The following is a 144,179-nucleotide window of genomic DNA, read 5'->3' as shown; positions in this document are numbered from 1 at the left end:
CTTGGAAGGAAAGTTATGACAACCCTAGATAGCATATTCAAAAGCAGAGACATTACTTTGCCAACAAAGGTCTATCTAGTCAAGGCTATGGTTTTTCCAGCAATCATGTATGGATGTGAGAGTTGGACTGTGAAGAAAGCTGAGTGCTGAAGAATTGATGCTTTTGAACTGTGTTGTTGGAGAAGACTCTTGAGAGTCCCTTGGACTGCAAGGAGATCCAACCAGTCCATTCTGAAGGAGATCAGCCCTGGGATTTCTTTGGAAGGAATGATGCTGAAGCTGAACCTCCAGTACTTTGTCCACCTCATGCGAAGAGTTGACTCATTGGAAAAGACTCTGATGCTGGGAGGGATTGGGGGCAGGAGGAGAAGGGGACGACAGAGGATGGGATGGCTGGATGGCATCACCGACTCGATGGACATGAGTTTAAGTGAACTCTGGGAGTTGGTGATGGACAGGTAGGCCTGGCGTGCTGCAATTCATGGGGTTGCTAAGAGTTGGACACGACTGAGCGACTGAACTGAACTGAACTGAATGCCCATTTTACCAAGTAAACAAAACAAAAAGAAACAAAACATCAACAAAAGTTAATTTATCTATAACTATCATTTAATAAAATAAAAAATTCATATTGAGTTTGAAGTATATAACTTAAGAAAAAAGACATTTATTAAATTGAATAAATATATTTTTATAAAAATTTACTACAGTATCCTTAGTCTTCTAATTTTGCCTTGGGCTGTTGACAACCTTGTTATGCATGACTGTCTATCTGTGGACCATCATTTAGAAAATATTGGGGTAGATGGCATTGACAGGTGTTTCAACATTGACATTTTGAAATATTAAACTATGTTGAAAGTCATTGTATCTCCTTTCTTCTGAAAGCATCACTAGTCCAAATTGTTAGAGGCAAATATACCTCTATGAGAATATCCCAGGCATATTTTCTGTAGCTGTTTATATTGTTGTTAACCAGAGATGGTTAATTAATTCAGGTCATACCTAATTCACCAGTTTAATTTAAATCATCTTGATAAACGTGAGACCATGTTTAACTCTGACCCTGAAGCAATTGTCAGAGCCTCCTGCTTTATTTTAACCTAAGGTCTCATGTTGAGATGATGGAGTAATGAACTAAACAAGGAATTCTAAGAAGGCTGAGGGAACATCTAAGTATTTAATGTGAGTTGACAAATTCATAAGGATACACAGCACAGGTCACTCTCCTCACTTTCTATGCCCAAAGAAAATAGCTTTTCCATGTCTGAAATCAGTAAATTCCATTCGTACACAGAGCGGTTTTGTGCTTTGAAATCGTCTTCCATGTGAATGAACAAAGGAATTTCAAATTTCTATGTCATAAATATAAATAACATCTTGGAAGTGACTTCTAACTCAATTGGCTTATTTTCAAATGAAGAAAAATTGTCTTGATCAAGGTCACACAGCAAGACTGTGGTTCAAACCAGGAGTTTAGACTTTCATCCAATAGTCCAATGATCTTTCTGTCAGATCATGCCACCATTGAGATTTCCAAAGTTCATCTGTGATGTTTTCAGAAAGGTCTTATTTCTAAAAATTTCAGAGATATCAGAAAAATAATCAATGTGGTTCAGAGAATACAGGTAAAAATATTGATAACTTCAGTTTTAATTCTGGTGGTGCCACTTGCTAGTTGTATAATGTTGAGCAAGTGACAATCTCTCAGAGCCTCATTTCATTATTGTAAAGTAATGATGTCTACATATTAGTATTTCTGTGATAAGGGAACAATGTCGTATGTACACAATTCTTAGCCCAGATTTAGGCACATTGTCAGTGCTTCCTAAATTTTCACTTTTATCAGCATTTATGTTTCCTTCAGAAATGCCAGAATTTTAATCTTCATTCCTAAATCTTTAACTTCAGTAAAGGAAACTAGAGATAGTGGAGTGGCTTAGGTGGTAAAGAATCTGCCTCAAACCAGGAGACCTGGGTTCGATCCCTGGGTTAGGAAAATCCCCTGGAGAAAGAAATGGCAACCCACCCCAGTGTTCTTGCCTGCAGAATTCCATGGACAGAGGAGCCTGGGCTCCTTGGGGTCACAAAAAGTCTGACAGGACTGAGTGACTAACGCTTTCCCTTTCAGAGATAGTGGAAAATGTCCATGGCAAAGGATTGGTACCAGCTTATCAGTACTGATAAACATATGAATGTGTTTGTATATCTAAGCACACTGAAGGCAAATGAAATGCCATAGAGTGCTATCTAATCTATTCTGCTAAACACTACCCCACCCATGCCAAAAACCTGGGGCTTATCCAAAATTATGTTCATTCCTTCTGCCCCTTCTACAGATTCAGTGTCCATGTTCAGTTTTAATCCCCAAATGCCTTTTGCATCTGTTTCCTGCCTCCATTATCTAGATAACAGCCTAGGTTTAGCATCTCCTCCGTTCTGACTGGACTGCCCCAAAGCCCAATCACCACATTCCTACTTTATCCTATCCTCCTATGTTTCACCGCTACAAAAATAGTCTAATGTTAAAATCTAACCTTGTCATTTCCCTCCTCAAAATTCACTGGTGATTTCCCATCGCCTACAAAATGACTCAGAATCTTGGACAAGGCATGCCCACTCTCTCCTTGAGTTTATCCCGTCTAATCAATCTGAAGTCACACTGCAGTACCTAGCTCAGTGCTTAGCACATGGTAGGCACCTCAGATATGATGGGTGAATGAATAGATGAATATGTAAATGAATACTGAATGAACAGATAAAAATCTAGCATGTATTCATTCCTCGTTCTCGTTTTGAACACATAGTTGCTTTGTGACCTGGTAGAAATCAATGCAGCAGGCTGTAGTTTCAGGCTTCATTCAGAACATTTCTTCCTTCAGAATATTTCTTCCTTCCAGTGTGTTAGTATATGACTTCTAGACTCTTAAGGCTTTTTATGAAATTCAGTGTTGTAGAAGAGCCATACTTTTTATTTAGTTTATTGTGACTATTTCCATGTGATTAAATAACCTACATTAATGATTACAGAGTATTCAATCCTGTGGATATATTGTAGTTTACTTAACCAATTTTTCTATTATCAGAACTTTAGATCATTTACATTTATTTGTTTTGTAAAACATGCTTAGGTGGTATGCATATTCTTTTAGGGAAAATAATCTTAGAATGAATGGAATTTCTTTGTTTCTGAAGCTTTTTCTGTATATTGCCAAATACCCTCCAGAATGGTTTTAACACTTCTACCAGCAGGTTAGGAGGGTGCCAAGTAAATATTTTTAATGATAGAAGATTAAGTACTACAACAATTATGTGGGGAGGTGGGTGTATTTTTTTGTCTTATGATAAATCTAGTCATAATATTGGTTTATTTGATGCCTAGTAATTCTGCAGTTGAGTTTCAATGTTTTTTCAATATCATTTTCTCTCTCCCTTCCTCTCTGTCTCTTTTCATCCTCTTCTCATAATGGCCATTTTTGCTCTACTTCTAGGATTAATAAATCCACAATTGTGTCTTTTTCCTGCTTAAAAAATATGATTAATCAATGACTGTCCTTTTCTCTTTTGGGTAAATTCATCTCAAGTGGTATTCAGAGTCCTGTTATTTTTGGATTATGTACAGAGAGAAACCTGTAGCGCTAATCAGTGTCACATTTCAAATAAAGGTTTTTTAAATTTTTAATGTTTAGCCATCTCAAATAATTGTTGTTTAGAAGAGCAAGAAAACTAAAGCCATTGAAAAAAGCATTTTTCCTTCCCAAACCATGCCTCACTCTAAAAACTTTGCAAAATAGACATTTCAAAAATAATAGATACAAAGGATACTTCCCTCCCTCTTTTCCTGTGAGACCAATATTCTGAGACCTTGGGCTTAAGGGTAGAATAATATTTAATGAGTCACGTAAAATATTAATTCTGCTAAGCTGTTATTCCTCTAATGATTCTAAATTTTTTTCATTAGAATTGACATAGTGCTTGCAGTTACCTTCGTGAATTATGAGTGTAAAAGAATCACAAGGACCTTGCAGGTGCCCAACCGCTCAAAGAATTGCTCAGTCCACATCCATTGCCTCTTCCATGGGAGCTCAAGGGACTCAGTTTGCTTGTGTCCTGTTTCTTTTCAATGGCCACCATTAACCTGCCCTTTGGAGACCCAGTTTTCCCAAATCTAGGTAGAAGAAAATGCAGGTTTCCCAAGCTCTACTCCTTTAACAAGGCTTCCCTGGTGGTTCAGAGGTTAAAGTGTCTGCCTGCAGTGTGGGAGACCAGGGTTTGATCCCTGGGTCGGGAAGATCCCCTGGAGAAGGAAATGGCAACCCACTCCAGTACTCTTGCCTGGAAATCCCATGGACAGAGGAGCCTGGTAGGCTACAGTCCACGGGGTCGCAAAGAGTCGGGACATGACTGAACGACTTCACTTTCACTTTCACTCCTTTAACAAGTTTCAATGGAAACAGCCAGGGTGGTAATAAAAATAACAGAGAGAAACTACCAGTTCTGTTCAGTTCAGTTGCTCAGTCGTGTCTGACTCTCTGAGACCACATGGACTGCAGCAAGCCAGGCCTCCCTGTCCATCACCAAGTTCCGGAGTTTACCCAAACTCATGTCCATTGAGTTGGTGATGCCATCCAACCATCTCATCCTCTGTCATCCCCTTCTCCTCCTGCCTTCAATCTTTCCTAGCATCAGGGTCTTTTCCAATGAGTCTTAAGTCTTAAAATCATGATGTTAGGGCTGCAGTTTCTTAAGCAATATGGGAGAGCAAAATGTGCCACTCCACAATGTGTCACTTTGGCATAAGGATTATTTTAGGCTGATTATTAATTAATTTATTTTTTAATTGGAAGATAATTGCTCTACAATGCTGTTAGTTTCTGCTGTACAACAACATGAATCAGCTCTATGTTTGTATATATATATATATTTATATTTATGTATACACCCCATGATCCCACTCCTCTAGGTTATCACAGAGCACCGAACTGAGCTCCCTGTGCTATATGACAGCTTCCCACGAGATATTTGTTTTACATATGGTAGTGTATTTATGTCGATGCTACTCTTTCAATTCACCCCACCCTCTTTTCCCCCCCTGCTGCATCCGCCTCTCTGTTCTCTACATATGCGTCTCTATTCCTGCCCTACAAACAGACTCAGCTGTACCGTCTTTCTAGATTCCAAACATGTGCCTTAACATATGATGTTTGTTTTTCTCTTTTTGACTTATTTCACTCCTTATGACAGATAGGCTAATTATTTTTAAGAAACAAAAGATGCAGAAAGAAACCTTGACCTTTGCCCTAACTGCCTAAAAGAATTTAGATAGAAGGTGTGCTCCCAAAACAGAACTGTTACCAGAGTTATCTGCCAGAGCATATGAACTAGATGTGGTGTGGAAAACTCTTAGAGATCAAAGCACATGCTGTGTCCCACTGTCTCTGCATGGCCCAGAAAACATTTATTTATCAAACATTTGGTTTTCCATCTCCATGTGAAATGCCTTTTGAAATTCCAAACCTTTACTCCCCAGAGCATTTTTTGTCTTTAGGTGAAGATGATATTTAAAGTGAAGGCTTGGGTCGTTTTGTCAAGACACTGTTTTCCTTGGTTTCTCCCAAGTGTACTTATAACTAAACTTCTGTTTGTTTTTCTCCTGTTACTCTGTCTCATGTCCATTTAATTCTTAGATTAGTCAGAAAAATTTCCCTTTCAGAAAAATTTCTTCCTCCCTGAAAGTGGTAATCTGAAGCCTTAGTAGCCCTTTGTATCTTTGTCAATTACATCTTACTATGTACCTTGGCTCTTCTGTTTCACCCATAGGGAATGGATGGCCCCATTAAGCTTCAGTTTTAAGTGACCATAAAATCCATGTTTTCTAGAAGCATACAATTGCTTATGGTCCCAAGCACTTTTCACACCTGGGACTTTCATTAAAAAGGGTCTCTAATTTGGTCCATTCTCTCTGTCTGGTCACTGGTAGGTTTACCTGTTTGGGTGCATGCTGCGTGCCTTTAACATGAATTACAGAGGACAGAAATTTTCCATTAGCAGAAAAGTAATATCAATAGAACCAGCAGGATCCTCATATAAGATCCTAAAAGGGATTGTGTAGTACTTAACAATGAAGGACAGGTCCTTTTAATTCCGGACTCTCTGTGTCAGGGAGTGAATGATGATAAATTCCATTACTGTGAATGTCAGTTAAAGGGTTGATAAGAAAGCTTACAGTAAAGCCACAGTGAAAGTGCACACTCAGAAGGAGAGTCTTTTTCTTTTGTCCTCTACCTTTAATAACTCTAGCTCTGACCAAAGTTAGCTGATTTTTAGAAGTTCACAAGAGCACAGCTGTCCATTATCATGAAGACAGAATATTCATAAAACCAAAGGACCTGGAATGCCTCTGATTGTAATACATTTCCTTTGTCCTAAAATAAAGTGAATCCTTCCCTTTCTCATAGAACTCATTTTCTTTTAATGATATCTTTTGTTCTGTTACATTAGTTTACGAAAGTCTATGTCTGCAATTAAGACTGAATGATATTAATGTGTTAATAGGGGGGAACTAAGATCTTTTTTTTTTCACCACAAAGTACAGGTAGCTAATGGGCAAATAGGTACATGGAAAAGATCAGGTTCATTTTATTAGAAAGTTCACCTCCTCATTCATGATAATCAACCCCAATCTAAAGGAAGTAACACTTCCTATTTCTTATATCTCACCTAATTTTCTCCAATCAATGAGTCAGAACAAACTGGCCATCAAAGGAAACATTAAGGATCCAAACTTTTGAAAATTTACATAATTTGTGGAACTCAGCTGAGCTTTGCGTATCTCAGCAAAGGCTGACACATTTTATGGAAAGATCACACTTCATGGTGACATGACACATTGAAAGGAAAGCCAAGGGGACAGAGAGATAAGGAGTTCTCAGGCTTGATTATCTCAAAACTGGAAAAGATACGGTGATTAAATTTAAAGAGGCTAGCAAAAGAGAGATTGGGTAAAAATCAAAGATATAAAGGGAGTTCAGATCATTGGAAACACTATCATCCTCTACCAAAAATTTCAGAAAGGAAGAAACCAACTATAGCAGCAGCATGTTTTACTAACAATTCTACTTTTTAAGGAAAAATATTTTTGATGAAAAAGAGAGTGCTACTCTTCTGCTGGTTTTATGGCTATACGGTTTTTGAATGGCAGTGCATTAAAGGAGGGAAAAGAAAACAAAGATCAGAATTTAAGGAGTACTAACATTATCTGATTTTCCATAGTAAACAACATATTAGAGTCCTCTTTTAGCTTTTAGCACCTTGGATTTTAAAAAAGTAGCAATCAGAGATAAATGGCATAGCAGTAGCTTGCCTTACAGAATACACTGGTGCATTTCTCAGCTCTAAGACTTTGGATTTAAACAAGGGTCTGTATTTGGCACTAGCCTGGCTGAGTTCATTATTTTATCCCTTGTGAGCAATAAGAACACCTCCTCTAATTTCTCCCCCAATAATTTTTTCAGGAAGTGATAGGTCTTAGAACTTATTGAGAAAGGTCACATCTGCAAACATCTGTGATCATGTTCCTGGTGACTTTAAGGTTCTTGCTTCTTCAAGGAGAGAATTTGGAGACAGAAAGGCAGGGAGGTTAAGAAAGTAAAGTGAGGATTTACTTAAGCAAGAACACACTCTCCGAGGGAGAGCAGGCCCACAGGTGAGGAGATGCTGCCACTTAGCAGAGGCTCTGCTGCTTTCTGTGTTCTTTGTACTTCACATGTTTCAGATATTTTAGGCACCTGCCGGGTCTCACAGATATTCGAGTTTGTGACTGGAGAAACTCTTCACAAGGCAGAGCAAAACAACGTTCTGTGTAATTTCTGGTTCTTCCTCTGTCAGTCTTTCTGTCTCTCCTTTTCTTCTTTGTTTTTCCTATCCTTTGGTTAATACAGCTCACTGTCATTTCCCTTATTTCTTTTTCCTTTCTTCTTAATCTCAAGCCCCATTCTAGGCAGCTAACTTCCTATCCAGAATGACTGCCACCACAAGGGTGAACTGGGTTACTGAGGTGGAAAAGGAGAGTTAGGAAGAAAGGAACTGCCTAAAATACACATCACTTATTCTGTCTTTGTTGATTATCATTTTATTCTCTGGGAAATAACTGAAAATTTCTAGCATGACCTTTTTGAAATGATTTAATGAACACTATGTTGCTGTGTTTTTCTTTCCTTTTTGCTTTGATCACTAGGAAGCTCAGGGTTAGACTCCACACTAGTAGCAGGACATGTTATTAGCCTAGTTTTTCACTATAATTACTTGTTCCTTCAGTTGTGCAGCCGTCATCAGTCTCAGCACCAAACAGTATGCATTAAGGTGGCTGTATGCTCAGTGCTACTCCTTCCATTGAGAAGATTGTCTGATTCCTCTGCTCTTGAATCAAGGTTGGTATTAGTGACATATTTGACCACTAGAATGCAGTGGAGGTCAAGTTCTGGGACTTGAAATCAGATCATTCACAAGAGGCTTCACAGTTTCCATATAGGCCTATTAGATTACAAGGGAAAACTACTCATCACATAAGAAGTCCAACTACTCAGACTTATAAGCTTTGAGGAAGCTGCATGGAGAGAATGCATGAAGGGAGAGAGAGAGACCCGTCAGTCTCAGCTATGCCGGTCATTCCAACAATGCCAGACATGTGAATAAAGGAAACACTTTGGTTCTATCCTTGGCGGGTAGGCAGAGGGAAGACTCAAGGAAACCCCCAACAACCTGAGACTTCATATACATATTGACCAAGCAATTGAGGGTGTTCAAACCACCCCAGCTGAGATCCCAGTCACTGAGCAGAGATAAGCCATCCTACGGTTTCATTTCCAACTTCTTGATCATACAATTGTATATAGAATAAAATGGTTGGTATTTTATGCCATTAAGTCTTGGGGTACTTTGATACAGAGCAATGAATGAATGAAACTTTGACCATATGTTGCTCTTACAGTAAAGCACTTTATGTCCTTTTTAGAAGTAGATATTTAACTTCTAAAAGACAATCAGTAGTTTTACTGACAACTAAGGAGAAGAATATCCTTCAGGTACTAATCATTGTCATTTAGGTTTATATTTTTCCTCCTTTAAAAATTGTATATCTTTCTCTAGATTTTAGATTGGCAGGATAGTTACTTGTGTGAACTTGCAGAAGTTGTTGGTGTTAGAGATAGTTGGCATACAAGAACAAGTTAGTGGCAAATGATGAAGGACAAAAGTCCTTGAGTGCAGATATGGGAGAAGGCAGAATCTGAAGAGAAGGAAAGGAGTTGGATAAAGTTAGCAGAATATAAGCTTCTGTTCTCTGGTGGTTGATGATTACTTTTGAATATTTTGAGGTCATCTGCTAATTCTTCAAGATAGCACCTGGTCTTATGCTCATCTTCACTATAGATTACAGAGGTGAATTTTCAAACTTTCCTCAATTCAAGGAATTTTATAATGGTGTTGTTTAGTTGCTAAGTTATATCCAACTCTTTTGTGACCCCATGCACTGTAGGCCACCAGGCTCCACTGTTCATGGGATTTCCCAGGCAAGGATACTGGAGTGGGTTACCGTTTCCTTCTCCAGGGGATGTTCCCGACCCAGGGATTGAACCCTTGTCTTGTGCATTGGCAGGTAGATTCTTTACCACTGAGCTACCAGGAAAGCCCTATAATAGTGTATGTATTGTGTAATTGTATAATGTGTATTAATAGTGTATTAATTGTGTGTGTGAAAGTGAAAGTTGCTCAGCTGTGTCTGACTCTTTGTGACCCCATGGACTATACAGTCCATGCAATTCTCCAGGCCAAAATACTGGAATGGGTAGTCTTTCCCTTCTCCAGGGGATCTTCCCAACCCAGGAATTGAACCCAGGTCTCCCACATTGCAGGCAGATTCTTTACCAGCTGAGCCACAAGGGAAGTGTATTAATTGTATATGATTCTAAAAAAGAGAGAACAAGTTAGTTGCTTGAATTATGCAAAAGCTTTGTGACAGTCTCTTCTGTGTCCCTTTAGTGCCATGTGGTGGCACAGGGAGTACATCCCACTGAGTTTAACAACCCCTAGTCATGGTATTTATCATAAACTATGCCAGATTCTCTGGGTAGCACCATCTACGGTAGAATGATGATATACAAGTTCCCATAAAGCAGCTTCTCATTCTTAAAGTTGTTCTGAATGTAGAGACAGTTCTTTTCAGTTGGACAGTTATGATTTTGCAACATGAATACTACAATCGTGGAGCTTATGCAAGTAGCTCTTCTGACACATACAAAATGAACAAGATATAAGGTATAGTCCATGGACAAATTTTACTCCATCTCCTGATCATTACAGTGATGACATATTGCAGTAAATCACAGTCTTTACATCTTCCTTGAGTCTTTTGCAATCTCAGCTATTGCAACTGTATAATGTACATTGATTTCTGCTTGAAATTCAATGGCAAGAAAAGCTGTTGAATCATTTGGCACCTGACTACTAAGTAAAGAATCTGTCTCATTTAATAAGTTTATTTTAGATAAGACCACCATCATTGTTATGATCCTGCATCCCTTTCCACACCTTTAGGGGCAGGGAGGAGGTTATAAGTGAGGTTTCAGAAGAGACGATGCAACTGTAGTCTGGCTGTTGCTTTTCTTGACCATCTCTGGGATCTGCAAGGCTGTTCAACAGTCTGCCAGTGAAAGCCACTTAATTATCTGCTGGATAATTATAAATACACAGTACCTTTCTATGCCTCAGAGATCACTATTAAGTAAAAGAAAATCTGGTACCCCCCCCACCGCCCCCATTTCAAACTAAAGTCTGTGCTTCAATTACCAAAGGCAAGCACCTTAGTGCTATAATTTTCCACCCAATCACATCTCATTAGCATTCAATTTTGCTAAAGCCACATAACATAAAAAGTCACTAATAAGCTGCTGCATTTTCTAGGGTATTGGCAAAAAATGAAATCGGATACAACCACATTAATGTTCCGTGATGAGAACTTGCTAATAGGATTAGAAACAGCCAAAAAGATTATGGGGAAACCATCTGAGAAAGTCACCCCCAGTGTTAAGAGAATCAATTAGCCAAGCTCATTTGAGGACAGAAGATGTGCACCAACCAGGGGCTTGTGAAAAGGGCCAGAGGGGCAGAGGGGACAGGACTTATTTTTTTGTTATGGAGGCAATATGGACTTCCAAGTACAGAGTCCAGAAAAGATCCTTTTCATTTCTGTTAATACAAGATAATGACTCAACTGTCTTCAAAATCATTCTGGCTTCCCCACTGACTCTGATTTCTGTGTTATCTAAAAACAGGCTAAACCTGTTTTCTGTATTTTCATCTGAGCATTAACATAGCTTGGCCTGTGGCAGTACAATGTACAGAAGTTTTAGACCCCCCTCTTAAGTCTCAAAGCTGTAAGGCATCTTTGAGGGAAGTGTGGTTCCCTGAAAATATTCAGGTAACAGCTGGCACTTATCCCTCACTGGGGTCATGTTCCTGTTAAGTGAAACTAGTTTGTCGCATTTTTAACCTGGCATGCCCAGGTCCCAAACTTCAATATCTTCTTTGAGTGAAGTTCCTGAAAAATAGAGAAACAGGGCACCAACATTTAGTATAGGGTCTTCATGCCTAGAAACCTTTGGCCAGTGAGGATGTATGAGGTTGGAAGAATACACCATCACGTATCAGGAGGGTCCATACAGAAAAGGTTACACTGATGCTATGCGAGTTCATGCTGAAACTTGAATTCTAAAAATAAGAAAGTCAGATTTGAATCTGAATCTCTGGTTATATGAGATGGTTGTGATGGTAAATGTAAATAGTTTTGAGCTATCCAACTGTCAAAGGGAGTCAGGTGGTCTGAAAAACTTGAAATTCAATAACAAAATCCACCAACAACATTTCATGGTGATTGCTCAGCCTCATTACAGCAATCAATACTTGTTGTGAATAGGTATTTAGTCAGGGGCCTTTATAATCAGTAAGGTCTTTTTTGGGATTCAGGTTTAGTCGTATACTGTCTGACCTTTGATGAGTTTGTTTAACCCCCCTAAGCCTCATTTCTTTCATCTGTACTAGAAAAATAACAAGAGTGTCTACTTCACAGAGAGTTGTGAAGATTAAATGAGACAGCACATGTAAACAAAGCATGTAAACAAAACAATGCCAAGATCCTGAATCAGTTCAGTTCAGTTCAGTCACTTAGTCATGTCCGACTCTTTGCATCCCCATGGACTGCAGCACGCCAGGCTTCCCTGTCTACCACCAGCTGCGGGAGTTTGCTCAAACTCATGTCCTTTGATTCAGTGATGCCATCCAACCATCTCATCCTCTATCGTCCTCTTCTCCTCCTGCCTTCAATCTTTCCCAGCATCAGGGTCTTTTCCAGTGAGTTAGTTCTTTGCATCAGGAGGCCAAAGTATTGGAGTTTCAGCTTCAGCATCAATCCTTCCAATGAATAATCAGGGCTGATTTCCTTTAGGATTGACTGGTTTGATCTCCTTGCAGTCCAAGGGACTCTCAAGAGTCTTCTCCAACACCTCAGTTCAAAAGCATCAATTCTCCAGTGCTTAGCTTTCTTATTGGTCCAACTCTCACATCCATACACGACTACTGGAAAAACCATAGCTTTGACCAGATGGATTTTCATCAGCAAAGCAATCTCTCTGCTTTTTAATATGCTGTCTAGGTTGGTCATAGCTTTTCTTCCAAGGAGCAAGTATCTTTTAATTTCATGGCTGCAGTCACCATTTGCAGTGATTTTGGAGCCCCCAAAAATAACGTTGGTCACTGTTTCCATTGTTTCCCCACCAATTTGCCATGAAGTGATTAGACCGGATGCCATGATCTTAGTTTTCTGAATGTTAAGTTTTAAGCCAACTTTTTCACTCTCCTCTTTCACTTTCATCAAGAGGCTCTTTAGTTATTCTTCACTTCACCCATAAGGTGATATCATCTGCATATCTGAGGTTATTGGTATTTCTTCCAGCAATCTTGATTCCAGCTTGAGCTTCATCCAGCCCAGCATTTCACATGATGTACTCTGCATGTAAATTAAATAAGCAGGGTGACAACATTCAGCCTTGACGTACTCCTTTCCCGATTTGGAACCAGTCTATTTTTCCATGTCTAGTTCTAACTGTTGCTTCTTGACCTGCATACAGATTTCTCAGGAAGCAAGTCAGGTGGTCTAGTATTCCCATCTCTTTCAGAATTTTATACAGTTTGTTGTGATCTACACAGTTAAAGGCTTTGGGATAATCAATAAAGCAGAGGTAGATATTTTTTCTGGAATTCTCTTGCTTTTTCGATGATCCAACTGATGTTGATGATTTGATGCCTGGTTCCTCTGCCTTTTCTAAATCTAGCTTGAGCATCTGGAAGTTCACGATTCACCTACTGTTGAAGCCTCGCTTGGAGAATTTTGAGCATTACTTTGCTAGCGTTTGAGATAAGTGCAATTGTGTGGTAGTCTGAACATTCTTTGGCTTTGCCCTTCTTTGGGATTGGAATGAAAACTGACCTTTTCCAGTCCTGTGGCCACTGCTGAGTTTTCCAAATTTGCTGGCAAATTTGAGTGCAGCATTTTCACAGTATCATCTTCCAGGATTTGAAATAGCTCAACTGAAATTCCATCACCTCCATTAGCTTTGTTCATAGTGATGCTTTCTAAGGCCCACTTGACTTCACATTCCAGGATGTCTGGCTCTAGGTGAGTGATCACACCATTGTGATTATCTTGGTTGTGAAGATCTTTTTTGTATAGTTCTTCTGTGTATTATCGCCACATCTTCTTAACATCTTCAGGAAGGTCCTGAATAGTCCCTTCTGTTTATAAGATAAATAGTAGTGAACACATCAGAAAGAAGAAATAAAGTACCCTGGAGATATCAGCTAGGAGCTGAGGAGCTGACCTCACACTAGAAATTAGTCCGTGGTCTTCTCCTGTTGGACAGGAATAGGTGAGGTGGATAAAGAAAATAAAGACATAATCTTGCCCTTGAGATCTTATATTCCAGCAGAAGAGACAGATACCTAAAGAATCATCCTACACAATCATTCCTAGATGCCTAAAGCATCATTCCTAGAGAATACCAGTTAATCTTGGATTGAGTAGGATGAAGGAAAAAAATAACGATGGTATCCTGCATCTTGGGGTGAAATAAAATCTTTCTAAGTTCTGCACCAAGTCCAGGTGGCTCAGCCAGAATACGATAATACTTCTGAGGGCTCAGTAATCATTTTGGCCTTCATATTTCTATTTTGTAATGGATATAGAAGTGTTTTTGTCTTTTATTGGTGCCTTTACTTGTTGTTTTTCAGTCACTCAGTCATGTCCGACTTTTGGTGACCCCATGGACTGCAGCATGCCAGGCTTCTGTGTTCTTCACCATCTTTTGGAGCTTACTCAAACTCATGTCCGTTGAGTTGGAGATGCCATCCAACATAAATGCCAACTACTTCCCTGTGTATATATTACTTCACTTTAGTGTCATGAATAATGCTATAAAGTAATTTTGTTATTTCTTGTTAGTTTATTTTTACGAGGAAAGTGAGGCTTAGAAAATTAACTTCCCAGGTGACACATTCTGTAGACAGCAGAACACATGTCTGTCTGACTTCTAAACCTGTGATTTAGCCACAGTCAGCACTGCCTATGTTTACTGTTAACAGCAGTGACAGAAAGCCTTGAACCTCAGAGTCTCAGACACTTCTATGTTAGCTGTTAGGATGTGCAGAGGCCACCAAACAAATCTCTTACAGTTTAGAAACCATCATTAAGATGTGACCACTCAGAGTACATGACTTAATATTGTCCCACTCGTTAGCACAGGGCAGCTGCGTGCATGGACTTGACTGAGAACTGCAAAGTTGAGAATGTGTTACAGTCTGGTGATGAGTAAATTGTTGCTGCCTGTTGAATCTTGGAGATGGAATGTCTTCTGAGAAATGTGACAAAGTATTTCATATTTATGATCTAGATGAAGAGCCATCAGAAGTCCTGTAAACACATTTGGTATTTCACAGTCAGGTTTTTATACCCAGGGACAGAGGAGCCTAGTGGGCTGCCATCTATGGGGTCGCACAGAATCGGACACGACTGAAGTGACTTAGCAGCAGCAGCAGCAAGTTGAACACAGTGGAAAACTGCCAAACCCTGAGGCAGTTACAAAGAGACTCAGGAAAGGGAACAGCGTTAGGCTGGAGCCCAGGGTGGAGAGGAAGGAGAGGAGGGACACAGGTGACTGAATTTTGCTCTTGCAGTCTCGTGGCTGGACGGCCTTCAGTGACAGGAGCTGGTGTGTCAGCTGGAGACAGCACAGTTCTGAGCTTTCGTGTTTCATGATTCAGAGCTCCAGCTGATTATTTTCCAGGGTCAATGGAGGTTCTGTGCTCACCAAGGCAGGCCTCACAAATTGGCTAATTACATTGTGGGAACACGTGCTCTCCCTTAGGGATTGTGCCAGAGGCTGCATTTTTAACAATATGGATTTTCATTAGAAAATTGATAATTTTCTTAAGGTCATTTTATTCTAACTGTAGCCTCCTCTCCAGAGCCAGGAAGGGAGGAGCGAGGCTGGGGAGTAGAAAGAAGACTAAGAGAGGTTTCCACTCTGTCCTTGTGAATGTTGACATGTACATTACTGAACATTCTTAACAGGCTTCCTAGAATATTTGTACTGACTGATACCAATGTGACAAAATTTACAGATAAAGAGAATGTGTGCTAAGTCCTGAGGAGAGGGATAGGGGTGGGGTGAGGGGGAAAATGCACAGGATAAGTAAGAGAAGAATTTCCTGTCCTCAGATTTTATTCTTTTCCAGAGAAGACAAAACAGATACAAGAATGACAGGAGTAGAAAGCTAACCTAAATGATTGCCAGGGGAGGATTCAAATACGGTCACTGAGTCTCTGCTAAGCACATGCATGCATTACCATGTTTAATCTGTCCAACAGCCCTGTGCAGAAGAGATCAGTATCAGACTGACTTTACTGGAGGGGAATTGAAGGCTTAGGGAAGTCACTAACTAATCAGCAGTTGAACCAGACTTTAAAGTCAGCACCCTCACTCCTCAAAATAGAATGCACCTCAGGTGCCTCCAGACTTTGACGCTACACAGGCAAATCAGGAAGTAGAACTGGAATTTAAAGGACAGAATGATCGTCTCTTCTTTGAGGGAAGAAGGCCTTTTGATGGATGCGGTATTTAAGGCTTTGGCTATGAATCATGAATAGAATTTTGGAAGCAGGAAATGCAGAAGTATGTAGCATAGGAGCAGGGGAGAAAAGGGTGTTATGGTAAAGGAAAGAGGTGAATAACCCGATTAATCCTTTCAAAGATAAATACTATTGAAAATTATATATAATAATAAAATTTCAGTATTTCCTAGTGATACTTTTTCCTAGTAATTTTTGTTGTGAACAAGAACTTTTAAAAATATAATATAAATATAATAAAATGTAATCTAATCTCTAAGCCGCTTGAGGGCAGAGACTGTGATCTGTGTTATTTCCTTTTCCTTCTGTTTTATACAGAATGAACTCAGTATGATTTTTTTGACAGTTCTTAAAATTTATAGCTGAGAAACATTGGCAATACCAATCCAACTCTCTTTTTTTCCATATATGGGGACACTGCAGAAAGAAAGTCTACCTGACTTGTTCAAGGACAGAGGGGGTTTCCCAGCTTTCAGATGATGATGATGATAATGCAGAAGAAGGAGACGAGGGAAAAGAGGACCAAGAGGAGGAGAAGGAGGAGGAAAGGAAAATGTGCTTGGTGTAACTCACCCTCTTTCAATCACACAAGTTCTTTGAGATGGCTTTTCTGAGAATGATCACAAATTTATCCTGATCCATTCATATGACCTTTTTACAAGGCCTCTATTAAAATAAAGAGAGTGAGCTGTATAGGGTGAGAAACAGCTTCTCATTGTGAAAGAGCAGAAGCAAATTTGTTTATTTAGGGACTGAAGAGATAACCCTAGCTGCCTTGAAATATGAATTCTATATCAATATAATTCTCATAGAAATTGTGTCTTAGAAGATCTCAAGGCACCTCTTTAAGTCCCAAACATCAAATTATTGCCTCCTATACATGCTTCTCATCCATGTCTATCATGATATTGGAATCTTCCAGTCATTCTCCTATATCTTTCATATATGATAGTCCTTATATCACAGAAAATGGTGAAAAGTGCCCAACACAATATCTGGTATATTGTATACTGTCAGTAAATATTTCTTCCCAGATATATACTATACCAATGGCCCATCCTGAGGAAATTCTTGTTATTGCTCAGATCATTTAAACTCATTCATGCATACTTCACATTTTTGCTTTTTAATTTCTTTCACACTTACTTTCTCACATGACTCTCACATTAAACCTTCAAATGCAAGCAGGGCAGATACCTGTTTTTGAGGTGATCAAATAATCCTAGAGAGATAAATGATTTGCATAAGAGATTTTATTACAAATCAGTCCTGAGGCAGAAATCGGAATCTAAGTCTCCCTGATTGCTAGCCTTGGCATTTCTTCCCATAATTATATTAAGACTCTTCTCAGAAACTGACTTTCCCTCATTCAGGTATCCGAGCCAGTGTATACTAAGAAAATTATGATTCTTATTTGGCTATAAAGGAGACCTCGCCCGGAGTGGTTTCAGCCCACTGATTCTACTTCTGACAAACGTTGGCAATTGTATGACTTTGAGTGACCTGGCTTTGGTTAGTGTTCATTTAATATATTCAGTGCACACCATCCTGCCTCTTATTTTTGCTGTTGTGAATCCTGATTTTCTCTAGTGTCAATATCTGGGCATGACTTTTCATTTAGGACATAAATGGTGAGATTAACCTGAGTTTGGGGCCCATTTGCCACTGATAGTATTTGTTTTCCTTGATTCTTGACAGTTCTTTCCAGTTCTGAGTTGCATTTCTCTACATCACAGAGCTATCATTCAGTCATCTCCTTATGCAAACCATAGGCCCTGAAAAGCCAAGAGGAATAGTTTAGAATGGCCCTTAGGTGGTATTTCTATTCTCGTTTTGCTTGTGTAAAAAAAAATATGCTGTATAGTAGGGAAAGGAATTCCTGTTGGAAATATTAAATGAGATAGTTGATCCAGAGTGTGGTCTTAGCTCTCCAAGCATTAGCTAAGCCATCCCCACAAGAGCCAGTTATTTCTCTGAAATGTGGATCTGAAAACTTGTCCAGATAACTTCAAATGGTTTGTTAGTTTCAGAGAAGAAAAGCAATGAGAATGTTTTGTAAACAGAAAGTCACTTCACAAAGTGGGAAATATCCTCAGCATAAGGAAACTGAAGACTGGAATTGTTGTAACTTCATCCTGGAGAGATGATGCATACAGTGATTTAGCTTGAATCGAACCTGTGGTGGAATCAAACCATTTAGTCTTGAATTCTGACTCTATAACAGTTTACTAGCTGTACAGTTAGGAGAAGGCAATGGCACCCCACTCCAGTACTCTTGCCTGGAAAATCCCATGGACGGAGGAGCCTGGTGGGCTGCAGTCCATGGGGTTGCTAAGAGTCGGGGACGACTGAGGGACTTCACTTTCACTTTTCACTTTCATGCATTGGAGAAAGAAATGGCAACCCACTCCAGTGTTCTTGCCTGGAGAATCCCAGGGACGGCAGAGCCTGGTGGGCTGCCGTCTATGTGGTCGCACAGAGTCGGACACGACTGAAGCGACTTAGCAGCAGCAGCTGTACAGTTTGGGGCAAGTTTCCTAGTCTTTCTAAACTCCGATTGTTCTTTTCATTTTTTATACACATAATGGGATGTGAACAAAAGCAATTATAGAGTTATTATAAAAATCAAATGGGTTAAAATGTAAAACACTTAGAAAGTTGAAAGGCCTGTGGTAACTGCTCAATAAACATTAGTACCCAAATCCAAAAATTTCTATAAAAATTTTAAACAAATCTGTGACTGTGGTAGAAAAATAGATGAGAAAACTTGTCCAGTTCAACAGTGATTTAAGATTCATGTAAAGTTTATCCAGGTCCAGTTAAGACTCCATGCTTCCACTGCATGGGGGCAAGGGTTCAATCCCTGGTTAGGGAACTGAGATCCCACATGCCACACAGCCAAAGAAAGAGAAAGTTTACTCTGACCGGTCGATGTCTGCTGAAGAGCCTAGGAGATCTGCTCACAGGTTCTTGAACACTATTTAGATACACAGTACCCACAAGGAATGCTGAGGTGAAAGTAAATGGAAACTAGACGTGGGGAAAAGGAATTAGCTCCCCTGTAGAGGCTTCTGCCACCCCACTCCAGTACTCTTGCCTGGAAAATCCCATGGATGGAGGAGCCTGGTGGACTGCAATCCGTGGGGTTGCTAAGAGTCGGGCACGACTGAGCGACTTCACTTTCACTTTTCACTTTCATGCATTGGAGAAGGAAATAGCAACCCACTCCAGTGTTGTTACCTGGAGAATCCCAGGTGGGCTGCCGTCTATGGGGTCGCACAGAGTTGGACACGACTGAAGCGACTTAGCAGAGGCTTCTTAGACATTCATCTAGACATATCACTATACTTACATGGAGCAATTCAAAATCTTAAAGTTCAGGTAGAAAAATCTCAGGCTGACTATACACCAAGTTGGCTTAATTTCAGTTAAACAAAGTAAGATTATTCTGCTTTTCACACTTTCCTGAAAGTAGTGGGCAATAAGTAAAGTTATTCATATTTGAAAGCATAACAGTTAAAAATTCAAGAAGATTAGAAATAATAGAAATCTTAATCCTAGTGTAAAGAGTGGGTAGTCATTTGCCTAAATACCATCTGTCAAACTAGAGCAAGAAACTAGTTCTTTCTGAGTGTATGTCAAGTAACCACCATGCCATATAATTTGTTGTCTAGACATGCTTATCTGATGTGAATAAATCTGAATTCTGATTTTACCTTATATACTAAGATAGAAACTAACATAGTTGATCTTTATCTTTTAATTTCCTCATCTGTGAAATGAAAATATTGCTCAGCTGTTCAAGGAAGTGCTGTTTTTCACACTTCAGTTTCAACACAGAATAATAGGAACTGAAGTTTATACTTTCCTTCAGTGAACATGTTTTTGCCTTAATTCTCTGCTGTGCAACTGACAGTCAGTAATCTGAGAAAAAATTTTTTAATTTAATTTTATTTTTAAACTTTACATAATTGTATTAGTACATTGTCTTTATAGCTGGTTGTGGTGATGGTTTAATCGGTAAGTCATGTCCGACTCTTGTGACTTCATGGAAGGTAGACCGCAAACCTCCTCTGTCCATGGGGATTTCTTGGGCAAGAATACTGGAGTGGGTTGCCATTTTCTTTTCCAGGGAATCTTCGCAACCCCGGGATTCAACCCGCATCTCCTGCATTGCAGGCAGTCTCCTGCATTGTAGACGGGTTCTTTACCAACTGAGCCACCAAAGAAGCCTTTCTTTACAGCCGACTCACTTAACATTTTCTATATGGTCCAAAGAATTGAGGCCATGTAGCAAATGGAGCCACCCCACTCCAGTACTCTTGCCTGGAAAATCCCATGGATGGAGGAGCCTGGTAGGCTGCAGTCCATGGGGTCGCTGAGGGTTGGATACGACTGAGCAACTTCAGTGTCACATTTCACTTTCATGCATTGGAGAAGGAAGTGGCAACCCACTCCAGTGTTCTTGCCTGGAGAATCCCAGGGACGGGGGAGCCTGGTGGGCTGCCATCTATGGGGTTGCACAGAGTCGGACACAACCGAGTGACTTCACTTTCATTTTTCACTTTCCACTTTCATGCATTGGAGAAGGAAATGGCAACCCACTCCAGTGTCCTTGTCTGGAGAATCCCAGGGACGGGGGAGCCTGGTGGGCTGTTGTCTACAGGGTTGTACAGAGTCAGACACGACTGAAGCAACTTAGCAGTAGCAGTAGCAGCAAATGGAGAGAGAAAGGACCAAATGCTGACATAAAAGGCTCCTGGACTTCCCTCATCCTATGGACACACCAAATGTATAGAAACATGTGCTTACTCTTCCTGACCCAGGGATCAAACTTGTGTCTCCTCTGTCTTCTGCATTGCCAGGTGGATCCTTTACCACTTCAGCCACGTGGGAAACCCCTATAGGTACACAGGGAGCAATTTCCTCTGAGAGAAAAAAAACAACAAAAAAACCCTGAGTGACTTCTCCACATTAGGAGACTGAAACAGTAACCAAAGACCTCTCAACAAACAAAAGTTGAGGACCAGATGGCTTCACTGGTGAATTCTACAAACATTTCAAGAGAAAGAAATTCCAGTTCTTCTCAAACTCTTCCAAACTATAAAAGAGCAGGAAACACTTCCAAACTCACTTTACAAAGCCAGCATTACCCAGATACCAAATCCAGACAAGGACACCACAAGGAAAGAAAGATTACCAACCAGTATCCTTGATGAACATAGAAGCAAAAATTCTCAACAAAATAGTACCAAGTGAAAGTATATTAAAATGATCATAAAGCATATTTAATTGGAATTTATCCCTACAATGTGAGGATATTTCAATTATGCCAACTGATAAATGTGCTGTACTCCATCAATAAAATGAAGGATAAATTACATGATCATCTCAGTAGATGCAAATAATTTTGACAAAATTCAGCATTTATTTATGACAAAAATTCTCAACAAATTGGATATAGAAGGAATGTACCTCAACATAATAAAGGCCATATATAATAAATCTGAAACTAAGATTGCATTAAATGATGAAAAGCTGAAAGTGTTTCCTATAAGATCAGGAATAAGACAAAGATGTCCACTCCTACCAATTTTATTCAGCACTGTAATGGAAGTCCTAACCAGAGTAATTAGGTAAGAAAAAGAATTAAAAGACATCTAAATTAAAAAGAAAGAAGTAAGTTTGACTGTTTGCAGATAACATGATATTATATACAGCAAACCAAAAAGACTTCATCAAAAAAAAAAAAAAAACTGCTAGAACTAATAAAATGAATTCAGTAAAGTTGCAGGGTACACAATCAAGACACAAAAATCAGTTGCATTTCTTTTTTTTAAAATCATATGTCACCATACAAAGATATTACATTATTATTGAAAAAATCCCCCTACTCTGTACATTTTCTACCCATGACATTTATTTTGTAACTGGAAGTTTGTACCTCTTAATCTCCTTCATGTATTTCTCATATCCACCACCCACCTCCCATGCCTCTGGCAACCACCTTTCTGTTATATCTATAACCCTGTTTCTGTTTTGTCATTTGTTCATTTGTTGTATTTTTAGATTCCACATATAAATGAAGTCATATGGTATTTTTCTTTCTCTGCTAAACTTAACATAACATCCTTTTGCTCCATCCATGATATACAAAATGGCAAAATTTCATTCTTTGTTTTATGACAGAGTAATACTCTATTGTATACATATACTACATCTTATTTATCCATTCACTTGTCTATGGGTACTTAAGTTGCTTACATACCTTGGCTATTATAAATAATGCTGCAATGAACATAGGGGTGCATATATCTTTTTAATTAGTGTTTTCATTTTTTTTTTAGGTAAGTACCTAGGGGTGGAATTTGTAGATCAAATGGTAGTTCCAGTTTTAATTTTTTGAGAGACCTTCACATTAATTTCTATAGAGGCTGCAGTGATTTACATTCCACCAATAGTGTGAGCGAGTTCCCTTTTTTCCACATTCTTGCCAACTTGTTCTTTCTTATCTTTTTAATAATTGCCATTCTGAAAAGTGTGAGTGGTTGTATTTCTATACACTAACAACAAACTGAAAAGACATTTTCCCAAAGACATACAGTTAACCAACAGACACATGAAAAGATGCTCAGTGTTTCTAACCACCAGGGAAATGCAAATCAAAATCAGACATTTCTCCAAAGAAGACATACAGATGGCTAATATACACATGAAAAAATACTCAGCATCACTTATTGTTAGAGAAATGCAAATCAAAACTACAATGAGGTATCACCTCACACTGGTCAGAATGGCCATCACCAAAAAAATCTGCAAACAGTAAATGCTAGAGAGAATGATGAGAAAACGGGACCCTCTTGTACTGTTGATGGGAATGTAAACTGATACAGCCACTATGGAGAACAGTATGGTGATTCCTTAAAAAACTAGGAATAAAGCTAACATATCACACAACAATCCCACTACTGGGCATATACCCTGAGAAAACCAAAATTGAAAAAGACACAAATATCCCAACAATCATCGCAGCACTCTTTACAATAGCCAGGACATGGAAGCAACTTTGAAGTCCATTGACTGATGAATGGATAAGGAAGTTGTGATACATATATATAATAGAATATTATTCAGCCATAAAAAGAAATGAATTTGAATTGGCTTTATAGAGGTGGATGAACCTAGAGCCTTTTATACACAGTGAAATAAGTCAGAAAGAAAAAAACAAATATTCTATATTAATGCATAAATATGAAATCAAGAAAGATGGTACTTGTGAACATATTTGCAGGGCAGCAATAGAGACACAGAGAACAGCCTTGTAGACACAGCAGGGGAAGAAGAGGGTGGGAAAAATTCAGAAAGTAGCATTGGAACATATATATTACCATGTGTGAAAGAGATAGACAGTGGGGATTTGTTGTATAATATGGGGCTTCCCTGGTGGCTCAGAGGTTAAAGGGTCTGCCTGCAATGCGGGAGACCTGGGTTCGATCCCTGGATCGGGAAGATTCCCCTGGAGAAGGAAATGGCAACCCACTCTAGTATTCTTGCCTGGAGAATCCCATGGATGCTGCTGCTGCTGCTGCTAAATCCGACTCTGTGTGACCCCATGGACTTCAGCCCAACCAGGCTTCCCTGTCCCTGGGATTCTCAAGGCAAGAACACTGGAGTGGGTTGCCATTTCCTTCTCCAATGTATGAAAGTGAAGAGTGAAAGTGAAGTCACTCAGTTGTGTCCGACTCTTAGCGACCCCATGGACTGTAGCCCACCAGGCTCCTCCATCCATGGGATTTTCCAGGCAAGAGTACTGGAGTGGGGTGCCATTGCCTTTCTCTGATCCCATGGATGGAAGAACCCAATTCAGTGTCCTGTGACAACTAGAGGGGTGGGATGGTATGGTAGGTGGGAGGGAGGTTCAGGAGAGGGGGCACAAGTGTATCCCTATGGCTGATTCATGTTGATGTATGGCGGAAACCAACACAACATTGGAAAGCAATTATCCCCCAATGAAAAATAAATTAAAAAATCAAAATGAAATATCATCTCACAATTGTTAGGTTATTTATTGTCAAAACATCAGAAATAATGAGTGTGGGCAATGATGTGGGAGAAAGGAAACCCTCATGCACGGTGGGTGGGAATGTAAACTAGTGTAGCTACGATGGAAAATCATTTGAAGATTCCTCAAAAAAATTAAATAGAAACACTATATGATCCAGTAATTCAATGTATGAGCATTTATTGAAAGAAAAAAGAGTAACTTAAAAGTATATAAGCACCCCCATGTTGAAGAGTTGACTCATTGGAAAAGACTCTGATGCTGGGAGGGATTGGGGGCAAGAGGAGAAGGGGACGACAGAGGATGAGATGGCTGGATGGCATCACTGACTCGATGGACGTGAGTCTGAGTGAACTCCGGAAGTTGGTGATGGACAGGGAGGCCTGGTGTGCTGCGATTCATGGGGTCGCAAAATGTCGGACACGACTGAGTGACTGATCTGATCTGATGTTCATTGAAGCATTATTTACAATGACTGAAACATGACCTAAGTGTCCATTGACAAATGAATACATAAAGAAGATATTGTATGTGTATGAAGTGGAACATAATTATGCCGTAAAAAGAAGGAAATCCTGACATTTGCAACATGGATGGACTTTGAGGATATTATGCCAAGTGAAATGTCATACAAAGAAAAACAAATATCATATAATCTTACTTATACGTGGAATCTAGAAAAAAAACAAACAAAGAAACAACCTTGAACTCATTAATACAGAGAATAGATTGATGGTCTTCAGAGGCAGGGAATCGGAGAAGGCATGGCAACCCACTCCAGTACTCTTGCCTGGAAAATCCCATGGACAGAGGAGCCTGGTGGGCTGCAGTCCATGGGGTCAGGAAGAGTCAGACATGACTGAACGACTTCACTTTCACTTTTCACTTTCATGTATTGGAGAAGGAAATGGCAACCCACTCCAGTGTTCTTGCCTGGAGAATCCCTGGGACGGGGAAGCCTCGTGGGCTGCGGTCTATGGGGCCACACAGAGTCGGACACAACTGAAGCGACTTAGCAGCAGCAGCCTCAGCAGAGGCAGGGAATAGGGGATAGATGAAGGGGGTATAAATGTGGTCAAAAGGTACAAACTTCCAATTGTAATAAATCATGGGTATGTAATGTACAGTTTGGCGACTATAGTTATTACTTCTGTACTATACATTTGAAAGTTGCTTGGAGAGTAGATCTTAAAAGTTCTTAACACAAGAGAAAAAACTGCAATTCTGTATGGTTATGAATGTTAACTCCACTTATGTGGTGATCATTTCACAGTATATACAAACATCAAATCATTATATCATATCTCTGAAACTAATGCATTGTTGTATGTCCATTATTTATTTTTTTAAATTAACAAGAATTCATAATTGTTGGTAAAGATGTAGAGGAACATGAACCCTTGTGTACTACTGATTGGAATGTAAACTGGTACAGCCACTGTGGAAAACAACATGGATGTTCCTCAAGAAATTAAAAATTCAACTATCTTATTGTTAAGCAACCCCACTTCTGGATATATCCAAAGGAAGCAAAATCAGTATCTCAAAGAGATATCTGCAACCCATTTCATTGCAGCATTTACAAGACATGGAAAGAACCTACGTGTCCATCAATAGATTAATGAATAAAGAAAATATGATATATACACACAATGAAATACTATATAGCCTTAAAAGAGAGGGACATTCTGTCATTTATGATAACATGGGTGAAACTGGAAGCTATTATACTTAGTGAAATAAACCATACAGAGAAAGAAAAGTATTGTATGGCATCACTGACATGTGAACATTTTTTTTTAAGTCAAACTCATAGAAACAGAGTAGAATGGTGGTTGTCAGGGACTGAATTGTGGGGGAAATAGGAAGATTTTGTAAAAGGGTACACATTTTCAGTTATATTATGGATAAGGTCTGAAGAGCTCATGTATAATATGGTGACTATAGTTGATAATACTGTATTGTATAATTAAAATTTGCTGAGAGAGTAGAACTTGTATTCTCATCATAAATAAATATGAGGTGATAGATATGTTAATTAACTTGGAAATCATTTTACAATGTATGCACATATCAAATCATCTCATTTTTCACTCTAAATATGTTACAATTTTATTTGTCAATTACACCTCCATGAAGCTGAAAGAAAAAAATGAGGTCTTGTCTTTTTATTCATCATATAGATTTTGAGAGCTTTATGCTATGTCCTGAGGATATCCCAGTGTGCTTTTGAAAGATATGGCCTGAGTGTTTATCTCTATCTCATCATCTACTCTTCATTTCATAGCACAGATAAACTGAACTACTTTTAGATCTCCAGCAATCTTCTTTACCCTCATTTCTAGCTGATGACTACTTACTCTTCAAGACAACTTAGAAGTGTTTTCCAGAAAGCCTTTCTTGATTTCTCTCCTACCTCAGCACCCTGTCCTTGACCTGACATGGCGCTTATTACACTGAATTGCAACTGACATATGAACACATCAGGGGCTTCCTTGGCGGCTCAGACAGTAAAGAAACTGCCTGCAATGCAAGAGACCTTGGTTTGATTCCTGGGTTGGAAAGATCCCCTGGAGAAGGAAATGGCTACCTATTCCAGTATTCTTGCTTGGAGAATTCCATGGATAGGGGAGCCTGGTGGACTATGGTGCATAGGGTTGCGAAGACTTGGGCATGACTGAGCGACTAACACTTTCACTTTCACTCATCATTCTGCCAAACTGGATCTTGAGTTCCCTAAGTGAAGGAACTGTCTTTCCTAATGTTATGCTGCTAAAGTCTAACATGGTGTCTAATACATAGTAGGTTCTCAACAAACATTTATTGAGTGAAAGAGTGAAGGAACATAAGCATGTGAAGAAAGTAATTGCCTCCCAGTGGAGTTTTAGAGAGTTTGATTCAATTCAATGATTTTCTAGAAAGCGTAAATACTCTCCCTAGTCTTGTGTTTCCCTATTAGTTTAACCATATTTTATTTGTCAAGGGGAGCATGAACTAGACCTGGGTTTGGGACTCAGTGGTAGAAGTGATCTTCATGGCAGATTCTAGAATAGAGAGGGAGATAAATCCAAGCAAGGCACATTTCATCTGTACCTGGAGATATTGAGAGGCTGAATAGGATTTATTCCTAGATTTATTTTCAATGATTTACCCCTAAATGTAAATGATTGTGATCTGGATGAGCACATGGCTATTACCCTAGATTGGGAGGTTTGGACAAATGAGGTCTGGTACTTAATAGGTGTACCCTCCATGTGGAATAACTAAGCAAACTATTTGCTTTGGTCCAATATGTCTGGGTTTAGGCAACTACGATAATGATGTTGTTATTTATTAAGTCATGTCTAGCTTTTTTCAACCTCATGGACTGTAGCCTGCCAGGCTCCTGTGTCCATAAGATTTCACAAGCAAGAATACTGGAGTGGTTTGCTATTTCCTTCTCCAGAGCATCTTCTCAATCCAGGGATCAAACCCAGGTCTCCTGCATTACAGGCAGATTCTTTATTGCTGGGCCATCAGGAAAGCCCACTATAAAGTTATAGTTCTGTTTAGTATCCATTTTTTTTTTCAACTGTATCATATAGGTAGAAATCACTACACATTTTGTATTACTGGAGAACAAGCTTACTTTTGATTACTATCCAGAAATTTTGTAAGATGGATCCATCTCTTGAAATGGTGTGATTTTATGGAAGATTTCCAGTTGCTGCTTATCTTCTCCTGCTTTTAAATTCTTACTTTGTCTTCTGGAATTTGTGCCCTACTGATTGTGAAATTTTAGACCAGAGTATAAATAGACCTTGCCTAAACAGCAATAAAACCAAACCACACTTAGTCATCACCTAAGAACATGAAATATACTTCGTTTCCATCTTCCTGACAGGAAGGACTATTTTTAAGCCTTTAAAAGAAGTGATTGTACACTGCTATATTCAAAATGGATAACCAACAAGGACCTATTATGTAACATGGAACTCTACTCAATGTTATGTGCCAGTCTGGATGGGAGATGGGTTTAAGGGAGGATGGAGACATGTGTGTGTATGGCTGAGTCCCTACGCTGCTCACCTGAAACTGCCACAGCATTGTTAATCAGCTGTATCCTAATACAAAATGAGAAGTTTAAAGTTTGTAAAAAGAAGTGATTATAACCATTTGTGAGTTCTTCAGGTTGGAATGCATTATCATACAGTAACTTTTAAAAGAAAGACATCCTATACATTCTTAATACACCTTTAAAATATCTACTTATTCAATATATGTCTTCTGTGAGGTTAGAAGTCAACTAATTCTTTTAACAATCAAACTTTAGAAATGTGGGTTAATATATTTCGATTTATAGGAAAGAACTTAGGTAGAACTGAAACAAAAGTTTCTGCCTTTCTCATTCTTTTTATTATCCATTAAACCATGTTTCAGTCATCAGCAATTAATTATGATAGCCAGTTAGCCTGATAGCAAAAAGTTTTAAAGATCCCTTCTCCATATGTAAGTCATTATAATGTCATTTTTTCTTTCTAATATGTCTGAGTGAAAAGTTTCCTTAGAGAGTGAGTTAGGCCTTCATTTAAATAGTAGTATGCAGCAGAGATAAATTTATTGGGAGGAAATTTATGGTTAAATTTAGGCTTAATTGTGAATTCAGGGTTCCCTACTGCCACATGTGAATTAAAACTCCATCCAAACCTCTGCTTTTTAGAGCCCTTTCTATGCTTGGTTCATTCTACAGCATTGCTACTGAAATCACTCTCCATTAAGAGCAGGTGGGATTCAGCTATTAAACCTTCTTTGGAAGTTACAAGCAATTTAGAAAACCAAGGTATGTAGTGCACAAGTTACGTCTCAGAAAATTTCACCAGAGCTCAGAGTTTCTGCTTTTAAGGAGTGACCCACCATAGTGGGTCTTTAAAGGAGGAAAAACCTCAACTTTTGGATTTTTCCACTTTGATCCACTGACCAGCTTCCTGAGAAAATAACCTTGAATCCAGGTAAGTTTTGTCAAGGCTGGAGAAACTTTATGATTCAGTTCCTAAGACTTAAGATGCCAGTGATCTCAGGAATCTCTTCATTAACAGAAAATATTAGACACTCAAAGCTGAGTGTGATAGGGAAGAGGGAAGAATGAGCCTTTGAGTCCATTTTTCTCTTTTATAAATACAGAAGCACTTTCTTCTATAACATGTACTTTCTCACATTTGATTCACTGGTTCTTGGTCTTCAGATTGATCACCATCTCTGAACCTTATACATGTATATATTTGAACATTTTTCTCTAAAGTGTCATTTGTCTGAGAATGTTGCCCACTCTCCATTTAGAATCCTGTTGCTTAGTTTTAACAGCTGTTGCCATTCCTCTGTTGCGTATCACTTCATGTCTTATCTTGCTCTTTTCCCAGAGTGAGTAACTTGCTTCTGTGTGCGTTAATATCATTTTGCAGTATCCCATGCACACTTTTATTTATTGCTCTTATGTTAGAAAGAATCCTTTGATTTTCTTCTTTTTGCCTTTGGAAACTGTCCAGAAGACCTAACTTGTCACTTTAGTAGATCAGTAGATGAGAAGAAGAATTTTAGCATGTCTGAACTGAAGGGTTAGAATTCTCAGCTTCCCTTCCTTTTATGGATGAGGAGACAATGTCCTGGAAGGAGTGAATGACTTGGTGAACGGCAGTTAATACATTGGTGGCAAAACAAGTGCTTGAACCCAGATTTTCCAACTGTTGTATTTTTCTGGGTTTCCTCCTTAATGTACACATTGTCTCCTTTTCAGATTCTTTTCCCATATAGGTCATAATGAGTAGCATTCCCTGTGCTATACAATGGATTCTGATTAGTTATCTACTTTATATATTATAGTGTATATATGTCAATCTCAGTCTCCAAGTTTATCCCTCCCATGCCAAATTGTAATGACCTATATGGGAAAAGAAATCTAAAAAAAGAGTGGATATAGGTATATGTATAACTGATTCACTTTGTTCTATAGCAGAAACTAACACAACATTTTAAGTCAAATTTTATATTCCAATACAAATTAAAAATGCTCGCTTTCATAAAGTTCAGTTTCTGTACTGATATGATAATTAAGAACAGTCAGGCATTGTACCACTTTTATCAACAGTAAAGAATATGTAATTATAAGCCAATATGACTTTTTAACAAAGAAACATAACAGAGTTTGCACACTGAAATGAGTCACAGATCTTTAGGTTGTCCCCTGCTTTTAGTCATTAAGTTGTGTCCAACTCTTGCAACCGCATAGACTGTAGCCTGCCAGGTTCCTCTGTCCATGGGATTCTCCAGGCAAAAATACTGGACTGGGTTGCCATAGGAAGGGTATAAAATTATCCAAGTATTGTGAAATTTGCTTAGAACATTGTTTTAAATGGAGATAATTCAAGTACTAGAAATACTTTGAGCAGAAAAAGGTACAGTTTCTAATGCCCCTGAGATCCCATTATGAACATATGAGTTGTATTAGGAAAAGGGGAGATTTCTCACTCTTCTCATGTAAAAAACACACAGCTGGACCAGGGAAGGGGTAGGGGAGAAATTCTTTCTCCAGCACTTTATCACTAGTAAATTTTTATAAAGCAGAAAGGAAACTCAGAACCCACATCATAGTTGTACTATTGAAGAGGTCAGTGAGGTCCCTTCCTTGTGCCTTAAACACAAGTATTAGAAATATTGAAGTAGAATTAACCAAATTTATAAGGTGTTTATAAAATATATATGTAAAATATATATAAAGAAGCAACAGAAAAGACATGTATTATTTTAAGTGTACACTTGAGAGTCGAAAATTACTGTGTATTCTTTTTCCAGAATCAAATCTAAGTGCTACACTCCCTGGGAGATGCTCTTTAGAAGGAGATATGAATATATAAGCCTAAGAGTTCAAGCCTTTGGTACCTAGAATTGAAACTTCCATGTAAAGAATTGTTCTTGAGGTTTGAGTATCCACTTTGTTCAGTCTTCAAATCCAATAACCTGGGAAAGCTTCAGGGAATAAATCACAAAGGTTAAGGTGTTCATATACCTCCGGTTAACTTAAAGAATCTTATGGATGATTAACACACACGCACAATCCCAAATTTATGTACTTTATACCATTCTTCTCTCACTCAGCAAATAAGAAAAATGATTTGTTTCATTCAGTTCAGTTGCTCAGCTGTGTCCAATTCTTTGCAACCCCATGGACTGCAGCATGCCAGGCTTCCCTGTCCATCACCAACTCTTGAAGCTTGCTCAAACTTATGTCCATCGAGTTGGTGATGCCATCCAACCATCTCATCCTCTGTTGTCCCCTTCTCCTCCTGCCTTCAATCTTTCCCAGCATCAGGGTCTTTTCCAATGAGTTAGTTCTTCACATCAGGTGGTCAAAGTATTAGAGTTTCAGCTTCAGCATCAGTCTTTCCAGTGAATATTCAGGACTCGTTTCCTTTAGGACTGACTAGTTTGATCTAGTTTGCAGTCCAAGGGACTCTCAAGAGCCTTCTCTAACACCACAGTTCAAAACATCAATTCTTTGGCACTCAGAATGGCAACCCACTCCCGTACTCTTGCCCAGAAAATCCCATGGACGGAGGAGTCTGGTAGGCTACAGTCCATGGGGTCGTGAAGAGTTGGACACGACTGAGCGACCTCACTTTCACTTTCACTTTCTTTATAGCCCAACACTCACATCCATACATGACTACTGGAAACACCATAGCTTTGAGTAGATGGACCTTTGTCGGCAAAGTATGATTTGCTTGGTATAGAAGAAAAAAGCAGCTGTTTATTTTCACTAGGAAATAATATTGAGTTGAGTAACAAAGAGCAAGTTATTTTTAGATTTGAAGTGATATCAATTATTTCAGAAATAACCTAGTTCAATCTCTTCATTTTAGAGATGGAAAATTGACACTGAAAAAAATGATATGATTTGCCCAAGATCAGAGAAGGCTAGTCACAAAATTGGAATGAGTCTGGATATGTGGATGTTGTGCATCAGTATAGGGTGTGTGTGTATAACTGTATGCTTGTATATGTGTGTGTAGTAATTTCTCAATCTAAATCAAGTTATTAGTTGGAAGGGGCTTTCTAAGTTTTGGTATACCATGGAAATATATGCTTATATATATAATTGCTCTTCTGCTTGTATCAAATCTTTTGGAAAGGCTTTTCTCGGTTTTTATAATATCTAGGCATTATCCAATGACCTTGAATTAAAAAGTAAATATGATATTTAAAATCTACATCTAATTATATCTCTGGGTTTCTCAGGTATTACAGCAGAGAACCAAATACTTAGTCTTTTCTTAGGAAATTAGTAACGGAGAATGAGGTCACAAAAGAAGGAGGGAAGAATCATAGAAAAATTCATTTAAATCTTGTATTATTGTTCACTGGGAGTACACTGATTAAAAACCTAGATGTTTACTTAGATGCATAATTTAATTATTATTTTGTAAACTTGCGAGATGTTTCAATCTCTGATGCATTCTCAGCAAATGTCATAGTGGATTGGGGTGTACAACTATAATCCGTGATTGAGGTTAGCAAGAATGGGGAACAGGATGGACACTTAGAATCAAGAAGAAAAGGCATATGATATTGTAAGCAATAGGCTCCAAGAGGAAAAGTAGGAGAGATTCAGAGACTGCACTTTCTTGTCAGTTCTCGTGCCTACCCACACTTCTCAGTTCCTGTGCCTCCTAACACTCTCGACTCCTCCTGAACTCCAGACTGAAAATCAGTGTGTTAGTTTGAAGATTTTATAGACAAGGAACCTGAATTGAGAAACACTGAGTGACTTGCCTGAGAGCACTAAGCAGGGCCATTGATAAAAATGGCTCTGGAGTCTCCTCTGATTTTGTGTGTCCCAGCAAAAGCCCACAGGGCCTCACTAGCTTTGTCCTTACCTCACCTGTTCAATGGAAGTTCCAGTACCCTCCATGAGATGCTTACTCTTTTGTTATCATTATCACTTAGACTGTCTCTTTATTTCCTCAGTCCACTGCTTAGTCTATTTATGATACAGAAACTGTTTCCCATGAATATCCACTAAAATGGATCCTGGGCTTCAATGTAAAACATAAAACTAAAAAGCTTTAAAAAATAGGGGAAATAATTTGGGATTTAGGACTAAGCAAGGAGTGCATATGATGAGACAGTTGGATGGCGTTTCCAACTCAATGGACATGAGTTTGAGCAAACACGGGGAGGTAGATAAGGACAGGGAAGCCTGGCCTGCTGCAGCCCATAGGATCACAAAGAGTCAGATATGAATTAGTGAGTAAACAACAACAACAAAAGCGTTCGTAGATGTGATTTCAAAAGCTCTAGCCATGAAAGGAACACTTGTTAAGTTACAGCTTCATCAAAATTTAAAACTTTTATTGGTGACTGATCCTATTAAGAGGATGAACATACAAGCTACAGAATAAGAGAAAATACTTGTAAGTCACATATTCAGCATATCTAAAAAGTATGAAGAACTCTGAAAACATAAACATTATGAAAGACAATTCAATCATAAAATGATCAAAAAGTATGAAGAGATATTTCAGCAAAGAAGATACACAGAATGAAAATATATGAGAAGGAACTCAACATCTTCAATCATTGCTGCTGCTGCTAAGTCGCTTCAGTCGTGTCCGACTCTGTGCGACCCCACAGACGGCAGCCACTAGGCTCCTCTGTCCCTGGGATTCTCTAGGCAAGAATACTGGAGTGGGTTGCCATTTCCTTCTCCAATGCATGAAAGTGAAAAGTGAAAGTGAAGTCGCTCAGTCATGCCCGACTCTTAGCGACCCCATGGACTGCAGCCTACCAGGCTTCTCCATCCATGGGATTTTTCCAGCCAAGAGTACTAGAGTGGGGTGCCATTGCCTTCTCCCTTCAATCATTAGGGAAATTCAAATTAAAAGCACTATGTGATGTCACTAAAAACTCATCAGAATGGCTAAAATAAAATGTAGTGATAAAACTATGGAGAAGTGATATATTATTTGGCTAGGGCTGCCATAAAATACCACAGTCTGGGTGGGTTAAACAAAAGAAATGTATTTTCTCACAGTCTGGAGGCTAGAAGTCCAAGATCAAAGAGCTGTCAGAGTTGGTGTATGGTGAGAGCTCTCCGGCTCATCGATGGCCACCGTCTCACTATATAATCAAAAGCTATTTTCTTAGTGCGTATTGTGCTAAGGACAAATGGAGAAATATCTATTTAAGAAAATTCACTAAAACTCGATAAAAACAGTGAGAGCCTATGACATTTGAACCCATTCCTCCTTTCTAACTCAGCATGACAGAAACTTCATTCCAGGTGGTTATAGCCAAAAACCCCCTTCATGGATCACAGCCTTGTTGTGGCAAACGGGTTTGTGTAACTCAATGAAGCCATGAGCCATGCTGTTCAGGGCCACCCAAGATGGACCAGTCATAGAGAGGAGTTCTGACAAAACGTGGTCCACTGGAAGAGGGAATGGCAAACCACTCCAATATTCTTGCCCTGAGAACCCCATGGACAGTATGAAAAGGCAAAAAGATATGACACTGGAAGATGCGCCTCCCAGGTCAGAAAGTGTCCAGTATGCTCACTGGGGAAGAGCAGAGGGCAATTACTAATAGCTCCAGAAAAAATGAAATGACTGGGCCAAAGCGGAAATGATGCTTGTTTGTGGATCTGTCTGGTGGTGAGAGTAAAGTCCGATGTAGTAAAGAAACTATTGTATAGGAAGCCGAAGTTTAGTTCCATGAATCAAGGTAAACTGGACCTGGTCAAACAGAATATGGCAAAAGTGAACATTGACATTTTAGGAATCGGCGAACTAAAATGGACGGGCATGGAAGAATTTAATTCAGATGACCATTTATAACTACTATTGTGGGGAAGCATCCCTTAGAAGCAATGGAGTTGCCCTCACAGTCAAGAAGAGAGTCCAAAATGCAGTACTTGGGTGCAATCTCAAAAACGACAGAATGATCTCTGTTCGTTCCCAAGACGAACATTCAACATCACAGTAATCCAAGTCTATGCCCTTACCACTAATGCCAAAAAAGAAGAAGCTGATCAGTTCTAGGAAGACCTACAAGACCTTCTAGAACTAACATCAAAAAAAGATGTCCTTTTCATTATAGTGGACTGGAATGCAAAAGTAGGAAGTCAAGAGATACCTGGAGTGACAGGCAAATTTGGTCTTGGAGTACAAAATGAAGCAGGGCAAAGGATAACAGAGTTGTGCCAAGAGAATGCACTAGACATAGCAAGCACCCTCTTCCAACAGCACAAAAGATGACTCTACATGTAGACATTGCCAGATGGTCAATATCAAAATCAGATTGATTTTATTCTTTGAAGCAAAATGGAGAAGTTCTACAGTCAGCAAAAACAAGACCTGGAGCTGACTGTAACTCAGGTCATGAGCTCCTTATTGCAAAATCCAGTCTTAAATTGAAGAAAACCACTTCAATGTGGTTTCTTAGTGGGGAAACCACTAGGCCATTCAGGTATGACCTAAATCAAATCCCTTATGACTATACACTGGAAGTGACAAATTCATTCAAGGGAGATTAGATCTAATAGACACAATGCCTGAAGAACTATGGACAGAGATTCTTAACATGGTACAGGAGGCAGGGACCAAAACCATCCCAAAGAAAAAGAAATGTAAGAAGGTAAAGTGGTTGTCTGAGAAGGCTTTACAAATTGCTAGGGAAAGAAGATAATTGAAAAACAAGGGAGATGTATACCCAACTGAATGCAGAGTTCCAAAGAATAGCAAGGAGAGATAAGAAGGCCTTGATAAGTGATCAATGCAAAAAAATAGATGAAAACAAAAGAATGGGAAAGGCCAGAGATCTCTTCAAGAAAATAGATATCAAGGGAATATTTCATGCAAGGATAGGCACAATAAAGGACAGAAATGATAAGAATATAACAGAAGCAGATGAGATTAAGAATAGGGGACAAGAATACACAGAACTGTACAAGAAAGATCTTAATGACCCAGATAACCAGGATAGTGTGGTCACCCACCTAGAGCAAGACATCCTGGAGTGTGAAGTCAAGTGGGCCTTAGGAAGTATTACTACAACAAAGCTAGTGGAGATGATGGAATTCCAGCTGAGCTATTTCAGATCCCAAAAGATGATGCTCTTAAAGTGTGCACTAACTATATCAGCAAATTTGGAAAACTCAGCAGTGGCCATAGGACTGGAAAAGGTCAGTTTTCCTTCCAATCCCAAAGAAGAGCAGTCTCAGATAATGTTCAAAGTACTGGATAATTGTGCTCATTTCACATGCTAGTAAGGTTATGCTCAAAATCCTTCAAGATGGGCTTCAGCAGTGTGTGAACCGAGAACTTCCAGATGTACAAGATGGGTTTGGAAAAGGCAGAGGAATCAGAGATCAAGCTGCCAACATTTCTTGAATTATAGATAAAGCAAAGGAATTCCAGGAAAAAACATCTACTTCTGCTTCATTGACTACACTAAAGCCTTTGATTGTGTGGATCACAACAAACTGTGGAAAATTCTCAAAGAGATGGGAATACCAGACCACATTACCTGTCTCCTGAGAAATCTTTATGCGGGTCAAGAAACAACAGTTAGAACTGGACATGGAACAACAGATTGGCTCCAAATCAGGAAAGGAGTACATTAAGGCTATATATTGTTGCCCGCTTATTTAATTTCTATGCAGAGTACATCATGAGAAATGCCAGGCTAGATGAATCACAAGCTGGAATCAAGATTGTAGGGAGAAATAACAGTAACCTCAGATATGCAGATGATACCACTCTCATGGCAGAAAGTGAAGAGGAATTAAAGAGTCTCCTGAAGAGGGAGAAAGACGAGCATGAAAAAGCTGGCTTAAAAATCAGTATTTCAAAAACTAAGATCATGGCATCCAGTTCCATCACTTTATGGTAAAAAGAAAGAAAAAAAAAATTGTAAGCAGTAGCAGACTTAATTTTCTTGGGCTCCAAAATCACTGCAGGTGGTGACTGCAGCCATGAAATTAAAAGATGCTTGCTTTCGGAAGGAAAGTTATGACAAACCTAGACAGCATATTATAAAGCAAAGATATCACTTTTCTGACAAAAGTCCATGTTAGTCAAACCTGTGGTTTTTCCAGTAATCATGTATGGATGTGAGAGTTGAACCATAAAGAAGATGAGCATCGAATAATTGATGCTTTTAAACTGTCGTGTTGGAGAAGACTCTTGAGAGTCCCTTGGACTTCAAGGAGATCAAACCAGTGAATCCTAAAGGAAATCAACCTTGGATATTCATTGGAATAACTGGCACAAAAACTATAAAGTTCCAATACTTTGGTTACCTGATGCAAAGAGCTGACTCATTGGAAAAGACCCTGATTCTTGGAAAAATTGAAGGCAAAGGAGAAGGGGGTGGCAGAGGATGAGGTGGTTAGATATCATCACTGACCCAATGGACATGAATTTGCTCAAACTCTGGGAGATAGTGAAGGACAGGGAATCCTGAGTTGCAAAGAGTCAAACATCACTTAGCAACTGAACAATAACAATAGCCAAGAACCCAGAGATCCCTCTCCCCTAGCTCCTGCTCAAGAACTGCAGTTATCTTGTCAGGAGGAAAGGCCTCCCATATCTGTCATAACCCATCAGTATAGTGTACAGTGAAAAAATTCAGGCAAGTTTGACCAAGAGGTCATGGGTTCCCTCCCTCCACCTCGCCAACATTTACAAGGTAGAAGCTGGACCTCAGGTAGGTAAGCTGAAAATACAAAGGTCCATATGACCCTTGCCCTATCTCATTCACAGCATAGAGTTCCCACACTAGGAAAGGCAAGCTGAGAGGAACAGCAGCTATGGTCCTTGGTTAGAAACCTGCCCTTAAATCATGGCTCTTTTAAAGAAAAGCAGACCAATGTCCCTATCCCTATTTTCTGAGTCAAGGCTCAGAGATTTTTCCTAGAAGTACAGTCAGGCCCTAAGAACAGAAAGCTCTCAAGGTCTTCTCAAAGGAAATTCAAGTCTTAGAGAAATCTTGGAAAAAATGAAGATTTGGGTGATAAGCAATCAATAAGCAGTTTACAGTTCCATGAGATGTATAAGATAAACCACGGTCTGTCTAGTTTGCCAGAGAGAACTAGGGAAACAGAGCTGAAACAAGCCCTCAGATGTCAAAGTAAACCTCAGAATCAGTGGTCTCAAGAGTGAACCTTCCAAAAGAGCAAAATGTAATTAAATCAGGCTATGTGGAAATTGATGACCCAGAAAAATCAGCCAACAATTAGTGATGTCTAATATCTGCCCTTGATCAGGCAAAGTGATAGTCAAAGATATCTCTCAGAAAACATGCCTGAAATTGCACCCTCTGAGGAACGACAGGAGAGGACTCACATTGTAAGGGAAATAGCTTCACTAAAATAGTCCAGTCTGTCACTGAAACCAACAAACACCAACATCAAGCTTCAGAGTTGGGTGGTAGAGTGGGTGCTGGGTGGGAATTGGTATCCAGAATTGCTATATTATCTAAAATGTCCAGTTTAGAACCAAAAATAACAAGATATACAAAGGAACAGGAAAATCACCAGGTCAAAAAAAGGAAACTGCCTGTTTGAGAAGATACTAAAGTTGGATTTAGTGGATATCAAAGCAGTTGTTATAATTTTCAAATGATTAAAATATGTTAAAAAGTTCAAATAACTAAACCATACTTAACTAACTCATGGCACAAAGGAAGTGGGTGGGTGCAGAATTCTATTGGTTGAAGAAAATGACTCCAGATAGTAACTCAAATCCATAAAAATAAACGAAGAGAACCAGAAATAATAAGAGGAAGAAGATCACTTGGAGGAGGACATGGAAACCCACCCCAGTATTCTTGCCTGGAGAGTCCCACGGACAGAGGAGCCTGGGAGGCTACAGTCCATGAGGTCACAAAGACTCCGGCATGACTGAAGTGACTTAGCATGCAGCATACTACAAATGCTGCAAATATGTGCTTGCTCTCCTTTCTCTCAGCTTTTATGAAAGACAACATACTCATACTAAGTGATAATTATAGCAATGTGTTGTTGAGTTTGCAACATAGATAAAAAAGGTAATATGTAAAAAAAAATAATAGAATGGAAAAACAAAGAGAATAAATCTATGATAGCATCAGATCAGATCAGTCGCTCAGTCGTGTCTAACTCTTTGCGACCCCATGATTCACAGCACGCCAGGCCTCCCTGTCCATCACCAACTCCCGGAGTTCACTCAGACTCACGTTCATCGAGTCAGTGGTGCCATCCAGCCATCTCATCCTCTGTCATCCCCTTCTCCTCCTGCCCCCAATCCCTCCCAGCATCAGAGTCTTTTCCAATGAATCAACTCTTCACATGAGGTGGCATAGAGTTTCTATATCTCACTGAAATTAATTTAGTGTAAGTCTAGAGTATGATACCCACTCGAGTACTCTTGCCTGGAAAATCCCATGGATGGAGGAGCTTGGAAGGCTGCAGTCCATGGGGTCGCTGAGGGTCGGACACGACTGAGCAACTTCACTTTCACATTTCACTTTCATGCATTGGAGAAGGAAATGGCAACCCACTCCAGTGTTCTTGCCTGGAGAATCCCAGGGACGGGGGAGCCTGGTGGGCTGCCGTCTATGGGGTCACACAGAGTTGGACATGACTGAAGGGACTTAGCAGCAGCAGCAGAGTATGATAATATATAAGCCTTAGAGCAAGTGCTAAGAAAACTATAAAATATATAGTAAAACAATTTTTAAAGGGATTTAAGCATTGTGTTGGAAAATATGCACTTAATTAAAAAAAAAAAACAGCAAAGGAGATATAGAGAAACAAAAATGGTGTGAAACATTGGAAACAAAAAGTAAAACAGCAGATAGACCTATCTATATAACAATTTTAAAAGCATATAATTCTCACTATATTAAATCTCACTCAATTAAAACTTCAAAATAAAAATCTGATTTTGTATATATGATGACTTAACCAATCCAAAGTTATCTCTCATATTTTATACAAACATAAGCAAAATGTGATGTTTAATTTTTTAAAATATTACCGAATATGAATCTATAATAAAATTGTCAGTTACAGATTCTTTTTCTTTGCAGTGAATCATACTTTTCAAAGCAGTGAACAAGTTACCAATGCCACAGAGTTAGGTAGAAAAAGGAAAAATGAAGCATTTGAATACTTAATTTTCAACCAATTTAAGATCCATTAATAATAAACTCACACTTAACACAGTACTCACTATGTAGGAAGCAATCTTCTAAGACCTTTCCACATATGAACTCACTTAATTCACAAAACTATATGAAGTAAGATCCGTTAATATGTTCTTTTTTTCCCCAGATGAGGAACCTGAAGCCAATAATTTTCCCAAAGTCACACAGCTACAAAATGATGGGGGTGGGCGAAGGAGGCTAGAATTTGAACTTAGGTAGTTCATCCTTAGAAGTAATGTAATTAAACATACAAACTTTCCATATTAAGGTTTTTTTTTTTTTTTTTAATAACACTGTTTTACAGATAAGGCTCTAAGCTGAAACTCAGAGTGGTTAAATGATTTGATCACAGTCACATAAATTGAGTACAGAATCATTTCCTCAATATTCAGGAATGGCCAAAATAGAAAGAATCAAAGAAACCACTTAGTCTCACTCCTTCACTTCACAGATCAAAAGAGATAAGAAAACAGAGGGCTAGGGGTTATTTTTAGTCCATATCATATTATTTCTTAGTAGTTAGACTTATCCTTGAATTTCAAGTTTCCTGGGTCTTAATCTCTCAACTTTCCACCCATAATAATTGGGAAAGTTGAAAAAAAAAAAAAAAAAAAACCATTGTAATTATCAGGTCAGCAAAGGAATGATCCTGATAGATTTTCTGTAGTTTGAATCAAATTTCACTTTATTTAAGGTGGCTGTCCTGAGGATCAAAAGCAAATAAGGAAGAATTGAGGTGAAAGGAAGTGAGAGCCTTAGATAATATTGCAGAAAGGTCAGGGCAAATGAAGACTGAGAGGAAGTATTTGAGTTTTCTCAAAGAATTTCACTGGGGATGTTCACAAGATCTCTGGGAAGAAATCAGTTGAAAATATCAGAAGTAATGCTTGGTGGTGGAGGTTTGGGAGGTGAGGGGATCAGATATGGAAACCAGACTTCCTTTCTGATACATGGGCATATAAACCAGAATGATCATGAATAATGTGTAGATGAGGACAGCAAAGTTTATATCTAAGCACTGTTCCCTGCCTATGTGCTGGAATTGAGGCCTTAAATACTATTAATAAGTTGGCAAATGTCAGTAGGAAAGTGGAGCTGGAGGTACTTCATGCAGAGGCCTCATCTTTAATTTTTTCCAAAAATCTCATTCCACTGAGCTATTCTACAGTCCAAAAAGAGATGGTACAGTTTTATAGAAAATTTAAAATCAGAGTAGATTCTAGTCCTCTTTTTACCAACAAGGGTAATTTTGGGAAAGCCACTATCTCTCAAGGTTTAGGTGAATATAAGTAAGTTTTCTCATTTCCAGACTTTCCAGCAATTTTAATACTGTGATGTGAATCATAAAATTTTAAAAATACCTATAGGTTGTGGTTTGCCAAACTTATTTGATCAAGGGAACTCTTTTTAGAAAGATCAACTTATTGAACACTTTGTTATCAGCGCAAACTTCAGAAAATTCTCCCAGAATCTTTTACTTCATTTTAAAATTTTGTTATAAACATTTCTGTCCTCTCTGGACTTGGACTTTCCATATGTTACATGGTCATCTTTCCAACAAGTTGCTAGGTATAAGCATTATCCCTAACTCCTCAATATGCTGAACTGGAAATGATCAGTCATAGATATTTAAAATCCAATGATGTCTCATACTGGAACAACATCTTCTCCTTCATCAGTCATGAGCTATGTCGGGCTTTATACCAAGGATTTTTGACAGGAGCCTTCTGCTACCAGGGCACAAAGGAGCTGATTCAAGGAGCCAAGACTTTCCCTTTTTGGTTTCCAATGCAAAGGCTACACCAGTCTGGCTTTTGGATTGTGACATGGAATATTCCATGTGTTGACAAAGCTTAACAGATTACCCAACAGAGGGAAACACCGACTTTTCAGTTTTGCTGACTTTTGATGTGTAGCAGTCTTTTTTTCTTCAGTCTTCATCCAAACCTCTTAGTCTAATATCTGAATTTCTAGCCCTCCTTTTGGTCCAAACTCCCTTACCAACTTGTCTTGAAGGACTTCCTTTGATTTTTCAATTCATTGATTTATCTATTGAGTCATTAATTCATTCAACTATTGTTTTCTGCGAGGAGAACAGAGAGACAAATATGGAGGCTACCATCTTTTGGTTTAATAGGAGAAAAAAGACATGCAGAATACATTAAGTAGATTTAATGTAGTAAATAAGAAATGCTATTAAACAGGCAGAGATGAGGGTTTGAAGGAAGATCTTTCCAAAAGACATATCTGAGAAGGCTTTAATTAATAATAGAAGATGCCTGATCCAGAGTCTGCAAAGAATGTGAATGTCTATGTATCAGTATTGAGAATACACTCATGAATAACCCTGATAATAATAAGTAACATCTGTTGAGTGTCATGCACTCTCTTAAGAGCTTTCTCCGTGTTCTTGCTCACAACAGTTAGAAAAAGTAAGCAGTATTTTATTCTCACTTTGCAGATGAATGAACTGAAGCATTTAAGTAACTTATCTGAAGTCACTGAGTCAATTAAGTGGTAGAGCCTGATTTTAAATACTGGAAGCATCAGCCTAAGGTCTATGTCCTGACTCTACTTTACTAAATTATACTCTACTGCTTCCCTTTACATAGTCTGGATCTCATGGTAGTCAGAGTCTACGAGAGGAGACAGATCTGCACAGGTGATTAGGATGCAAATATAGGTGATAACATCTGGGATATGCAAAGTATTTTGGAGCAAATAGGAAGCACACTTAGCCTAGACATAAAGGATCAAGGAATCAGATTACATCTAATCTGGAATCTGCATGATAAACAGGAGTTTGCCAAGTAAAAGAAAGAATGAACAGAAGAGGGTATCCGTAGGGTCAGGGAAGGTAATTCAGCAGAAGAAATGGAACATATGGAGAACAGTGATGAAAGAGCATGGACAGATGAGGGACTATTCCGTGTGACCTCAGGGGAGAGCTGTGGCTGTAAGGACAGTTATTACACAGATTTGTTGTGGGAATTAACAGACATATGTTTAAAAAGAAGAATCTAAACCTGGGATGGCTTAAACTGTTCTTTGACTTGTTTCTTCCTTTGTCTTCACTTTTAGTTAGTGGTTTTAACATTCATACTCAGTGTTTTTTTTTTTTTTTTTTTCATGCTTTGAGGTCTTCCTTGATCATGAGTCAGTGACAGTCATCCCAAAGCAGCGCTGTCCCCCCCTTTTTTTTGGAGTCTAAAAGCAAACCTCAAAAAAGTGGAAAATCAAGATGAAATCTATTGAATCACTTTTCCCTGGAAAGCACAAGGCAGGGATAATGAAAAAATGCAATATTGGGGGCCATACCTTCTGAAGAGATCAAATATATTAGGAGAAAGAAGAGGCAGAGGAAAAGCAAGACAAGAAACAATTTTTCCAGCTTGGATGATGTCACGTGCCAAGATAGGGCCCTGACACTGCACAGCTTCAGAGGGTGACAAGTCTGTTTGATCTATAGAGTTGTGCAGTGTACAGTCTGTACTTCCGTACGTGATAGCGCTAAACCATGGCTAAACACGGCATGTAGTCATGTTATAATTCATTTGGGGGAGAATTTTCTATTAGTGCTGTTCAACACTAGAGTGAGTTAGATTGAGTTATATTGTGAAAGAATAAGATCTCTGTCACCAGAAGTTTCCAAGTAGATGTAGATGTAGATTATCCTTCTATCAAAGATGTCAAAGAAATGAGGCAATCTGAGATATATTACCCAAGATTTATCCTGACTCAATTCTATAATTTTCATGTTTCTGTGATATTGATATGTCTTTGACTTTTTCTTTTAAATGTGTGTGCATCTCTCTCTCTGTGTATTTTTTATTAATAATTTAAAAAATGTAGATAAAGAGAGGAATTCCCTGGTGGTCCAGTAGTTGTTATACAAAGCTGTCACTGCTAAGAGCCCAGGTTCAATCCCTGGTCAGGGAACTGAGATCCCACAAGCTGCCTGGTGTGGCCAAAAAAAAAAAAAAAAAACCCCAAAAGATTCATTAGATTTATTTTTAAAATGTAGATAGAAAAGTATAAGTAAAAATGTATCTTTAGCTTTACACATTGAGTGATCTATACTTAAAAAAAAAATAATGAAAAAATGTATACATGCCACTGGCAATTCTTTGAGGTATATTTCTTCCAGTTCATTTTTGGTGTCCATCTGTTGTCTTTTCCTCTCCATGTGACAATCAGATAATGTTAATACATCTAACCAATTTATACTATTTATATGTCTTAATCATAATTAATATTTTAATGAATTCATTTAACTCTATACAAAAGTCACCTATATATCTGTAGAGTGAGGGCTTTTATGCTGCTTTAAGAGTCTACAAGTTATCTAAAAAAGAATCTCAAGATTAAATGCATGTATTTACTGTAGTTATTGATCAACATGCCTGTCTTAGTTATTGAGTAGTACAGCATTTTAGTAATACAAGCAAAACTCGTGACGTCCTATAGGGCAGCAGTCCTCAGCCTTTTTGGCTAGGGACCAGTTTCATGGAAGACAATTTTTCCACAGACAAGGGTGAGGGTGGTTCAGGCAGTAATGGGAGCAATGAGGGGATGGTTCAGGTGGTAAAGTGAGTGATGGGGAGCAATGGGGCATGGCAGGTGAAGCTGCTCTCCCACCATTCACTTCCTGCTGTATGGCCCAGTTCCTCACAGGCCACGGACCCATAGCAGTCCGCAGCCTGGGAGTTGGGGAAAATGAAAGTCGTTCAGTTGTGTCTGACTTTTTGTGACCCTGGACTACACAGTCCATGGAATTCTCCAGGTCAGAATACTGGAGAGGGTAGCCTTCCCCGTCTCCAGGAGATCTTCCCAACCCAGGGACCGAACACAGGTCTCCTGCATTGCAGATGGATTCTTTACCAGCTGAGCCACAAGGGAAGCCCAAGAATACTGGAGTGGGTAGGCTATCCCTTCTCCAGTGGATCTTCCGGACCGAGAAATAGAACCGGGGTCTCCTGCATTGCAGGCAGATTCTTTACCAACTGAGCTATTGTGGGTTGAATGGTAATCCCCTCAAAAGGAAAGTACCTGCCACAACCTCCAGAACCCATGAATGCAGCTCTATTTGTAAAAATGTGTTTTGGAGATATAATTTAGTGAAAAAAATTGAGATGAGGTCCTTCTTGTATATCCAGGTGGGCCCTAAATCCAATTTGCTGTTGTTGTTTAGTAGCTGAGTAATGTCTGACTCCTCCAGGAGTTAATGGGATTTCCCAGGCAAGAATCCTGGAGTGGGCTGTTGTTTCATTCTCCAGGGGATCTTTCCTATCCAGGGATCAAACCCGTGTCTCCTGCACTGGCAGGTGTATTCTTTACCATTGAGCCATCAGAAGTGAAATGAAAGTTGCTCAGTCATGTCCAACTCTTTGTGACCCCATGGACTATATCCTGCCAAGCTCCTCTGTCCATGGAATTCTCCAGGCAAGAGTACTGGAGTGGGCAGCCAATCCCTTCTCCAGGGTATCTTCCTGACCCAGGAATCAAACCCAGTTCTCTCGAATTGCAGGCAGTTTCTTTACCATCTGACGCACCACTGTGCTTAGTTGCTCAGTTGTGTCTGACTCTTTGCAACCCCATGGACTGTAGCCCTCCAGGATCCTCTGTCCATGGGGATTCTTCAAGCAAGAATACTAGAGTGGGTTGCCATGCCCTCCTCCAGGGGATCTTCCCAACCCAGGGATTGAACTGAGGTCTCCTGTATTGCAGGTAGTTTCTTTACCATCTGAGCCACCAGGGAAGCCCCTAAATCCAATTACATGCATCCTTACAAGAGACAGATAAGGAGATGATACAGACACAGAGCAGTAAGTTTTGTAAAGACAAAACAGAAATTGGAGTTTCATGGCCACAGCCAAGGAATGCCTGCTGCTGCTGCTAAGTCACTTCAGTCATGTCCGACTCTGTGCGACCCCACAGACGGCAGCCCACCAGGTTCCCCCAATCTGGGATTCTCCAGGTAAGAACACTGGAGTGGGTTGCCATTTCCTTCTCCAATGCATGAAAGTGAAAAGTGAAAATGAAAAGTGAAAGTGAAGTCGCTCAGTCGTGTCTGACTCTTAGCGACCTCATGGACTGCAGCCCAACAGGCTCCTCCATCCATGGGATTTTCCAGGCAAGAGTACTGGAGTGGGGTGCCATTGCCTTCTCCCAAGGAATGCCTGGAGGCACCATAAGCTGGAAAAGGGAAGGAAAGATTTCCCCTTAGAGCCTCCAGGGGGAGTGTGGCCCTGCAAATACCTTGATTTTGGATTCTGGCCTCCAGAACCCTGAGATAAGATACTTCTATTGTTTAAGACACGAGTTTGTTAATAGCAGCTTCAGTATACACTGCTACGTCATCAGAACTGCCAGTTGTTCATTGTCATCTGAGGCATACAAAGGTGACTTTAGAAGCCTAGATTACAGCTATTTAACAGTAGATTTTGTTTATCATGAAACTTAGTTTTAAGAAATCACTTCTGAAATGTGATGTGCTTCCAGTAGAGGAAGTTTGTCTTTGCTCCAGAGAGTGAAGCTGCTCATACTCACACATAGGACTTATGAAAACATTCAAATCCATTCCCAGTACCAGGAAAATTTAAGGAGCCCGAGCATACAAAAAACAACATTTAAATAACCCAATGTCTGGATTATCTAATAAAACGTAGGGCTTCTTCCTTCCCTTGCCCATTTCAAAATTATTACATACAAATAACAACCCAACTTGATTATCAACAGCACATCCTTATCACTTTCACTCACGCAGAGCAGAGCTTCCCATAAATATTCATGGAAAATTTTTTCCTTTTTATGCATTCAAAATCCTTGCTTGATGGTCTGGTGTTAGATTTCTGGCACAGTTCAATGTCAAGGGCACTGCAGCTTCCTCTGAACAAAACATCCTGGCTATCTGCAGAAATGCAGCTGTAGATGCAGGCTTCGTAGCCTTAAATCAAGAAGGCCCACATTTGTCAGACTCCTGCAAGTTGACAGACAAGTGCTCGTGCACACACACACACACACACACACACACACACAATGTGTGTGTGTGTGTGCACTATTTTCCATCCCAGTCACTGTAAGTTTGTCATTGGTGCATCTTTAAGTACAATATGTAGAGAGAGCCACAGTCTGTGTGCATGCACAATGTTCCTTGCTGCAGAGAAATTTGACTGTGTCTTGAAATCACGTGCATTCCTTTCAAACACAGACAAGTATTTAGTAAATGACACTTCTATTACACTGATTGACATTTCATTATCTAAATGCCTAGGCTTCTTTTGGCTTTGGGATAATTAGTTGTCAGTTCCCTGAAGCAATTACATTTTCAGTGTTATTCCAGCTCTTCAAAGGGCAATGGGGACATTAAAAAATCTTATATTTCAGACCAAACAAAAGTCCTGAGAAAAATGTCCTGTTCTCAGATGGTTCTGAAAAAAAAAAAAAAAAAATGCTACTAGGGGGAAAAAAAAAATAGCCCTACATCTCTTACATTAGCTGCAGGAAGGACAGAAAAACAAATTATTTGAATCAGTTTCTCATCAGTGAAGTACAGAGGTTAGTCTAGATCACAGAGCTTTTTTCCCAAAAGTGAAAGTTATAAATCTGAGAGTCGGTGTTATCTGTCATTATGCTGAACAAGAAGTTTTTATCAAAATGTGGTTACCTCATCTAACCTCTAAACTTGAAGAAATTGTTGTTTAATTTTGTGTATCTATGTATTCAGCATCTCCATCTATCTATCTATCTATCTATATATAATGTTTTTTGTTGATAATTTCTCCCCAGTAACTTCATACTACATATAGAAAAAATACTTTTTCTTTGGTGCCAGAGTTATCATTATTTTAGTATACATGCTACCGAATTCAACAATAAACTGAAGCGAGCACTGGGCTTATTATTGAATTTTTAAGTAGCTGCAAATTTGCTCTATAGTGATCTATTTAAAGAGAAAGCTCCAGGAGATGGATGGAAATGAAGATACATATAATACACAACTGTGAAAGATGCATGAGAATGTACAGGGTCAGTTGAATGGAAGTGCTTTGAGACTGGAATTAATTTAAGCTGGTGATGGCCACAGGTATAGTAATGAGACATTAAGAGGGGAAAAAAGAGACTGATTCAAAGAGACTTTTTACCTGAGAGATCAATATACAGCATAAATGCAGTGGCCTAGAGCAAGGACTTAGGTGGAGGTGAGTATGTACCCAATAGGATTCAGCCATAGGATGCTGGAGAGAACTGGGCGACAAAGACTATCAAGTCTAATCCCTTTCATTATGTCAACAAACACAAATTTAGTTTTTTTTTTTTAATTTAAATTTATTTATTTTAATTGGAGGTAATTACTTTACAATATTGTATTGGTTCTGCTACACATCAAAATGATCTGTCATGGGCGTACACATGTTCCCCATCCTGAACCCCCCTCCCACGTCCCTCCCCGTACCATCCCTCCGGGTCATCCCAGTGCACCGGCCCCAAGCATCCTGTATCGAACCTGGACTGGCGATTCATTTCACATATGATATTATATATGTTTCAGTGCCATTCCCCCAAATTGTCCCACCCTCTCCCTCTCCCACAGAGTCCAAAAGACTGTTCTATACATCAGTGTCTCTTTTGCTGTCTCAAATACAGGGTTATCATTACCATCTTTCTAAATTCCATATATATGCATTAGTATACTGTATTGGTATTTTTCTTTCTGGCTTACTTCACTCTGTATAATAGGCTCCAGTTTCATCCACCTCATTAGAACTGATTCAAATGTATTCTTTTTAATGGCTGCGTAATACTCCATTGTGTATATGTGCCATAGCTTTCTTATCCATTCATCTGCTGATGGACATCTAGGTTGCTTCCATGTCCTGGCTATTATAAACAGTGCTGCAATGAACATTGGGGTACACGTGTCTCTTTCAATTCTGGTTTCCTTGGTGTATATGCCCAGCAGTGGGATTGCTGGGTCATAAGGCAGTTCTATTTCCAGTTTTTTAAGGAATCTCCACACTGTTCTCCATAGTGGCTGTACTAGTTTGCATTCCCACCAACAGTATAAGAGGGTTCCCTTTTCTCCACACCCTCTCCAGCACTTATTGCTTGTAGACTTTTGGATCGCAGCCATTCTGACTGGCATGAAATGGTACCTCATAGTGGTTTTGATTTGCATTTCTCTGAGAATGAGTGATGTTGAGCATCTTTTCATGTGTTTGTTAGCCATCTGTATGTCTTATTTGGAGAAATGTATGTTTAGTTCTTTGGCCCATTTTTTGATTGGGTCGTTTATTTTTTTGGAATTAAGCTGCAGGAGTTGCTTGTATATTTTTGAGATTGGTTGTTTGTCAGTTGCTTCATTTGCTATTATTTTCTCCCATTCTGAAGGCTGTCTTTTTACCTTGCTTATAGTTTCCTTTGTTGTGCAGAAGCTTTTAATTTTAATTAGGTCCCATTTGTTTATTTTTCCTTTTATTTCCAATATTCTGGGAGGTGGGTCATAGAGGATCCTGCTGTGATGTATGTCAGAGAGTGTTTTGCCTATGTTCTCCTCTAGGAGTTTTATAGTTTCTGGTCTTACATTTAGATCTTTAATCCATTTTGAGTTTATTTTTGTGTATGGTATTAGAAAGTGTTCTAGTTTCATTCTTTTGCAAGTGGTTGACCAGTTTTCCCAGCACCACTTGTTAAAGAGATTGTCTTTAATCCATTGTATATTCTTGCCTCCTTTGTCAAAGATAAGGTGTCCATATGTGCGTGGATTTATATCTGGGCTTTCTATTTTGTTCCTTTGATCTATATTTCTGTCTTTGTGCCAGTACCATACTGTCTTGATGACTGTGGCTTTATAGTAGAGCCTGAAATCAGGCAGGTTGATTCCTACAGTTCCATTCTTCTTTCTCAAGGTTGCTTTGGCTATTTGAGTTTTTTTGTATTTCCATACAAATTATGGAATTATTTGTTCTAGCGCTGTGAAAAATACCATTGGTAGCTTGATAGGGATTGCATTGAATCTATAGATTGCTTTGGGTAGTATACTCATTTTCACTATATTGATTCTTATGATCCATGAACATGGTATATTTCTCCATCTATTAGTGTCCTCTTTGATTCCTTTCACCAGTGTTTTATAGTTTTCTATATATAGGTCTTTAGTTTCTTTAGGTAGATATATTCCTAAGTATTTTATTCTTTTCATTGCAATGGTGAATGGAATTGTTTCCTTAATTTCTCTTTCTATTTTCTCATTATTAGTGTATAGGAATGCAAGGGATTTCTGTGTGTTGAGTTTATATCCTGCAACTTTACTATATTCATTGATTAGCTCTAGTAATTTTCTGGTGGAGTCTTTAGGGTGTTCTATGTAGAGGATCATGTCATCTGCAAACAGTGAGAGTTTTACTTCTTCTTTTCCAGTTTGAATTCCTTTTATTTCTTTTTGCACTCTGATTGCTGTGGCCAAAACTTCCAAAACTATGTTGAATAGTAATGGTGAAAGTGGGCACCCTTGTCTTGTTCCTGACTTTAGAGGAAATGCTTTCAATTTTTCACCATTGAGGATGTTTGCTGTGGGTTTGTCATATATAGCTTTTATTATGTTGAGGTATGTTCCTTCTATTCCTGCTTTCTGGAGAGTTTTTATCATAAATGGATGTTGAATTTTGTCAAAGGCTTTCTCTGCATCTATTGAGATAATCATATGGTTTTTATTTTTCAATTTGTTAATGTGGTGTATTACATTGATTGATTTGTGGATATTGAAGAATCCATGCATCCCTGGGATAAAGCCCACTTGGTCATGGTGTATGATCTTTTTAATGTGTTATTGGATTCTGTTTGCTAGAATTTTGTTAAGGATTTTTGCATCTATGTTCATCAGTGATATTGGCCTGTAGATTTTTTTTCGTGGCATCTTTGTAAGGTTTTGGTATTAGGGTGATGGTGGCCTCATAGAATGAGTTTGGAAGTTTTCCTTCCTCTGCAATTTTCTGAAAGAGTTTGAGTAGGATAGGTGTTAGCTCTTCTCTGAATTTTTGGTGTGAAGCTGTGAAGCCATCTGGACCTGGGCTTTTGTTTGCTGGAAGACTTCTGATTACAGTTTCAGTTTCTGTGCTTGTGATGGGTCTGTTAAGATTTTCTATTTCTTCTTGGTTCAGTTTTGGAAAGTTGTACTTTTCTAAGAATTTGTCCATTTCTTCCAAGTTGTCCATTTCATTGGCATATAATTGCTGATAGTAGTCTCTTATGATCCTTTGTATTTCTGTGTTGTCTGTTGTGATCTCTCCATTTTCATTTCTAATTTTATTGATTTGATTTTTCTCCCTTTGTTTCTTGATGAGTCTGGCTAATGGTTTGTCAATTTTATTTATATTTTCAAGAACCAGCTTTTGGCTTTGTTGATTTTTTCTATGGTCTCTTTTGTTTCTTTTGCATTTATTTCTGCCATAATTTTTTAAGATTTCTTTCCTTCTACTAACCCTGGGGTTCTTCATTTCATCCTTTTCTAGTTGCTTTAGGTGTACAGTTAGGTTATTTATTTGACTTTTTTCCTGTTTCTTGAGGTATGCCTGTATTGCTATGAACTTTCCCCTTAGCACTGCTCTTACAGTATCTCACAGGTTTTGGGTTGTTGTGTTTTCATTTTCATTCGTTTCTATGCATATTTTGATTTCTTTTTTGATTTCTTCTGTGATTTGTTGGTTATTCAGCAGCATGTTGTTCAGCCTCCATATGTTGGCATTTTTAATAGTTTTTCTCCTGTAATTGAGATCTAATCTTACTGCATTGTGGTCAGAAAAGATGCTTGGAATGATTTCAATTTTTTTTTTTTTAATTTACCAAGGCTAGATTTATGCTGAGGATGTGATCTATCCTGGAGAAGGTTATGTGTGCACTTGAGAAAAAGGTGAAATTCATTGTTTTGGGGTGAAATGTCCTATAGATATCAATTAGGTCTAACTGGTCTATTGTATCGTTTAAAGTTTGTGTTTCCTTGTTAATTTTCTGTTTAGTTGATCAATCAATAGATGTGAGTGGGGTATTAAAGTCTCCTACTATTATTGTGTTATTGTTAATTTCCCCTTTCATACTTGTTAGCATTTGTCTTACATATTGTGGTGCTCCTATGTTGGGTGCATATATATTTATAATTGTTATATCTTCTTCTTGGATTGATCCTTTGATCATTATGTAGTGTCCTTCTTTGTCTCTTTTCACAGCCTTTGTTTTAAAGTCTATTTTATCTGATATAAGTATTGCTACTCCTGCTTTCTTTTGGTCTCTATTTGCATGGAATATCTTTTTCCAGCCCTCCACTTTCAGTCTGTATGTGTCCCCTGTTTTGAGGTGGGTCTCTTGTAGACAACATATATAGGGGTCATGTTTTTGTATCCATTCAGCCTGTCTTTGTCTTTTGGTTGGGGCATTCAACCCATTTATGTTTAAGGTAATTACAGATAAGTATGTTCCCATTGCCATTTACTTTATTGTTTTGGGTTCGAGTTTATACACCCTTTTTGTGTTTCCTGTCTTGGGTGGTGCTTGGTTTCAGTGTAGGTCTGGAGGCGTTTGATGAGCTCCTGTTGATTAATGTTCCCTGGAGTCTAGAGTTCTCTGGTGTCTTCAGGATTTGGACTTAAGCCTCCTGCTTCTGGTTTTCAGTTGTATTTTTACCATAGTCTCAAGACTTCTCCATCTATACAGCACCATTGATAAAACATCTAGGTTAAAGATGAAAAGTTTCTCCACAGTGAGGGATACCCAGAGAGGTTCACAGAGTTACATGAAGAAAAGAAGATGGAGGAGGGAGTTAGAGGTGACCTGAATGAGATGAGGTGGAATCAAAAGAGGACAGAGCAAGCTAGCCAGTAATCACTTCCTTACGTGCACTCCACATTCTGGACCGCTCAGAGATGTTCACGGAGTTATACAGAGAAGAGAAGAAGGAGGAAGGAGACAGAGGTGGCCACAAGAACAAAGGGGGGAATCAAAAGGAGCGAGACAGATCCAGCCAGTAATCAGTTCCCTAAGTGTTCTCCACTGTCTGGAACACACAAAGAGATTCACAGAGTTGGGTAGAGAAGAGAAGGGGGAGGGAGGAGATAGAGGCAACCTGCTGGAGAAAAAGGAGAGTCCAAAGGGGGAGAGAGCAGTCAAGCCAGTAATCTCGCTCCCAAGTAAAAATGGGTACTGAAGATTGGGTTCTTAAAGGTACAAAATTGATAACAAATACCAAAAAGCAAAGATTAAAAATCTAGAGTAGAGGTTGGATTTTCAAAAATATAATATTAAAGAAAAGAAAAACAAAGTGACAAATTTATAAATATATATATGAAGTTTGCTTTAAAAAATGGGGTCTCTTTTTATTTTGCAAAGTAATAGTAGGTTATAAAAATGAAAAAGGAGTAATAGAGGACTGAAAATTTTTTTTAAATTAAAAAAAAGAATGATAGTAAAAATAGTAAAACTATATCTAGGACTTTCTCTGGTGGTGTTATGGGCAGTGTGGGGTCAGTTCATTTTTGGCTAGTTCCTTGATCTGGCTTATATTTCTCAAGATCTATAGGCCCCTTCCTATGTAGTCGGTACTAACTACAGGGTTTTAATCTATTGCATCTGTCACTTCCAAGACGATTCCCTCTGTTTTAGCTTCTTCTGTTTGCTGGTCTCTTCAGTGTCTGATTTCCAACCTGACACAAGGGGGCGGTGGTGGATACTTTTTTAGGCTCACTTGTTCAGTCGCGCTGTGGGGAGGGAGGGAAGCTGCAAACAAATAACACTGGCATGTGCTTGCAGTGTCTCAGCCACACTGGGCCTGCCCCCCGCTCATGGTGCGTGTGCCCTTCCTGCCCACACTGCTCAGGCTCTCGGTTGCTCCGCTGGGAACCCTCTGCATGCACATCCCAGGTCTAAGCCACTCAGGTTCAGGCACTCAGGTAGTCCTCAGAGGTGCAGACTCGGTTGGGCCTGCATTTTGTGCCCTTCCCAGATCTGAGCAGCTCAGGTGATTAGGTGTTTGGCGAGCATGGTCGCTGCAACTTATCACCTCCCCCGTCCCTGCTGCTCGGTTTTCTGGCTATATAACCACGCACCTTCTCAGGTGGATGTTGACCGTCCAGAACCTCAAGAAGTCTTGGTTAGCAAAGAAGCCTGCTTGCAGTTTGGTAGATAATGTCTCTTTGGGGCTGCAATTGCCCCCTTCTGGCTCTGGCTGCCTGTCACTGGAAGGGGATGTTCTACAGCAGGCTAGTTCTGTTCAGTCCTTTGTTCTGTGAGCCGGGCCTGGCGGTGTCTTAGGTTAGGGCTTTTCGTGGGGTAGCTATCCTGCAGTCTGGTTTTCTAGCCCAAGTTAGTTCCCTCAGATTTCCCTCGGGGCATTCAGGCCCGGTCCTTACTCTAAGCAATGCAGCCCAAGCCTCCCTGCCCAGCCCCCGCTTGCTAGTGGGGATGCAGGCATCTGCGCTGCTTCTCTGCTGGGGGAATTACCATTGGGCACGTAATCTGTTGGTTTTAATTATTTATTTACTTTCCCCCCTGGTTATGTTGCCCTCTGTGGTTCCAAGGCTCGCCACAGATTCAGCAATGAGAGTGTTTCCTGGTGTTTGGAAACTTCTCTCATTTTAAGACTCCCTTCTCTCATTTTAAGAGAAGGCAATGGCAACCCACTCCAGTACTCTTGCCTGGAAAATCCCATGGATGGTGGAGCCTCGTAGGCTGCAGTCCATGGGGTCACTAGGAGTCAGACATGATTGAGCGACTTCACTTTCACTTTTCACTTTCATGCATTGGAGAAGGAAATGGCAACCCACTCCAGTGTTCTTGCCTGGAGAATCCCGGAAGGATGAGCCTGGTAGGCTGCCATCTATGGGGTCGCACAGAGTTGGATACTACTGAAGCAACTTAGCAGTCTCATTTTTAGACTCCCTTTCTGGTATGGAGCTCTGTCCCTACCTCTTCTGTCTCTTTTTTTCTCTTTTATATTTTTACTACCTCCTTTCGAAGACACTGGGCTGCTTTTCTGGGTGCCTGATGTCCTCTGCCGGCATTCAGAAGTTGTTTTGTGGAATTTACTCAGCGTTGAAATGTTCTTTTGTTGAATTTGTGGGGGAGAAAGTGGTCTCCCCATCCTATTGCTCTGCCATCTTAGGACCGCCCCCCCATACACAAATTTAGTTTTTACTATGGGTTAGATTGGAGAAGGCAATGGCACCCCACTCCAGTACTCTTGCCTGGAAAATCCCATGGACGGAGGAGCCTGGTAGGCTGCAGTCCATGGGGTCGCTAAGGGCACGACTGAGCGACTTTACTTTCACTTTCATGCATTGGAGAAGGAAATGGCAACCCACTCCAGTATTCTTGCCTGGAGAATCCCAGGGACAGAGGAGCCTAGTGGGCTGCCGTCTATGGGGTCGCACAGAGTCGGACACGACTGATGTGACTTAGCAGTAGCAGTATGGGTTAAATGCTGAGGATTCAATGGTAAGCAGGAATACCATGGACCCTGCCCTCAATCATGATACATACCTAACTAGTGGAGAAACAGTCTATGATGGATCAGTCATGTGTGTGTTAGTCACTCAGTCATATCCAACTCTTTGCAATGTTATGGATTGTAGCTTGGCAGGCTCCCCTGTCCATGGAATTCTCCAGGCAAGAATACTGGAGTGGGTTGCCATTTTCTTCTCCAGGAGATCTTCCAGACGCAGGGACTGAATCCAGGTCTCCTGCATTGTGGGCAGATTCTTTACCATCTGAGCCACCAGGAAAGCCATCAGTCATGATATATAGTCAACTAGTGGGCAAATCTAGGGGAGTAAATTGCCCCAGATCACAAAGTCGGTTTGTATTCAAGTGAATGCTAGAATCTGGGGCTTTTGAATTCCTGAAATAGCTGGCAGTAGCTATGATACAAGAGGTCTTATGTATCTATGCAAACCACAAAATCTTTTTGTCTTTTCATCTGAATAAATGTGTGGCCTTGACCATCCTTCCCCAAAGTTCACTCAGCTACCTACAGAACTTCAGGTTCATGGAGTACAGTCATTAAAGTCTTGGCTAAAGAAGATTCAGCAACTAACCATACAAGCATAGCTTTCTGAAAACTGTCCCAGAATTTAGCTTGATTGCCCCCTTCTCCAATTATCTACCATCAGTTATTCCAACTGCTGATTCTTTTTAATATTCATTTCTTGCAAAGGGCCTGTTCCCTGAAAGGTGCTCTCAGTCTGCTGAAATGCAGTTGATTCTAATAAAAGCTTAAGGTCACTGAATTCCCATCTATAAAACTTGCCAGATCAAGTGTTGGCAGATATTTGGAAATGAGGTGTCAGGCAGCTGACTTTTATTTTCTTGAGTGTGAATGTGTGTCTGTGTATATTCTTGTAGGGAAAACAGGGTGGGTAAGAACATACTCTTCATAGATTATTAGAATTAGAACATTTGCTGAATTTCTTTGTTTTACTTGTATGAAGAATATATCTTTGCATAAAGAATATCATATAGAGTTTAAGGAACATCTGGTTAGTTGCAGGAACAGGACAGTAGGTAGATATTCTCATTCTGATCCCAGTGTTTATCCCGTGTTTCCTACTGGTTATCAAAGTAAAATTTCACATTGCCTCAGATAGATAAGCCGATGGTGAGAGCCAAACTGAGCACAAGAGACTGAAATGTCATCAAAGAGATGCTTTGGTGTTAAGTGCCCCTCAGATGCTCTTGGTGAGTAGCAGCTGTCTTTGCTTAAACACAGGTCTAGTTCTTTACTGGAATATTTGTTAAGTTAAAATGTAAATGAATGACTGCCTTTTAATTTTTATTCAAGCAGAAAAGCTCTCAATGAGAATAGTCCATGCATATAACTCAGTTACAGTTCCCAGTCCTTACTAGGTGATCTATGAATATTAGATGCATGAGTAAGCCAATAAATAGTGCTTTCCAGGTAGCACAATGGTAAAAAACCCACCTGCCAATGCAGGAGGCACAGGTTCAATCTGTGGGTCAGAAAGATCTGCTGGAGGAGGAAATAGCAGCCCACTCGAGTATTCTTGCCTGGGAAATTCCATGGGCAGAGAATCCTGCCAGTCCATGGGATGCAGAGTCAGATACAGCTGAGTGACTGAGCACGCAGCTAGGCCGAGTAGACAGGTAGTAATGAGGAGGCACAATGATAAGTAAAGAGCAAAGGACTTAATTTGGGATATCAGGCCATTTACTTAACCTCTTTGAGGCTGAGTTCCTTTATTAAGAAAATTCAGATAGCAATAGCCATCACCCAGGACCATTCTGGGAAACAAAATAAAATAATATTTTGAAGTCCTCACTCTTACATTAAATGCTATAAAATATGCTTTAAAGCTACTCATCTCTTGCTGTAATGCCTTTGGCTTTCAGGAGAAGTAGAATGTTATTTTACGTAATGGTTCTAGAAAGTGGATATGTGGACCGACTGCATGTAAGTCACCAAAAAAAACTTAGAAAATGCAGATTCTCAGATTTTACCCTAAACCTAGAGTTAGAAGCTCTGAAAAGGGGCCTGAAAATATCAGTTTCTGTTTATAGCATACTAGAGCACTCTAATATGCGGCTCCATTTAGGAACTGTGATGTGTGTGTGTGAGTGTGTGTGTGTGTGTGAAGTTTCTTTAAATAATAATACCCAGATTCTTCTTCTGGAGACTCTGTAATTATTATTATTATTGCTTTTTTTTCCCCTGCATACACATTGTCCTATGAATAATCCAGTGCCATTTTACATATTATAGGTTTTTGATAAATATTCTCAGCCAAGTAATAAGCATGATTAGGTAAATAATATATTTGGCCAAAAACAAATTGATATTTGCTATTCTATTTCTAAGAAAATTTAGGAGGTGCATATACACATCTCTCTGGGAGACTCTTATATGTTCATAATTTAAGGTGACTGTGCTACAGGCAGATGTAAGTAGATTTATGGTTGTCTTTGGAAGTGAAAAATTTAGCTATTTTCCCACCTTATAAACGACTTCTGTAATTGCTCAAAAAACAACAATGCCTACCATTTGTTGGTCAATTACCAGAAAATTACATATGCCCACTTGATTAGAAAATAGGTTGTTCTTTTCTTCTCATCAGATCAGATTAGTCGCTCAGTCGTGTCCGACTCTTTGTGACCCCATGAATCGCAGCACGCCAGGCCTCCCTGTCCATCACCAACTCCCGGAGTTCACCAAAACTCACATCCATCGAGTCAGTGATGCCATCCAGCCATCTCATCCTCTGTCGTCCCCTTCTCCTCCTGCCCCCAATCCCTCCCAGCATCAGAGTCTTTTTCAATGAGTCAACTCTTCGCATCAGGTGGCCAAAGTACTGGAGTTTCAGCTTTAGCATCATTCCTTCCAAAGAAACCCCAGGGCTGATCTCCTTCAGAATGGACTGGTTGGATCTCCTTGCAGGCCAAGGGAATCTCAAGAGTCTTCTCCAACACCACAGTTCAAAAGCATCAATTCTTCGGCGCTCAGCCTTCTTCACAGTCCAACTCTCACATCCATACAGGACCACAGGAAAAACCATAGCCTTGACTAGATGAACCTTTGTTGGCAAAGTAGTGTCTCTGCTTTTCAATATGCTATCTAGGTTGGTCATAACTTTCCTTCCAAGGAGTAAGCGTCTTTTAATTTCATGGCTGCAGTCACCATCTGCAGTGATTCTGGAACCCAGAAAAATAAAGTCTGACACTGTTTCCACTCTTTCCCCATCTATTTCCCATGAAGTGATGGGACCAGATGCCATGATCTTAGTTTTCTGAATGTTGAGCTTTAAGCCAACTTTTTCACTCTCCTCTTTCACTTTCATCAAGAAGCTTTTTAGTTCCTCTTCACTTTCTGCCATAAAGATGGTGTCATCTGCATATCTGAGGTTATTGATATTTCTCCCGGCAATCTTGATTCCAGCTTGTGTTTCTTCCAGCGCAGCGTTTCTCATGATGTACTCTGCATATAAGTTAAATAAGCAGGGTGACAATATACAGCCTTGATGTACTCCTTTTCCTACTCGGAGCCAGTCTGTTGTTCCATGTCCAGTTCTAACTGTTGCTTCCTGACCTGCATACAGATTTCTCAAGAGGCAGATCAGGTGGTCTGGTATTCCCATCTCTTTCAGAGTTTTCCACAGTTTATTGTGATCCACACAGTCAAAGGCTTTGGCATAGTCAATAAAGCAGAAATAGATGTTTTTCTGGAACTCTCTTGCTTTTTCCATGATCCAGCAGATGTTGGCAATTTGATCTCTGGTTCCTCTGCCTTTTCTAAAACCAGCTTGAACATCAGGAAGTTCACGGTTCACATATTGCTGAAGCCTGGCTTGGAGAATTTTGAGCATTACTTGACTAGCATGTGAGATGAGTGCAATTGTGCGGTAGTTTGAGCATTCTTTGGCATTGCCTTTCTTTGGGATTGGAATGAAAACTGACCTTTTCCAGTCCTGTGGCCACTGCTGAGTTTTCCAAATTTTCTGGCATATTGAGTGCAGCACTTTCACAGCGTCGTCTTTCGGGATTTGGAACAGCTCAACTGGAATTCTATCATTTCCACTAACTTTGTTCATAGTGATGCTTTCTAAGGCCCACTTGACTTCACATTCCAGGATATCTGGCTCTAGGTCAGTGATCACACCATCGTGATTATCTGGGTCGTGAAGATCTTTTTTGTACAGTTCTTCTGTGTATTCTTGCCATCTCTTCTTAATATCTTCTGCTTCTGTTAGGTCCATACCATTTCTGCCCTTTATTGAGCCCATCTTTGCATGAAGTGTTCCTTTGGTATGTCTGATTTTTTTGAAGAGATCTCTAGTCTTTCCCATTCTCTTTCTTCTCACAGGGCTTGATATTCATGTTTTTGTTTTAATTTTCTTATAATTTCCACTACATATATGCCAGATTGACACCAAATGAAATTCCTAGCCATAATAAACACATATTTTTTGCCAGTTAACTTAAAACATCATTTTTCATTGGGGCATAATTAGACCTTTTAATTAAAGGGATTATAAGGTTACCAAAGGTCTAATTCATGATGTGACACTGTTTCTGTAGCTTTGACCTAAGCATTTGGCATCTTTGAAGATGAAGTTTCTCATGAAATGAAATGAGAGATAATAGTAGATGATTTTTAGGTTTCTTCCAGTTTTGACCTGATAGGATTGTATTGGTATGAGTTCCTTTAACACTGAAGGTGAAAGGAATCTAAAATAAAAGTAGCCTATAAAATGAAGCCATACATGTCTCTACAATAGAGTAAATGTTTTTTAAAAAGAGATTAAGCCTTATAGGTTTATTAAATTGAGAAAGAAAAAAGAAAACTATAAATCTCGCTGAAAAGATGTCTGTGATTTATTGCCATCCAGAGGCTCAATTATAGGCTACTCTTGGAGAGTTATTAACTACAAAGCATCCCAACAATAATGGGTAATTGCCGTAGAAAACCCAGCCTGGCATAGCTTGAATGTGTCTGGTTCCCATTCATAAGCTATAATTTTAAAAAGATACATCATTGAAAGGATAAACATAAAATATGAACTCTATAGTCCAATGAAATGACTCTCTCATCAAAATTGTAATTGTGTCTTAAATCTACACAAAATGTCACAGAGGGAGCCAGAAGTGTATCTAGCCAAGAGAAGATTCTGCTTTGACTTTCATTTTCTTCAATTTCCCACCTGATTCTTTCTTCCCTCCAGGGAAATATGGACTGTGATAAGGAGCATAATGACCAGCATAATGTGGTGGCCTAGTCATATCCCTTTAATCCAATTAGAAATCCATTCAGAGCCCTTGCTCGAGCTATCTATGGCAACCACTTTTCCTCAGTCAATTTATGCTCAAATCCATCAACACCATTTAATGTGCCCTGCTGTTCAGGGTCATTCAGCATCTTCTCTGTTAGTCTCCTAAGTACTGTGCACATCAACACATCAGCATACCCTCCATCACCTCTTGATAAGCTTTCCCCATCGTATTTTCTATCTCTTCTTATTCTTTGTCCATTTTCCTTCCCTTCTTTCCCTCTTTTAATTATAGAAAAAAGGAAGTGCTTATTAGTTTTGAAGTAAAAAGAAGGAAATAGGTGATCCCTACATACACATGCTAATATTATTTTTAAAAATTGGTCAGAAAATGCATGGATATATGTTCTTTATTTTCCAAATTTTACTTTTTATTCCTTTATCTTTCCATCTGATTTCAAGCCTTTGCAGAGAGCTTGTGAATCCCTGCAGCCCAGTTAACTTGGCAGGAAATACAGCTTTCTCAGCATTAGGAAGCACTGATACAGTGTGTACAAGAGATTATCTTTGATGGAGAATTGAAAGATAAGAAGGGTACTGACTACTAATTGGCTCTTTGACTCTGGGCAAGGTACTTCTTTCTGAGTCTCATATGAATAAAGAGAAAATTAGTATAGATGAGTTATTTTTGAGTGGGTATCTCAAGGCATGAATTAAAGGTCAAAGAAAGGACAGGTGGTTTGGGCTTTGCAAGGCTTATTATGGTTTCATTTGAAAAAAAATTAAGACAGAAATTTTAAAGGTTCTGTCTAATTCTGTAATCTAAAATTTGAGAAGGGAGAACCAAAATAATAATAACCACAAATAACATGTGTTAATATTGTTTCTTAGTTTATAAAGCATTTGAATTCATGATTTAGAAATAAGTAAAGACCACCTAAATGAGACAACGTAAAGTTATTTATTCAGAACTCCCTGTAGCCAGGAAGTCAGCCTCCATCACCTATGTTTGGCAGAGATTCCAATTCAGGTAGAAGAGTATGAAAGCTTTATAATAGGAAAAAGAAAAGGCTTTAAGTCAGCCTTGAAGGAGGCTGCTGGCCTGGGGAAGCTGTAGGTAGACTAATAGAAGTAGGGCATCCTATGTGGTTGGTTAGGGACTCATGAAAAGTGAAAGTTGCTCAGTCGTGTCCAACTCTTTGCGACCCCATGGCCTATACAGTCCATGGAATTCTCCAGGCCAGAATACTAGAGTGGGTAGCCTTTCCCTTCTCTAAGGGATCTTCCCAACCCAGGGATTGAACCCAGGTCTCCCGCATTGCAGGCAGATCCTTTACCAGCTGAGCCACAAGGGAAGCCCAAGAATATTGGAGTGGGTAGCCTATCCCTTCTCCAGGAGATCCTCCCAACCCAGGAATTGAACTGGGGTCTCCTGCATTGCAGGCGGATTCTTTACCAACTGAGCAATGAGGAAGCTCATATTTGTCTTAAATTGATCCTAAGTTGGAAGTGGGGGCAAAATTTTAGGAAACAATCATTTCCCAGTTATGTGGGCCTGATTTCTACAAAGATTGCTATCTGGCTTCTTAAACTAGTTGTTAGCGATTGTAGTTTGACTTCTTGAACTAGTTACTGTGAATAGTATGTTGGCTTCCTGGGTTGATTGCTGCAGGTTTTGGGTCAGAGTTCTTTTTTTAAATGTAGTCTGGTTATTTATATGTTTAGTCTGTCAGTGATTGCATTTGAGCTCTAAAACAGCAGTGTAAAGGGAGATGACTGGCTTTTATTTTTCTTTCCTCTCTGAATACTCTTCATTTGAGAGCTAGTTTTCAATTCAAGGTCTGTCTGTGTCAAGCCCCTATCTACCTGAAAAATCCTCTACCTCTGCTGGAATTTATAAAATTGTTTTCCTAATAAATAAAATATTAGGATGATTAAAAATATCTCCCTCTCACACTTCCAACTTAGGTTGGAGGGAGACTTCTAACCAATATTACCTGGTAGGCTGGCTTCTGCCACCAATAGCAGCTCTCACAGGATCTGTACAGCTCTGCTTTTGGCTACTAGGATGCTCCAAACTATGCTGCCTCGGTGATACTACTTGAGTCTTTTGAAGCCAGCTGCTACCGTTGCCTATGGTGCAGACTCTTTACAGGGCAGGTGCCAAATCTGCCAGAGCTGCTCTAGGAGAATCACCCTGCCTTTCCCTCCAGCACCAGGCTCTGGCTCTCCCCTTAACTTTTATTTGTCAGGCCATACAATGACCCACGTTTTCTGTGTCTTCTTCTGGTTTAAGTGGAACAACCCAAAGGGCACCATACCATCAAACAAGCAAGCAAACAAACCCCCAAACCTAATTTTGATATCTCATTTTTCTTCAAGGCAGGTATGCAAACAAACCCTATCAGTGACCCCAGGTTGCATGATTTCTTGTCCAGTTGCACATGAAGATATTTAAAGACAAAGTCTCAAGAAAAGTAAAGTGATTTTTAGAATTTGGGGCTCCGGGCTTTGGCTTGAATAGGTGCACACCATTACACCTCATTTCATTTTGAAATATGATACCTTGATTTAAAGTATCAGTTACATCTATTAGGTAGATGGCAGGTCCAATTTATCTTCAGGCAAAAGAGAAAATCTCAGTTTGTACTTCTTTCTCCGGATTATCTAGGCCATCTTGTTTTGGGTTGAGCTAACTGAGCTTGCAAAATTTCTTGGATTAAATTTATGTTGAGTAGTACCATTAGAGATTTTTTAAAAGACTGGTGACTTTTATCCTTTCATTATCTTTGAATTTGACTTGCAGACCTTCCTTTCCTGAGGGAACATCAGGGAAAGCCAGAGTCTTTCAGAATTTGTGAAAGAACCTCAAAAATATTGGCAAACTTCTTCTCTGAATCTAATCTGTCAGGCAAACCTGTTTTTTACTGATAAATCGAGTCGTAAGGCAGGTTGTGTGCTCTAGTCTGACAGTATAGCTTTTTGGCAATGTATTTCCTGTGAATGGATATCATGAACCTCCAGCAAGTGTTTAATGAGGTGAGCCTACTTCTTTGATGAAACACCTTGTGTTCTTGTCCCTTGGTGTTTAGGGTTGCTCAGTGTAATGCCTACTTCCATGACTCCAAGCACATCTAACAAATATTTTCAAGTACCTTCTTGTACCAGCCTGTTCATTAAGGGCACTAACCCTATCTTTGAAGAGAAAATAATTCATGCCTCTTTTTTTCCTGCCAGGAATAGCATTATTCTTCTTAACCTAACATTCTCCTATTATCCTTCAAAACTGGTTCAGATTAGCTGGGCCTCACTCATGTCCCAAGATAAATTTTGACATGACTCTTGACTTGGAGCTTGCACCAAGGTCTTTTCACTATGTGAGTTAACTGTGTATGTTAAATTTCTTCCCTATGTAACATAGCATAATCACCATCATTTTCAATTTCCACAGCTCTAATTGAGGGACTGGCTTCTTTTGGGACAAAACATGGGGGAGTTCATGCCTAAAGATCCTGTTGAAAATAATGGAGATTGTTTTTGCCAAGCAATTAAGAAACAGATAGTTCCATGATCCTAATACAACATGAGAAAATGGAAGACCAGCCAAAAATTTAACTGAGTGAAAGACACAGCCAAGGAGAGCCCTCCTAGGATTGCATTCACCCCTGGGGATCTGAAATAGTGTGTACATACACTTGGCTGTATCACTCAGGACAATCAGAGCAGGATGAAGGTGGATTTGAAGGGATGCCCTGAGCAACACACAGAACCATCAGCAAAGAGAGAAAACATTTCTAGCTCAAGAGACTTAAACACAATATATGAACAAAACATGGCTGAACAATGTGATACTCTGAACCTGGGGCAATGCTTAGAAACACAGTTTTTAAAAAAAGTCACCCTCAGGAATTCCCTGGTGGTCCATTGGTTAAGACTTCATGCTTTCACTGCTAAAGGCCTGGGTTCAGCCCCTAGTCTGGGAACTAAAACCCCACAAGCCATGTAGTGTGGCCAAAAAAAAAAAAAAAAAAGCAACACAGGAGATGATAGAATTAGAATATTCCATACTAATCACCTTCAGCACTGGTGGTTGGAAGACTGTATATGTCCAAGGCTGAGCCCTCTGAGAAGTGACTAAAGAAGAAACTTCTAAGCTTTTAGTTTCTGGTTGAATGTGATGTAAATTTGTAAACTTTCTGAATTATAAAATGATCTCCAAGCTACACACATATCCAGAGGTCGTAAGTAAGAATTTAACTGACCAATTGGACTTGGGCACAACTTTATACCAATAGGTGCTTATGCAAAGCCAGTGGTGAACCTCAGGAATTTAGGCTAACAGACATAAAGAAGAAAAACAGTTCTGGGCAGAAATATCACAGGTCTCATACTGCAGGTGAAATGGGCTTCACAAAATTCATTCAACCAAGTTGCTAAATAAATGAACAAATAAAGAACAACAAGTTGCAGAGGAAAGTGAAAGTGGCTCAGTCATGCCTGGCTCTTTGTGACCCCATGGACTATCCAGTCCATGGAATTCTCAGGCCAGAATACTGGAGTGGGTAGCCTTTTCCTTTTCCAGGGGATCTTCCCAGCCCAGGGATCAAACCCAGGTTTCCCGCATTGTAGACAGATTCTTTACAAACTGAGCTATTAGGTGAGCCCTTGCAGAGGCTAGGGGAGTCTGAATATAACACAAGTGCCTCCCACGTTGCCTGGCATATGTCAGCCACTGATTTTGAGTCAGATTGTCTGAGACCTAACATTGCTCTTTCACTGACTTGCTGTGTGTTCTGTGCAAGTTGCTTCACTTCTCTGTGCCTCAGTCTCCGGTATTTCAGTGATAATAATAGCACCTATTTCAGATGATTTTTGTGAAGATTAAAGGAATCGTGCATGTAAAGAGCTGGCACAGAGTCTGTACTCAGTCAGTATTAATCCTGGCCTTGGTTGCCTTGTTTGCCCCTGTTCTGCTTCTAATATGTCATCGTTGCTGAGATTTCCCTAATAGGTTGCTAACCCTTTTGGATTGAGTGTTGGTGCTTTAAAAATGTCAATAGTCCTGGGAGGGTTTGTCTACTAAGTCATGGGCTCACTGTAGAAAATATATCCATCATTTTATCAATGTCATAGATCAAAAAGGAAGAAAGCAATGCCAAGGTGGAAAGATGGGAGCCAAGGAGGTTAGTGAACACCAAAAATAATTACACTGACTTGTAATTTCACTTAAGGGAAAGCTCTCCATGGTCATGCTAGCGGGATATAACAAAATTGTACAGGTCACTGGCATTCAGTTCCAAAGGTCAAGTCTCTTATATCTTTGACACTCTATGACCTTTTGTTGTTAGGTAAGCTAATCCTGTGGTTTATTTTTGATTGTGAAGAGAAATATATACTATACTAACAGACATCTCTAGTAGGCTGCAAGATTACTTAGTTCAGCATTTCTTGAAAGCCAAACATTAGATCAGCTTCTCCATGCATGATTCCATTGGCTGGTATTAAATACCCAAATCTCCCAAGAGCTTTCCTGACAACAGAATAGGCCTTGCTAACAAATAAACTTAAACACTCTATTACAAAAGGAAAAATGCAGAGAAAAAGGAAGGTTACTTATTTCCCTTAAGCTCAGCTTAGGTAAGAAGAAATACAAGTTTTCTTCACTAGAATTTGGTTTCCTTGGTTTTAACCAGAAACATGATAATAAGTATAAATCACCTCAGAGCAAATTAAAAAACATCCCATTCACAAAGGTTAACAGTTACATTATAATTTTAATAAGGTTCATAAAAATGGCTTGATGTGCTTATATGTGTATTCTTTTTGAAAACAAATTAGCCACTATTTTATTCTCCTAATTGGAGCTTTATATTTCCATAGAAGCCTTATTTCTTTTCTTATTCTCACATTTTATTAAAGAAACAGGAAATTTTTCCTTTTTTAATTCTTTTCATTTAGTAAGAACTATTCTAAAATTTTAAACACTTGCAAAACAAAAGTAACAGAATGGAGGCCTACAAATACATCTCCAACTTTTCTCCAATACATAACAACTTTTCTGGATTTTGTCATACCTGCTTCACCTGTCTCCCTCTATTCTTCTTTTATTTTTTCTTGAAGCATTTAAAAACAAATCTCAGATATTGTTTTATTTCAACCTACAGACTTCAGTATGTATCTCTAAAACCTATGAACATTTTCTTACATAACCAAAGTATTGTTATCACACATAACAAAATTCTTGCTCATTTTTTTGTGCTATCTAATACCAGGCCTATAATCAAATTGTCCTTTTTTTTCTTTTCTTTTACTGGTGGGTGGTTTAAATTAGGATCCAGCTCAGGCCCGCCATTACGTGCTTCTTGTGAATCTGAGCCTGTTTAATGCTAGAACAGTATGTCTGGGTTTTATTTTCATACTACTGATTTGTTTTATAAACAAACAAAGCCTTTGTCAGTTGATCTGAAGAAAGTTCCACCTTATAGATGTGACTCTTTTTCTTCTGTCCTTACCATTTCCTGCAAACTGGAAGTAACCTCTGGAGACTGACATTCCATTAGAATCAGGTCAAGCATTTTGCTACAAATACTGCATAGACGACACTGTATGTCTTATATCCGTCACATCAAGCGACACAAAATACTTGGTTATCTCCCTTCTTGTGATACTGATTTTCCAGGGCTTTCAAGTTGTGACAGCCTCATCCTTCCATCATTCTTTTCCTCATCAGTATTTCATGTAATGGTCCCTGACCCTAATAATCATTGACAGAATCAATAATTGCACAGGATGTTGCAAACAATTTTTATACAGATTTTTTTTATATATAAAATAGGGTGACTTATATAACCTGAAATACAATTCCTAGAGGAAAAACATTTCATTGTGAAATTTTTAGAGAAAGGATTTTGGTATCTGTTACTTCTACTGTGACCAGTTAATTGGGAAAGGCGTGGTACTCTTTCTCTCCCCACATCTCTATTTTCTTCTCTCATATATCATCATGAATTTACAAATTTTTATATAAGAAATGAGTTTGAGTCAATTTCAGCTATTCTTTCTGATGCTTAAATTGAATCTCTGTGCATCTTTGACCAGTAGAAGTCCCTTTATGTTGGGTGCTGTATCCTTTGACATGCCTAGTAAGTCTGATAATCTCTTTTCTTTCTGACACAAAAGATATCCCAGATTTAGCAAGTACCTATTATTTCTTAAATCTGCAGCTAGCCCTTACCTCTGGAAGTCTCCACTCTACAACTTTGGCAGTAGACTGTCTCAGTGTTCCTGAACTTTATTTACTTTTAAACCTTTCCTACTGCGAGAGCTGCTGCTGCTGCTGCTGCTAAGTCACTTCAGTCGTGTCCGACTCTGTGCGACCCCAGAGATGGCAGCCCACCAGGCTTCCCCATCCCTGGGATTCTCCAGGCAAGAACACTGGAGTGGGTTGCCATTTCCTTCTCCAATGCAGGAAAGTGAAAAGTGAAAGTGAAGTCATTCAGTCGTTCCCAACTCTTAGCGACCCCATGGACTGCAAGCCTACCAGGCTCCTCTGTCCATGGATTTTCCAGGCAAGAGTACTGGAGTGGGGTGCCATTGCCTTCTCCGACTGCGAGAGCTAGTAAATATTTATTTGGGAGGAAACAATAATGAATTTATTCTAATGAGTCTATTTCAAATTTACTGCTATTTCTATAGCACATAATTAACTATTTTCTAGAGCATAAACCCAGCATTCTGACCTGGAGAATTCCATGGACTGTATAGACCATAGGGTCGCAAAGAGTCAGACACAAAATTAGTGACTTTCACTTTCACTTTAGAGCGTAAACCATGCTTTCAACTTTCCTTAGCATGTTAACTTCCCTCCATCATCAAAGCTGACTTCAACTTTGTTTCATTTATACAGGGTAGTACTCTCATCTAAACCACTGTACTAATTCATAGATAGATAATAATACTTCATTTCTTATGCTAAATCTATGCCTGAAAATTGTTCAGTCACTAAGTCATGACTCTTTGCCACCCCATGGACTGTAGCCCACCAGACTCCTCTGTCCATGGAATTTCCCAGGCAAGAATACTGGAGAGGGTTGCCATTTCCTTCTCCAGGGAATCCTCCTGACCCAAGGAGTGAACCCAGGAGACATGGAAATCCTCGTATTTGCTATTTCTCATTAATTCATGATGATGCTGTGCTATTTTACATAACCTTGCCCACTGATATTGCAAACTCTTTTCATATTATAGTGAAAGTGTTAGTTGTTCAGTTATGTCTGACTCTTTGCAACCTGAAGGAATGTATCCTTCCAGGCTCCTCTGTCTATGGAATTCTCCAGGCAAGAATCCTGGAGTGGGTAGCCCCTACCTTCTCCAGGGTATCTTCCCAACCCAGGGATCAAACCTGGGTGTCCTGCATTTCAGGTGGATTCTTTATTGTCTGAGCTACCAGGGAAGCCCTCTTTTAAGAATGAGGCCTATTAAGTATCTGAATTTTTAATCATAGAGCAACAAGAAAATCGAGGAGGATTTCAATATAGACATTCCCATTTGGTGAAGATGTTTAGGGAGTAAACATTTTTAGTTGATTAATAAACATGGCCATCATCAGGATACCATAGATATTATTTATTCACTTAATGGCACTAATTAAATGTCTTGAGCTGGGTTCTGGGTATTCAGAGATAAAAAGCATATTTATTTTATAGCTTAATTTAAATGATGGAAACTAACAAGTTAATAAGCAAATTCAATATAATATAATTATTTTGTAGGAGATTTGCAGTTTCCTTGGGAGCACTGAGGGGCTCTAGTTCAGAAAAGAGGATCACAGACATCTTCCTAGAAGGAACAATACTTGAGCCAAATCTTAAAGAGTAAATAGGAATTAGCAAAATACAAGGTGTTGCTGAGGGAAAGTTTTTGCAAGAACAGGGAACACATGTGGTGACGGCACTGAGTGGGGAAACACGATGGCCTTGCAGAATGAGTTGTTCTCTGCAGTGTGGATATAGGAGGCAAGCAGGTATGTAGCGCCTGAGACTAGAGAGGTAAGCAGAGACAAGACCAGAGAGGTGGGCAGAGATAAGGCCAGAGGGGTAGGCAGAGACGAGCACTTGTGCCAACTTTAGGATTTTTTTTTTTACCTTTTAAAGTAGACTACAGGAACTCCCAAAATAGGAAACATAATGACCTTATTAAAGATCATTTTTTGTAGTGAAATATGCTGACTATTGAATCTAATATTCATTCATTCATTTACTTAAATAATTGTTCAGCATCCACTGTGTCTTGAGTGCTATCGGAGGCACTGAGGGTTCAATGCTTACAATAACAGATGTGATCCCTCATGGATCTCAGGCCACGAGATGTGTACTTCGATCTTTTACTCTTAACACCTCTAGCCTTGCCTTCCCCTGCATCACTGGACTGTATTATTCCAATTGACTTACAGACCTTATATCTATCCTAAAAAATATAAAAAAACAATTCTCCTTTTATAATGCATCTATTTCTATCCTGAATTACCCTGCTCCTCTTCACCTTTTCACTTCAAGGTTTTTTAGTTCCTGACCATTTCACTGGAACAGCTTTTACTTCATCCTTCTAAGCGCATGATGAATTCCTCCTTTTTCCTCCTATTCCACGTGAGCAATATCTGACACTCTCTTGTGCAAGCCCTTCCTTGCCTAGCTCTTTGATTCAAGCCCTCCTGGTTTCCTTTCTATACCCCATAGATTTGTCCTTGTCAGGCTTCTTACCTGGCTTCCCACACTCGACTCAGACTCTAAAAGTTGAAGTTTCATATGGTCTGTAATCCCCTGCCTTTCTTGATTTGTACCTTTTTAAAAATTGATTTCATCTAGCCTCATAGCCTAAATACTTTGTTGTTCAGTTGCTAGATCCTGTCCAACTCTTTGCGACCCCATGGACTGCAGCACGCCAGGCCTCCCTGTCTTTCACTATCTCTAGAAGTTTGCCCAAGTTCCTGTCCACTGAATCAATGATGCTGTCCAACTATCTCATCCTCTGCCACCTTCTTCTCCTTTTGCCTTCTGAATAACTCCCTGATTTATATCTCCAGTTCCATTTTTAACTCTAGGTCTCCAGATTCCCATCTTCAAATGTTTTCTCAGTATCCTCATTTGGATATCTAATAGACATGCTGGATTTAATCAATTCAGTTCAGTCACTCGGTCATGTCTGACTCTTTGCGACCCCATGGACTGCAGCGTGCCAGGCTTCCTTGTGTATCACCAACTCCTGAAACTTGCTCAAACTCATGTCCATTGAGTTGGTGATGCCATCCAACCATCTCATCCTCTGTCATTCCCTTTTCCTCCTGTCTTCAATCTTTCCCAGCATCAGGGTATTTTCCAATGAGTCAGTTCTTTGCATCAGGTGGCCAAAGTATTGGAGTTTCAGCCTCAGCATCATTCCTTCCAAAGAACACCCAGGGCTGATCTCCTTTAGAATGGATGGGTTGGATCTCCTTGCAGTCCAAGGGACTCTCAAGTGTCTTCTCCAACACCACAGTTCAAAAGCATCAATTCTTCGGTGCTCAGCTTTCTTTATGGTCCAGCTCTCACATCCATACATGACTACTGGAAAAACCATAGCTTTGACTAAGTGGACTTTTATCAGCAAAAAAATGTCTCTGCTTTTTAATATGCTGTCTAGGTTGGTCATAGCTTTTCTTCCAAGGAACAAGTATCTTTTAATTTCATGGATGCAGTCACCATCTGCAGTAATTTTGGAGTGCCCCAAAATAAAGTCTCTCACTATTTCCATTGTTTCCCGATCTATTTGCCATGAACTGATGGGACTGGATGCCATGATCTTAGTTTTCTGAATGCTGAGTTTGGAGCCAACTTTTCCCACTCTCCTCTTTCACTTTCATCACAAGGCTCTTTAGTTCTTCACTTTCTGCCATAAGAGTGGTGTCATCTGCATATCTGAGATTATTGATATTTCTCCTGGCAATCTTGATTCTAGCTTGTGCTTCATCCAGCCAGGCATTTCGCATGATGTACTCTGCATAGAAGTTAAATAACCAGGGTGACAATATACAATGTTGATGTACTCCTTTTCCTATTTGGAACCAGTCTGTTGTTCCATGTCCAGTTCTAACTATTGCTTTTTGACCTGCATACATGTTTCTCAGGAGGCAGGTCAGGTGGTCTGTTATTCCCATCTCTTGAATACTTTTCCATAGTTTTCTGTGATCAACATAATCAAAAGCTTTGGCATAGACAATAAAGCAAAGTAAATGTTTTTCTGGAGCTCTCTTGCTTTTTATCATGATCCAATGGATGTTGGCAATTTGATCTCTGGTTCCTCTGCCTTTTCTGCTGGGCTTAATATTTACATCTAAAATAGAACTGTGGTCTTTCACATCTCGCTTTCCCTCAGACCTACTTCTTCCTCAGTTTATCACTTCAATAAACAGTACCACAGTTTACCCAACTGGTCTGGCCAATAGTTTAGAACTTATCCTTGATGTGTCTTTTTCTATTTGCCACTCTCCACATTCAGCTAATAGCAAGTCCTACTGTCTTCTCTTCCAAAATATATTTAAAGTAGAATTACTTTAAATATTTAAAGTGTATAAAGTATATACACTTTATCTGAAGCTGTCCTAAAGTTCATTATTGATTATTGATTATAATAATCAATGATCATTATTGATTATAGAATGATTACAATAGCCTTCTATCCAGTTCCCTACTTCCAAATTTCTCCCCATAGCCCATTCTCTGGGAGACCAGCCAGTATTCTTAAATGCAAATCTTGAAAAATTCCACAGATTTTTCTCCTGCCCTACTAGCATCACTTCTTTGTAATTATAATGAAATCTAGACAGTATGATGAGGAAGCAGAAAAGAAGGGTTCATCCCCTCCTTTTTAAGTAAACCTTTCTATAGTGGCACCAGGCACTCCTCAGATCTTGCTGGTTGCAGCTTGGTCATCTAGTGACACCTAGCTGTGAGAGAGTACAAAAAAAAAATGCTACTTTTTCTTAGTGGCCTTGTATCCACTAAAAACTGGAGCGCTTTTGCTCAGCGGGGAGTAGTGATACTAGGGTAAGGAACCGGTACTCTGCCTCACTGCTCAGGTGATTCCTCCTCAGGGCTTTTACTGCCCACTGTATTTATTTGCCCTTGTTACTATCTTATTACCTTGTTGTGTTGTCTTCATAACACATCACTACCTGAATTTGTCATACAAATCAATCTATGTCTGTGTATCCTTATATTTCTTAATCCAACCATCCATATATTTATCTCTTTGAAATATGTTGGTATATTTATCGCTGCTTTTCCCCCCCTTAGATTGAAAGAGTTGGAATCCAGGGATATTATGTCTATCATGTCACCATATTCCCAGCACCTAGAAAAATGCATTGATAGGCATTCAGTGCACTCATGCTAAAAAAAAAGAAAAAGCTTCCTCTGGGAAGTAAAAGAGGGAAATAGAACTTCCTTATGACCCAGAAATCCCACTGCTGGGCATACACACTGAGGAAACCAGAAGGGAAAGAGACACGTGTACCCCAATGTTCATCGCAGCACTGTTTATAATAGCCAGGACATGGAAGCAACCTAGATGTCCATCAGCAGATGAATGGATAAGAAAGCAGTGGTACATATACACAATGGAGTATTACGCAGCCATTAAAAAGAATACGTTTGAATCAGTTCTAATGAGGTGGATGAAACTGGAGCCTATTATACAGAGTGAAGTAAGCCAGAAAGAAAAACACCAATACAGTATACTAACGCATATATATGGAATTTAGAAAGATGGTAACAATAACCCTGTGTACGAGACAGCAAAAGAGACACTGATGTATAGAAGAGTCTTATGGACTCTGTGGGAGAGGGAGAGGGTGGGAAGATTTGGGAGAATGGCATTGAAACATGTATAATATCATGTATGAAACGAGTTGCCAGTCCAGGTTCAATGCACGATACTGGATGCTTGGGGCTGGTGCACTGGGACGACCCAGAGGGATGGTATGGGGAGGGAGGAGGGAGGGGGGTTCAGGATGGGGAACACGTGTATACCTGTGGCAGATTCATGTTGATGTATGGCAAAACCAATACAATATTGTAAAGTAATTACCTCCAATTAAAATAAATAAATTTATATTTTAAAAAAAGCGCTCCCAATAACCAAAGTTGGAGCAATTTAAGCAACAAGATAAATAATGTAATATTGGATTACAAGCCAAAGAATAAAATAAATATTCATTAGTCCATAAAAAAAATAAAAAGAAAATAAAATGAAAAGTATCTGTTGGGAACAAGCATACATGTGTACAATGGCTGGATGATTTAAGCAGGGATATTAGAGCTTTTAGGGCTTTCGTGGTGACTCAGATGGTAAAGAATATGCCTGAAATGCAAGAGACCCAGGTTTGACCCCTGGCTCAGGAAAATCCCGTAGATAAGGGGATGGCTACACACTCCAGTATTCTTGCCTGGAGAATTCCTTGGACAGAGGATCCTGGTGGGATGCAGTCCATGGCATTGCAAAGAGTCTGAAACAACTGAAAGGCTAATTCACTATTAGATTTTTGGAGAACGGTAGTATTTAAAATGGCTGGGAAAAATGTGAGAAAGATAATTTGGGGGGCTGACGTTAAAGATACATTTGAGAGTAGTGATTATGCATTTTATGACTCAAAATCTATTTTCTTACATGATTTTACCAGTAATGCTTGATTACTGGTATTCTGGAATGAGAGATGATCAGTAGAGTTTATCTAGTATTTAGACTTTAGAATATTGGCAAAAGTATTATTAAAATAATGGGCAATTTTAACTTTTTGGTCATTGTATAAAAGAGAATGAAAGTGATCATGATGAGTGTTGTGGATGAAAATCATATAAAGGAAAAAATGAATTAGAATCATAACAATACTGAGCATTTATAGTTTTTTTGATATAAAGTGGTAGTAGTTGTGTTTATCTTAGTTTAAGGAATCTCATTTTATTTTTATAAGTATATAAGTAAAAATGACCTTTGACTCTTATAAAGCATATGTTACTGTCCCTAGCTTACAAATGAAGATATGACAGCTAAAAGTTTAATGGATTTCCCAAATATCTTAAGAGAACTAGAGGAAAAAGGAAAATGGGATTGATTCCAAATCTCCTTATTTATTTACTGTTTCCTTTTAGAGGATGAGAAGACATTCTGATATACTGCACTTCATTAATTAACATGGTTTTAATTAATCTGAGATATGTAAAATACTTATCAATTGATCTAATTTAAAACAAAATTAAAACTCATGTATTAATATAAATGTTTTAATAAAAATTGTTGTATCCAAAAGAAAAAGTGAAAATAGGGACATTTTAAATATTTAAAGTGTTTCAAGTATTTGTAAATCTCTAGATTCATAGAAGATAACTGGATTCTAGTAACTGCTTCTGTATTCATTGTGTTGTGCTCGCACCCATGAAGTAAGCTTTCTGAGCATTTCATTGTACACATAAGAAGGACATAGTTTGGATTTTGTACCCCCCTGATGAGGTCTCAGGGACCTCTAAGTGGTCTCCAGACTCTACTATGGCTTCCTTCAGAAGTTTTCTTTCCCGCAGAAAGAATTCGATCATCTTCAATGTTATTACCACTTCTTGAACCTCAAATTAGTCCTCATTTTATTAATTGTATAATAAGTTGTTGACAAATCCATTTCCTCTACTTAGCTGTAAACTTATCTGTGTTCTACTCCCACCAGGTCCTAATACAATGATTTATACCAGTTAAAATACCCAGTTTTTAAAAAGTAGCATGGTTTGGGATATGTTGTTAATATTGGGAAATATTAGTTTCATGATATTTGAGGCTTCCCTGGTAGCTCAGCCAGTAAACAATCTGCGTGCAGTATAGAAGACCTGGGTTGGATCCCTGGGTCAGGAAGATCCCCTGGAGAAAGAAATAGCAACCCACTCCAGTATCCTTGTCTGGAAAATCCCATGAACAGAGAACCCAGGTGGGCTGCACTCCATGTGGTCTCAAAGAGTCAGGCACAACTGAGCAATTAGCCTTCATATTTATATTAACTAAAAGGAAGAAATGCATAGATACTTATTTTTGTCAGGAAATATGTTACTATGGCTTTAACTCAAGCCATTACTAATGAAAATCTAACTTTGGGTGAAGTAGTGTTCTGAATTTCACAAGACTAATTTCACATGAATGCAAAAATAAATTTATGAAAGGAATAACATTTCCTTTGGAAGATGAGAGGTGCATTTTAGTGTGATATGAATATCAACTTCAGGCAGCAAGATGTGGCAGAAAAGGCATGAGATTTAAAGTACACAGATTAGAATCCTGTTTTATCCTTCTCTGAAAATTAGTTCTATTATTTGTAATATAGGAATGATAATAACCTCTTCAGAGCATTGTTGGGGTTGGGAACACTCTGGAATTAAAGGCTTCTACCCAAAAATTACACACTTATGATCATATTTTAATGACTTTAGCAGTCATATGCCTACCTTTAAGGGGAAGGAGAGTGAAAGTCATAAAAGGAAAAGAATGAGAAGTATTAATGAGCAACCCTTGTGTATACCATAGTGTTTTAAAAGTTAGAGACAGATTAAAAAGATAATAATTAATAATAGACAATCTAACAACACTTTTAAAAACATATTGTCCAGAATTCTAGATTGAGAAGGACAGTGGTAGGTATTCTTGGAATAAGAGATCCCTAACAGAAGCAGAAAATATTAAGAAGAGGTGGCAAGAATACACAGAAGAACTGTACAAAAAAGATCTTCACAACCCAGATAATCATGATGATGTGATCACTGACCTAGAGCCAGACATCCTGGAATGTGAAGTCAAGTGGGCCTTAGAAAGCATCACTACAAACAAAGCTAGTGGAGGTGATGGAATTCCAGTTGAGCTCTTTCAAATCCTGAAAGAGGATGCTGTGAAAGTGCTGCACTCAATATGCCAGAAAATTTGGAAAACTCAGCAGTGGCCACAGGACTGGAAAAGGTCAGTTTTCATTCCAATCCCAAAGAAAAGCAATGCCAAAGAATGCTCAAACTACTGCACAATTGCACTCGTCTCACATGCTAGTAAAGTAATGCTCAAAATTCTCCAAGCCAGGCTTCAGCAATACGTGAACTGTGAACTTCCTGATGTTCAAACTGGTTTTAGAAAAGGCAGAGGAGCCAGAGATCAAATTGCCAACATCTGCTGGACCATGGAAAAAGCAAGAGAGTTCCAGAAAAATATCTATTTCTGCTTTATTGACTATGCCAAAGCCTTTGACTCTGTGGATCACAATAAACTGTGGAAAACTCTGAAAGAAATGGGAATAACAGACCACCTGATCTGCCTCTTGAGAAATCTGTATGCAGGTCAGGAAGCAACAGTTAGAACTGGACATGGAACAACAGACTGGCTCCAAATAGGAAAAGGAGTATGTCAAGGCTGTATATTGTCACCCTGGTTATTTAACTTATATGCAGAGTACATCATGAGAAACGCTGGACTGGAGGAAACGCAAGCTGGAATCAAGATTGCTGGGAGAAATATCAATAGCCTCAGATGTGCAGATGACACCACCCTTATGGCAGAAAGTGAAGAGGAACTCAAAAGCCTCTTGATGAAAGTGAAAGTGGAGAGTGAAAAAGTTGGCTTAAAGCTCAACATTCAGAAAACAAAGATCATGGCATCCGGTCCCATCACTTCATGTGAAATAGATGGGGAAACAGTGGAAACAGTGTCAGACTTTATTTTTCTGGGTTCCAAAATCACTGCAGATGGTGACTGTAGCCATGAAATTAAAAGACGCTTACTCCTTGGAAGGAAAGTTATGACCAACCTAGATAGTATATTCAAAAGCAGAGACATGACTTTGCCAACAAAGGTTTGTCTAGTCAAGGCTATGGTTTTTCCTGTGGTCATGTATGGATGTGAGAGTTGGACTGTGAAGAAGGCTGAGCGCCGAAGAATTGATGCTTTTGAACTGTGGTGTTGGAGAAGACTCTTGAGAGTCCCTTGGACTGCAAGGAGATCCAACCAGTCCATTCTAAAGTAGATCAGCCCTGGGTGTTCGTTGGAAGGAATGCTGCTAAAGCTGAAACTCCAGTACTTTGGCTACCTCATGCGGAGAGTTGACTCATTGGAAAAGACTCTGATGCTGGGAGGGATTGGGGGCAGGAGGAGAAGGGGATGACAGAGGATAAGATGGCTGGATGGCATCACTGACTCGATGGACGTGAGTCTGAGTGAACTCCGGGAGTTGGTGATGGACAGGGAGGCCTGGTGTGCTGTGATTCATGGGGTCGCAAAGAGTCGGACAGGACTGAGCGACTGAACTGAACTGAACTAGTCAAATGATTTTGCAAGTATTGGGGCATTTAAGGTTCAAGGTTTTTCTATAGGATTTTATGTAACTCCAACATGCTAAAATGCATCAGGGGTTTACAAAGTGGAAGATAGGAACTGTAGTATGTAGCATTATAAAATCTTACTGCTCTTAATATCCTTTTTTATTTGTGTGTTCACTTTCTAAGGGTCATTGTTTGAGATCCTTATGTTTGTGCACATAATCTCACATTTTGAGAAATGATGACTAAAATTAACTGAAGTCTGATGATAAAGGGAATGTTTTGAGCCTGGATGAAAGCACAAGGATTCTAATTTCTTATGGTGATTGACTATAAAGGCAGAAAAGTAGAAGCCTCAATTTTGGGATGTTCAATCATTGAGAGCAGAGTCCTGGTGGTAGAAATCCTGGTGAGTTAGAAGTAAAGTCACTTATTAAAAAGATGACCAATGAGATACTTGCTAAGAAGCAACTACATTGATTGTAGATTGCCATGTAGAATGCAATAATATTTCAGCTGGACTAGAGCTCATGGGTTAATCCAGAGCCATGGTATGACTGTGGCTGGTTGGGTGGTCTATTTTTCTCTTGATGCAATGATGGTTTTCTTTTTTTCTGCTAATACTACACTGTTAGTGGCCTTGGTAAAGATTTTACTCTAAATGCTATGTCTCAAGACTGATACCATAACTGTGTGAACGAAAATAAGAAAGTAATGACTCAGAAGTGGTGTCTCTCTATGGACCTGTACTTGGTAGGAAGGGGATCAGTGTGGTACCCATCCCCCACAAGTTGTTAGCTTTCCAATTAGCATGAAGAGGATTGCAAACATCTGCTATTCAGGATTTCTAAACAAAGAACCATAATTAGTTTAAAGCCTGAGCCTACTTGCATCGACGGATGAATGACAAAACAAAGTCTTGGCCTACAGTATAGATATGTCTGAATCTGAAAATAAGAAGCCATATGGAATCAGATCAAATTTTATTTATACTTGGATTTTATCTATAATTTTTAAACACAGTGTTGGAAAGTATATACTTTAAATATATGTTACAAGTAAAGGCCATACTGAAAAGTGAAAGTGAAAGTGAAGTCGTTCAGTCCTGTCTGTGTCTTTGTGACCCCATGGACTGTAGCCTACTAGGCTCCTCTGTCCATGGGATTTTCCAGGCAATAGTACTGGAGTGGATTGCTATTTCCTTCTCCAGGGGATCTTCCTGATCCAGGGATTGAACCCAGGTCTCCCACATTGTAGACAGACGCATTACCGTCTGAGCCCCCAGGGACTGTTCGCATTTTAATAATGTTAGTCAGGCAGTTGTGTCCAACTCTTTGCGACCCCATGGACTGTAGCCGCCAGGCTCCTCTGTCCATGAGATTCTCCAGGCAGGAATACTGGGGTGGGCTGCCATTTCCTCCTCCAGGGGGCATTTTAATAACTTATTCCCAAATTATTTGGATTCACTGCTTATAAAGTCTATGTTTTCAAAATCAGAAGTTCCATATTTATTTAAATAACTTAGAAAAATAATGTCTGATTTTCCCCCAGAATTGATTAATATTTATTTTGACCATCTAGTTTGATATTAGTCAGAGCAACATGGTCTATTTCTTTTAATATTAGTTTTCTCATTCAAAGTATCTTAAAATCAATTCCTGAAATTGTGATAAGCTTTTCTCTGATCAACTTTTCAGTCAGATTAAAAGCACTTGCTGTAGAACTCAAAACATGATTTCATATGCTATTTTGTTAGAAATTAGATAGTTTTTCTTTTTTTTTCAATTTTATTTTATTTTTAAACCTGAAACACTGTATTAGTTTTGTCAAACATCAAAACGAATCCGCCACAGGTATACATGAAAGGAGAAATTAACAATAACACAATAATAGTGGGAGACTTTAATACCCCACTCACACCTATGGATAGATCAACTAAACAGAAAATTAACAAGGAAACACAAACTTTAAATGATACAATAGACCAGTTAGACCTAATTGATATCTATAGGACATTTCACCCCAAAACAATGAATTTCACCTTTTTCTCAAGCACACATGGAACCTTCTCCAGGATAGATCACATCCTGGGCCACAAAGCTAGCCTTGGTAAATTCAAAAAAATAGAAATCATTCCAAGCATCTTTTCTGACCACAATGCAGTAAGATTAGATCTCAATTACAAGAGAAAAACTATTAAAAATTCCAACATATGGAGGTTGAACAATACACTGCTGAATAACCAACAAATCACAGAAGAAATCAAAAAAGAAATCAAAATTTGCATAGAAACGAATGAAAATGAAAACACAACAACCCAAAACCTGTGGGGCACTGTAAAAGCAGTCCTAAGGGGAAAGTTCATAGTAATACAGGCATACCTCAAGAAACAAGAAAAAAGTCAAATAAATAACCTAACTCTACACCTAAAGCAACTAGAAAAGGAAGAAATGAAGAACCCCAGGGTTAGTAGAAGGAAAGAAATCTTAAAACTTAGAGCAGAAATAAATGCAAAAGAAACAAAAGAGACCATAGCAAAAATCAACAAAGCCAAAAGCTGGTTCTTTGAAAGGATAAATAAAATTGACAAACCATTAGCCAGACTCATCAAGAAACAAAGGGAGAAAAATCAAATCAATAAAATTAGAAATGAAAATGGAGAGATCACAATAGACAACACAGAAATACAAAGGATCATAAGAGACTACTATCAATAATTATATGCCAATAAGATGGACAACGTGGAAGAAATGGACAAATTCTTAGAAAAGTACAACTTTCCAAAACTGGACCAGGAAGAAATAGAAAATCTTAACAGACCCATCACAAGCGCAGAAATTGAAACTGTAATCAAAAATCTTCCAGCAAACAAAAGCCCAGGTCCAGACGTCTTCACAGCTGAATTCTACCAAAAATTTAGAGAGGAGCTAACACCTATCCTGCTCAAACTCTTCCAGAAAATTGCAGAGGAAGATAGTTTTTCAACTTTACATTTCAGAGTCACTTATTAGATTTTATTTTGTTTTTGTACTATGATCAAATCATATTTATCAATATTGCTTTATTTCTACCACATTTTAAAATTAGGAATGCTCAGTATTTCTGAGTGCTCAGTATTCTCTTTTGGGAACCCAACAGAGATATTCGTTTACTCTTTTATAAGACTTCTCTTAACTAGGAATTTGAGTTACATATTTTATTTGAGTCCACAGATGTGAAAAATAAGTAAATCTAAGCGACATCCACAAATTTATGAGGCATGGATATTTAAAACCATTTAGGGTTTACAGACTTCAAAATTTGAATTTCAATAACTGATTACCACAATAGTTTCTGAATGTTCATATCTCACAATATGTATATCATGAAATTTCAGTATGATATTAAGTCTGCAACACTGACCGATTTATATAAGCTGCAATTATTATCTGGACATGATCTTCCATAGTAGTTTTACTGATATGTCTCTGTTTTCATAGTTGCTTTCAGGCTTTCTATTAATAGCTACAGAGACACTTTTAATTCTTAACTAGTGCAAGGCTCAGCTCCTCTTCATTTTCTCATGTCCTCAGCTTTTAATGACTTCAGATAAGCCCACTCTCTGGTTTCTAATTAAGTTTACTCAGCCTGCCCATTTTTCTGTGAAGATAGCTATGCCCAATATACAATCTAAAGAATCTCTTATGCTATCATTGGGTATTCTGATATTCTTAACAAAGACAGGAAAATCACTTGAATATACAAACTCCTCTAGACTAAATCAAGATGAAACCTATGTTTCCATAGTAAGTTCATTTCAAGAATTAATATAACTATTTAGATTATTTGGCACCAGTTCCTTCCAAAATAAGATTTAAGCTTGAAGTAACTTCATTGAAATTTGTTTTATAGCTGTTCTTTTTCCATAATTAGTAGAATAAATGCATTCATATTGTTTTTCATATTATATATATGATCACAAATCTAAAAGCCTATGAAGTTTTGGCCAACCCTATGCAGGGATAAAAATAATTGGATTTTCTAGATATCTCATAGTACTCTACTTTTTGTTCTTAACTCATATCATTCAGACATAAGTATTTAATTAGTTGAAATTACATAGCTTTGAGCTAAGATGACAAATGGATCTCATTAGACATAATTTGGGAAATATTGTTTGCACTGTGTTAAAAGGTAGTTAAAACAAAAGGAGTAAGGTGGTAGTTTTGCACTAAAAAGGTTGAGAATCTAGTGAAGATCACTGATAAGGTCTGACCCTGACTAAAATAAAATGTTCTCAAAGACAATTTCCCTTCCTTTGCTTAGGATCATTGGTGGCATTAGTGGTAAAGAATCCACCTGCCGATGCAGGAGGCACAAGAGACTCGGGTTTGATCCTTGGGTTGGGAAGATCTCATGCAGGAGGAAACGGCAACCCACTCCAGTATTGTTGCCTAGAAAACTCCATGGAGAGGGGAGCCTGATGTCCATGGGGTACCAAAGAATCAGACATGACTGAGTGCACACACACACGTTGATCAAATTTGTCTTCTATTTATCTTCATGTCAAAAAAGGTGCCATGAATGGGCTCATGAGCTTCTCCACCTGTACGGTAAATCCCTCCCTCCCAGTGTCTTATTATCTATAAGTACTGTTTTGGCTTGGTTTTTAATAAAATCACATTTAGTTATTTTTAAAATTTACATATAGTAAGAGTCATTTTTTGGATGTACAGGTCTATGAGATTTGGCAAATGCATAGTTGTATAATCACCATCACAATGAAGAAAGAGAACAATTTCATCACCTCTAAACCCTGCCCTCCACAAACCAAATAAAATCCATTATAGTAGACAAAACTTTACCTCTCCCTTAACTCCTGGCAACCATTGATCTGTTCTATATTCCTACATGATTGCCTTTCCCAGAATGTCATATGCATGTAATTATATACTATGCAGCCTTTTGAGCCTGGCTTCTTTCACTTAGCATATGGTATTTGGAGTTTATCCGTATTGTTGCATTAGTCAGCAGTTTATTCTATTTTATTTCTGAGTAGTGTGTCATGAATGTATAAGCAGTATCTTTATTCATTCCCCAGTAGAAGGACATTTGGGTTGTTTTTTGTTTTTGATGGTTAAAAATAGAGCTGCTAAAAATATTTGTGTACAGGTTTTGTATGAACATAGGTTTTCATTTCACTTACGTAAAAACCCAGGAATGCTTTTATATTTTTAAAAGTCTTAGCTTAACTGCCATATATTCAGGGGAAAAAAAAAAACAACTTTTTCTATTATCATTTCTGAGAAAGGCAACATGTTAATTTTCCCTTTTTTGTTTCCTTAATAATGTTTATCACAATTTATTGATATAATGCTGTAGATTTAGTTGTTTTATGATTAAGTTTTTTCTATGTCTCTCAGTAGAATATAAATAATAATAAGCACCATGAGGGTAAGGACAATGCTTATCTCAGACATTAACCTGTTAGCACCTAGCTGGAATAGTGAGTTTGTATCAGTGAATGAATATAATAAAGGAGAGAAGGAAGGAAGGAAGGGAGGGAGGAAGGGAGGAAAAACAGAAAAGGAAGAAAAAGAAGCAAATTTGTCTGAATAACGCTGCCACTTGGGAGGTTTGTGAGCTGTCAATCAACAGGCTGGTTGCATATCTCCTTGTTTACCTAACAGGTCTCCATTTAAAAATTCCAGCCTCTTTGTCATCTCTATTTCATGTTATCTATTAATGAATTTTTCAGCATATTCCTACAAATTACTTCAAGTATTCCATCTTAGCTTTTTCTAGCTTCTGTACTTTTATTAATGATGAACCAAATAATCATTTTCAATAAATGTTCTGTTCAAATGCCATGTTTTCTATGAACCTATTCAATCTTGACCTAACCTATCATAATATTTTATTTGAACCTTTGTTATAAGAAACCACTTTCTGGTCAATGTTTTATAGTCCTTCAGGTATATATCTTACATTGGCTGTACTGTAGGCTTCCACAGATATATAGCTAGTTCTTTTTTATTTAATCCTTTAAAGTATATTATGTCATGCCTTAAACATAATGTGGATTCAATAACTGTGTTTTAATTATCCATCCATGTACTAACAAATCAATAAACATTAAATAGTGTTCTTGCCTAGAGAATCCCAGGGACAGCAGAGCCTGGTGGGCTGCCATCTATGGGGTCGCACAGAGTCGGACACGACTGAAGCGACTTAGCAGCAGCAGCAGCAGCTCTAATTTTCACTAATATTTTTAGAACTTGGGTTTTAACAAGGTCTTTTATTGTTTAAGGTAGGAAACTAATCATATGATGGTTTTATAAGTGCTACTTCATACCTGATAACATATAATATTACAGTGGGCAATTCCAATCCTTATTTGCAGAGCATTGTATATACAGGTATTTAGCATCTACTCCACACAGACATTAAACATTAGGAAAATAAATTGCTTTATTACTCTTTACTTTTTTTTCTTCTTCTGAGTACCAGTACTATAACAATTCTGTCAAAACAAGATGTTGAATTATGGCACCTTTGCATTGGGAGGTTATTAACATAGACAAAACTGTTGACACATTGTAGCTAAAATACAGCAGAACAAAAAGTTTAATCAGCTATAAAATGCCAATGAATTAAATTTAAATATGATGAGCCATCACAGGAAAATGACTATTGATGTAATTCTGAAAATAAGGTCTTGGGTAGGTAATCTTGCTGAATAAGGAAACGTGGGCTCTGTCCTACAGGATAGACACTGGCTATAAAAAGAAGAGCTTGATGTTCATCTCTGTGATATAAATAATTTGGTACCATGCCATGAATGGTGAACTTGCAAAATGCACAGTGTGAACTAACATAATATTCCCTTGCCAGGAGTAAGTTCATAGCCAGAACTCAAGGCTTGATAAAAAATACGAGACGTTCATATATCCATGGAGTACAATCATTATCATTTTTTACTTTCTTTGTCAATTTATCATTATAGCAATAATGTGAGCTCAACACTTTTTCTTGCCTAGGGCTTTTGCACTGTTTTTTCCCTCCTTCTGAATCATTATTTCCTTTGACTGTTGCAATATGTATCCTTCTCATCATTCAGGTCTCAGTTCAAATGTCACCTTCCCAGGAAGGGATTTCATGGATGCTATATCTTATTTATTCCACATGCTTTAGTTTTACTAGGACACATTACATTAGTTGTCTTATTCATTACCTTTGTCAATTTCTGGAATTATTATTCTTCTGATTATTTGATTGCTCTGTTTTTTTCCTACTAAAATGTAAACTCAATACTTATAGGATGTTTGTTTGTCTTATTCTCTGCTATGATTACAGTACTGAAATGATGCCTGGTGTAGAATATTTATCACATCAATATTGTAGAATAAATGGATAATCCTTATTTGGTACACCATTTTTTCCTAGAATCAGAGTCAGTCTTCAGCTTATTAAGAGAGATTGATAATGCATCGGCCATTTTCCTACTGAGAAAATGATGTGAAAAGATTCACTGTTAAGTTCATTCACAGTGTTAACTGTAAAAACCTGCTATAGTTCTCAATTTTAGAAGGAAAGGGAACACATAAAGAGAAAAGCAAAAGGAAATGAATTAACATTTATTTATTACTGTTTATTACTGAGGGTCTTGTTGTTCAGTTGCTAAGTGATGTCCGACTCTTTGTTGCTCCATGGCACCCCACTCCGGTACTCTTGCTTGGAGAATCCCATGGACGGAGGAGCCTGTTAGGCTGCAGTCCATGGGGTCGCTAAGAGTCAGATGCGACTGAGCGATTTCACTTTCACTTTTCACTTTCATGCATTGGAGAGGGAAATGGAAACCCACTCCAGTGTTCTTGCCTGGAGAATCCCAGGGACAGGGGAGCCTGGTGGGCTGCCATCTATGGGGTCGCACAGAGTCAGACACGACTGAAGTGACTTAGCATAACATAGCATAGACTGCAGCAAAGCCAGGCTTCCCTGTCCTTCACTGTCACTCAGAGTTGCTCAAACTCATGTCCATTGAGTCGGTGAGGCCATCCAACCATCTCCTCCTCTGTTGCCCCATTTTCCTCCTGCCTTCAATCTTTCTTAACATCGGGGTCTTTTCCAATGAGTCGACTCTTTGCATCAGATGGCCAAAGTATTGGAACTTTAGCTTCAGCATCAGTCCTTCCAATGAATATTCAGGGTTGATTTCCTTTAGGATTGATTGGTTTGATCTCTTACACTCCAAGGGAATTTCAAGAGTCTTCTTCAACATTACAGTTTGAAAAGATCAGTTCTTCAGTGCTCAACCTTCTTTACAGTCCAACTCTCACATCTTACCTAGAGGGTATGCTGCTGCTGCTGCTAAGTCTCTTCAGTCGTGTGCAACCCCATAGATGGCAGACCACCAGGCTCCTCTGTCCCTGGGATTCTCCAGGCAAGAATACTGGAGTGGGTTGCCATTTCCTTCTCCAATGCATGCATGCATGCTAAGTCTCTTCAGTCGTGTCCGACTCTCTGCGACTCCATAGACAGCAGCCCACCAGGCTCCTCTGTCCATAGGATTGTCTAGGCAAGAACACTGGAGTGGGTTGCCATTTCCTTCTCCACCTAGAGGGTCTATCATGTGCTAGATAAAATATTAGATGCTTTAGACATATTATACTCTATACATCATCATCATAACAAAATTATTGAACGTATACTCTGTGCCCACCACAAGTCTAAAATCTTTCATTTTATTCCATTTGTTTAATTGAATCTTCACCATTAAACTTATAATGTAGGTACTATTATTATTTTCATTTTATACTGATGGAAATGGCTCCTTTGCAGGTATTAGTCTCTCATTTAAGATTGAAAAGCCAAGGTTAAAATAATTTTTTCAAGGCTACAAATCTAAGCAAACAATAGAATTTGAACCTAGATGTTTTATAGTCTGTGCTTTGCTCTTCTGCTAACAAAGTCATGCACATATGTATATACAAGGACTTCCCTGGTGGCTCAGATGGTAAAAAATCTGCCTGTAATGTGGGAGACCTGGGTTCAATCCCTGGGCCTGGAAGATGTCCTGAAGAACGGAATGGCAACCCACTGCAGCATTCTTGTCTGGAGAGTTCCATGGACAGAGGAGCCTGGTGGACTACAGTCCCTGGGGTTGCAAAGAGTTGGACATGACTGAGTCACTAACATTTTCACTTTTATGTATGTGTGTAGACATACATGTATTTTTGTGAGGTCTCCTCTAGTCAAGGAGTATTATTCATCCTTCAGAGATGAGTGATGGAAGATTATTTAATCAACAACAAAAAAATTTTTCTGAGTGCCTGTCCATATACTAAAATTGAATTTGTTTTCTAAGAGTATACAAACAGCATAATGGACAAGATAAGCCACAAAGAGTTTACTTTAAGTGGTACAGTGTAATAAGAATAATTAGAGAAGATTAACTTGATTATGGTATTTATCGTTTGGTATGTATGTCAACTTAGGACAAAAGTTAGGGAGAAATTGTATGATGCAGACCATAGTCAGTAGGGGAGGCTTTATAGGTGGATCATAGGTGGATCTTGAGTTAGGACTTGAGGGATGGGCAAGAACAAGAAGAACAGAGAATATTTCAGAGGGAGAATAGTGGTAACAAAGGTGGAGGGAAAAGGAACAAGAAGCCAAGCATGCAGTGTGATGGTATAAAGGAGAGGAGAGGTTAACTGTATTGAAATTGATCATGTGAGTCAAGAGTGGTAAGTGGCTGTTTACATAGTTAAGTGGGACCAGGTTACACTATTAAATAGGCATTCCCTTTTCTTACTCTCCTTTTCTGTTGACATCTTCTTCGCATGGGTGATGAAGGCAGTGTGTGAAAAGAGACTGATGGGGAATCTGACTCATGCTCTTATTAGCAGAGCAGATTGACCATGGGTGTCTTGAGGGTATATTTACTAAGAGTAGTTTGACAGAAGTGAGACTTTCCTGGAGATGCACATTAGAGCTAAGAACAAGCTGTGTTTCTGCAGTGGGGACAGGACAAATTGCAATTCCATTCATTGTGCTTCTGATTTTTTTTTTTTAAATGGTTAATTGCTTATATATGGCTTTCAGCTTTACTTATGAACCTAAAGATTTTTATGTGGACAATGCACTTTTATGGACTAGACAGACTAAAAAAAAAGTCTTAGCCTCTAAAATTAATTCTGGCAAGAAAAGTCAGTGTGTCGTGTAAGCTGTTTGGGAGGCATTCTATCAACAAGAAAATTTGCTGTTGCCATAGCTTTAGCAGTACAAAGATAAATTGATGTTTACAAGAAAATTATCTTGATAAACAGAAATTCTGAGTCTTTGCCAAGTGTGCTTTATTTTGTTCAGAATTTTAAAAGGCAATTAGTCTATAATTGATTCAACCAGTATTCGATAATTAAATCTTAGAGGAAGTACTACATGTCCCATGCTTTCTCTGTTATATATTTCATTTAATCTTAATATCCTTGTAATTTTACTAAAAATTTTTTACTAAAAAATCTGAGGTTTAGCCCTTTGCCCAAGGTTACAAAGTGAGTGGAAAAAACTGGAATTTAAGCTGTGTTCTCCAACTCCATGTCTCGTGCTCTTCCTCTCCATAATATTTTTATTTTCCAAAGTTAAATGGAATTCTCCTACCTTGTTAGGTAATGATAGGCCTTCCCTTCATCTCTTCCTTACTCCATTCTTCCCTTCTTTCTACAAGGTAATTAGAGATCTAAATCCCAGGAATTATTTTAGGTACTGTAGACACAAAGAAAGTAAGATATTGTTCTATACCAGGAAATTTTTACTAATCTATCAGCAGGACTAGATATTTAAATGATAAATGTGATGGAATGTTAACAATGCCATGATTGTGTACATTTGTGGAGCCAAAGCAGTGATTCATTTTGCAGAGGGGAGTCACAGCAAAACTGATAACTAAGCTGAGTCTTATAAGGTAAGTAGGAATTTTTGATAAAAATGAGATAAGAGCAAGTGACATCCTCAGCCCAGGGAAAAGCATGCATGAAGGTACAGAGGTTTCAGGAAAAGCACAAGCCAAAGTCTCACCTTTGCCAAAGTGTGTGAAGAAGAACAATCTATGCAGACTTTCATAAATCCTTTCTTGGGTAATTAGCTTTCTGGAATATTGCCAAGCAGCAGCAAATTTTCATTTCTCAGCACTCTTGGGAATATCTGAAAAGCAAGAGGTATTTTCTTGCCACAAAACAATATTAACATACTTAATTTGCATCAGGCTCCATGTAACAATGCCCATAGTAAATGCTAAGTAAGTTGTTTGCTTTCAGACAGAACTTTATTCTAAAAATCTTGTTAACCTTATCCATAAACCTAACGCTATCCCCTTTATTGAAGAGTATTCAAGGCTTAGGGGTGCATGAGCAATTTTTGCTCGGAAGCATGAACAGAACCAGGAATTCTCTTTAATTTAGAAGTTCTTCAGTGCATCATAACACTATGTCTCCTTCTGTGTACAGCACACATTTAAAAAATTAATGAGGATAGTTACTTTACAATATTGTGATGGTTCTTGCCATACATCGACATGAATCAGCCACAGGTATACATGTTTCCCCCATGCTGAGCCCCCCTCTCACCTCCCTCCCCACGATATCCCTCTGGGTTGTCCCAAAGCACTGGCTTTGGGTGCCCTGCTTCATGCATCAAACTTGCATTGGCCATCTGTTTTACATATGATAATATACATGTTTCAATGCTATTCTCTCAAATCATCCCACCCTCACCTTCTCCCACAGAGTCCAAAAGTCTGTTCTTTACATCTGTGTCTGTTTTGCTGCCCTGCATGTAGGATCAGCATTACCTTCTTCCTAATTTCCGTATATGCGTTAATATACAGTATTTGTATTTCTTTTTCGGATTTACTTCACTCTGTGTAATAGGCTCCAGATTCATCCACCTTGTTAGAACTGACTCAAATGTGTTCCTTTTTATAGCTGAGTAATATTCCATTGTGTATATATACCACAACTTCCTGGTCCATTCATCTGCTGATGGACATCTAGGTTGCTTCCATGTCCTAGCTATTGTAAATAGTGCTGTGATGAACACTGAGGTACATATGTCTCTTTCAGTTCTGGTTTCTTCAGGGTATATGCCCAGTGGGGTTGCTGGGTTGTATGAAAGTTCTATTTCCGGTTTTTTAAGGAATCTCCACACTGTTCTCTATAGTGGCTGTACCAGTTTGCATTTCCCCCAGAAGTGTAAGAGGGTTCCCTTTTCTCCACACCCTCTCCAGCATTTATTGTTTGCGGATTTTTTGATGATGGCCGTTCTGACTGGTGTGAGATGATAACTCATTGTGCTTGTGATTTCCATTTCTCTAATAATGAGTGATGTTGAACATCTTTTCATGTGTTTATAAGCCATCTGTATGACTTCTTTGGAGAAATGTCTGTTCAGTTCTTTTGCCCATTTTTTGATTGGATTGTTCATTTTTCTGGTACTGAGGTGCATGAGCTGCTTGTATACTTTGCAGATTAATTCTTTGTCAGTTGTTTCATTTGCTATTGTTTTCTCCCATTCTGAAGGCTGTCTGTTTACTTTGCTTATAGTTTCCTTTGTTGTACAGCACACACTTGTCTCTTCTTTTCCAGCATCTCAAGGAGACTCAGACCTCCTGGTTTTTATGTTCATTGTCTTGTCAACTGTCTCCTAGGAAAAAGTCCAGATTTAGAAACACAAGAGTCATAATGACCCAACATTATCATGGAAGGAAATCCTTTGCTTCAATCTCTTGGTCACCGTTTTTCCCACTGACATTTTCTCCCTAGGCTAGAGTGTCACTGTACAGTCCAGGGGTCTTTCTGCTCATCTTGGTGCTACAGCCTGTGTACAGACACATTACACATGAACCCTGCCGAACTGGATCAGGTGTGTTCAGCAGGTGTCTTCAGCTGTGTCCCACCTGCTGTCAGAAACAGCCTTTTATAGAACAGCTGCCTGGGCTTCACCACAGTGGGAGGCACAAGCGAAAATGTCTCTGTTGGATTAGTTGCCTCTAACTGCCTCTTTACGTTTGATGCCCACAGTGAACAGACTGATCTAATTGATGCTTTTGAACTGTGGTGTTGGAGAAGACTCTTAAGAGTCCCATGGACTGCAAGGAGGTCCAACCAGTCCATTCTAAAGGAGATCAGCCCTGGGTGTTCTTTGGAAGGAATGATGCTAAAGCTGAAACTCCAGTACTCTGGCCACCTCATACGAAGAGTTGACTCATTGGAAAAGACTCTGATGCTGGGAAGGATTGGGGGCAGGAGGAGAAGGGGACGACAGAGGATGAGATGGCTGGATGGCATCACTGACTCAATGGACGTGAGTCTGGGTGAACTCCAGGAGTTGGTGATGGACAGGGAGGCCTGGCGTGCTGCGATTCATGGGGTTGCAAAGAGTTGGACACAACTGAGCGACTGAACTGAACTGAAGGTTTTAAAACCATTTCCACTGAACTGCTTTAATTTGGCACCCTATTTGGGGGCGCTTTGTTATGGTGGACTTAGCTCCTTCCTTTTCAAAAATATTTTCACTGACTGAGATGGTTGGGACAAGCTTCTGACAGTCACTATTGAAACTGCAGGTACCTGCAAGGGTTTTCTACTGAAGTGGGCTTGTGAGCTATTCTGAGCCTCTCTGCAAGTAACTTGTATGTCTGCTAAACATGTCTGCAAGCAAAGAAGCTATGTCTCCTTGTGTGTGTGTGCTCAGTTGTGTCTGGCTCTTTGAGACCCCATGGACTGTAGGCTGCTAGGCTCCTCTGTCCATGGGATTCTCCAGGCAAGAATACTGGAGTGGGTTGCCATTCCTCCTCCAGAAGATCTTCCCAACTCAGGGATCAAACCTGTGTCTCCTGCATTAGCAAGCAGATTCTTTACCACTGCATTGGCAGGCAGATTCTTTATCTCTCCTCACTAATTCACAATTCTAACTAAACATCAAAGTGCAGAGAGACAAGAATCTGAAAGAGCAGAGTCTTGGACTATGGAAGTTGAGAGATCTAGATTCTTGTTCTAGTCTCTTACTGGGTGACTTGGGACAGACTGGCATGGGTACATAGCGACAGAAAGACTGGTTTCTGGCTTATTCAATTTGTCGTCTTTATTTCATCCCAAGGAAAGATGTTATCTGTAGAAGAGAAGGTGACGATTATCATTTGAGAACTCTTTCTGTGATCAAGTACTTTAATGGTAATCACTGACATCATATAGCACTCAACGGTGTCCCAGGCTTTCTTCCACTTGGTTGGTAGATGGAACTCATTTAATTCTCATAATGCACATGAGGAAAGCATTATCGTTATCCCTATTTTAGAGATGAGAACAGTAAGGCACAGGGAGGTTAAACAATGAAAGATGTATTTGCTGGCGTAAGAGACACATGTCTTCATTACCTGGATGTAGTATAGCACTGTGCCCTCATCCTGCTCTTCTTCCAGCTCCACCTCTAGGCAGCTGAATATGTCTCCTCCCACTGATGGGAGTTGCTCTCAGGGTGTAGAGGCTTATGGACCAGTGGACATTCAAAGGGCAGGAAAGGATATTAAGTCTCACTGACTTCCCCAAATTCCTCTCTGGACAGAGCCAGGCAGAACCCAATAAGGGTGTATGCTGTATGTAATGAAAATTGCTTAAAATGGGATGTGTTTTCCAAGCCAGGAATCAGTTAATTTCATTTTACGCCTCAGTATTGTGTGATGAGATACATTTTATGTTCCCATATTAAAGTTCACAAGGATCAAGTATGGAGGATCTTATGTGATGGGACAAGTGTGTATTCTCAGCACACTGTGACGTTTATAAATGAATTTGTTAAGGTTCCAATTCTGCTTATTGTACTCTTGAAAGCACCGCCTTCTTTGATCTCTTATGATCTGCTAAAGACAAATCTTAGCTTTAGACATGAATCCACAAGTGTTCACTAGTTTTTACAAACGTTTACATACTAAACTAATGATCAGTGAATTAATGATCAGTGAGTGCTACCCATCTCTAAAGCCAAATTTTGAGACTATTCAAAAGATTTTTGGTGACTCTGATTTATCAAGGTTAAAAACAAAACCAAAAACCAAAAACACTAGAGCTTCCCCAAATCTGTCCTTATTTTTTTTTTTTCCTAAACCATAAATTAAGTTCTCTAAGCTTAAACATCTCTGTTTTGTGCCAGTCTCAGCCTTTTGATGACAGGTCTCTGTGATTCTTAAAATGATTGCGTGATATTCTCAGCAATAGCCATCAGGAAACCTTGAAAAAAGTATTTGTTACTTACAGATCCTGGAAATTACATGGCATGCCTGGGGCCACACAGCAAGGTTGTAAGTGGGGAGGGGGAGAAAGAGAAAGAACCTTGGGTTCTACTCTTATTATGGTCAAGGATGGGGGCCTAGGGTTTCTCAGGCTTAGTCTTTATTGGTGAATTTAAAGCAATGGTACCAAATGGTCAGTTACAGAAACCAATCAAGATCTTTAAAGCAAAGGAGTATGGGGGATGGAAGGGTAGGAACTGCTTCCACATTGGTGTGGCTGGCAATGTGTTTTTTCGGGATATCAATATTGACGTGGATCCCTCTTTGAAGCAGATGCCTTGACAATCAAAGCTTAAGTCGGGCACTTGGATTGCAAAAGGAAAAGTCAGCTGTCAGGGCTCACACTACATAGCTTTTGATGAATTTGCTGGCTTGTTTTTTACTTGTAATGCCATGTATCACATCTGTGTTGACAATCTATCACATCACTTTTGTGTTGACAATGGACACATTCCAAAGCATTCCAAAGCAGGTAAACATTCAAGGTTATTTCGGAATGGCCTTTGAGTACACTATACTTGGGTTGGAACTATTGATCTATTAAAAAAAAAAATCCCTTCACCTAGTGGCTGGAGATGATCATTTTTGTCTAGTGACAACAAAAGACAGTCTATGGCTGATGATAATGTTTACTGGAGTTTCAACTTGGTTTGTAGTATATATAATTTAGCAGGTATTATACAGGAGGGCTCAAGGCAGTAAAATAAAATGTTTACTGTCCATAAATTAAAAGCTGGCATTGGGAGGCCTGGGCCACTGATCCATTTGCTTCACAGCCACACTGTCCCCATCTGTGCAGTAGGTTCTGGCTACAGCTAACAGTGGTTGGGTTAAACACTCTCTGAGGTTTGGAGCTTGAGTCAAATTGTTTTCTTATGACTAATACCCTGGCATCTCCCTTTACACTGCCCAGGGGTCACCTCTATTATGCTGTGTGTCTTCCTAGCCACCACAGTGAAAGGGTCTATCTCTGTTTGCCTGATCTTTGTCACTATTTCCAAACTCTTTAGGCTCGTGACATTATATTTCATGTCAGTCTTAACTTGGTCAATCAAAGGGCCATAAATTACATACCTAAAATCACAGAATTTCATAATAGTTCTACTTCTATAAAACTGCCAGCAGGCCTGAAGATCCTATTGAAATAGTTCTCACCTACTAATTCCAAGTTATACTGAAAAACTTTGGCCACTATATAAATGTGTGATATATCAGAGCTGATACTTAAAAAAAAAAAAATGTTTTCTCTTGGATATTAAAGCAGAAGTGGGTTATTTTCACTGTCAATAGTTTTATTCATCTGAGATTAGAGAGATAATAACAGATCCTTCAGTTGATACAACTAAATGTTGATTATATTTGTTTGGCTTGTGTCATAATGTTGTATGGCTACAGGAGAGGGAAAATGAGAAGGCAAGATTGAAAGAGAAGTAAAGATTGTTTTGGATGTTACTACTATGAGGTAATCTTTTGGATTCTTTTCCAGCTTTTATATTTAAGATTTCATCATTCCATATTTCCAGTTTGAGGTAAGGGCCATGAATTAAGTTCAACAGAAGAAACTGACAGTTATTCAATTCAGGTGAACCAAAAGACAAGTTCAGCATGTTCAGACAATGCAAAAAATACATGCAGATACTATGGGTCCAGGAAAGTGCAAGGTGATAAATCCAAAACAAAGTCCTTGAAAGAAACCATAGTAATAAAGAATCAAAGCTATTAAAATAAGGAACAGATTGGAACATAGGCAAAAGTTTTTGATCATCAAAATTCAGGAATGAAACAGCTGTGTTTTATGCACAGACTGTCAACAGTCAAAACTTCTTTCTTCCACTCTTTTTATTTCTATTACAAAATCTCACCTGTCTTGAATGACATTCCCAGAGTCTTGATTCTGTTTTCTAAGCCAGTGGTCCCCAACCATTTTGGCACCAGGGACCAGTTTCATGGAAGACAATTTTTCTGTGGACCAGGGTGGGGTGGTGGTGGTTTCGGGATGATTGAAACACACTACATTTATTGTGCACTTTAATTCTGTTATTATTACATCAGTTCCACCTCAGATCATCAGGCATTAGATCCCATTAGATCTGGAGGTTGGGAACTCCTGTTCTAATATGACAGCTGATTGTACTAATTTGGTTCAGATGCCCCTAAGAAGCTCAGCGGTTCTAGGCCATTGCTAATATTATGATCACCTGAGCTTAGAAGAGCCCAGGCTTTGTCACACACGAATGAAATCCAAATAGTCCAGCCGTTGATACACAACGCATGGTCCCTGAGCAAGCAACATCAGCATTATCTAGTAGTGTGTTAGAAATGTGAACTCCCAGGCCCAACTCCAGACTTGAATAAGAACGCATATTTAGAGCTCTCCAGATGATTTACATGTACATTAAAGTTTCAGAAATGCTGCCCTAGGGCCCGAGATCAGCAAATTTTTTTTTTTTTTTTAAACAGAGACACAAACAGGATAAATATGATAAGTTTTGTTTCCCATATGTAATCTGTCACTTTTTTTGTCTTTCTTTTTCTTTTTAACCAATGCTTTAAAAACGTAAAAGCCGTCCATAGGTTGAGACATTGAAAATCAGATCGTGGCTGTGTTTGAATCTGCATTGCAGGCTGATTCTTTACCGTCTAAGCCACCAAGGAAGCACAGGAATACTGGAGTGGGTAGTCTATCCCTTCTTCAGGGGACTGTCCCAACCCAGGAATTGAAACAGGATTTCCTGTATTGCAGGTGGATTCTTTAATAGCTGAGCTACCAGGGAAGCCCAGAGACGAAGAATTTAAAGGTCAGGAGTTGAAATTTCTTACCTAGGAAAAAAGAGTAGTAGAGTGAAAACTAGAATCCAGAGTCTGCCTTTATCCTTCCCACTATCATATTCTGCCTCTCTTTAACATTTTACTTTTCTTAGGAATGTTTGCATTATAAATGTGCTGTAAAGAGAACAAACAGCTAATGCCACATTAGCATGTAATGTGCCTGCTAAGTCCATCGCTTCAGTTGTGTCTGACTCAGAGACTCTATGGACTGTGTCTGCCAGGCTCCTCTGTCCATGGGACTCTCCAGGCAAGAATGCTGGAGTGGGTTGCCATGCCCTTCTCTAGGGGATCTTCCTGACCCAGGGATCGAACTCTTATCTCTTATGTCTCATGCATTGGCAGGTGGGTTCTTTACCACTAGTGCCACCTGGGAAGCCACTTGAATAGTGCTGCTATATGCCAGACCCTGGACTGAGCTTTCAACATGTGTGAACTAATTTAATAATCTGCATATCAATATTATGTTAAGTTACTGTCATTATCCCTCTTTTCATCTGAGGAATCTTGGATTAAAAATGTTGATTAACAGGGACAAATCAAGAAGTTAGAGTAGGAAGACCCTGAGCATGCCTCCCTCAAAGAACTCATCAAAACAACTATGTATATAGCGGCCCTCTCTGTAAATAACTTGAAGACTGGCAGAATGGCTCTTCTACAGCCAAGAAAGAAAGAACTTCATGGAGTTCCAAATAGCCAAAAAAAATCCTGATTTAAAAAAACTAGCATTGTTATGCCTCCAGAGTTCAGACTATACTACAAAGCTATTTTAAGCAAAATACTAGCACAAACACACACACATAGATCAACAGAACAGTATGGAGAGCCCAGAAATAAACACATCCGCATATGGTCAATTAATCTATGACAAAGGAGGCAAGAATATACAATGAAGAAAAGTCTGTATCCTCAAAAAGTGGTGTTGTGAAAGCTGGAAGCTACATAGAAAAGAGTAAAACTGGGACATTTCTCACATTATGTAGAAAAATTAACTCAAAATGGATTAAAGACCAAAATGGAAGACCTGAAACAATAAAATTTCTAGAGAGAAACATAGACACCACGCTCATTGTCATTGGTCTTAGCAGTATTTTTGTGGATATGTTTCTTCAGGCAAGGAAAACAAAAACAAAAATAAACACTTGTGACTGAATCAAATTTAAAAGCTTTTGCACAGTTAAGGAAACCACCAACAAAACAAAAAGGCAACCTACTAGATAGAGGAAGATATTTAGGAACAATATGTCTGATAAAGGGTTATATCCAAAATAAAGAACTCATACAACTCAAGAGAAGACTCCAATTAAAATATAAATATACATACATACAGAGGACCTGAGTAGGAATTTTTCCAAAGAAAATACACATGACACAGACACCTGAAAACATGCTCAACATCAGGCATCATCAGGGAAATGAAAATCAGAACCACAATGATATCTACATAGATATTATTATCAAAACACCTATTATCAACAAAGACAAGAAATAATAAGTACTGGTGAGGATGTGGAGAAAACAGAACCCTCATTCACTATGGATGTGAATGTAAATTGGTGGAGCCACTATAGCAAATCATTTGGGAGCTCTTCTCCCAAAATTAAAAATAGAACTGCTATACAATCCAGAAATTCCACTTCTTAGATTTGAGGAAAACAAAAGCACTAATTTGAAAAGATACATGTACCCCGATGTTCATAGCAATGTTATTTACAATAGCCAAGATATGAAAGCAACCTAAGAGTCTATCAACAGATGAATAGATAAAGAAGTTGTGGTGTATATATATGCAGTGGAATATTAGCCATAAAAAAATGAAATCTTGTCATTTTTGACTACATGGGTGGATCTGTATTATGTTTAATGAAGTCAGTCATATAGAGAAAGAGAAATACAGTATGATTTCACTGATATGTGGAATCTAAAAGATAAAGCAAAACAACAAATATAACTAAACTGAAAAGACTTATAGACACAGAGAATAAACTAGTGTTTCTCAGAGGGGAGACAGGTGGGTGGAATGGCAACATAAGATAAAGAGGATTAAGAGGCACAAACTACTGGGTATGAAATAAATAAGTTACAAGGATGTACAGCACAAGGAATATATATAGGCAATGTTTTGTAATAGTTTGGCAGAATAAACTATAAAATTTTTGAATTGCTGTTTTACATCTGAAACTATTACAATACCATAAGTCAACCATACATCAATTAAAAAAAAAGGTTAAATAACTTGCCAAGTTTCACAGCTAATTAACGTTAAAGCAAGGACTGTTGGAATGCATGACTCTCATGTGGATCCACTACACTGAATTCTCTTTACATTATATACATTTTCTTTGCAGACTATAGGTACCATGCTTCCCAACCTTGGGTCAATATCAAAATCACCTGTGGTACTTCTTAAAAATATGGACACTTGGGCACTACTCTTGTGTATTCTGATTCAGTAAGTCTGTATGGAGACCTAGGCATTGGCATTTTAACTGAATATCATAAGTGCTTCTGGAGCCAAGTGAAGTCTGTATTTTATCAGCATTTTATTAGCAAGAGACTTTTTGTCATCGAGGGTTGAAAAAGTAGTCAGTGTCTAGATTATAATCTGAAAACACAGAGAAAGTCCCACATGTTTCAGAACAATCAAAGCATCTTTATATCCAATCCAGCTCTGCTGTGGCTCTGAGACCTTGCATAAATGTACCCCTTTTGGGGTTTGAGAGAAAGGGGCCCTGCTTTCTTGTCATCCACTTATTGGATATAGTCTAGCCATGGAAAGGTTGTTTGGAATCACAGAGTTACCATCTGCTTCCAGAGGTCTCAGCATGTGCCTTGCTCAGCGTTGGGTCTCACCATTGTCCACCATCTGGACCATGGGGCACTGTATGGAATGACCAGATGCTCCAGTGGTCTCTGAAATGGGTTATTTCTCCAGATTGGAAACCACAGTGTCCCACATTTTCCATTCCTTTTCCAAAAGCTCACAAGCCTGACTTCGGAAAATAAACAGTTTCATTTTCAGGCAGTGCCTTCATTTCTATGTCACTAGCAACTTGCCCCGTCTGCTGAAACATTGCAGTCGACTTAGTACTGCCCCAGCACCTTCCGTGGTTCCCTTCTGACCATTGTAAATTGTAAAGTGGTAAATTGTAAATTGTGTGTAAAATGTAAAGCTAAACCTTCTACATCTTACTTTGAAATAATGTTCTTTTTTAAATTTTATTTTTACCTGGAGAATAATTACAATATCATGATGGTGTCAGCCATACATCAGCATGGATCAGCCATAGGTATATATGAGTCTCCTCCCTCTTAAATTTCCCTCCCAGCTTCATCCCCTTCCCACCTTCCCATCTTCCTCTCCTTCCCCAAATCCCCTAGGTTGTCACAGAACAGCAACCCAACCAGGCTCTGGGTTCCCTGTAATAATATTCTTGATTTTGCTTCATTGTCAGTCTTCTCCTAAAGCATCCTTCGCTATCTCAAGGATGTTAAGCTCCATCCTCACTCTCCTCCCTGTGGCTCCTTCATATGGCAGGAATCTGGCAAACCACGGGGCTTTCAACCCCTTCTCACTGTTCCACAGCACAGAGCTGTTGGCTAGAAAATTTGTGGAGCAGTTGGTTAAAAACTCTTAAATCAATCTGGCTTTAAAAAACTGGAGACTGCCTTGGCAACAATATTCTCAAGCATCCTGCTTGGCTGGTATTTTTAATTAACACAGCTAAATGCTTTGTAGTATTAGTTCAGGCCAGCAGGACAAAATTAACAGAGAGACAAAGGCAGAGATGTTGACAGGGTTGAGAACCAACTTGGGTGAGCTTGGTCTTAATCTTATTGCAAGCTTAAAGTTTCTCTAAACCCTCCAAAACATTGCTCCTTTCAGACCTTGAGACTGAAGTTGCTAGTCTTTAGTAGCCAAGTTCACTAGGTAATCCAGCTCTGAGGATTTTGAAAGTGAAAGACTAGAATTAGTTTATGCCAAACACCTCTCAATCAAAAATAGCTATTCAGCATTTAGCACCTACTGGCTTAATAACCATAAATGACAGTATTTAAAACTGACGAAGTATCATTAACATATGAACTTTTTTCATTCACCAAACAGCCCTGGAGGTAAATAATATTTAGGATAGGAAAACAAACTCAAAAGCTTGAAGCGAACTTTTCAGGGGATAAAGATGTAAGTAAAGAGTAGAGTCAAAATTTAATTCAGCTTTTCCTATATCAAATTACCTGTAATGACACTATGCATTATATCTGTTTTAGTGAAGATTATAGCTAGTGAGCAAATTGCTAGTTGGGGAGTGCTTACTAACTTCAAGAAAAGGGACAACTCAACATAGCACACATGATCAATCCATCCCATAGAGAATATGCAAGAGACATGTCTTCTGCCGTGGCTTAATTTAAGCTTGCACTATTAGGGACTTTGGGAATTATAGCTCTTTTTGTTCCTTCTTGGTGAGAATTAGCTTGGACTGTCTTGAGAAGGTATATTGGTGTTTTTAAAGCAACAAAATAGAGAAAAAAAAAAAGGAACAAATAAAGAGTCAGACTTCCAGATTGAGAATAGGGGAGTTCCCTCTTATAGCCAGCATTTGAGTTACAAATGCAATTAAGACTCAGGCTAGTGGACCCATTCCTTACCAGGATGTCTCCTCCTTACAGTTAATATTTATAAAATGTTTTAGTATGAAGATAGAATTAGAAAGTAAAATCTTAGCTAGAGTTCAATGACCTAGATCTCTGAGATACTGAGATACTATCACTGATATCAGTGTTTCAGTTTGCTCATCTATAAAATGAGGATATAATCACTGGTTTCAAAGACTTATTTGGAAGATTAGTTATGATAATAGCTTCAAAACTTTTGTAGCCTGTAAAGTGAAAAGTGAAAGTGAAAGTGAAGTCACTCAGTCGTCTCCGACTCTTTGCGACCCTGTGGACTGTAACCCACCGGGCTCCTCCATCCATGGGATTCTCCAGGCAAGAATACTGGAGTGAGTTGCCATTTCCTCCTCCAGGGGAACTTCCTGACCCAGGGATCAAACCCAGGTCTTCCACATTGCAGGCAGACGCTTTAACCTCTGAGCCACCAGGGAAGCCCTGTAAGTAATATACATTTAATAGTGATTGATAATATTTGAGTAATTACCAGGTATCAAGTATATTCTAGGATACTATATATACACACATCCATATATATAAAGTTTTGAATATTAATTCATTTAATCTTCACAAAACCAATGTGTGTTAGAGAATATTATTCATCTTAAATATGAAGAAACTAAAATACAGGAAGTTTATATGCATATAAGAATTATTGTTCATTCAAAAGTATTTAAGTGCATACTTTGCATACTTCTCTCCTTTTATCTTTTTCTCTCTTAACTCCTCCACCCTCTTCCTGTATCTCCTACCTTCTTCCTTTTCCCCCTTCTTAAGATTATAATGAAATAATGCTAAACTCGGTAGCAAAAGGTCTGTGCCCAGTCCTGGGGTTACATAATCTTGAGCAAGTCACTGTGTTTCCTTGTTTCTATTTTCTACCAATCTCTAAGGCTGGTTAAAGTGAAGGCAAGGAGAAAATGAAGAGAAGATACTCTCTAACTTAGCAAGCTTGTATGTAAGTAAGGAAGTGAAAGTGTTATTATTCCTACTACAACTACTAGAACATTTCTGAAATCCTCTCTCTCCTGACACTCTAAGTGTCTATGAATCTTCATCTCACACAGCATAGAACTGACATAGGATGATGACTCGGGGAACCATCCAAACTCCAAGAAAGCAGGCCAGCAGATAGGAGTGCAACCTCTGTTTAACCAGAAAATGAAAACAGCTATGCCATGTGGTGAACAGTCTGTTGTATGAATGTTTTTAGTCTGTATTGGGTAAGTGCAGATCTGCCTGAGAGCCTGTTAGGTAGGAGAGAAGACAAACCACCAACTATGAAGAGGTGTATAACAGTTATGATAGCAATTTGTCACATTCAAATAACTGAATTAAGTTATGCTTTTACCAGGAAAAGAAATTGAGACTGTCTGCTCTGAAAGGGCAGGGAACAAGTCAGTTAAACTTGCCCTGTGAAGCACTCATCTGTGTGGTTGCTGAATAAATGTTTATTGATAATGAGCATGAAAGAATTAGGAATTGGGAGCATGGCGATAAGCCTTGAATACATTGGTCAGAGAATTTTTAGTTGAAATTCTAGCCTACTTAACAGATTTGCAGATGACACCACCCTTATGGCAGAAAGTGAAGAAGTACTAAAGAGCTTCTTGATTGAAGTGAAAGAGGAGAGTGAAAAAGTTGGCTTAAAGCTCAACATTCAGAAAATTAAGATCATGGCATCCAGTCCCATCACTTCATGGCAAATAGATGGGGAAACAGTGGAAACAGTGGCTGACTTTATTTTTGGGGGCCTCAAAATCACTGCAGATGGTGACTGCAGCCATGAAATTAAAAGATGCTTATTCCTTGGAAGGAAAGTTATGACCAATCTAGACAGCATATTAAAAAGCAGAGACATTACTTTGTCAACAAAGGTCAGTCTAGTCAATGGTTTTTCCAGTGGTAATGTATGGATGTGAGAATTGGACTATAAAGAAAGCTGAGCGCCGAGGAATTGATGCTTTTAAACTGTGGTGTTGGAGAAGACTTCCTGAGAGTCCCTTGGACTGCAAGGAGATCCAACCAGTCCATCCTAAAGGGAATCAGTCCTGCGTGTTCCTTGGAAGGACTGATGTTGAAGCTGAAACTCCAATACTTTGGCCACCTGATGCGAAGAGCTGACTCATTTGAAAAGACCCTGAGGCTGGGAAAGATTGAGGACAGAAGGAGAAGGGGACGACAGAGGATGAGATGGTTAGATGGCATCACCGACTCAATGGATATGGGTTTGGGTGGACTCCGGGAGTTGGTGATGGACAGGGAGGCCTGGCATGCAGCGGTTCATGGAGTCGCAGAGTCGGACATGACTAAGTGACTGAACTGAACTGTACTAACAGATTTATGAAAAGCCTTGGTGATTTCCTGGGAGATAGTGAAGCACAGGGACGCCTGGCATGCTGCAGTCCATGGGGTCGCAAAGAGTTGGACATGACTGAGCAACTGGACAATAACAGCTGGTGGTTTCCTTTCAACTTGGTCTCAGAAAGTCTTGACCTTGTGACAGGTGCTGGGCTAGGCTCTGGTGATACAGAATGACTGTTGCTCTCAAGACGTTTGTATTTTGCATATTAGTTGCCCTGGTTGTAATGATATGTAAAGCAGAGGAAAACCCCCAACATTGATAGAGTTTGGAAATTCGTTTGTTAATAGAAATTTTCAAGAACAGAATGAGAAGAAAAAACCCAAAGACCCCAATGAGTCCAGCAAATGCTCTAGGCTGGTGATTCAGTGAAAGGATACATAGAGAAGGGTTCTTAGGTAACGATATTTCTCCAACCTTCTGAGCATCTGAGTCTTATCAGTTGAAAGGATGTAGGAAGTAGCATTATTTCTATTGAATCATGAAGATTCTCCACATGTGTTTGTGTATGTGAGTGGGGAGGGGGATTAAGACCTTGTTTCCAAGTTAATATTCATTAAATGCTTTTATACAGAAAGTTAATTAGTAAATCAGAAAGGGTTCAATACATGAATAATTTTGAAAAATGGCATGCCCATGTGTTACAGAGCTCCTTGGAGACTACTATGTCAATGCACCCTGTGAATCTTTAAGAAAGTTGAAATTCTATTAGAATGCATAGGACCAGGCCTAGCCTGGAGTTGATCAGCGTTAGCATTGGAACCTATGACCAGTGTCCCGATTCCCACCGGAGACATAAAGACTGAAAAGAATTCTGCCAGCACTTTAGTGAGTTATTTGTATACGTCCTTACCATCTGGAGGAGTGTAATACAATTGTTACTGAGGCCTTAAGCCCTCCAGATTCCCAGACTAGTGCTTTCATATCACAATTTTTCCTCTCCTATCATGAATCAGACTTTGACATCCTACACATAACATTCCATTTAGTTGCCATGATGTATTTGGTAGACATCAGCAAGAGACTATTATAGTTTGAATGTGCATATGCACGCATGTATGCGTGTATATTCTCTTTTCAGAAGACAGATCACCAGCAGAGCCCCCTGCTATTGTGTGAGTGGTAAATGCCACAGCAAATAGTCATTTATTGTATCCCAAATTGTTACTGGCATTAATAACTCTGGAGCTATGGCTGTATTTGTTGTGTCAGCCAGACATATTCCCACTATTAACTTTTGAATAAGAGCAGCAATTTGTCTAATGAAAAATAATGACTTTAAAGACTTTAAAACAAAGAAGTCCAACTAAATTGATTCCACAGAGAAGCCAATAACAGAAAAGCAGGGCATCCTCTCCAAGTTCCCACATTTCCTGCAGCACTGGTTTTGAATGACTTTATTAGCTCTATCTCAATAGCAGTGTGGGAGACATAAAAATTAATATGAATATCTTTTTTTCCTTCACTCCTCAGTTCTCTGAGGATCTGAACAATGTGTTTGAAATGGTTGCTTGTAGCATTCTACTGGATAAATTAACCTCTTAGTGTGGGATGCACCAACTAACAAATGGATCCCAACTTATGCAAATCTAATGTTAAAGACATTGTGTGTGTATGTGTAATAGGAGGGATAGTTCCATTCTCCTGAGTAAATTATGAGAAATAGAAAACAATTGCATTCTCAACCCAATAGAAGTTTTTTTTTTTTTTTTTTTTTGCATATTGCCATTCAAATTCTAAATGTGCAGGCACAAAATGGCATCTCAGCTTAAAAGGCAAACCAGTTTGATTGTATGGATTATAAAGTCATTTATTTACGTACCCATTTGTATACAGTCTTCATCACTACAACATCTGGGAGGCTGACATTAGTTAAAAAATGCAATTAAATTTGAATACCTCATACTGGAACCTTATTATAAACTTGTTATTTCCCTTTCCTTAATTTCGCCCCATTACTCCTAATTATAGTTTTCTATCATAAACAGTTCTTCAATTATTTCCCCTGCCCCTGGGGAATTTACAACCAAAGATGAAGCCTCTCTTTCTTCCTTCCACCCCTATTTTAGCCTCCTGAACAGTGGCAACGAGGCACAGGCAGCCACACTTTCTATTCTGTGTGTGTAGAACATGTCTATGCGAGGGTCTCCTCAAAGAACAAAAGTCCTGCTCAGATGAATGTAATGTAAGTAAATGCAGGTTCAAAAACAAATGAGGCTGGCAGTTAACTTGGCTTTTAATTTTCGCTGGAGGAGTCCGGGTAAAGTTGCTCATTTTCTCTAAGACCCTGTTTCTTTATTTGAAAAACATGTATAAAACTTTGTTCTATATATTTCACAAAGATTTTGGGGTTTTTGTTAATTTCACACACACACACAAAATGTTAATTTCACAAAGATTTTGTGTTTTGAGTTAATAAACCTGAAAAAAAGCTTTAAACCACAGTGCATACTAACTCGCTTCAGTCATGGCTGACTCTTTGCAGCCTTATGGACTATAGCCCTCCAGGCTCCTCTGTCCATGGGGATTCTTCAGGCAAGAATACTGGAGTGGGCTGTCATGCCTTCCTTCAGGGGATCTCCAGGGATAGAACTCGGGTCTCATATCTCCTGCACTGGCAGGCAGATTCTTTACCACTAGTGCCATCTGTGAAGTCCTAGAATATTATTCAAATGTTAGAATTAAGTGCTATGTAGGTAGTATTTACAAAGCTCATTCTCTGTGCTGGGCACCATGCTAATGAATGTATGTATGTTCTTTTATTTTCTCCCCCTCACAACTCTTTAATCCCCATTTACAGGTCAGCTAACTGAGGCCTAAAGAGGAAAAATAGTCTACTGAAAGTAGAAATGCACAAACATACAAGCAAGAAGCAGGATTGAAATTTAAATATAGGTCTTTATGACTCCATAATTGGACTCACAGTAGCAGAATTGGAAAACAGATTGAAAGAGCCCACCATCTATATTTAAGAAACAGAGCTATATGGGTGCACAAAAAGTGACCAAGTTAAGGATATTATCTATAATTGAGCAATGAAAAATGTGGTACTGAACTGAACCTTCAAGAATAGACTGGGTTTGGAAATATGAAATTGGTATGGTGATGATTAATTTTACGTGTCAACTTGAGCAGCCATGGTGTCCATATTAATCATTGTTTCTGAGTATGTCTCTGAAGGTGTTTTTGGTTGAGCTTAGCATTTGGACTGGTAGACTCAGCAAAGTAAATTGCCCTCCCCAATATAATAGGCATTATTCAATCCATTGAGGGTCTGAATAGGACAAAAGCAGAGGGAAAAAATATTTGACCCCTTTTCCTGTCTCACATTGAGCTGGGATATCTCATTTCATCTTCTCCTGCTGTCCATCTGAAATTTACATCATAGATTCATCATTCTCAGGCTTTCAGATGACTCAGTCTCCAGCTTGTAAACAGCGAATCATGGAACTTCTCAACCTCCATAATTGCATGAGCCAATTTTTTCTCACAAAAAAAGACTCTTTCTGTTTATCTCTCTCTCACACTCCACTGTCTCTACAGATATAGATATTAATCTATAAGTCTATGAACCTAACTATACATCTATACTAGGTGGGAAAAAAATGGAAATAGTGAGAGACTATTTTCTTGGGCTCCAGAATCACTGCAGGTGGTGACTGCAGCCATGAAATTAAAAGACACTTGCTCCTTGGAAGAAAAGCTATGTAAAACCTAGACAGAATATTTAAAAAAACAGACATTATTTTGCTGAGAAAGGTGTGTCTAGTCAAAGCTATGGTTTTTCCAGTAGTCATATATGGATGTGAGAGTTGGACCATAAAGAAAGCTGAGTGCCAAAGAACTGATGCTTTTGAACTGTGGTGTTGGAGAAGACTCTTGAGAATCTCTTGGACAGCAAGGAGATCCAACCAGTCAATCCTAAAAGAAATCAGTCCTGAATATTCATTGGAAGTACTGATGCTGAAGCTGAAGCTCCAATACTTTAGCCACCTGATGTGAAGAACTGACTCATTAGAAAAGACCCTGATGCTGGGAAAGATTGAAGGCGAGAGGAGAAGGGGACAACAGAGGATGAGATGGTTGGATGGCATCACTGACTCAATGGACATGAGTTTGAGCAAGCTCCAGGAGTTGGTGATGGACAGGGAAGCCTGTCATGCTGCAGTCCATGGGGTCGGTTGCAAAGAGTCAGACACCACTGAGTGACTGAACTGATGAACCTATCTAGAAATAGATAGCTATAAAAGATCTATCTTCTGTTGTTTATTTTTCTCTGGAGAAACCTAATATAGGTATAAAGAGAATAAGCAGGTCCTCTACTGTGGGAGAGATCAGAGATCTGGAAATGATTCACTTTTGCTAAAAACCAGGCTGTTCAAAGGAGTTAGTGGGGAGGTAAGGAAGATTGGCCCCTATTACAGAAAGCTTTGAAGACAGGTTAGAAATTCTGGACTTTCTTTAGTAAAATAAAACATGAATCCATTTTAGAACTAATATTCTCAAAATTAGTATAAGAGGAGGTATAAAAGAGGAGTAGAAGGAAGAGGAGGAAGGAAAGGAAGAAGAAGAAAACAGAAAGGAATCAAGGGGGAGGTATGAAGGAAAAGAAGGGGAAGAGGCAGGAGGAGGAGAATAAAAGCAACAGGAAAAAAAAAATAAAAATAAAACATGGCATATGTGGGATCTGTTCTGATAGAGAATATAGTTTCTTTATCCTGCCAACTCCCACTCCCTACCCACAACCCCCTCCTCTCTAACACATAGTTGTAGGTAACTTATGCCTAAATACCTAATCCTAAAGCCATGACCTGAATAACTAGCCCTGTGCTCTTATTGCCTTGTGCTAAGGATGAAGCCTCAGGGTAGGTTTAGTTTGAGAGAAGTCAAGAGGTGGGCATGTTCATAATGTAATGGCAGCTCCTGAAATTGTGTTTAGAGGAGGTATAGTGAAGTACTAGGGATTTTAAGTTTTCCTTTTATGAACAAAGAAAACAGAAGTAATGTTTCTGGGCATTGATAGAGGAAAAGATTTGGAGACAGTTTTCCTGAGATAGGATGAGTCAGATCTCAGGAACATGGTGAGAAGCTGTGGCCCACTGAGATAAATGATGGGCAAACTTGAACCTCACAGAGGTCTGGTGTTCAGCATTAAGCTGTTTTCTGATTGGCTCTGCAATTCTGCTTTGTTTTCCCTCAATCTTCCATTAAACTTTGCATAGACAACTATTTTATAGCTATTGCTGAGAAAATACAGTCCAGGAGAGGGGCAATTTGTTTGGGTTTTGGAGCAACACAGACCAGAGAGAGTTGGAGAAGCTCAGAATCCTGGCAAGGTGGCAGGTCTGTCTGAGTGAGTGTTAATTGCTCAATCGTTTATCTCTTTGTGATATCTCTTTGTGATATCACAAATCGTTCAACTCTTTGTGACACCTCCAGGCTACTCCATCCATGGGATTTTCCAGGCAAGAATACTGGAATGCATTGCCATTTTCTTCTCCAGGGGATTTTCATGGTCCAGGGATCGAACCCGGGTCTGCTGCAGTGCAGGCAGACTCTTTACCATCTGAGCCACCAGGGGAGTCTCTCAGTTTGAGAGAGTGTAAGACCTGAGGTGGAAGCTGGAACAACCCTTGGGGCAGTAAACAAACTGCACCTTCCTTGACTCCAGGAATTTTCAAACACCTGGCAAGGCATTGGACTTCTCACATTTTATGAGATTAGGGTCTGGAGTTCTTTCATTTACATGTTAAAGCAAAGGGGTCTCAAAACATTGGAGGATTCAGCAATGCTTGGGCTATGCAAATAACACCTGGGAGTACATAGTCCTCCCTGTTCACTGCTGTATGATTTATTTACTCCTCTAAAAATAGGGGTTTAAATAGCTTCATGTCATGGATGCCCTGACTGTTGACTCTCAGCTGTTGATGGCAACACTTTCCTTCCAATTATCGCCAGCATCTCACTGCCCCAAAGTGTAGGTTAGGCACTGGGTTACTGACTAAAGGCAGGAAGTGTTCTGTTTCTACTTATTATTGAAAAATGTTTTGACCTAAATCTATTCTAAGTCTTTTTTTCTTTTTCTTATTTTACATGCTATTTGGGAAATTTATATTTCTCCCTGATGAGGGTAATTCTCTCGCAATAATAATCATGCCATTTTCATGAGCAGGACACCCATTTATAGTCTGGATACATTACAGTGAAATCCTGGCTGAAGTCATTCCTTTCTCTGGTTTGTTTTAGGCAAAAGACCCTGACCAAAAGATGCGACACAGAAGATATTTAGAATAGATAGAAATGATCTAATTACATAAAAAAATGCAATATCTGCATGTTGATTTACACCTTTTAAATGTCCTATAGCTACTCTTCATCCTTATAAAGGATTTAATTATTTGTTAAGTGCAGGTCTTAAATAGTCACTGAGATTCATAGCAATTAGAAATAATTTATTTTTTGGAGGACCCTTTCATCCTGGCAGTTTTCTGAAGATAAATCATTTGACCTTGTCCTCATAGAGAAGATAAGTCCCAAGAGAAGTATGACCCAGAAGTAGCATGGCCTCAGCAATTTCTGGGCAAAGAAGGCTGTTCCACAAGTAAGGACCTCAAACCACATACTTTCTATACATTCGGGGCTTTCTCAAAGTAGTAACATGTGACTGACACATTTAGAGTAAGAACTTTTATCTCCTAACGTACAGGCGACTAGTGTTTCCACTACAAAATTCTGCCCCTGTAACCAGGCATCTAATGGCTTCAACCAGGATGCTTGAGCAACATGCTTGAGCCTCATTTTTCATAAATTAATGTGCACATCAACCTCCATCCCTCAGACTTTTCCTTAAGTGGATGATTTGCCTGTCTTTTGTCTTTGCCATATTAATTTGCCACAGAGTGTTTTTGTGTTTTTATGTTATCTTCCTCTTCAGTATCTTCAGACAGTCACCCATTGTTGAAGAGATAAATCTGAATTTCGTTCTGCCACTCAGAATTTTCTATAACCTAGCAAACTGCAAATTTAACTTTGCCTTTCAGTCATAAAAAGGGCAGCTTCCATTATGAAGCCCTTAATTAGTACAGGACACTCTACACCTACTACCTCTTTTAACCCTGCAAAACAGGCAGTAGTGTTATTTTTACTCTGATAAAGAACAGCAGTATTAGAGAAGTAGCTGGACCAAAGTTACTCAGTAGATAGGATTCAAACTCATCCTGTCAGATCAGTCCAAGGCTTCACTCCTGAGCTGTGTTCCTTCTTGTCAGCAGCCTGTCCCACCCTTTCAGGTTGGTCTGGATCTATACTTCCCCACCATATACCTGCCTTATCCTCATATTTAAGCATCTGATTATCATCTACCAGTCACCAAAATGGCCCCTCTTTATTTTCTAACCTGTTCTTTCAAAGCCTATATGAATTCCCTATCCATTATGGTAACCAATTATCATATGTTTAGTGGCTTACCACAGATTTATTATTTTATAGTTCAGGAAGTCAGGAGTTCAAAAATGGGTCTTGCAAGGCTAAAATCAGTGTTGACAAGGCTGCCGCCCTTCCGGAGGATCTGGGGTTGATCAATCCCTTGCCTTTTCTAGCCTCTAGAAGCTGCCTGCGTTTCTTGATTTGTGGCGACTCCAACCCCTGTTTCTATCTTCCTATCTCCTCTGATCGTCACTCTCCTGCCTCCGTCTCTCTTTTATAAGAGCCCTTAAAAAAAATAAAAATAAATAAGAGCCCTTGTTAATATATTGGGCCCACCCAGATAACCTAGGATAGTCTCCTCATTTTAAGATGTTTTAACATAACTGAAAAATTTATTTCGGCATGTTGTTTTTCAGTCACTAAGTCATGTTCGACTCTTACAATCACATGGACTATAGCGCGCCAGGCTACTCTATCCTCCACTTTTGCCTCCTGGAATTGGCTCAGTTTCCTGTGCACTGAGTTGGTGATGCTATCTAACCATTGCATTTTACCATGTACAGTGACATATTCACAGTTTCCAGGGATTAAGACATAGACAACTTTGTGGAATCAGATATCAGCTTACTACAAAGACCAGTTCCAGGCCCATCTCCTCTCTCAGGGTTCCTCAAAAGGCTCCAACAGCAGGCTGTTCTATTCTACATCTTATTACTTGTATCTTCATAGTTTGAAAAATTTCCCTTCTACTCTGTTGTATGATTTTGGACATTGGGCTCCATTTGTTAGGGGCTCAGATTGTCTCAGCTGCAACTTTAGTATCTACTCCAGAGATAGCAAATAGGTTTCATATCAAATGTCACATCCATGAAGCTGGTAGAAGCAGCTCAAGTTTCTGTGTTGGGAAGGATTTTGAGGCTCCTCCTGGTTTCAAAGCCAAGAAGGCTGCAATCAATTAGAATGTTTGCCATGAAGGCAGCCAGGGAAACAGCAGCTTGGGGTCCACATGTTGTCACTTCGGATCTTCTCCCTTCTCTCTCCCATCTCCCATCTCCCATCTTCAAAATGAAGAAAGGAAGCTGGAAAAAGACAACTAGCTTTAGCTTTTACATAAAGGGTCTACTATGTATCTGACACTGTTCTGGTATATTATCTAACTTACTTTTTGACCCTGATAATAAATAGATATTAAAAGTAGAAGGAAAGGTTCCAAGAATTTCAGAAACCTGTTCAGATGTCAGGTAGAAGAAATAGGGACACAAATAGAGATCTATCTCATTGCAAATCCAATTCTATTCACTATAATAAACTTAGAATTTATTTACATGGTCAAATGAAGCTAGAGCTTCATTAAAAGCTGGAATTAAAACAATAGTAACCAAATTTCCCCAAAAAACATAAGTCACAGAAACATGGGACACATAGCTACAAGGTCAAGTACTTAAAACTGGAATTCTTACGATAAATCAGGGTGTGTAGTTACTGCAACCAACTATAGACACACAGGCACAATTTATTTTTTGTTGTTTCACTATGTTAAAAATAATAGGACGTCATTCATTTTTCCCGAGTGAAACGATGACTGACACTGTGGCTTTGGAATCTTCCTTTCTCTTACATACACCAGGGTATTTGACTTTATTTTCTGTTTACCGTTTCCCCATAAATGAGAATTTTCTGTGTCTTCTTTTCCTGTCTTTATTAATGTGAATTGATCAGCATACTCTAGAAACTAGATGTCAGGAACCTGCTATTCCGGACTAAGGAAACATATCCCTCAAGCAGAGAACCCTTTGCTAAGGTGCCTCTCATTGATAAAACTGCCTGCTATGAAGTCAAAGTCAATTTCCAAGCAGTGGATCTCGCCACTGTCTTACTTAAAATCCTCCAGTGCTCCCCACTTCTCTCTGTAAAGGGCACGTTCCTTTTCTTGGCCATCTGGCCTTCCTTGGCTTGCATGCCTTCCTTGGCTTGCATGCACCACTAACCTCATCTCCTACTATTCTCCCCTCACCTCCCTATCCCTCTCACCCTCTTCAGCTCTACTTTCCAGCTCCTTTGCTGCTTTCTCTTTTTTGTCTGGTTCTCCATTATTTGTTCTACCCTGAATTCTTTCCCCGGAGTTGGACTCCCTTCCTGCCATGTTCAACGCAGTTGCTTGATTTTTTTTTAAAACACAAATCTGACCATGTCATTTTTCTGCTCAAAATACTCTAGTGGCTTATTTTCATCCAGATAAGAGGTTCTGAAACCCAATTGACAGCAGCTATACATCCTATAGCTGTATATCTGTCTCACCACCCACTCCATCCCCCAGCCAAGATTTCAATAGACAACAGATTTAATTTATGCATTATATAATAAGCTTCTTATGTCTCATCCAAACCTAGCATTGTGCTAGAGACACAACTCCTTTTTTGTACGTAATTTGCAGTGTAAGAAACAACAATTACTACACGAGATGAATCAAATATCATTCTTACTTTAGTAATGAGAGAAGTGAGATTCACAGAATCTGGCTTTCCCCATATCGCACAGAAATGTTATAAGAACTCAGCCAATAATGTTATAATGCACCATATGTAGCAATACATATGGTACAATAATGTACCATATGTAGCAAAGGATACACCATATAACATCTTATGATATACCATTTAACGTATCAAGATACACATTTTATGGTATACCATATAACATCTCAATAGAATAGTCATCATAAATGCAATATGTAGGACATCAAGTGTCTATTAATAAATGTAACAACCTATCACATAAGAAATCATAATTATATTTTTATTAACCATTAATTAATGCATTTATTTTATATGAATTAAAAAAACACCAAATTGATCTATTATAAATAAAAATAAGGAGGCAGGGTTGTAAGTCTTTCAAATTCCAACTCTTGCCTCTTTTTCATTTCGTCCTAAGGATGATTAGAATGTCCTAATTTCTATTTTAGTGAGTAGGTTTTCAGCAAGTTTCCCCTGAGGCCTAGCAAGTTCAGACAGACAGAAAAGATGCATCTAGGAAAATGTTAGGCACCAAGGAATTAATCTAAATTCTCTTTTTCACAGCCATTCTTCACTTTATTCAACTCTTTTGGATATGTAATCTATTCATAAAATGTTATGATTCCAGTCTGTTTATTCTTTTTTTTTTTTCAGTCTGTTTATTCTTACTGATACGTTCCAAACCAGAAACAAATGATCAGGTATAATTCATTCAGATCAGATCAGATCAGTCGCTCAGTTGTGTCCGACTCTTTGCGACCCCATGAATCACAGCACGCCAGGCCTCCCTGTCCATCACCGACTCCCGGAGTTCACTGAGACTTACATCCAGTGAGTCTGTGATGCCATCCAGCCATCTCATCCTCTGTTGTCCCCTTCTCCTCTTGCCCCTAATCCCTCCCAGCATCAGACTCTTTTCCAATGAGTCAACTCTTCACATCAGGTGGCCAAAGTACTGGAGTTTCAGCTTTAGCATCATTCCCTCCAAAGAAACCCCAGGGCTGATCTCCTTCAGAATGGACTGGTTGGATCTCCTTGCAGTCCAAGGGACTCTCAAGAGTCTTCTCCAACACCACAGTTCAAAAGCATCAATTCTTTGGCGCTCAGCCTTCTTCACAGTCCAACTCTCACATCCATACATGACCACAGGAAAAAACCATAGCCTTGACTAGATGAACCTTTGTTGGCAAAGTAATGTCTCTGCTTTTAAATATGCTATCTAGGTTGGTCATAACTTTTCTTCCAAGGAGTAAGCGTCTTTTAATTTCATGGCGGCAGTCACCATCTGCAGTGATTTGGAGCCCAGAAAAATAAAGTCTGACACTGTTTCCACTGTTTCCCCACATATTTCCCATGAAGTGGTGGGACCGGATGCCATGATCTTTGTTTTCTGAATGTTGAGCTTTAAGCCAACTTTTTCACTCTCCACTTGCACTTTCATCAGGAGGCTTTTGAGTTCCTCTTCACTTTGTGCCATAAGGGTGGTGTCATCTGCATATCTGAAGTTATTGATATTTCTCTCGGCAATCTTGATTCCAGCTTGTCTTTCTTCCAGTCCAACGTTTCTCATGACGTACTCTGCATATAAGTTAAATAAACAGGCTGACAATATACAGCCTTGACATACTCCTTTTCCTATTTGGAACCAGTCTGTTGTTCCATGTCCAGTTCTAACTGTTGCTTCCTGACCTGCATACAAATTTCTCAAGAGGCAGATCAGGTGGTCTGGTATTCCCATCTCTTTCAGAATTTTCCACAGTTTATTGTGATCCACACAGTCAAAGGCTTTGGCATAGTCAATAAAGCAGAAATAGATGATTTTCTGGAACTCTCTTGCTTTTTCGATGATCCAGCAGATGTTGGCAATTCGATCTCTGGTTCCTCTGCCTTTTCTAAAACCAGCTTGAACATCAGGAAGTTCACAGTTCACATATTGCTGAAGCCTGGCTTGGAGAATTTTGAGCATTACTTTACTAGCGAGAAAAGTGAGATGAGTGCAATTGTGCAGTAGTTTGATCATTCTTTGGCATTGCCTTTCTTTGGGATTGGAATGAAAACTGACCTTTTCCAGTCCTGTGGCCACTGCTGAGTTTTCCAAATTTGCTGGCATATTGAGTGCAGCACTTTCACAGCATCATCTTTCAGGATTTGAAATAGCTCAACTGGAATTCCATCACCTCCACTAGCTTTGTTTGTAGTGATGCTTTCTAAGGCCCACTTGACTTCACATTCCAGGATGTCTGGCTCTAGGTCAGTGATCACACCATCATGATTATCTGGGTCATGAAGATCTTTTTTGTACAGTTCTTCTGTGTATTCTTGCCATCTCTTCTTAATATCTTCTGCTTCTGTTAGGTCCATACCATTTCTGTCCTTTATCGAGCCCATCTTTGCATGAAATGTTCCTTTGGTATATCTGATTTTCTTTTTTTTTTTTTTTTTAATTTTCTTGAAGAGATCCCTAGTCTTTCCCATTCTGTTGTTTTCCTCTATTTCTTTGCATTGATCGCTGAAGAAGGCTTTCTTATCTCTTCTTGCTATTCTTTGGAACTCTGCATTCACATGCTTATATCTTTCCTTTTCTCCTTTGCTTTTTGCTTCTCTTCTTTTCACAGCTATTTGTAAGACCTCCCCAGACAGCCATTTTGCTTTTTTGCATTTCTTTTCCATGGGGATGGTCTTGATCCCTGTCTCCTGTACAATGTCACGAACCTCATTCTATAGTTCATCAGGCACTCTATCTATCAGATCTAGGCCCTTAAATCTATTTCTCACTTCCACTGTATAATCATAAGGGATTTGATTTAGGTCATACCTGAATGGTCTAGTGGTTTCCCTACTTTCTTCAATTTAAGTCTGAGTCTGGCAATAAAGAGTTCATGGTCTGAACCACAATCAGCTCCTGGTCTTGTTTTTGCTGACTGTATAGAGCTTCTCCATCTTTGGCTGCAAAGAATATAATCAATCTGATTTCGGTGTTGACCATCTGGTGATGTCCATGTATAGAGTCTTCTCTTGTGTTGTTGGAAGAGGGTGTTTGTTATGACCAGTGCATTTTCTTGGCAAAACTCTATTAGTCTTTGCCCTGCTTCATTCCGTATTCCAAGGCCAAATTTGCCTGTTACTCCAGGTGTTTCTTGCCTTCCTACTTTTGCATTCCAGTCCCCTATAATGAAAAGGACATCTTTTTTGGGTATTAGTTCTAAAAGGTCTTGTAGGTCTTCATAGAACTGTTCAACTTCAGCTTCTTCAGTGTTACTGGTTGGGGCATAGACTTGGATTACTGTGATACTGAATGGTTTGCCTTGGAAACGAACAGAGATCATTCTGTCATTTTTGAGATTGCATCCAAGTACTGCATTTTGGACTCTTTTGTTGACCATGATGGCCACTCCATTTCTTCTGAGGGATTCCTGCCCGCAGTAGTAGATATAATGGTCATCTGAGTTAAAATCACCTGTTCCAGTCCATTTCAGTTCACTGATTCCTAGAATGTTGACATTCACTCTTGCCATCTCTTGTTTGACCACTTCCAATTTGCCTTGATTCATGGACCTGACATTCCAGGTTCCTATGCAATATTGGTCTTTATAGCCTCGGACCTTGCTTCTATCACCAGTCACATCCACATCTGGGTGTTCTTTTTGCTTTGGCTCCATCCCTTCATTCTTTCTGAAGTTATTTGTCCACTGATCTCCAGTAGCATATTGGGCACCTACTGACCTGGGGAGTTCCTCTTTCAATATCCTATCATTTTGCCTTTTCATACTGTTCATGGGGTTCTCAAGGCAAGAATACTGAAGTGGTTTGCCATTCCCTTCTCCAGTGGACCACATTCTGTCAGATCTCTCCACCATGACCTGCCCATTTTGGGTTGCCCCATGGGCATGGCTTAGTTTCATTGAGTTAGACAAGGCTGTGTTCCTAGTGTGATTAGATTGACTAGTTTTCTGTGAGTATGGTTTCAGTGTGTCTGCCCTCTGATGCCCTCTTGCAACACCTACCATCTTACTTGGGTTTCTCTTACCTTGGGCGTAGGGTATCTCTTCATGGCTGCTCCAGCAAAGCACAGCCATTGCTTCTTACCTTGGACGAGGGGTATCTCCTCACCACTGCCCTTCCTGACCTTCAACGTGAGATAGCTCCTCTAGGCCCTCTTGCACCCGTGCAGCCACGGCTCCTTGGACGTGGGGTTGGTCCTCCCGGCCACCACCCCTGCCCTCGGGTGTGGGGTTGCTCCTCTTGGCTGCTGTCCTTGGCCTCGGGTGTGGGGGCGTGGGGTAGCTCCTCCCGCCTGCTGCCCCTGGCCTCGGGCTTAAGGGCATGGGGTATCTCCTCCCGGGCACGGCCCCTGACCTTGGACGCGGGGTATGTGATAAAAGTTCCATTTGGTAGGACTTCCTTAATTCAAATCTGAAGTTTCAGACCTTTGCTTTCAGAAGAATATAACTATTGCTATCACACACACACAAAAGGCTACCTTGGGGTGTCCAGGAACATAAGAAATTCATTTTTTAAGTTGGCAACTCTTTATAAATGGAAGAAAGCAAGCCTCCTCTGCCTACTGATGCTTTCCTATTAAGGCATCATTTAGAAACTCTGGCCTTCATCATGAAAGGAATCCTTGGTGGGCAGGGTCATTAATCAACACTGTTAATATTAAGAATCAGTTTGGATTCTTTTACTCCCATAAGAACAATCTTCTTTCAAAATATGAGAAAACAATAAAGATATGTATCATCTCATATAACTGGAATACCAGAGGGTGGACTCTGAAATGGTGTTACGAGTGAATCAGTAGAATCACTAAAGATCCTAGTTCTTTCTATGTTTTTATTCTTCTGTCTTTGGGATGTTTTTTCTCTATCTATATAGATAGATGGCTATATCGTTTGTACAATTACATTCAGAGAAGACAACATGCAGGTTAAGGAACAGGATGGCCTCTTTCTGTGACTCCCTCTTGGGAGTGAGGAGATATTCCTTAGACTAACTCCCACCTCAGTGATGTTCCTTCATGCTGATTTGGTCACAAATGTGTCCCATGAATATCGTCTCTATAGACCAATTATTAGCAAGGGTTAATGGGGTGTTGAGAGTGAACTGCAGTGTCCATCAAGTGCTGTATTTCCATTTTTCCCTGAACCAGAATAACACTACTCTATACTCATAGCAAGATGGAGCAGATTAAAGAAGGACCAGTCTTAGCCTAGAACTAAACATAGATAAAATAGGGTATCAGGTTATGGGCATAAAAAACCATGGTTAGACTCACACTAATGTAATATCTTCAAAAGGTTGGTAGAGTCTACATTGATGAAACTGACAAATTCACCTGGTCCATGGACACTGGCTTCCTGAAGAATGTCCCTTCATTTGCAGCCTCATGTAAGGCCGTTTTGATATCCTAGAGGATGTGAAGTTTTTAATCTCTTACTTTCTTTCCAGTGAGGGATTAACTTCTGTCAAATCACTAGATCTTTGGAGAATGAGAAGCAGTATAAAAAGTTCCTTTACTTTGATTTTATCAACTGTGTGTGTGCGTGTGAGCCCAACTCATTTAGAGGAAACAGAATATCCTTAGTTCAGCTGTAGAACAAGAAGAAATGTCTTTAATCAAGCTAATACGAACATAAGCTCCTTTTGATTCCAACAGACAGAGAAATTTAATAATTAGTCTCCCAAACTTACCTACCCACAAACACACAGTGATTTTTGTAACTGAAGCCACACATACTCTCTACTCAAGCATGGACTGAATTGGAAACTGAGGCTAACTATGATGGTGATTGTTGTGTACGGATGTGGAGGAAAATATCATCAGGAAAAATAATGTCCCAGTTAGGAGGGTTGACACTTCATATAACAAACCAACTATATGATGCATAATGTTGGCCACATAAATAAATTAAATATTTTCACGATCCATCTGGATGCCCACAGCACATCACTGAATCATATGAAACTAATTCATCTAATGACAAGTACTTTTAACTCCTTAACAACTTAATCATAGCCTGGAATTATCATCTCTATTCTGAATTCAACCTTAGGCTCTTAAAGTTGTATTACTTTGGACTGAACATATTCTTTTATATCAATTTAAATGGATCAAGTTTATATGAAGTAGTCCTTATTTTTGAGAATGTTTTTATCCTAAATAAAACTCAAGAGAAATATAAGAGAATTTAAGGGGAGACTATTCAGCAAATTAGCTAATCTCTTCTGCTGCTGCTGCTAAGTTGCTTCAGTCGTGTCCAACTCTGTGCGACCCCATAGACGGCAGCCCACCAGGCTCCCCTGTCCCTGGGATTCTCCAGGCAAGAACACTGGAGTGGGTTGCCATTTCCTTCTCCAATGCATGAAAGTGAAAAGTGAAAGTGAAGTCTCTCAGTCGTGTCTGACTCTTTGCGACCCCATGGACTGCAGCCTACCAGGCTCCTCTGTCCATGGGATTTTCCAGGCAAGAGTACTGGAGTGGGGTGCCATCGCCTTCTCCGTAATCTCTTCTAGAAATATAGAATGTGTTGATTGATATGAATGGGATAGAAATGCACAAAATACTACAGAGTGGGATGTAATAATTTTATTGTTATTAATAATATTTGACTCTCAAGTCCATCATCAGCACTGGGAAATAAATTCTTCCCTCTTTTTAATCTTCAGAATCTTCTTTCACACCCCTTAATTACTAATCGCATATTTTTCAATTTATCAAAAGTACCCAGTACAGTGGAAGAAAGATAATAAGACAGAAATCTACTCTTGAATTGTTCAGTTTTGTCAAGATGAATAAAATTTTACACCATTTCAGAGTTACATGGGAACAAGAGGGAATTAATAACAGTGAAAGCCTTGTACACAACAGTGAAGAGAAGCTTGTTGTTTCTGTCTTTGTTTCTGGTATTCCAATGGATATCCTTAAGAAAATCAAGTTTTCCTTCTTATAACAAAACCCAATTTCAGACCCTGGGTCTTTGGCGGAGCTAGTTATACAGTTTTATTCATCTAAAAAGAATAAAGCTGACTATATAATCCCTTCGAAGTGTTTCTTTTTCAAAGAGGAAATATGGACAAAATGGGACTTCTCTTACAGGATATAAGGACTGAGGACTACAATATGAGTATCAAAGAGGAATATGGTGGAAGATTATAGTGTGTCCTGTTTCAGAAAACTAAATCTCAGTGTAAACTTCTGATGAGATATGGTTGATAGTGGAGGGAGGAGATAAGAAACAGCTTGATGAATCTAGTGAGTTTTTACTGCTGTACTGTAACATTGATTTGCAGAAGGCTACACTTTGATTCTAAGAGGCTACTTTGACTTCCACATAGATGTCATAGTCATTTCAAATTGAGCATGCCCCAAATTTAACTCTCAACTTACGCTACCTTCAAAGTGGCTTCTCTCCTAAATTTCACTTGAATAAATGGCACAGTTGTTATAGCCAGAACCCCAGAGTTGCTTTGCTTTATCTGCTTTCCTCATACCTGACTTCCAATTAATTAAAAAGTCTTGTAGTTTTTAATCTTTAAAATATGTTTTGGATCTGATTGCTACTTAGCACTTCCGTGGCTAATACATGAAATCAAATCTACCGTCTTCTCTCATTTGGATTATTATGATCCCCAAATCTTGTCCCTATTCCTATACTTATTTCCTAGAGTAAATTCCCCAAATAACATTTAAGATAGTTTTTTAAATTGAAATATAGTTGTTGTGTAATATTAGGTTAGTTTCAGGTATACAACATAGTGATTAAACATTCAAACACATCGTGAAATGATCACCATGATAAGTCTAGTAACCATCTGCCCTCATAAAAAGTTATAGTAATATTGAACATATTCCTATGCTGTAATTACATCCTTGTGGTTGGTTTATTTTATAACTGGGAATTTGTGTCTCTTTATTCCCTTCACCTATCTGGCTCATCCCTCACTCCTCTCTTCACTCTGGGAACAACAAATTTGCTTTCTGTATCTATAAGTCCATTTTCATTTTATTTTTCTTATGTAATTGATTTAGATTCCATATGTGTTTTCCTCTGTGTGACTTATTTCACTAAGCAGAATACCCTTTAGATCCATGTTGTTACAAATGGATGTTGATATTGATCAGAACCACAATATAATAGAATGATTTGAAAATTATTCAAAGTTCTTAGAGGATCCTGTATCACCTCTTTCTTTCTCATCTCTATAAAGCTGTTCACAACTATCTTCTCTCATTTGTTCTCTTTCAGCAACATCAGTTCTCTTGATATACCCTAAATCCAGAAGCTCATTCCTAGCCCAGAGTCTTCTCTTTGTCTGGAAAATTCTCTGCTTCTTTTTATTTATTCAAATCTCTATTGTTGCTTGATAAGAAACTATGTTCAGTTCAGTTCAGTTCAGTCACTCAGTCGTGTCCGACTCTTTGTGACCCCATGAATTGCAGCACGCCAGGCCTCCCTGTCCATCACCAACTCCCGGAGTTCACTCAAACTCATATCCATCGAGTCGGTGATGCCATCCAGCCATCTCATCCTCTGTCGCCCCCTTCTCCTCCTGCCCCCAACCCCTCCCAGCATCAAAGTCTTTGCCAATGAGTCAACTCTTTGCATCAGGTGGCCAAGGTATTGGAGTTTCAGCTTCAGCATCAGTCCTTCCAATGAACACCCAGGACTGATCTCCTTTAGAATGGACTGGTTGGATCTCCTTGCAGTCCAAGGGACTCTCAAGAGTCTTCTCTAACACCACAATTCAAAAGCATCAATTCTTTGGTGCTCAGCTTTCTTCACCATCCAACTCTCACATCCATACATGACCACAGGAAAAACCATAGCCTATATGTTAAGTAGTCATTTAATACAACAATAATCAATAATGTCAAAAACTTGTACTTCTGGCTAAAACAGTGTAACAGGGCCTATATTTACCCTTCTTCTTGAAAAAACCTAAAAAATGGACAGAATATATGAAAGTTAGCTCTTGAGTTACTGGACATCAGGTAGCAGAGGACAATAATCATTGAGATATAGGAAAAATTGAGGAAAACCCCATGATTCCCATAGATCAATTTCTGGAGGTAATTTACAGGTTGCAGGCAGAGAGGGTGAACATAGGCAAAGTCCATTGTATACAGTGAGCTAAGAAGATTAAGCTAGGAATCTTTCAAAGCCAAAGTGGCAAAAGTTCATAGGACATAGTGTCAGAGGAGGGAGAATTCGAGCGATCTCTATAGAGTCCTGCCTAGGTAATCAGTTAAGCACTGATCAAGACATGTTTAAAGAAACTACTCACGGTCAGAGAACAAGATTAGAAGGAACAAAATGCCCAGATCTTATAATAAGTTGGGTATAGAGTATGTTTACAACAAACAGAGTTGAAAACTTCATAGTTCATAGAACACTGGACTAGTAAAAAGAGTCTTGCTTAGTATTGGAAACAGTAGCCATGAACTAAACGGTGGTCTGATTCCTCTTAACAGATGCTAAAAGTAAAATTCAGAAACATCAAAAAAATTCCAAGTGACTTAATCACATATCAAAAGAAAGCTTAAGATTTTTGAAATATCAAAATACTCAGCATCCAAACAGATAACATCCACAGTACTTTGCATCCAATAAAAGAAAAAATTACTAAGCACACCAAGAAGAAGGAAATTATGGTTCATAAGAAGTATAAGTAGAAATGGGTATAGAAATGATACAGCTAATAGAATTAGTAGACAATACTATTAAAAGTTAGATACAGTGAAAAAGTGTTAGTTGCTCAGTCATTTCTGACTCTTTGAAACCCCATGAACTGTAGCTCACCAAGCGCTTCTACCCTTATGGCAGAAAGTGAAGAGGAACTAAAAAGCCTCTTAATGAAGGTAAAAGAGGAGAGTGAAAAAGTTGGCTTAAAACTCAACATTCAGAAAACGAAGATCATGGCATCTGGTCCCATCACTTCATGGGAAATAGATGGGGAAACAGTGGAAACAGTGTCAGACTTTATTTTTCTGGGCTCCAAAATCACTGCAGATGGTGACTGCAGCCATGAAATTAAAAGACGCTTACTCCTTGGAAGGAAAGTTATGACCAACCTAGATAGCATGTTCAAAAGCAGAGGCATGACTTTGCCAACAAAGGTTCGTCTAGTCAAGGTTATGGTTTTTCCTGTGGTCATGTATGCATGTGAGAGTTGGACTGTGAAGAAGGCTGAGTGCCGAAGAATTGATGCTTTTGAACTGTGGTGTTGGGGAAGACTCTTGAGAGTCCCTTGGCCTGCAAGGAGATCCAACCAGTCCATTCTGAAGGAGATCAGCCCTGGGATTTCTTTGGAAGGAATGATGCTAAAGCTGAAACTCCAGTACTTTGGCCACCTGATGTGAAGAGTTGACTCATTGGAAAAGAGTCTGATGCTGGGAGGGATTGGGGGCAAGAGGAGAAGGGGACGACAGAGGATGAGATGGCTGGATGGCATCACTGACTTGATGGACGTGAGTTTGAGTGAACTCTGGGAATTGGTGATGGTCAGGGATGCCTGGCATGCTGTGATTCATGGGGTTGCAAAGAGTTGGACATGACTGAGCGACTGAACTGAACTGAACTGAACTGAAGCGCTTCTATCCATGGAATTCTCCAAGCAATAATACTGGAGTGGTAGCCATTCCCTTCTCCAGTGGATCTTCCTGACCCAGGGACTGAACCTGCATTGCAGGCAAATTCTTTACCATCTGAGCCACTAGTGAACTACATTACATATGTCCTGAAGCTAGAGAAATGGTTGAACATGACATGTTAAGAAACAGAGAAGAGATAATAATAAAACAAATGAAATTTCTTGAGATGAAAAGTACAATATCTGAGATGAAAAATTATACTGAATTGGATTAGTGGTAGGTTAGATATTGCAGAGGTAAAAAAAAAAAAATCAGTATATTTGAATACTTAGCAAAGAATACTTCCAAAATAAAACTCACAGAGGATGAAGAATGAGATTAAAAAAATAAGAGAGTATCAGCAAGTTGTGGAACAACTTAAAGCAGTTTAAGTAGAGTCTCTTTACTAGAGACTTTAACTAGAGTCTCTGAACGAGAAATATGGGGGTCAGGGATATTTAAAAATATATATATGAAGGCATACTGGTTGAAAAATACCAATTTTGAAAAAAGGTATAAAATTGTAGTTCCAAGAGACTGAATAAGCTCTAAAAAATAAAAATGAAACTAGCTATACTAAAGTGTATCATAATCATATTTCTTAGAACTATGCTTAGTTATGTCTGACTCTTTGTGACCCTTTGGACTATAGCCTGTCAAGCTCCAATGTCCTTGCGTTTTCTGAGACAAGAATATTGGAGGGGGTTGCCATTTCCTAGTTCCAGGGATCTTCCTGACCCAGGGATTGAACTGCATCTTCTATGTCTCCTGCATTGCAGGCAGATTCTTTAAATGCTGGAGCTAAAGGTGAAGATAAAATCCTGAAAGCAGCGATGGAACAAAAAAGTAACATTATGTATAAACGAAAAAAGGTAAGGAACATGGAAGAATTTTTAACTGGAAACAATGCAAGTGAGGAGCCAGCTGACCAGCTTATTTAAATCAGGAACTAGACTAGGAAACCTGCTTTCAACAATTCTATTTAGCATACAGTGGGGATTCTAGTGTAGTCAAGAAAGAAAGAAAGAAAGAAAAAAAGATTTGACTATGAAGGAAGAAGTAAAACTGTCTTTATTTGTGGGTGACATGCTTTCTACAGAGAAAATGTGACTTAATCTGCAAAAGAGTTGTGGTGGTGGTGTTGCCAAGTAGTGTCCGAGCCTTTTATGAGCCCATGAACTATGGCCCACTAGGCTCCTCTGTCCGTGGGATTTCCCAGGCAAGAATACTGGAGTGGGTTGCCATTTCCTTTTCCAGGGGATCTTCCTGACCCAGGGCAAGAATACTGGAGTGGGTTGCCATTTCCTTCTCCAGGGGATCTTCCTGACCCAGGGATGAAATGTGTATCTCCTGCATTGACAGGTGGGTTCTTTAACACTGAGACACCAGGATAGCCTGTAAAAGAGCTACTAGGAAAATAAATGACTTTTAGCAAGGTGGAAGGACACAAGTTGCTAAGTCGCTTCAGTCGTGTCTGACTCTGCGACCCCACAGACGGCAGCCCACAAGGCTCCCCCATCCCTGGGATTCTCCAGGCAAGAACACTGGAGTGGGTTGTCATTTCCTTCTCCAATGCATGAAAGTGAAAAGTGAAAGTGAAGTCGCTCAGTCGTGTCCGACTCTTTGCGACCCATGGACTGCCGCTTACTAGGCTCCTCCGTCCATGGGATTTTCCAGGCAAGATTACTGGAGTGGGGTGCCATTGCCTTCTCCGGAAGGACACAAGATGGCTATGTAAATATAAAAAAAAAATTATATTAGAGGCTTCCCTGGTGGCTCAGACTGTAAAGAATCTACCTGAAATGAAGGAAACCTGGGTTCAATCCCTGGGTCAGGAAGATCCTATGGAGAAGGGAATGGCAACCCACTCCAGTATTCCTTCCTGGGAAATCCCATGGACAGCGGAGCCCGTTGGGCTACAGTCCATGGGAAGTCATGAAGAATCATGAAGAGTTGGACATGACTAAGTGACTAAAACTTACTAGAAAAGAATATTTAGAAGGTGAAATTTTAAAATGTCATATAGTATATATTTATATATTTGTAACAATTTGGTTCTAATAATTTTTTGGTGCTAATAATTTATAAAACACCAAGAATTGGAAATACTTAGGATAAATCTATCAAAGGATGTATAGGACCTACACACTGAAAAGTGAAAGAACTTGGAGAAAGAAATTAAATTACTTAAATAATTCAGGCATACCTCAGAGATAGTTCAATTCCAGACCAGCAAAATAAACTAGCCACATGAATTCTTTGGTTCGTGATCCCATGGACTATACAGTCAATGGAATTCTCCAGGCCAGAATTCTGGAGTGGGTAGCCTTTCCCTTCTCCAGGGGATCTTCCCAACCGAGGGATTGAACCCAGGTCTTCCACATTGCAGGCAAATTCTTTACCAGCTGAACCACAAGGGAAGCCCAAGAATACTGGAGTGGGTAGCCTATCCCTTCTCCAGTGGATCTTCCTGACCCAGGAATCCAACCAGGATCTCCTGCATTGCAGGCGGATTCTTTACCAGTTGAGCTATCAGGGAAGTCCAATAATATTTTTAGTGTTAATAATTTTAGATTTGTTTTCCCCTTCTCTTGCCTTTATCCTTGTACAGTTTTTTCTTAATAAAGAGATTTCTCTGCAAGTGAAAAACAGATTTATGGATCCATTAAAATTTTAACATTTGCCAATAAAATCTAATAACAATTATATAAAAAATAATTTACAATAACACCAAGAATTGGAAATACTTAGGAAAAATCTATTAAAGGATGTGTAAGACCTATATACTGAAAAGTGAAAAAACTTAGAGAAAGAAATTAAATTACTAAAGAATATTGGCATACCTCAGAGATAATTCAGTTCCAGACCACCAAAATAAATTAGCCACATGAATTTTTTGGTTTTCCAATGCATATAAAAGTTATGTGTGCACTCTATTATAGTCTATTAAGTATGCAATAGCATTGTTTTTAAAAAATTGTATGCCTTAATTTTTTTAAAAAAATTATTAAAAAATGGTAACCATCATCTGACAATGCAGGGTTGCCACAAATCTTGAATTTGTAAAAATATGATGCTTATGAAGCACAAAAAAGTGAAGTAAATAAAACAGGTTATGCCTGTAGATAAACATTGTTCATTGGCAGGAAGACTACATTTTAATATGCCAAATTCCCTTGATTTATCTATTGATTCAAAGCAATCCAAGTGAAAATATGAGCACGTTCTTTTTTAGAAATTGAAAAGATTATTCTAAAGTTCAAATGGAAATGCAAAAGATATAGAATATACAAAACAACTTTGAAAGAGAGGAACAAACTTAAATAAAATTACCAGATGCTGAAATTTTCAGTAAAGTTGCAGTAATCAAGGTAGTATGTTATTGGCATTAAGATACTTTGATCAATGCAACAGAATAGAATTCAGAAAACAGACTTGTACATGTATGGTCAACTGGGATTTGACAAAGTTGCAGATTTCATTCTGTGGGAAAAGATAATGTTTCAACAGTACTGAAAAATTTGGATACCCATATGCAAAATTATGATATTCCATTTATTATATCACATGTAAATTTTCAAAGGACTAATCACAATCCTAAAACTATTATTTCTAGAAGAAAACAAGGGAGAAAATTTTTGTGATAGTAGGTTAGGCATTTTTTCTTAGATATAATACTAAAAGCATGATATTATAAAATGTTTAAAATAACATTCATAAATTTGACTGTAAAAATAATAACTTCTGCTTTTGTAAAAACAGTCTTAAGAAAATGAAAATATAAGTCACAAAGGGAAAATATTTGCAAGTCATATATCTGAATATGTATTCAGAATATACAAAAAAAAATTCTCAAAGCTCAATAATATAAAAACCCATTTAAATGCATAAAATTCTTAACAGATACTTAATCAAAAAAGTTATATGGATAAGCACATACCAAGATAGAAAACATCATTAATTATTTAGCAAATATAAGTTAAAATAACAATGAGATTATTGCCATACATTTGTTAGAGTGGGTAAAATTAAAGACTGACCTTACTAAGCATGGGCTAGAGTATAGAGCATGCAGAGTTATATTGGGGTACTAAATTGCATCATTAATTTCACATGCTAATATTTCATTGCTGGAATATGGAAATACTATTGATTTTTTAATGTTGATCTTATATCCTACAGATTTGCTATATTTACTAAATACTTCTAGAAAATTTTTTTAAATTCCATAAGATTATCTATATTTATCTGTATTTTTTTAAACAGATTTTGAGACTTTATCTAAATATTTGTAAAGAGCCACATGCTTGACTAGTGATATCTGATACAAACATATAAGTAACAGTAGTAGCAAACATATACCTAGTTTTAGTACCAATTTACCCAAATTTTCCCTTTATATAAATAAGTAAATTAAGCCTCAGAGAAATGAAGTGAATTGCCCAAGTGCGGTAGGATTAAAACAAAGCCTGTGTGTTCTTATTCCACTCAAATGCAATTTTTACTATGCTTCCCACTGTTGTCTCATCAAAACTCAGCTGAAATCCCATTTCCTCAGAAATAATTCAAGCCTAGTCTTCCAAAATAGTATTCCTTTCTCCTTTCCTTATGGATAAATGGCCTGGATCGTATCGGTAATCATGACTCTATCTTGTTATCTTTTTCTCTAATTACTACAAGGTAATCCTCCTAGATGAAAAGATATTTTACAAACTACATTGCCATTTATTTCTAAACTTAAAGTGATACTCCTCATAGAGATATCTAAATGGATTTTTAAAACGTAGGTTAAAGGTTTTACTCATAGTACCTTTTAATATGTTCATTTCCATGTTCTATCTCCATGTTTTCTATAATTTCTACTCTTTTGCACTAATTGAAATGAGTTAATATGAAAGGAGGTCACTGAATATAAAAGTATTCTTAGATATTTAGGCTTCAAATTCTTTATAAACCAAAGGATTGGGTGTCTAATGTTAGAAGACTCATAAGAAAACAGGTTTATAAGATATATTTTTAGGCAGATGACTTCCCCAAAACACTAAATGCAGGATTGATCAGACAGCTATCTGTTCCACCTATTTACAAATTTTTCTGCCTTAGATACTCTTTGTAAATGTGTACTCTGGGCTAGAATTCTCATGACTTAATGGAGATTATGAAATACAAATAATGTCATTATTATTATTATAAAATAATAATATTTATTTAAAGTTGAATTTAAAGTAAGGAAATCATGCACATTATATGTAAGACTAGTAAAACTACTTATATCATTCAGTTCAGTTCAGTTCAGTCACTCAGTCGTGTCCAACTCTTTGCGACCCCATGATTCACAGCACGCCAGGCCTCCCTGTCCATCACCATCTCCTGGAGTTCACTCAGACTCACGTCCATCAAGTCAGTGATGCCATCCAGCCATCTCATCCTCTGTCGTCCCCTTCTCCTCATGCCCCCAATCCCTCCCAGCATCAGAGTCTTTTCCAATGAGTCAACTCTTTTTTTTTTTTTTAATTTTATTTTATTTTTAAACTTTACATAACTGTATTAGTTTTGCCAAATATCAAAATGAATCCGCCACAGGTATACATGTGTTCCCCATCCTGAACCCTCCTCCCTCCTCCCTCCCCATTCCATCCCTCTGGGTCATCCCAGTGCACCAGCCCCAAGCATCCAGAATCGTGCATCGAACCTGGACTGGCAACTCGTTTCATACATGATATTTTACATGTTTCAATTTGCATGAGGTGGCCAAAGTACTGGAGTTTCAGCTTTAGCATCATTCTTTCCAAAGACAGCCCAGGGCTGATCTCCTTCAGAATGGACTGGTTGGATCTCCTTGCAGGCCAAGGGACTCTCAAGAGTCTTCTCCAACACCACAGTTCAAAAGCAGCAATGCTTCTGCACTCAGCTTTCTTCACAGTCCAACTCTCACATCCATACATGACCACTGGAAAAACCATAGCTTTGACTAGACGGACCTTTGTTGGCAAAGTAATGTCATTGGCCTGCATGATAAATTCTGTTGAAGTTTTATGGCATAACTTTTCAGTATAAACCAAAATTTATACAATCAAATATTTGAAATCAGCTTTGACTTAGCATTTAAAATATACAGGAGTTCACAAAAGAGATTCTGGCTTATTATGTGAATTAAAAAGAATTTCCAAAACTAACTAAAAACATATTTTGTTTTTCAAGACCACATATACATGAGGAAATAGAATATCCATACAGACAAATGACAAAATTATACTCCCAGGTTATTTCTGAATAAAAGTGAATAGCAGTCTAGTTTCTGTTGCAGTGTCTCTGTGCATTTATTCTTACTAAAACCAGGAGCTCACTTTGTCATTGGGTACACAATATCCTCAGAGGAAATTTAGCTGAGGTGTGCCAGTGAAAGGACTTGTAAGGCATATAGATCATCACTTTATCAGTGTTGGCCACCTTCTTCCCTGTCCACTAAACTCCCCTTCTGTAGTTCTCCCACATAAAACACATGAAAATCAATTTCTCTGTAGTTTTCTTCAGTAGAAAGAAAATGGACTTTGTTAATAAAGAATCTGGGGTCAATTCTTGGGGCTCAAATACTTAAAATCTATGACCCAGGTAAATTACTTAACCTCTCTACTCTCCTTATTTGCAGAGTATGGATGATAATATCTGTTTTGCATATATTGTGGGATTAATAATAGTGCAGATAGAAATCTTTAAAACTGATGATTATAAATAATAATACAAGCATGTTTTTGTGTACCTGGGAACTAACTGAAAGTTTTAAAATATTACCTGAAGAATCAATATTTAATTTTGATTGCTATTTTGCTTTCTTTCTCTAGCCCACAAATGCTACAGTATTTGCTTTTATTGGCTTTTGAATGGATGTGAAATATATGGTGTTGACCTATTGCAATGTTTGTGAGTTTTCAGTTATAGAGTAAATTTACTTCTTTATAATTCAGGTGCCAATGTACAAGGTCAATGACCGCATTACAGACTCCCTACATGAAAGCTATTGAACTGTAATATCCATCAGTAAGTATATAGGAAATGATTTGACCTTTCCTTGAATAGTAGTTACTGAATCAAATTATTTTTCAGCTTGAAAATAATTGCAGATCTCTGATGCCCCTTTAAACCACTGCCTTCTGAATTCACACTAGTTCTTCCTGCTCCCTCTGCTACTCTTGGTAATTCTAAGGAGCAGTACCCAGAATGTGCAAAAGCAGCATGTGGTAATAAAAACATGAAAGACGGTTTGGGGTTCAGATGATCTGAATTTAAACTGTAGTTCCTTTTCTGTCTTACTAATTGGATAGTGTCTGTCAAATAACTTCCCTATATCTTAGTACTAATGTACATTTTAAATGAAATAATGTATCTTAAAAAGAAAACAAACTGTTGTTCAGTTTTAGTTCCAATATATAAAGAGTTTGGAATTCATCACCTCAAGTCTTTTCAACAAAACTTAAAGTCAGTTGATTTTTTTGAATCTGGCAGGGAACTGAGATTGTTAGATAAACCTCTACCCCCAAATCTGGAGAGATAACCAAAGAGACATAGCGGAGATCTGCTTACCTGAAACAGAATCCACTGGGGCCATAAACTGGGAGGAACACTGAAATAGTACTTTTGATCAGTTGCTGTAGGTTGAGTGTGGAATTAGTTTGGGAGTAAGAATCTCCTGGTGGCTATGGCCTTGGAAGCCTCTACAATTTCATGGGGTCTTGGAGATCAGCCCTGGGATTTCTTTGGAAGGAATGATGCTAAAGCTGAAACTCCAGTACTTTGGCCACGTCATGCGAAGAGTTGATTCATTGGAAAAGACTCTGATGCTGGGAGGGATTGGGGGCAGGAGGAGAAGGGGACAACAGAGGATGAGATGGATGGATGGCGTCACTGACTCGATGGACGTGAGTCTGAGTGAAGTCCGGGAGTTGGTGATGGACAGGGAGGCCTGGTGTGCTGTGATTCATGGGGTTGCAAAGAGTCGGACACAACTGAGCAACTGAACTGACCTGACCTCTATGACCAACATTAGGCTTCTGTCAGGGAGCTCTAATAAAGCAAGAAAGATTCCCAACTGGGGATTTCCAAGTATCAAGGGCAAAAGAAGATATAAAATATAGCTTTTAAAACATTGTGAAATATATCCAGAGTCTTTTCTGTAGCAAAGACCCACTCTTGAGCAGAAAGGACTATGTTGAAGCTTTATCTCAGTGAGGGAAAGAAATTCCTCTTAAACCAACTCCCCTCCAGCCTTCTTATTTCAGCTAAGAGAAGGAAAAATATTGATATATTTTCAATAACGGTCAAGGCTTCACAAAAATAGATTAGTAATACAGCATCCAGGGAAGAGTGGGGAGAAGAGGGGAATAAAAGCTAAATCACTGGAGAAATATTTGTGAAGCTTATGTTGCCAAGATACAGGCCTTCTAAGAGATTGAGTTTTAATTTCAAGGTTATAGAAAGTTCTCTTTCTGCCACACTTTAGTACCATGCCAAAAAGTCTTCAGTAAAATTACAGTGGGTTTCAGCAGAAAAGCATGTCTCTGAAGAGGAATACTTAGGGAAGCCCAAAGTTAGGAGGAAAGAGAAAAAGAAAAGGTACTAGAAGACTGAAGCTTCTGGCATCTATAGATACAGGAAACATTAATCACAGCCCACCATCTAATTAGGCTAACTAAATTACACTGAAAATATCTTTAACCTCAATTCCTATTACCCAATACAATATGCCTGCTTTTTCACAAAAAAATCACAAGTCATGCCAAAGAAAAAGAGAAAGAAGGGAGAGAGAGAAGAAGGAGAAGAGGGGAGCGAAAAGGAGAGGAGAAACAAGACTGGACAAAGTAGTCAGTGGGTCCAAACTCAGATATGATACAGATGTTGGAATTAACAGACAGGAACTTTTAAATAACTGTGATTAATATGGTAAGAGCTCTTATGGAAAAAGTAGGCAATATGTAAGAATAGATGAGTAATATAAGCAGAGAGATAGAAAATCAAAGGAAAATCAATAGGAAAGATGGAAGTCAAAAACACTATTACAGAAATAAAGAATGCCTTTCATGGACTCTTTGGTAGGCTGAGCACAGCCTAAGAAATAATCATTGAGCTTGAGGTGGAAACGTCCCAAATTGAAATATAAAAAGAAAAAAAAAAAAGGCAGAAAATCTAAGAACTGTGGAATAATTATCAAGAGGTGTAGTATATATGTAATTAAAATACCAGAGGAAGAAAAAGGAGCAGAAGAATGTTTGGAGTAATAATGGATGAGAACTGCAAAAAATTAATGACAGTTACCAAACTACAGATTCAGAAATTCAGATAACACCAAGTAAGATAAATACCAACACCAGTACACACACACACACACACACACACACACATATGCACACATACAACCCTATGTATAGCCTATTCAAACTTCAGAAAACCAAAGAAAAAAAGGAAATTTAGAAAAAACATATGAGAAAGAAACTTATCTATAAAGGAACAATGATAAGAATTATAGAGGACTTCTTTGTTTTTTTCAACGAGTAAAGTAAAAAATTATTGAAAAGAAAACAACAATCAGAAAGGCTCATGGGTGAGCTCCGAGAGAGAGGCACGCTTGTGGGAAGTTTAAATCCTTTATAAGGTGGCAGTTCTCTGGGTCTTTGTCTTCCCTCAGGCCATTCACCTTGCTTTGTTCTCCCCTGCTTAATTTGTTTCAGGACCCTCCTCTGGGGTGCACACACACACCTTAGCCAAGATTTATCTCAAAGTGAAGGCTTCTGGGAGGAGCAAGATTAATTATCCTCAGACTTTTGACTCCAAGGAGCCTTTCTGTGCATGTGTACTGTCTCCTTTATCTTTTACTCAGATGGGTTTTTTTTTTTTTCTCTTCTTCTTCTCTTTGTCCTTGCCATGATTATAGAGGACTTGTGATTAAAAACCGTGTCAGTGTAAGTAGAGAATAGAGTGAAATATTTAAAATACTGAAAGAAAAAGAAACCATATCCAAACTAGAATTTCATATCCAGTGAACACATCTCTCATGAACATAGATTCAAAAATCCTCAACAAAATATTACTGAGTCTAACAAACTGAGTCTAATAATATATGAAGTTAATTATACACCACAACTTAGTGAAATTCTCCCAAGTTTATGATGCTGGTGCGATGTTTGAAAGACAATAAATATAATCAATTCAATCAATAGGCTAAACAAGAAAAAATTATTTGATCATATTAACAGATGCAGAAAAAGCATTTAATAAACTTTAATACCCATTTATAATTTAAAAACAGCAAACCAGAGATGGTAATTCCTCAACTTAATAAAGAACTTCTACAACAAACCTGTAGCTAATAATATAGTTAGTTCACTGTGACAAACTTGAAACTTCCCCAAAGGAAAAGGAAAAGATGTCCTGTCTCATCACTTTTATTCTATTATAGCATCATACTGGAAATCTTAGCTAACACAATAAGACAAGAAAAGGAAGTAAAGGATATACCAATTGGGAAGAATGAAATAAAACTCTTTTTGTTTTGCAGGTGACATGATTATGCCAAATATCCTAAAGAATCAGCAACCTGCAGCTAATTATCAGTTAGAGCAAGGTTTCAGGATACAAGGTTAATATACAGAAATCAATTTCTTTCCTATATACCAGTAATGAACAATTGAAATTTAAAATTAAAATTGCAACATCATTTATACTATCCTCTCCATGAAATACTTAGGTATAAATCTGGCAAATTATACCCAAGTTGTATATGAAGAAAACTACAAAACTCTGATACAGAAATCAAAGATGTAAATAAATGGAAAGACATTTCATGTACATGGATAAGAAGATTCGATATTATTAAGATGTCAGTTCTTCCGATTTTGTACTATAGACTCAACACGATCTCGATCACAATCCCAGAAAATTACTTTGTAGATACTCACAAAAATTCCTAAGACAGTTTTATACAAAATTCCAAAATTTTGGAAGCAGCCAAGATTCTTTTCAATAGGTGAATGGATAAACTGTGGTACATACATACAATGGAAAATATGTCAATACAACCCACAAGAAGACATGAAGGAAACTTAAGTGTGTATTGCTAAGCCAGTCTGAAAAGTCTACATACTACATGATTTTTACTGTATGATATTCTGGAAAAGGCAAAACTATAAAAGAGAATAAAAGACCAGTGGTTACCAAGAGTTTGGAGGGAGGGAGGGAAGGAAGAGTGAAAGGTGGAGAACACGGGATTTTTATGATGCTAAAACTATTCTTATGATAGAATAATGATGACATTGTACTTAATGATGATGATATACTTAATAATGATGATATATTTATCAAAACCCATAGAACTGTATAACAGATGAACTCTACTGTAAATCATGGACTTTATATAATAATTATATATTAATATTGGTTTATTAACTGCTATAAATGTGCCATGCTAATGAAAGATGGCAAATAGATGGGGAAACAGTGGCTGACTTTGTTTTTCTGGGCTCCAAAATCACTGCGGATGGTGATTGCAGCCATGAAATTAAAAGATGCTTACTCCTTGGAAGGAAAGTTATGACCAACCTAGTTAGCATGTTAAAAAGCAGAGACATGACTTTGCCAACAAAGGTCCGTCTAGTCAAGGCTATGGTTTTTCCTGTGGTCATGTATGGATGTGAGAGTTGGACTGTGAAGAAGGCTGAGAGCCGAAGAATTGATGCTTTTGAACTGTGGTGTTAGAGAAGACTCTGGAGAGTCCCTTGGACTGCAAGGAGATCCAACCAGTCCCTCCTAAAGGAAATCAGTCCTGGGTGTTCATTGGAAGGACTGATGTTGAAGCTGAAACTCCAGTACTTTGGCCACCTGATGTGAAGAGTTGACTCATTGGAAAAGACTCTGATGCTGGGAAGGATTTAGGGCAGGAGGAGAAGGGATGACAGAGGATGAGATGGTTGGGTGGCATCACCGACTCAATGGACATGGGTTTGAGTGGACTCTGGGAGTTGGTGATAGACAGGGAGGCCTGGCATGCTGCAGTTCATGGAGTCATGAAGAGTTGGATACGACTGAGCAACTGAACTGAACTGAACTGAATGAAAGATGTTAATAATAGAGGAAACTGGATGTGTAGTATTTGGGAACTCCCCACAACATCTTAACAACCTTTCTGCAAATTTAAAACTATTCTAAATGACAGTGTTTATTTTAAAAAATTATTTGTGTTTTCAAATATACTAATATTAAATTTTGAAGAAGTATTAGTTCCCCTTGACTATACAGACTGTATTGTACATAGCCAAAATTCAATTCAGTATACTTGCTGTTGTATGAAATGATTATAGACAGGAATTTCATAGTAAATTAAATACAAAATTTAATAAAGTATAATTATATAGTGTAAAGAGATAATAGATTAAAAGTTTGATAATGGGTAGTTTGATAGCTTAATTTTTGGATGACTCAGATCGCACTTGAGAATCTTTTGAAAGTCTCTAAGTCATCATTATGGACATCAGTTATTTCTGTGGCAAGCAGAATTTCTCTCATAGAGACCTCTTATTAAGGGAATGCCAATTTTAATTTGTTAAGAAATATGGATTCATTAAGAGCATTACAGATTTTTTAAATTATACACATGAAAACTCAATCAGCATAAAAAATAAAGGTTATTGCTAGAATTCTCTTATTTGGGAAGCTAACTGTGCTAACATTTCCCTATAGCAGTTAGTTGTCTGGACAGAACAGGGCTGAACAAAAAGAATTAGAGGTAGTCAGATATAGAAAAGCCATTCCTGTCATCTTGGATAAACAAGGACACATGGCTTGCAGATTTTGCCTGAGTCTATTTTGAAACATGCTAACTCATGAAGGTGTTCTTTTCATGGCAAATTACATAGCAGGATCCCTCTGAATTGCTTAATGGGTGGGATGAGAAAGCTATTTGAACTCTAGTTCCCCAGGATGTCTTGCTACTGTGTGTAATAACCTAACGACTGTTTATCTCTGCCATAATATAGGAACTGAAATATTTTTCCAAAGAGGATTTGCTTTTTCTTTTCTTTTTGAATGCTGCAAGAGCACAAAAAGAATCTAGATGCAGGGCATGAAAAAGACTGGATAAGCAAGAGGAATTAAGTCCATATGAGAACTAAGAGGATTACTTCTGCTGCCAGTTTGAGACCTTCAAAATCCAGGGATGTTTTCATGTGTTTGGAAGTAGGATTTCAGTTGAGAGGAAAGCTTTCATATAATTCTGCAAGGCTGAGGGTTGTGGGAAACTAGTAATATTTGAGATTACTGACTTAATAGGATTTTTGTCAATTATAAAGAACTTTAATCCAGTTTACTAAACTCAGTGTATTTGACCAAACTGTTGGTCTTTAGTTGCTCAGTCATGTATGACTTTTTGAGACCACGTGGCCTATAAACCACCAGGCTCCTATGTCCATGGGATTGTTTAGGCAAGAGTACTGGAGTGGGTTGCCATTTCCTTCTCCAGTTTTAACCAAGCACAATGATTCTACTGTCTATGTAAAATGATGCTAGGGTTTTCTCATTTGTAACCACAATATCAGAGACTGAATTAAATGGAAACAGATTATCTCATATCTCCAAACCAAAATAGCTTTATTCCTTTAAGATGCTCAGTTAAGTGTGGAGGATTCAGAGGAGGCAGCCATGAATTGAATTTCTTCTAAAAACCCCACATAAGGGCAGCTGCATTCCTTTCAATCGAAAACAAGTAAGCAAACAGAAAACCGAAGATCATCTCTTCCTTTAGTTAAGCAGAAAATCTGTAATAGTTAATGTTCCTCTTTGCTCTAGATCATGCTCATCCTTATCTTTGGCCATCAGGAGAAAGAAAATAACTTGTAGACATTTTAATGGGAGATCATTTCACCATAACATGTTATTTAGACACACAATTAAAAATATAAAGCTTTTTTAGCTCAAAGGCAGATAAGCTACTAACCATAAAATTAATGCTCTGTGAATGCGCAGACACAAAATATAATTATATCCTAGTCACTAAGCCAATATTTAAAACTATTAATAGATCTTTCTTGGACTCCCTTGCCATTTCAGATAAGGTCTATATCTTCATCTAACTTAATGATGCAAAAGCTAGTTAAATCAATAAATTACTAAGATCTTTTCCTTACTTCTCTAGTTAAGGGATTGACACTGTTTATATTTTAAGCCTATTTGAATTAACACCAGAAAAAAAATCTTGCCATATTTGTACAATAACTTTTTGTTTATTTTTCCCAGTTCTCTTGAATTCCAGCATAAAACTCTATTGATGTTCAGCCATTAGTGGATATATTTGGCAGACGTTTTTTCCTGCATACTATATAATCGGTCACATTACTTTTTTGGGGACTTTCTCCTTATGGACTATCTGTGCTAAGACAGAGAGCATGATTTAGTGAAAACATCAAAGAACTTGGAGTATGAGAGACTTGGGTCTCAATTCTAGCACTGTCACTTCTTAGTTTATGACTTTGAAAGTCGCTCAGTCGTGTCTGACTCTTTGTGACCCCGTGGACTATAGCTCTCCAGGCTCCTCTGTCCATGGCATTTTCCAGGCAAGGGTACTGGAGTAGGTTGTCATTTCCTTCTCCAGGGGAATCTTCCCAACACAGGGATTGAACCCGGGTCTCCTGCATTATAGGCAGACACTTTACCATCTGAGCCACCAGGGAAGTCTTTAAGACTTTGAGGAAATATCTAATTAGAGTTTCCTCATTTATAAAATGGTGATAATCTTACTTCCACCAGAGGGTGAAGTTGAGGATAGCATGAGTTCATGTGTATATTGTATTAATACAATGCCTGACATAACATATGCCCCAGTTGAGAATGAAATTCAAAATATTTAAAACCAGAGACACAGGTACATCTCCATCAGTCTTAAACAACTAGACAGCTCTGCTGGGTTGTACCAGCTGAATATTAACCCCAAGTATTAGGAAGTAGAAAGTAATAAAATTGAGAAAGGCTGCTGGGAGAAATTTAGTGGAGGCCTCATCTTATGTCAGAGAAGGCAATGGCATCCCACTCCAGTACTCCTGCCTGGAAAATCCCATGGACGGAGGAGCCTGGAAGGCTGTAGTCCATGGGGTCGCTGAGGGTCGGACATGATTGAGCGACTTCACTTTCACTTTTCACTTTCATGCATTGGAGAAGGAAATGGCAACCCACTCCAGCATTCTTGCCTGGAGAATCCCAGGGACAGGGGAGCCTGGTGGGCTGCTGTCTATGGGGTCACACAGAGTCTGACGCAACTGAAGTGACTTAGCAGCAGCATCTTATGTCAAAGACTCAATATTGACCTCCCAGACCCTTTACTGCAAGTCCAAGTGCAGAGACCTGCAACCCAGGAGTAGTTTCTTTCCTAAGGTCACAGAGATTGAGAACTAGATTTAAAAATGGTGCCTATCAGACTCTCAAATTCTTGCTTCTTCTGCCTCACTAGAGTTGTTGATGTTATGCCACTTCCAGATACTGAGGTGGCCTTCAGTTTCTCTGTCCATGGATTTCAAACTGCTCCTTGCGGTCCTAGGTTTCTGTGGGAATGATTAAAGTTCTGCTATAAAAGTTGTAGTGGAAGCTGAGAAGGCAGAGCTTCTGTGTCTCCCAGACCATGGCTCTCAGTTCAACTGGAACCTTCATCTTTTTCATTTATATAGAAAGACTTTATTGCTTTAAAAAGTCACTCTTCTATTCCAAACTGTATTCCTTGTTCCTACTCATATTCAGATAGAGCCTCAACCTAGGTCCTTGTCCCTACACCCAGGGTTTTTTCTCTTTCCATGGTTATTGCTTTGCTGACTCAGTCTGGAATTTGCACTCAGCAAATCTCATAGGCTAACATCTTGTGTTTGAGCCTAAGAAAATGTACTCTAATTCTGGTTTTATCCTCAGAATTTCATGTGATATAGGATCTTCTTTTCTCAATTTTTACTTTGGCTTAATCTTTAGGTACTTTCCACAATGGCTAAGATCTTGACTGTGTACTTAGCTTTTCATGGCTTACTGATATCAAAGACCATTACATATTTTATCATTTCAAGCCAGATCTGATAGCCATCATCTTTGATACTTTAGAACTGGCCCCGTTAGACCAAGACATCATCTTCTGGAATTAAGGTGGGTTACAGCAGTTTTTTTTTTTTTTTTTCCTTCTAGATCCTTTTTTCAATTCTTTGATTTTACTGGGCCTCTTTTTGGCCCCTAACTATAACTCACTGGCCACTCCACTGAAATGTTGATATTATCCATGCTGAACACAGCCTGGCAATGCACCAGGAGTGCTTGTGATAACAGTTCTGACTGTTGCGGCTGAACATGGACACGTGACAGGCCATAGACATGCCCATCATCATATAAACAGCGTTAACCACAGAGACCGTCCAACTTGTGGCCAACTCCTGATGAAGCTGCCACATCAAAGGGTTCAGTGCAGTTCAGGAGAAAATGTGATTAAAGGCTAAATCAGCACCTGACCACTCAAACCTTAGAATCGTGAACTACAGTCTCAGAGATGGGGAAGGAGCCACTCTGGCCAAAGAGGAGAGGCAGCTGCTGATGTACTCAAGTGAGTTGGCCCCTCCCACATCTGTGCCTGCCATTTGTCAGTCCTCAATACTTGAAGGTCACAATAGGCAGTATCTGTAGAAGCTTAACAATATTTTTTTTTTTCCCAGTATGCCTCGCTTTCTGTGCTACAGTCTGGATTGTTTCTACTGGCACATATATCCGTTCACTGATTTTTATTTTTCAGTGTTCAATCAGCTAAAAGGGGCTTCTCAGATGGCTCATTGCTTAAAGAACCCACCTGCCAATGTAGGAGACATGGGTAGATCCCTGGATCTGATCAGGAAGATGTCCTGGAGGTGGATGTGCCAACCCACACCAGTGTTTTTGCCTGGGAAATCGCATGGACAGAGGAGCCTGGCAGGCTACAGTCCACACAATCACAAAGAATAGGACAAGACTTAATGACTGAACAATAACAATAATCTGCTAAAAAGTTAATTTAGTCGATTGTTCATTTTATTATTCTATTTTATAATTCTATAGCTTAATTTGTTTCTTTTTTATGATTTTACTTTTTCTGATTTCTACTTTCATTATAATGGTATCTAAGTACTTAACACAGAAGAACTGTACAAAAAAGATCTTTACGACCAAGATAATCACGATGGTGTGACCACTCAGCTAGAGCCAGACATCCTGGAATGTGAAGTCAAGTGGGCCTTAGAAAGCATCACTACAAACACAGCTAGTGGACATGATGGAATTCCAGCTTAGCTATTTCAAATCCTGAAAGATGATGCTATGAAAGTGCTGCACTCAATATGCCAGCACATTTGGAAAACTCAGCAGTGGCCACAGGACTGGAAAAGGTCAGTTTTCATTCCAATCCCAAACAAAGGCAATGCCAAAGAACTCTCAAACTACTGCACAATTGCACTCATCTCACATGCTAGTAAAGTAATGCTCAAAATTCTCCAAGCCAGGCTTCAGCAGTAGGTGAACCGTGAATTTCCAGAGGTTCAAGCTGGTTTTAGAAAAGGCAGAGGAACCAGAGACCAAATTGCCAACATCCACCGGATCATCAAAAAAGGAAGAGAGTTCCAGAAAAACATCTATTTCTGCTTCATTGACTATGCTAAAGCCTTTGACTGTGTGGATCACAACAAACTGTGGAACATTCTTCAGGAGATGGGAATACCAGACCACCTTACCTGCCTCCTGATAAACCTGTATGCAGGTCAAGAAGCAGCAGTTAGAATCGGACATGGAATAATGAACTGGTTCCAAATTGGGAAAGGAGTATGTCAGAGCTGTATATTGTCACCCTGCTTATTAACTTACATGCAGAGTACATCATGTGAAATGCTGGGCTAGATGAAGCACAAGCTGGAATCAACATTGCAGGGAGAAATACCAATAACCTCAGATATGCAGATGACATCATCCTTATGGCAGAAAATAAAGAGGAACTAAAGAGCCTCTTGATGAAGAAGGAGGAGAGTGAAAAAGCTCAACACTCAAGAAATGCAGATCATGGTATCCAGTCCCATTACTTCATGGCAAATAGATGGCGAAATAATGAAAATAATGACAGACTTCATTTTCTTATGTTCCAAAATCACTGCAGATGGTGACTGCAGCCATGAAACTAAAGATGCTTCTTGGAAGAAAAGCTATGGTAAACCTAGTCAGTGTATTAAAAAGCAGAGACATTACTTTACCAATAAAGGTCCATCTAATCAAAGCTATGGTTTTTCCCTGGTTGCTCAGATGGTAAAGAATCTGCCTTCAATGCAGGAGACCCAGGTTCCATCCCTGGGTCAGGAAGATTCCCCTGGAGAGGGAAATAGAAATTGACTCCAGTATTCTTGACTGAAGAATCCCATGGACAGAGAAGCCTGGTGAGCTACAGTCCATGAGGTCACAAAGAGTCTAACACAACTGAACGACTAACACTTTCATTTTCATGGTTTTTCCAGTAGTCATGTATGGATGTGAGCATTTGGCCATAAGGAAGGCTGAGCAAGGAAGAATTGATGCTTTCAAACTGTGGTATTGGAGAAGACTCTTGAAAATTCCTTGGACTTCAAGGGGATCGAACCAGTCAATTCTAAAGGAAATCAAACCTGAAGATTCACTGGAAGGATTGATGGTTAAGCTGAAGCTCCAAGAATTTTGCCACCTGATGCAAAGAGCCAACTCATTGGAAAAGACCCTGATGCTAGGAAAGATTGAAGGCAGGAGGAGAGGGGATGACAGGGAACGAGATGTTTGGATGGCATCACTGACTCAGTGGACCTGAGTTTGAGCAAACTCCCGGAGATGGTGAAGGACAGGAAAGTCTGGCCTGCTGTAGTGCATGCGGTTGCAAAGAGTTGGACATGACTGAGAGACTGAACAGCAAGTGTGGCCTCCCTAGAGTATCAGGGAAATAATGCCTGGAATGATAAATTCAAGTTTCTCCAACTCTCTCCACTTTGGTTGATTTCAGCCTTATTCCACAGTTTTCCATTCAGTTCATAGCCTCCTGGAAGCTGTTCTCTGCCATGTCATGCAGTTTCACTGTTTGAATACTCATTTTAATATTTGGCCAAAGCCTCAAAGTCACAGCCATGCAGGTGTATGGAACTACTTTATGCACAGAATTCTCATCTACGTTACCTAATCTTGCAAATTCTGACTACCTGATCAGATTGACCCCTACACTATAATCTGGATTTACACAGTTGAATGAGACAATCATGCTTTCCGTTTGAGCTCCACTGCTAGAGGTTTGGAAAGTAGATCTAACTTTGTGTATTTGCATTCTCTCACATATCACTGTGCTGTTTTCCAGCACTTTAAAACTGTTACTGCATATATATATTTTTTTCTACTTTATGAAGTTATTTTTGATGGGAGGATAGATACATGCTTAGACGTTTTCCTTCTGCCTCTCCTATTATCTAGCTAACTGTTTTAGGGAGTTCCAGCTATTTTTTTATATCCTTCTTGCTGTAGATTCTTATGATCTGGATAAGAATTTATATGCCATTAAAATTTTTTATATAACCTATTTTCATTGTAAAATTTCATTAGTCCAAAGAAATTGAGGTCTACAAAAATTTGATATTAGTTTGGGTGCCAGAAAGTCAAGATGGTGATTCAGTGTTTGAGGGTACTATTATCCACAAATATAGTAAAGAGTATTATAATGTTATTTAAAGAAATCATATTCAGTATATAACATAAATATAT

The 144,179-nt window shown here is 38.8% G+C and overlaps 1 long non-coding RNA gene across 1 annotated transcript; it reads left to right on the top strand.

Moving 5' to 3' along the window:
* The first annotated feature begins 29,030 nt into the window (after positions 1-29,030).
* On the top strand, positions 29,031-126,990 carry LOC129652600 (uncharacterized). The gene is made up of 4 exons (XR_008714607.1): positions 29,031-29,287; positions 125,174-125,266; positions 125,652-125,756; positions 126,784-126,990. It is a non-coding gene; the product is annotated as an uncharacterized LOC129652600 (long non-coding RNA).
* The last annotated feature ends 17,189 nt before the right edge of the window (positions 126,991-144,179 follow it).

The sequence above is a fragment of the Bubalus kerabau genome, chromosome 5 (genome assembly GCF_029407905.1).
Source record: "Bubalus kerabau isolate K-KA32 ecotype Philippines breed swamp buffalo chromosome 5, PCC_UOA_SB_1v2, whole genome shotgun sequence".
Taxonomy (NCBI): domain Eukaryota; kingdom Metazoa; phylum Chordata; class Mammalia; order Artiodactyla; family Bovidae; genus Bubalus; species Bubalus kerabau.
Note: the sequence above shows the minus strand (reverse complement) of the source record. Positions and strands in the feature narration are given on the sequence as shown.